The 108,898-nt window shown below is 45.8% G+C and overlaps 1 protein-coding gene across 2 annotated transcripts; it reads right to left on the bottom strand.

Annotated features, from left to right (window-relative positions):
• Positions 1-23,102: 23,102 nt before the first annotated feature.
• Positions 23,103-90,680, bottom strand: Tfcp2l1 (transcription factor CP2 like 1). Of its 2 annotated transcripts, XM_070021880.1 has the most exons (15): positions 90,543-90,680; positions 86,646-86,797; positions 56,441-56,517; positions 55,874-55,979; positions 54,960-55,066; positions 52,963-53,115; positions 49,401-49,511; positions 46,834-46,925; positions 44,982-45,030; positions 44,808-44,901; positions 41,701-41,791; positions 40,247-40,350; positions 38,902-39,044; positions 31,749-31,800; positions 23,103-30,282 (listed from the first exon to the last, which is right to left on the bottom strand). In XM_070021880.1, the coding sequence occupies exons 1-15, from the start codon at positions 90,602-90,604 to the stop codon at positions 30,236-30,238; spliced, it is 1,440 nt and encodes a 479-aa protein (XP_069877981.1). In that variant the 5' UTR covers positions 90,605-90,680; the 3' UTR covers positions 23,103-30,235. The 2 variants fall into 2 exon arrangements, with proteins under 2 accessions (XP_069877981.1, XP_069877982.1); XM_070021881.1 differs by lacking the exon at positions 38,902-39,044.
• Between the last annotated feature and the right edge of the window lie 18,218 nt (positions 90,681-108,898).

A 108,898-nucleotide genomic window follows, 5' to 3' on the forward strand; every position in this document is an offset into this window, starting at 1 on the left:
CCAGAAATATCTTTCTAGGTATCTCAGAGTTTAAGTTCCAAACAAGGTCAATAGTTTACAGGAAGCATCTCTGAGAGGATAGCATAGGTTCACTATTCAGTAATTTTCTCAACTAAAAAAATTATTTATATAAATAAGATTACATATTTATGTCATTTTATAGTGGTTGGAAAATGAGAGCCAAAGAATTGCAAATTATGGGTCATGCCCAAGCCATGGGGTTTCTTTGTTCTATTTTAATGATGAGGGAAAGGGAAGCTAAAAGGCTTCTCTGTGAAAGAATTTAGGAAAGATGTTTTAAAAGATGCATATTTGAGCCAAATAGGACTTTCTGAATGACATCTCATCTTAGCAAATTGCTGCAAGTTACATGCCAATGGATCTGGAGAGATGCTACCCGTTCAGGCAGAAGCAGCCGCCCAGAGCTGGCTGAGAGCAGCCACAGCAAGAATGCCCAAGGAAGCTTGCTTCAAGATAAATATGAAATGCATGAATAGAAAAATGGACTAAAGTCTACATTAACAGAATAATATTACTTTGTCAGCACAACATTTCTTTTCATGTTCTCCATAATTTTTACCTTTTTGTCATTGATTCCTTGACATTTACTTTATAAGAAGAGGAAAAAGAGCTAGGCATAGATAACTCATGTTGGTAACCCCAGCTATTGAGGAGGCTGAGATTGGAGGATTCATGTTTGAAGCCACCCTGGACAGTCTAAGAAACTTCATCTCCAAAATAACCAGCTAAAAACTAGGCTGAAGGGATGGCTCACGTGGTAGAGCACCAGCCATGAGCAAGTAAACCTAGCAAGCATAAAGCTCTGAGTTTAAGCCCTGGAACTGTCATCAAAAAATAAATCAATACAATGGAAGAAGAAAGTGGAGAGGGCTCACAAAACCTAAAATATTCACTTTCCTTTTATATTATCATCCTTTAAAGAAAAGCTTGTCAACCCTATTCCAGAGCATGCAGACACAGCAAATAGCTAGCACACACCATACTCTTCCATGTTTTGATCTATTGCAGACACGACTAATCAATCACAGCTCTCTTTCTTAGCTGGGCCTGAACCAGATCTTAGAGAATTTGTCTCAATAAACTTCTCCAGGCAAACTTCCAAATCAATCAAAAGTGGTTACAAGAATGAAATCTATTTGCTGTCCTTTGATTCATTAATATGCTTGAATTATTCAAACTTTTTAATGCTGAATGACATAGAGTCCAAAGACTACAAGTAGTTAAACTCAGATTAACTGTGTAGTCTCAGTGGCACTGCACACTCACTAAGAGAGAGTGGGGAAAAGTGGCATTAAAGTGTGCATAAAGACAAAGAAGTTTTTTATTTTTTAACTGACCCCCTCCTCATCCCCCTAATTGACAGATCCTTAAAGAAATCCCTTTACATCTTTGTGTCTCTGAGATCACCAGTGAGCTACGAGATGACAACATTCTTAGACATAGCATTTAGCATCTTAAATATGGAACATGGAAAAATAAGAACAACAGAACCTTGCCTATAACATAGTTCAAAGTTCTGGGGGGAAGGTATGGAGAAGTGGTAGAATTAGAGTTCAGGAAGAGTAGGAGGTGCTGCTGTAACTTGGCAGGGGTACTCAAGATGTACTTCAGCCCTACCTAACTGAAAAATATAACTGTTCGCATATGTGCACATTCCTGTGTGCATGCACGCACATGTGCATGCATGCACACACACACACCTCATACTATTTGAAATATTTACATTGGAGACCTTTTATTTATACTGGAGTTGCTTGCCTCTCATAATAATAGCTGACACATATCAACTGGAAGTCACATTCCAGAAACTTCACATATTCTTTCTGTCCCTTACAATAACCCCATGAATTAGTTTCGGTTGTCCCCATTTTATAGAGGAAGTAACTGAAGTTTGGAGAATTTAGGGAATGTGGCCAAAGTCGCATTCGTTAGTGTTTCCATGGGGACTTAAGCCTAAGGCTGTCTAGGGCCAAAGCAGGCTATCTGCACCTGGGTAAGCTGGGCCCACTGAAGTCTACCAACTGAGCTGAGGCGGTGCTCATACAAGGCTGTGTGGCTTCTCCGTGCTGGCTAGGCCAAGGCCCACCTGCCACTGGCCAACCAGCCAAGGATATATCATCCAGACTTGAGTGAACTATCTGCATACCCTCCTAGCTTCAAGGAGAAAGGTTTTAGGATATGCACCTGTTTTAGACAAATGAAAGATGCAAAGCCAAATCGGTGAATGGAGCCCACTCTTATATGGATCTGGGGGTCCATTTTCTCCCAAGAAACTTGGTAGTTCTGCAAGACTGAGGTCTTCGGGTTCTAGCACTATTGGTATTCTCAAAAACCAAACTACAGAGCTGGGGGTGTGGTTCAAATGGTAGAGCTCCTGCCTAGCAAGAGCAAGGCCCAGAGTTCAAACCTCAGTCCCCCTTCCCCAAACAAAAACCTGTAATCCCGATGTGGTGGCATATACCTATAACCCTAACATTTGAGAGGCAAAGGCAGGGCTGGTACAAGTTCCAGGCTAACCTGGGCTACATAGCAAATCCTGTCTCAAAATAAAATGTCAAAAATGGCTTAGTGGTATAGCACAGGGTAGTGCCTAATATGAGGCCTTGGGGTTCCATAACCAGTACAACAAGATCAACAACAAAAGAAAACAAAACAAAAATCAGACTGGGAGCTGGGCCCTTTTGGCTCATGCCTCTAATCCTAGCCACTCAGCAGATCTAAGGATCAAGATTCATAGCCAGTATGCAGTCATTTGTTCAGAGAAAAGCAGAATTACCAGGTGAACTACCCCTGTCTACCATCACTTCTCAGAGCCACCAGCCCCCCCATCCTGGAGCCTTAATCTGCCTCCTACACCCCCCCCCAGTCTCCTGTCCCCGTACAGTCAGAGTATGAGGAGATTGTCCAGGAGCAGCCAAAGTCCCACTCCTCTCCGCATTGTGATATTCCAGTTTATCTGCAGAATCTGGAAAGTAGCTAGTTTGTTGTTGTTGGTGGTGGTTTTGAGGGGTTTTGTTTGTTTGCTTGTATTTGCTGGTCCCAGAGCTTGAACTCAGGGCCTGGGCATTGTCACTGCGCTATTTTTACTCAAGGCTACTGTTCTACCACTTGAGCCACAGCTCCACTTCCAGCTTTTTGAGTGCTTAGTTGGAGATAAGAGTCTCATGGACTTTCTTGCCCTGGCTAGCTTTGAACCATGATCCGCAGATCTCAGCCTCCAGAGTAGATAGTAGATAGCCACCAGTATGCAGCCAGAAAGTAGCTGCTGTTATTCCTGTTTTACAGATGAGAAAAACTACGGCTTGTGAAGTTTCGATCACTGCTCAGAGTACAAATTCAGGAAATAGCAGAACTTGGATTCTATGCCAAGTATATCTTTTAGCCAAGCCTAAGCATACCTTCCACTAAGTCTGCACCAGCATCTTCCGGCCCCCGAGGGTGGGGAGTGGCGAGTCCCTGAGGAAAGGTGACCTGCTTACCTGCAATACTTGGTGTCATGTAAAGAAAGGAAAATTGGCATGCTGGGCGCACGCAACAGAAACAACTCTGGCTACCATGGTGCTCACAACAGACAGAAAGATGAAAAGACAAGACTCAGGAAATGGAGAGGAACCAAGAAAGACCTTGAAGCAAAAATATATGTCCATTGATTGATTCTTGGGTAAAGTCTGCCAAACCTTGCTGTCTCCTCCCTGGCTCGACACCAGGACCACTGATACCCCTCCCTATGGGCCACCATGAGGAATACAGACCAATCCCCTTTTGCAATTTATCTCCTGCTAGAGAGTCGTGAGATTGTCCCCATGCTGTGTCTCCTGTAGCCACATGCTCCTGAATGGGGTGGGGGAATTTAGCCTTTCACCCACTGATACTCACTTAATGGGACTTTTCTCTCTGATAAGAAGCTGGGTGAGAAGCCAAGTGCTGGTGGCTCACGCCTGTAATCCTAGCTACTCAGAGGCTGAGATCTAAGGATTGCTGCCCAAAGCCAGCCTGGGAAGGAGAGTCCATGGCATTCTTGTTTGCAAGTAACAATCAAAAAAGCCAAAAGTAGATCTGTGGCTCAAGGGCTAGAGCAAAAGAGCTCAGAACAGTGCCCAGGCCCTGAGTTCAAGACCGAGGACACACACATTTGCGCACACGCGCACATGCGCGCGTGCGCTCACACACACACTTTAGATAGCATGTTGAGAAATCCCTTGCCCACCCCAGTAACCAATACTCTTGTAGTGACTAATAACTAAAATGGATAGGATGGATGTTATAAAATCTAAGCTTAAAAATCTAAATTTAAGATGAGGGTGGATAAGCTCAGGAGGGCTTCCCAGAGGAAGTGTCTTGACCTGTGCCGTTACGCACACACTGGATGTGTCTTGTGCTGAGATGTGATGTTTGTTCTGAGCTGGTCAGCACCTTGCCAAGGGCCCTCTGAGAAACATCCAAGGTCTTGTACCATCACAATCACCAATCTAAGAGTTAGGCATGTGCAGTCCCATCTTGATGATATTTCAGGCTAGGTGCTTTGACCTTGCATTACTGACAGGGACACTGGAACTTAGAAGGAGGACCAGCCTTGGTGGTGGAGCCACACAAGTTCAACAAGCCTCAGGTTTCTTGGATGAGGTCATACATGTATAACACATTCCAGAGAGAGAGAGAGAGAGAAAGAGAGAGAGAGAGAGAGAGAGAGAGAGAGAGAGAGAGAGAGAGAGAGAGAGAGAGAGAGAGAGAGAGAGGAGCTCTAGAACCCAGCCCTGGTACTTCTCAGACACTTTCCCCTTCCCCACCCACTTCCTTTAATTTCTCCCCTGCAACCTAGGACAAAACTTGAAGACACCTCTCCATGCAAACAGGTCCCGTCTTGGCAGGACAATGCCTGTGCCTACACTCCATGCCCAGAGCCATTGCCTAAGCTGCTGGGGGCTTTGGTCCTGTGGGACCATGGACACCATCAGCATGCACTTCTGGAAACCCTGGAGGTACAGGCAGGGCTGAAACCCTCAGGAGCAGGTGAGGCTGGGTGCAGAAAGGAGACACAGGACATGGTCTGCTGTGCAGATGCAGCATCCACGGCCAGGTGGTCATGCCCTAGCACTGCCCCCCAACCCCGGCCTTCTGTCTGCAGCCACTGACCCATGCGGGTCCCTGAGTCAGCTACAAATTCTGCTCAGCCTACACTTGCCGTTCTCCAGGAAGACTTCCCATCCTCTCCTTCCCCACCCCCTGACCTGGCTGCCCAGCACCTCTGAGCTGCACATCTCCAAGGGACTTTGGAGTCAGGACGATGCAGATCACATCCTCACGGCCACGCTTCCCTTGCTGCCCCAGTCTTTCCCCCAAATGCCAAGACCTAAGCCTGCCAAAACCAAATCTTGGATGAAGGATATAGACCACAGCTCACATCAGGCTGATTCCATGATCAGAGCAGGCTCTGAGGACAAAGATCCTATCCCCTCCCATGCCCAGAGGCTACACCACATGGTCCCCCGCCATGGATTGTTACCCACTGTGTTCATTCTTGTTGAGATGTTCTTCCCTGGCCAATCATCAGCTACTCATCCTGCATGACTCAGGCGCATTTCCGTAATGCAAGTCCTCCAGGACAAGCTGGGTGGCTTCCTCTCCTTTTCTCAGAACTGGCACTCCTTTTTGATCTATTGTACCCATCATCCTAGCTCCCTGGAAGGTGGAGATCAGTAGCACTGTGATTTGAGGGAAAACATTAGCTAGACTCCATCTTAACCCGAAGTCTAGTGTAGTGGCACACACTCATTAGCTCAGCTATGAGGGAAGCTGTAAGCAGGAGGTCTCATGAGTCAAGGCTGATCCCAGAGAAAAATCTGGTATCTTATACAAAAAAGGACTGAGGTCATGGCTCAAGTGGTAGGGTATCGGCCCTAGCAAGTATGAGGCCTCGAGTTCAAACATCAATACTGCACCCTAAAAGAGTTTATGGGATAAACAAATGGATAGATGGATGGATGGATGGATGGATGGATGGGTGAGTGGAAGGGTGGATGGGTGGGTATGTGGATGGATGGATGGATGGACAAATGGGTGGATAGATGGCCTCACATCTTTCATGGAACTTTGAAAATTTCAAGATTACATTGAATTGCAAAGCCTCATCAGAAGGAGAAATTTTCCCAGGTAAATGCAATCAGCACTTAGCACTAGTCCCCTAAGTACCCAAAGGCATAATAAAGCCAAGTAAATGAAAGGCCCTCAGGCTCTGTGCACAGGAAGTGGGCACCACCACCCAAATAGACAAGCCACATCAGGAGTGAGCTTTGAGCACTGGCAGCCTCCATGGAGCGTAGCAGTGGGTGCCGCAGTGGGGGCCGGCCAAGGGAGATGGAGAAGGACCTGAGCTGCTCTGAGATGAGCACTCAGGCTCCAAGGCCTCAGAATCCTTCTCAGCTCATCGCATTGCATCAAATGTAGGCACACAGGACCCAAAATCTAGGAGCCAATCCCCAGCCCATACTGTAGCGTTTGCCATTATCTAACTGTCACCGGATAGAAGTGAGGTTCAGTGAAAATTTCCCTTTAAATGTAGGAACTCACTCTTCACTTAGGGTCCTTGACTTGGATCACAGAATAAGAATTTCTGGACAAGTCACCATGGTGGGAAAGCTTGGCAGAGCTTTATTGAGTAAGTAAACAAGCAGGCAAGCAGACAAACAAAGAAGCATACAAACACACAGAAGGGCAGGGGCTCACTCTAGCAGAGTGTGGGTGCTCTCATGGGGAGAGACAGAGAAGAGACATGCACATACAGGGAGACACCCAGAGAGACATCTTGCTGTTTGGGCTGTTGGGGTCTTTATAGGGTAAAGACAGGAGTCTGGCTTCAAAGTTGTGTAAAGATAGGTAATTTGTCTTTGCTCTAATCACACCTGGTGTGACTTTTTGAGTTTCCAGGTAAGAATGCATCCTGCCATAAAACAGATCCTTATCCTTGAGATAAGGAGGTGCCCTGCTATCTGCCTTTTGGGCAAGTGATGGCTTAAGTTTGGGGAAGTGGTTTTTCTCAGGAAGGCATCCATCCTGTCAGACAAGTGTTCATTCTTGGGGGTGGGGGTGAGAAATGCATCCCTCAGGAAGGAGTATATCCTGTTATTTCTCTTTGAAGCAAAGACAGTACCTCTAAGTTTTTAAATACTGTACTTTTCAGTTGCCTTCACCAGGCCTCCGTTTCCTTAAGTTATTCTCCTTTATAACCTTAACTTCATCGTGGAAGTCAATATTGGTCCTGATAAATCTGGACTTGCACACTAGCAGGTTGGACCTGAACCCAGACACCAGTTTTCACCCACATAAAGGGATTAAAAAATCCACCATGGCGAGGAGCCAATGGGACTCAGAGCTAATGGGGAGAATCACTCTAGCAAGCACACAGCCAACTCAACAGCTTCATTACAGACTACCGGCTGGTAAGCCTTAACCACAGCCTAAATGCCCAGGTGTCCCTGAGATACTTGTTTCTTGGATATCCCAAGGGTCTAGAAACAGTGGAATTGTCCAGGAACAACTGCCTGGCTCCCATAAGCCTTGCTACTCACCCTCTGCCAGCCACTGACTCTCAACATTCACTGCATGTTGTAGGAATTAGAACTTTATATGGCTTTAGAGACTGTCACAGCTTTTCCCCCATAAACTTATTAACTCATGGTGACAAGATGGCTGCTGGCCTCCAAGACTCACAGAGACATTCTAGTCAAAAAGTAAAGGGAAAGTAAAGGCACCAGAATATTGCTTCCTGAAAAGACTCTGTCCTTCCCTGGTATTGAGAGCTAATGATATCATGTGCCTACTCCTAAACCCAAAGAAGAGTAAATAATGATCAGTTGTACATTTTAGAACCTTTGGTGGGGCAGCTGAGGATAATGGGAGTGGATGGAGGCTGGACAGACTACCCTCAGTGGAGATACAGGGTGCAGCAGAGCCTTGCAGGCCTGGGAGCTGCTGGACCCCCAAGAGACTCCACACCTTCTCTGACATCTCTTGACCTTATATGTAAGTGCTTAAAAGCAGGATTCCTTTCTTCTTCTTCTTCTTCTTCTTCTTCTTCTTCTTCTTCTTCTTCTTCTTCTTCTTCTTCTTCTTCTTCTTCTTCTTCTTCTTCTTCTTCTTCTTCTTCTCCTCCTTCTCCTTCTCCTTCTCCTTCTCCTCCTCCTCCTCCTCCTCCTCCTCCTCCTCCTCCTCCTCCTCCTCCTCCTCCTCCTCCTCCTCCTCCTCCTCCTCCTCCTCCTCCTCCTCCTTCTTCTTCTTCTTCTTCTTCTTCTTCTTCTTCTTCTTCTTCTTCTTCTTCTCCTTCTTCTCCTTCTTCTCCTCCTCCTCCTCCTCCCCCACCTCCTCCTCTTCCTCCTTCTCCTCCTCCTCCTCCTCCTTTTTCTTCTCCTCCTTCTCCCCCCCTCTCTCTGAAAGTCTGTAAGAGAGAGAGAATATGTGTGTGTATCCTAGTACTGGGGCTTAAACTCAAGAGCCTTACACTCTCCATTTGCTTTTTCCACTCAAGGCTATCTCTCTACCACCTGAACTACAGCTCCACTTCCAGTTTTTTGGTGGTTAATTAGAGATAAGAATCTCACAGATTTTTCTGCTTGGGCTGGCTTCAAGCCCCAGGACTAGCAAAAATAAAAAAGAAGAATGAGAGAAGGGAGGGAGGAGCAAGAGGAGGAGAAAGAAAGGGAGGAGGAGGAGAGGAGTGTGAGGGGAGTGTGAGGAGAGGAAGGAAGGAAAGAAGGAAGGAAGGAAGGAAGGAAGGAAGGAAGGAAGGAAGGAAGGAAGGAAGGAAGGAAGGAAAGAAGGAACGAAGGAATGAAGGAAGGAAGGAAAAGAGAGAGGGAGGAAAGGAGGGGGAGAGAGGGAGAAAGGGAGGGGGAGGGGGGAGGCAGGCAGGCAGCTGGAGAGTAGACAGGACTCATATCATAGACTCCATTCACCTTTAGGAAGGGATTTGAGTCCTCACCATAATGGTGCCTGTTTACATGGTGTTCCCAATGACTTAGGGCTAGACCTGGTTATTAGCTCATTTGATGAGACATTGAAATAGCATTGTTGGGTGGCAAGTGAAATAAGGGTACTGGGTCTAAGTAACATCACCTTGTTCTCACAGCCATCCTGGTGTCTTGCTGGATGCTGGGCTTTTTACCCAGCTTCCACTTAGAGGTGAGATAGGCCAGTCTCTGAATTGCAGGTGCCATGCTGTTTAGCCCAGGAAAGCTTTGCTACAAAAAATGCTCACCCTGTTTCCCTAAAAGGTTTGAGTTGCTTGCCTCTGAGTATTCCCCTATATGGAAAGTGTCCTGAGTATCTCCTTAGATGGAAAGTTTTGCTTGTCCCTTACTTTTCCCTTATATGGTCTCTCTCCACCCCAAACATGTGGCTTTTGTCTTTTGTCTTTGTGCAAGCTACATTCTGGGCTGCAGATTTTCAAGACAGGAGTCTACCTACAGTCACCAGCTTCCTAATAAAGACTCCTGATTCAATCTCTCAGGATGTGGCTTCTCTGTTTCTTATGATTGAATTCCTGTACAACATAAGAATCATAAACAGCCTATTTAACAGAGAGGAAGGCTGAGGCACAGAGCTAGGGAGTGGCCTCAGCCACCTGACCCAGAGCACATCCCCTAACCAACAGACTCATCACTAGAGCACCTTGACGCTGGTGACCCCCAGGCAGGCTCCTCCCCAGGACAGCCATGAGGAGATGCCACCAACCCAGAGCCTTCAGCCTCCAAAACCTCAAAGGCAGCTTGTCTCCCAGGGACAATGCCAGCCAGTGCCAAGCCCTGAGGTAGTGGCTGCGAGCCAGGGACATGGTTTGGCCCCAGAACATGACAGAGCTATTTGCAACACCTTCAAGCCGCAATTGGAGCAGCTAGGAGAAGCAGGTGAGAAGCAGGGGGATGGCCCAGTGTTGGGTTACCCCAGGAGCAGAGGAAAGGCCCCACTCCTAACCTACTCCACATCTACCCCTGCCTGTTGTCCAATCTTCCCCATGCTGTCCACTGCCTAGGTCCTCATCAGGGTATAGCGCATGGTCAGCCTCTGAAGCTCCACTATGACCTTCAAGCCCTCAAGGCCATACCTGTGTCTCCTTAGAGCCAGAGATTAGGTATACAGCGCTCTGCCAGCCTTTGAGCTAGCTCATCACCTACCTGGAGTCTGGTAGGCATCATTTTGGCCACATGGTAGATGGTAGGGTCTGGTATTTTATCTTCATGGGAGGGGACGTAGAAGCCCCTACCTCCCAGGTGATGGGTGTGCCTGAATCCCTGGAGGCAGGGGCAGGGACTTGGAGGATAGTTTCCTGTGACCCTGCCTCCTGCCCCTCACACTATTTAGGCTGAGATCAGCGCAGGTGCCATTTCGCCATGCATTGTGTCTACATGTTCACGGTTCTGTCTCCTGCCTCCTGGTTCTTCTTCTTCTCTCTAGCTCTCTATTGGAGCTGGGGATTTGTTGGGATTGTTCTTTGTTCTTTCTTTCCTCTCTGGCCTTCATGGTTCAGGTTCCTAGCAGGGTTAAGTATATGTGTGGGCTGCTGGTCTTTGAGACAGGCGTCCACCATGCAGTTGCCGGCCTTTTAATAAAGACTCCAAATTTGACCTCTCAAAATGCGGCTTCTCTGTTTTCTCATGACTGGACTCGTATCTGATTTACAGTACAACAGTACCAGCCATGGTGGGGATTTGAACCCTCTGTAGGAGGTCTGAATTCTCCAAGTCTAGTTGAACCAGAATCACGAAAGGCCAGTGCGGATGGCACCGGGTGGCTTAAACAAGCTATGCCACTCGGAGAGGCGACACGGAAGGAACAAGCTGCAGGAGAAGAGGTGACTCACAGGACACATCACAGTTATAAAACAGACCAGGCCGCTGCCAGACATTCACTCAGAATTGCTTTCTTCTGTCCCTTCCCTGCCCTTTCACTCCCTGTTCCCAGGGGCTTGGGGACGCTGTGTTCTCTGAGTAGGGAACCTCTTTTCCTCCAGTAGACTAAGGGCCTTCAGCCAACTGGGACCATCGGCTCTGATCCCTGGGCCTTGTGCAGAAGGACCTAGAGCGCTGGGCTAAAGGGCACCCCTGAGCTATGCGGCCTCACCTGCAAAGTCCCCACTGCCCAGTGCCTCACGTCCAACCATGAGCCTTGTCCCAGGCCACTGTGAGGAACAATGACAGCTATGTCCTCTTTTCCCCGCCTCCAATCCCTGATTACTGCTTGGTCCTCCGTGCTCCCCGGTTATTCTACAGCCCTGCCTCCTACCTTGCACCCTGCCACTCTGGCTCCAAGCTGGCATCATGCAGTCCTTAGAATACAGTTCAAGTCAGCTCCTCTGCTGTAGCAATGGCCCAGTGCCAGTGGCAAGCTGAGACTGCCTTAAAGAAAGCCAGGTTTGCAGAAGTACAAAAGGGGACAGAGAGGGGAAGGATTTGAGGAGGAAGAAGTTAAGGAAAACAAAGATCAGATATGCATTTTCTAATATCCAGTGGACTTCCGTAGAGATGAACCGTCATACTTCCAAAGAACTAATTCATCACCGGCTTTCATTGACTTTCTTTCTCTTTCTCTTTCTTTCTTTAATCTTTCTTTCTTTCTTCTTTTCTGTATTTGTTTGTTTATTTGTAGTGCAGGGGATGGAACTTTGGCCTCACATATGCTAAGCAAATACTCTATTAATGAACCACTTTCCAGGGCCACATTCCTGTGTGTGTATGTGTGTGTGAGAGAGACAGACAGACAGACAGACAGAGACAGAGAGACAGATGTGAGCCATGGTCTCCCTATGTACTTCATCCTCCTGCCTCTGCCTTCTGAGTGCTGGGGATACAGGTGTGTGCCGTCATGTTTGGCCTTCCAAATATGGTCCTTTTCTAAGGACCGCAGGTGGGATGAGTCCTGAATCCTGTTATGTCCAGGTCCTGGACTGGTGCAGGAGTACTTGGGAGCTGGTAAACAAGACAGTCCGTGCTCCAGGCTTGCTGGGGTCATCGGAGCTGAGGATGACATCATCCCATCTGGATCTAGGGGAGGGAAGAGGGCTGGCTGTCTGCTTCAAGTGAGGACACAATAGAATGCCAAGCCCAGGAGAAGCACTACAGGTTAGGATTCAGACATGTTATCATGTTCTCAGGAAAGGAAAGCCTTAAGGTAGCTGTGGGTAGGAAAGTCTGGCCCCTGAGCCTTGTCTCCCTGAAACCAGGATCTGTCCCTGGGAAGCAGTTACAACTATCTCTATGCAATAGACTCAGAAGCCACCTGCAGCCGGGCACCAGTGGCTTAATCCTCGCTACTCAGGAAGCTGAGATCCAAGGATCACGATTTGAAGCCAACCCAGGCAGGAAAGTCCAAGAAACTCTTATCTCCAATTAAGCACTAAGAAGCCAGAAGTAGAGCTGTGGCTCAAGTGGTAGAGCACTAGCCTTGAGCACAAGAGCTCAGGGACAGCTCCCAGGCCCCAAGACTGGCGCTATATATATGCCGCCACTCCTGCCTTCCATGTGAGCCTCCTTATTCTTTTTTAGCCATCTTAGGGAGAGCAGCATCAATGGGAGAGATAATGAGGAACACCCACACTAACCTTGCCCTGGCGCCAACTGCCCAAGGTGTCTTGGAGACAGGTGAGGACCCCAGAAAGGGCACCCAGTACCAGAAACATGGCCTGCATCCAAGCCCTGTCAACACCCTTGTGAAAGGAGGTGGCAAGTGACAGAACATGAAGACATGCTCCCAGGTCACAGAACCTGTCTGCTTCAACTCGTTACACCCCAAAGGCAGGTCTCCACATTGCAGGATGGCATGTTTTATTGGCTAAATATTTCTTCCTTTCCTCCTGCCTGCCTTATGGTGTAATGTTGTACAGATACAGGAAGGTTCAAAACAGATGCACAGCTCCAGGTCTTACCACAAAGCACTGGCCTTGGACGCACCACCCTATCTAGAAAGGAAGGTTTTTGTGTTCACCCAGCACCACCAGGCTGAGCCCCTTTTGCTGCTCCTCCTTCCCAGAGGCAGCAACTCTCATGATGTGGCACTGGACAGGTCAGGCCACTTCACCTCAGCGGTTCCTGGGCAAAGGAACTTCCTTGCTGACATGTGTGGAGAGTGCCAGCCAGGCTGTCTCTGGCCCTACTTGTGGACCCCTGCACAACATTGTCCTGTGGGGGCCCTGGGTGGGCTCTGGGGACCTGCTCTGTGACATTGGCATCTACTTGGCCCACTGCCATGGTCCGGCAGAGTCCCTAAAAATCCCTGTGATTTCCTGTACTATAGAGATGGTGTCTCCTAATATCTGGTCCTAACAGCTTCTGAGCTCCTTGTCAGCATCTTTGGTTCCAATGAGGTGATGTTTGTGGGTTCCAGGATGGGGGTTTCTCACCAGGGTGACCCAGCCATGACTAGAAGTATAGAGTTTCCAGCCCCTGACTTATCTTCAGCAAGAGAAAAACTTGAGGTCAGGCCAGTGTGATGGCACTGTCTCCTTAAAGGCCTTTGACATAGGCTGGGTGTGATTCAGTGGTAGAACACTGGCATTTGAAACCCTGGTTCTATGCTCAGCATGGGGTGGGGGGGGGGGAGGAAGGAAGGAAGGAAGGAAGGAAGGAAGGAAGGAAGGAAGGAAGGAAGGAAGGAAGGAAGGAAGGAAGGAAGGAAGGAAAAAAAAGACGCTGAAGTCTGAGATTCAGAGAGCTCCCAGGTTGGCTCATATCTCGTATCTAGACTCACATGGGCAGAAGCTCTTGCCTTGGTGACACCTCCAGCTCACCCTACTCCTAGCTGCCCATCTGTGCCCTGTACCAACTCCTGTGTTGATAGAACTCTTGTAAACATTAGTCAAGTGTGGTCTGAGTTCTGTGAGTCATCACAGGGGGTGGTGGGATTTGCACCCACTACCTGCAGCTGAAGCATGGGCAACCATGCAGCCCAGCCCTTCATTTGAGAGGGCTGCACAACTTCTAGACAGGTGGTATGGGGACCAATCTGTGGGCCACCCACTTGGCATCCACAGAGAGACAAAGCATCAGGAGGCGTAGAATGTGAAGTGAGGTAAGCATGTAGTATAGAGAAAGCAGTTTGCTTTTTTTCCCATACACCTGGTGGTTCCGGGTTCCTGCTCAGCCTGGATGAGCCACCAAAGTCACCAACAGCCCTTGCGTGGCATCTCTTCCAGGGGCTCGGTCTTCCAGCAGCAGCAGCAGCAGCAGCAGCAGCAGCAGCAGCAGCAGCAGCAGCAGCAGCAAACTTACAGAAGGCCTTATACTGCCCTGAAATCCTTAGAGCCCCTCCCTTAAATTTGTGGCCCCACCGTAGCCCAATCTGGCCTTCAGAGCAGCTGTGGGCTGTGAAGGTAAAACCCTTCCTTTAATGAGGGCTGAGAGGGCTGAGTCTCCAGACCACAGTCCAAAGCAACGTCCAGGGTTCCTTTGTGTGTGTGTGTCTATGTGTGTCTTTGTGTAGGGTGTGTGTGTGTGTGTGTGTGAGAGAGAGAGAGAGAGAGAGAGAGAGAGAGAGAGAGAGAGAGAGAGAGAGAGAGAGAGAGAGAGAGAGAGAGAGAGAGAGAGAGAGAGAGAGAGAGAGAAAGAGAGAGAGAGTACTGGGGCTTGAACTCAGGTCCTTGAGCTGGTACTTAGTTTTTTTGCCCAAGCCTTACTCTACCGCTTGAGCCACAGTTCTATTTTTGGCTTCTTGGTGGTTAATTGGAGATAAGAGTCTCATGGACTTCCCTGCCTGGGCTGGCTTTGAATAATGATCCTCAGATCTCAGCCTCCTGAGTAGCTAGGATTACAGGCATGAGCCACTGGTACCCAGCTTCCAGGACTCCTTTTAACATCACCTCTCCAGGACTGCAACCCAAGGATCCACCTAGAATCCTGCCATAGTGCCAAGCCTTTGTCCTGCAGTAGTGTGGCATGCTTCCCCCTTCCCCCCCCCCCGTTCACCCCCCACTCACCCCATGTCTATCCTTTTCCATGTCAGAGATTTTTAGGACTGTAAGGGGCCAGAGAGGCCTCAGCCCTGCCCAACGGTGGCCCTGTGGGGCAGCAGGCCAGCCCCACCTCTGTTTTGTATATAAACACCCTCCATGAGGCTTTGGAAACTTAGAAACCCATTCATTTTGTCTTTCCAACAACAGCGCACATTTTTTCTTAAAGGCCACAGTGCACACTGGTGTTTGCTCCACACACGCAGTTTCTAAGATTGGAGACCAGTCACCTCCTCTTCATTCTTGCATCTCCCAACCAGGTACAGGGGAGGACATGGTCACCATGTAACTCCTCACCCAGCAGTGCCTGGCACCCTGCTGTGGGCTGGAAATGACCACTGGCTGAGGAAAAAAACAAAAACAACTGATGCAGGATCACTAAAGATCAGTACCTTTGTGACTCTTTTTTCCCTCTCCCTATTTCCCTTCTTCCCTCTCTCCTGCTTACCTTGCTTCTTGGACTCTTGTCTCCCTTCCTCTGGCCTTCTCTCTCTCTCTCTCTCTCTCTCTCTCTCTCTCTCTCTCTCTCTCTCTCTCTCTCTCTCATCCTTCCTTCCTTCCAACTTAGCCTCTCCTGTACCAATGTCCTCTTCTTATAGAAGAGCTAATAATGGTGCCCTTGGGTAGCAGGGCTGTCATGAGCCTTGGCCTACAGCCTCAGGATAGAGCCTGGCACAGAGCTGATGCTATCATTCTTTCTGGTGGGCTTTCTTTCTTAAACACTGTTGAGTAGAGGATACTGGGCCCACAGCCTGCATGGCACGACTATCCAACAAGCTGTGGGTGGACATTGACCATGTCCTGCCTAAGTTGTGAAGACTGAAGACATGGCTGCCACATCTAGGCCTGCTCCCAGATTCTGTTCTTCCACCCTGCACATTCTCCTTCATCCCTTCCTCAACGGGAAAAAGCTGAAGGTGGAGTGCAGGACTCCGAGCCCTCTCCACCCTCCAAATGGCATAAATAGTAGGTGGAATTCACTCCCAAAGATGCACACAGGCCTGAGACATGAAAGAGAATAAAAATCTTTATTGTGTTTGGCCACACACATTTGGTGATCAGCTTTGTAGTGTCCAGTGCTACAATCCTCCCTTCATAGGCACACATTCCATGTCTATAGACTTATCTAACCGTGGCTCATGCCCATAATCCTAGCTACTGAAGAGGCCCAGACCTGAGGACTGAATCAGCTTGGGTAGAAAGATCTTCACTTAACCAGCAAAAAGCCAAAGTATAGGTGTGGCTCACATAGTAGAGAGCCAGCCTTGAGCAAAACCAAAGGGCATTGTCCAGACCTGAGTTCAAGCCCCAGTCTCCCGGTGCCCCACCACCAAACACACATACACAAACATTTAGGGAAAGAATTCCATGCATATAAACACTCAAGGGCTGTTTTCTTGTCACTATCCCCTAAACGTGACAGTAAAACAACATATCATTTACAATGTATAAGGAATTCCAGGTTGTTTAGAGCTGAGTTAAAGTATGCAGGAGGGTGGAGGGGTTGATATGCAAATACACAGCATTTTTGCATAAGGGACTTGATTCTCTTTGGGTTTGGTACCTATGGGGTCCTGGGACCAGCTCCTACGGATACAGATACAAACATGTGACTATACTAGGCATAATGTGGCCCTAATCAAAGAGTATTTTCTACTTCATGACTTCCAGACTTCCAGCTTCATATCTAGCATTGTTTTATAGTCTCAGGAATATTTTTAATATCAATTTGAGTGGAACATTTTTCCAGATAGTTTAGTTGGTCTTCAGATCCACTCTCCCAATTACAAAGTTACCAGCAACAAACAAAACAGTACCCTAAACACTACTGAGAACACCAGGTTCTGCCAGGCCCTCACAAACCATTTCTTAGAGTCAGATTGATTTCAAAACACAGATGTTCCTTTCCCTAGGGGTCTGGGAGAGCTGCAGCCTGAGCTAGAAGGCACAGGAGTCAAGATGGCGGAGGAGATGCTTACGGAGACCTCGGAGCCAGGCCCCAGAGGAGAGGGGGTGCTTCCATCCTCTACAACAGTAGTCATCTTGGTAACCTAGACCAAAAGACTCCCGGTAGCTTGAGCCAAAGAGCCTTACCTGTCCATTGGTTTAGAATATTTAGGCTTAGTCGAGTGCCTGTGGCCCATACCAGCTACCCAGGAAGCGGAGATCTGAGGATCTCAGTTCAAAGTCAGGCCAGTCAGAAAAATCTGAGATACTCTTATCTCCAAATAGCCAGCCAAAAGCTAAGCAAGAACATGGAGTCTTGAGTTCAAGCCCTAGTATACACACACACACACACACAAACACACACACACACACACACGTAAAAAAGAACGTTTGCACCTATTCATTGCAAGTAGGTATTACTAGTTCTCCCTAAATAAAGCAAAGGGCAATGTCAGAGTGGTCACTCCGGCCAGTTGTACCACCTGACTTTCTCATAGGGACCACACAGGCTTCCCTCACCTGTGTGCAGCCATTGGGGAAGGGCCTGCAAGACCATAGCATCTGGAGGCCAGGCTGAGCAGGGCTCCTGGGGAGCTGGGGCCTGGAGACATAGCCCTAGACCAGCTATGCAGGACCCAGAAGCAGGGTTGCACCTGTGGGAATCCAGGCCAGCTTCCTCCCTGGGCTTGTATTCCAGATGGCAGCAGCAGAGCCAGCACAGGGACACTACAGCTGTGAAGATGACCGTCACTCAGTGGCCACTAATGAGGTGAGGTTCCAGGCTTACCTGGCTGGGTCTGGCCCCCAAGGGTAACCCATTCAGCCAGCCTAGAGCAAGCTGCAGACCACTTGCTCTCCCTCAGGCAGGGAGGGAGGACTGGGGAGGAGGGGAGAAACCCCAGAGAAGAGGGGGTTCTAGCCAGTCCCTTTCCACAGTGCTGGGGCATAGTTAAGACAGACTGGGGTGGGGAGAGGACTCCTGTGGTATAGCCTGGCTCAAAGATTGTTTGTCCTTCCCAAGGTCCAGGTGAGGAATCTCCTCATTCTGGAAACATTTGCTCCCCATGTCAGCCCACCCATCCCTCCCCAGAGCCCTGTGGCACCAGAAAAGGACTATAGTCTTCAGAGCTGATAGATGCAGGTCAAAAGCCCACTGCTGTGTGGCCTGGAGTAAGCTGCTCAGACAACTCTGGGCCTCATTGTCTTCATGGACAGTGGAGACTTCAACAAGTTGGAAAACATTTCCTTCCTTCATAGGACCATAGAGGACCAGTGGGAGAATGTGGGGGGAAGAGCTGTGAATTAGGCTGGCAAAAGACAGATTAACAGGAAAAAAGATGGCTTCTATTTACATATGTAGAAGCACCATAGTAGGGGTAGGGAAGAGAAGGCACAGAAACAGACTAGACAGAAAGAAACAGACTAGAGGGCAGAGAGGGTGGCTTCTCACCCCTGTCCACTTCCTGATTTCTTTGGGTACAGAAGTCCTCTCCCCGGAAGGATGGAGGAAGAGAGGGAATGAAGGAAGGGAGGAAGAGAAAGAAGAAAGGAAGTGTTAGCATTCCCTCCACATCAGCCACGTCATTCCCACCCCCCCCCCCCAGCTCCCCTCAACCCCCACCCTGGCAGCTTGGAGCCCCCAGCAGCATCAGCAGAGTGCCCTCCACCCAGACCTGCACTCCTTCCTGCTCCAGAACTCTCCTGGGTTAGGTTGGCATTCCCACTCTGCCCAGACCTAGCCGGGCACACAGAGTACCTTCCACCTCTAGCTCCCATGTTACAAAGGCTCCACTTGGATGGGGACAGGGGCCATATTGCTCCCTCCCCTGTGGGGAAGATGGCTCCTCCAATAAACCTCCTTATAAACCTTCTGTATGTGACCATGTCTGCCGTGGTCTTCTGGGATGACTACCTACAGGAAGGAGGAAGAGAAAGAAGGAAGGAGGGAGGGAAGGAAGGAGGGAGGGAAAGAGGGAGGGAGGGAAAGAAGGAGAAAGAGAATTGGTTGGTTTTCTTCCCCCATTTTTCTCTCTGGCTGTGTTTGGTCCAGTCCATGGCCCCCACTCCAACTACAGGTCAGCCTCTGGGGTTATCAGATATCCCAATAGCTGCACTCCACACCAGCCCTCTCCAGATAACCCTCCTTCCTTCTCATTGAGTTTAAATATTGATCCTGCCCAATCAAAGAAGGTTAAAATTCAACCTGGTTGAGCCTGGGGCCATGCCCTCCTCCTTGGGGTGAAGTGAAGGGAGGAGGAAGAAGGGCTGTCACCTGTCATCTGTGCCCGCCATGTGGAACCCTTTTCCCAGGGCACACACGAGAAAAGTGGTCCATTGTAGCCCCAGCTTGGGTGGGAGAACTTAGATACTTCTCCCTGGGGGGAGGAGCAGGAGGGTAAGGAGGTGTCTTCTTGGTATTGTGTAGTGTCCCCAGGCTGCAAGGAATCCCTAGATCCAGATTTTTCTCCCTCTAATAGCCTGGCCCTCACTGGTTTCCTCAGCCTCCCAAGAGCTTAGGCCTCATGAGTCAGCCTCCCTTGGCCACATCTTGTCTGAGGCTCTGGTGGAATCTCCAGTATCAACAATGCATGTCCCACCTATCTGGACTTCCTCATGAACTACCCCCCTCCCCATGCCCCCATCAGCAACTGTGGGGGGGGGGCACTCTGTCCCTACCACTTCAGGACTCAGGAGAAATGCTGAGCATAGCCAAGTGCGTTCCAGGCCTGCTGGCCTCCAGCAGACAGGGGTGGAGCACTGGCAGCCGCCTGTGTCCAGTAAGTTCCTCCACTTCCACAGGGGTTCAACTCCAATCACTGCCCTCAGAAGTGAGTGTGGCAGAAGCCCCCAGCCCTGCCACAGCCCCCTGTGCTCAAGGTGACCTTTAGGTATTAGCAGATCACAGCCCCCTGTGCTCAAGGTGACCTATAGGTATTAGCAGATCACAACTTTCTTTGTTCCCCTCTTTTCTGATCCCCCTCTCTTAGCTTAATTCTCACCAGGTCTGCATTTGCAGGGATTTGTGTCTCCTCTTAAGAGATTTCAAACCCAGAGTAAAGGCAAAACCAGTGGTACCAGTCCCCCTAAACCTGTCAGAATCTCATATCCTGGCATGGTGGGGTATATTTGTAATCCAAGCTACTCAGGAGGAGGTGGAGGTAGGAAAATCGTAGGTAAGCTGCTGGCCTGAGCAAAACAACCACAAAAACCATGAAACCCTACTTGAAAAACAAACTAAAGCATAAAAGGTCTGTGATCATAGCTTAAATGGCAGTGCATTTTCCTAGCAAGCAGGTGACCCTGAGTTCAAACTCCAGTACCACTGAGAGAGAGAGAAAAAAGTAAGTTCTCAGCTTCCACACAATAGAGGGGTTTTTTGGGGGGTAGGGGGTAGGGGAGAGGTTCTTCCTTTCTCCCTTCTTTCCTTCCTTTGCCTTCCTTTATTCCCTCCCTCCCTCCTTCTCTTCCCACCTTTTTTCCCTCCTTCCCTTCTTTCTTCTGTTGAATATCTTGCTCCCTAAAACTAGCTGTTCCTCAAAGCAGCAGCCAGCTGACAGCTGGGGGCATTTGCTGGGTATAGAGGGCCCTGCTGCATGTCTCTGCTCCTGCCTGTGGTAGACTGCACGGTGGCTGGGCAGTGGCCAGCTTCAGCACCCCAGCCTGCCCAGGCCTCTCAGAAGGGAAAATAAGGAGCCATGACCACTGCAGAACATTGTACCCCTCAGCCTCAGTTACGGGAGGTGCTCCTGGGCATACCCTGGTTCCTGTGTACTCCTGGTCCTGTTTAGTCTTCCTGGTGAGGAAGAGGATGAGCAGGTGATGGGGCAGCTGAAGCTAAGCCAGAAAGGGGGCAAATCCTAGTGGCCGGCCTCTGATGGTTCTGCAGCCTTGACCATCCCTAGTTCCACTTTGAGGTTTTCAACCCAACCTCCCTGATACAGGGTAAATATTTGTGTTCCCTTGAATTCCTATGTTGACCTCTAACTACCCAAAGTGGGGATTTGATGCTTGAGCCTTTGGGGTGGGTCAGGTCGTGATGGTGAGGCTCTCGTGAATGAGATTAGTGCCCTTATAATAGAAATCCCAGGTTGTACCTTTCCTACTCTGCCACCCATGAACGGGGAAGGGGTCCCTCCCTAGACACAGAATCCTCTGGTGCCTTGACAATTCTCATTCTCCAGAACTATAAGAAATACATTTGTTTCTCATTGATCAAGATGCACTGGACTCATCAACTGACATGTTGAACTGAAATCTCTTTGTACAACTATTTAAATAAAAATAATGAATAAGTTTTCTAAGTCATACTGTATGTGGTGTTTTGCAGCTGAATAGATTGACAGCCATGTTCATGGCTCTGAACCTCCAGCCACCAGGTTTCCCTGAGCACTCAGAACACATACTGTACCCGCGCCCCCCCTACACACATACCTGCAGTCTTCCAGGCCCATGTCTGTCTGGTCAGAGCATAGCACAGCCAGGAAGTTAATTACACTGGCAGGTAAGGACCTGCATTTGTGAAAAAAAAAAGATGAAAAGACCCAAATATTGCTTTGCGAAGTTTCTAGTATATAGGTACAATGCTGAAAACTCTGGGATGGCTCAGTTATCACCCATATCCGGCCCTCATCCACCTACTAAGGCGTCATTCTCATCATTCCTTCAGATATCATGGCTGCTTTACAACCCTGGAAAACACCAGCTGTGTTTTTACCCCATGCCCCTACCAGGGTTGCTACTGTGTTTCATTGGGAACCTGGCCTTGTGCTGGCTGTGTGCTCATGGTTACACACACACACACACACACACACACACACACACACACACACACACACACACACACACACACACACACACACACACACACACACACACACACACACACACAATGTGCAGGACAAGTGGCATTCCTGTATCACAGATAAAATGGAGAGGTAGGGAGCATGAGTGGCATCTTCTGCCTCTCATAGGGACTGGGGACATGGAGGCAAGTTGAACAGGGAGGGCAATTTAACCAAAATGCAATGTGCAGGGAAGGGACCCAAGGGGCCCAACTTGGGAAGGTGTGGTTTCAGAAGGCAGGTTTCTGAGCAAGGCAGGGGTTGAGAAGAACATAGTTGGAAGGCCAAGGAGATCAGGGAGCTTCAGCCTGGCTGTCAGGAGAGAGCGAGGGGGTGGAATGGTGGCATTGCCCACTCACTAATCATGTTTCAGAGTTATGGCTTGTAGTTAGGATGACTCCATTAAAAACCAAACAAACTGCCAGGCATCTGGCTCCTAGCTACTCAGAAGGCTGAGATCTGAAGATCATGGTTCAAAGCCAGCCTGGGCAGGAAAATCCATGAGACTCTTAGCTCCAATTAGCCAGCAAAAAGTCTGGAAGTATAGCTGTAGCACAAGTGGTAGAACACTAGCATTACACATACACATACAAACAGACACACACACACACACACACACACACACACACACACACACACACACACACACACACACACACACACACACACACTCTGACAGAGAAAACTATCAGTGAAGATGTGGAGAAACTGTACCTGAGCCCTACATATGGGACATACAATGCAGCCACTGTATACAACAGAATACAGCATCCATCATAAAGTAAAAATAGAACTACCGTAGGATCTAGCAATCTCAATTCTGGGCTTATTCCCAGAACAACTGAAGGCAGGGTCTTGAGGAGACACTTGCCCACAGCAGCACTATTCACAGTATCCCAGTGGGGGAAGTAACCCAAATGTCCACTAGTGGGTACACAGATACCCAAAATGCAGTGTGTCCATACGATGGATGGCAACTCAACCTAAAAGGGGAAGAAAGTCTGACACATGCTGCAACTTAAGGCAGACACAACAAACACGGATAATTCTACTTACATGAGGCACTAGACTCATCAAATTCAGAGTCAGAAAAGTAGATGGGGTCTTGCAGGGGCTGAGGAGAAACTGGGGAGTTACTACTTAATGGGTTTTACAAGATGAAAGAGTCCTAGAGATGGAGAGTGAGGGCTATACAATTTGAATATTCTTCATGTCACCAACACTGACACTGACACCTAAGCATGGCTAAAATGGTAAACCCTATGTCACAATTCAATAAATAAAACTGGAAAACTTGGAGCTTTCTTACAAATGAGTTTTATTTGCATTGTGACCAAGCTCAGATCCCACATACAGATTTCTTGTCAGCACAAAGGTTCAGTAACAAGTGCAAAATATGCTTTATTCCAGGTACAAAAACAATGTGGCAGTATGAAATGACTATCTCCTCATGACCGGTCATACACACTTGACCCATCTGGGCCACCCCATTAGGCACCCATCACCTATGGAAAAGTATCACCCAGTATGGAGAAAGGTGGGTGGGACACATCTTAAGAAAGCAAACACAGCTGGGCACCAGTGCTTCATACCTGTAATCCTTGCTACTCAAGAGATCAGAGGAGGATTCCAGTTCAAAGCCAGCCCAGGCAAAAAAGTCTAAAGGACTCCTATCTCTAATTAACCACCAAAAAAGCTGGAAGTGGAGCTGTGACTCAAATGATGGAGCACAAGCCTTGAGAAAAAGAGCTCAGGAACATTATCCAGGCTCTGAGGTCAAGCCCCAGGATCAGGAAAAAAAAAAAAAAAAGAAGAAGCAAGAAAGCAATCACTTTAAATACACAAATATTAAAAACAGTCCGGAGGCGAGGAGAGGGCTGGGGGAAGTTCATCAATCTCTTTCACACTTACTCAGGTCTTCAGCAGCCAGCCCCAAAGGTCTCCCTAGCTGGCCACACCCAACCCAGGGATGAAGCATATAAGGTACAGTCTAGCTCTGCATGTGAACCATGAGCTTGCCCTGTTCTTGGCAGGTGTGGCCTGGGTAGGGATTCAGGTTGGACAATGAGATACTCATCCTGGCTCAATCTATTATAGGTTGACCATCTTGTATCCAAATACACTGGGAACAAACTGTTTCAGACTTTGGAATATCTACACATACACAATGAGGTATCTGAGTGATGGGATCCAAACCTAAAAGATGAAATTCATTTGTTTCTTACATAAATTGCCTTGGCAATGCCATACTTTGGCCACCCCAAGGAGAGCACCACTAGACATGTCCAGGGGCATCTGCTCACCCCAGAGAAGCTTAGTGGAAGAGAGTCTCCATCCTTCAGGCACAAGTTGGAGGTGAGATCAAGCTGTCTCCTTCCAGGACAGAAGTGTTCCAGTGACCAGCTGAGTGGCAACCATTACTCCCTGTATCTCAGCAGTCCTAAAACCCTTCCTGGTGTCAAGCCCTAGGACCCTTGCCAGGTGAGCCAGGGCTCCAAGAACAGGGAGTAGGCGGGGAAGCAGATGCTTCTATATTTCCCCTCCCCCAGAGGCTAGGATGATCTATTGGGAAGCCTGGGGTTTGAGGACCAGAACCTTCATTTTCAGCCACACAGGAAATAAGACTAAAAAAAGTGAGACACCAGGTAGGGGGCACTCAGAGAAATTCATCTGCAACCACCTCCTACTTCTAAGTTTATACTTTTATTAGTTAACAAAATCAGAGAGAGAGAGAGGGAGAGAGAATGAGGGTTAGCTCAGAGACTGGTAAACTTTTTGTGTAAAGGGTTAGAAAATAAATATTTTAGGCTTAAAGGGATAAGGGCAAAATCGACATTACATTGACACAAGAGAAAATAAGTTTCTATAACTAATTTTTTTTACTGTCCACAACTTTTTTTCTTTTCTCCCTTTTTCTTTTCTTTTTGATGATAAAGATGAAACCCAGGGTCTTGCTCACTAGGAAGCACTCTGCCCCTGAACCACATTCCCAGGCCTCCACAGTTTAAGTTATGCAATTCAAAATTTAGCTTTTTTGGTAAAGAGGCTTACTAATAAGGAGTGTTTTTTGTTTTTAGGTGAGGGGGCTATCTTTTCCCTTAATGGAATCTGAAGATACTGATCCTATCATCTGATTGCCGTCAGAAAAAAAAGGCAGTGTTGGTGTAGCCCACCTGACCTGGGGGGCAGGTGGGGATTATACTGCTCTCTCTGATGAAGGCCTGAGCATGTCCCAGGATGCAAAGTTCCCCTGCAGCTGAAGAGTGGAGGAAGTCTCCTTGGAATAAGAGGAATGAGGACCTAGGCACTCTGGACTTCTGAAGAGGGAGCAGACATTTCTCCTCCCCACCCCCACCAGGTGCTTTGGCAGAGCCTAGACAGGTGTAAGCTCTCCCCCCAGAAGGAAGTGCCTGCCTGGCATTCACTGGCCCTCAGGTCCCACTGCCCTGTTCCCAAAGGGTGAAGAGAAGGGAAAGGAGAAGGTTCAGACATTCCATAATGGCCAGTCAGACTAGTAAGACACAGAGGGCATTACCCGAGGGGGAAGGGCAGTAGGGAAGCAGCGGCATCCTGGGGGACTGCAGGGAGGATGTATCAGGGACCTTGTTCATGGGGTGGCTGTCAGATACCAGCTGCCAGCACCACTCACGCTCCTCAAAGAGCTGACCTAGGTATGCAACTCCCTTACCAGCTTCTCTACCTCCAGGAGGGTTCCCCCAACACCAGAAGGAACCATGTCTCACAGGGAAGTTTGTTCTTCCCAAAGGCAAAGGTGGTTTGGGCCAAACCATGCTATACTAGGGGAACACACACACACACACACACACACACACACACACACACACACTTCTCTGATGTAGCCAATGAGCGGCCATGCCTGTGGCCTACTATGAGCACTCCAGTTGGGAACACACACACACACACACACACACACACACACACACACACACACACACACACACACACACACACACACACACACACACACACACACACACACACACACACACACACACACACACACACACACACACACACACACACACACACACACACACACACACTTCTCTGATGTAGCCAATGAGCGGCCATGCCTGTGGCCTACTATGAGCACTCCAGTTGGGAGCTAGAGTTTATTCCTAAAGACTTGACAGAAACCATCCAACTCAAGTCAGTACACACCAACTTACACACTAGTGTCACTACGCAAAGGTCATGTCCATTGTATGGTCTTGATAAAGGGGCAACAATAGGCAAGCCCTGCTACCCTTCATGGACTCTAAGTTTCCTGGGTCTGTCTTTTTCTTGGTGCTTCCAGGGTTTGAATGCAGAGCCTAGAACGCTAACTACCACTGAGCACTCCACCATCCACTGAGTACCCAGCCAGTGTTTTTAAGGGGGACAGACACTCCGGCTGTGCATAGACTTGAGACTTCTCATTCTTGGTCCCCTCCCTCCTTTGGCACCAAAGGCAGTGCCAACACCCACTTCCCCATGTCCCTACCCCCTCTCGGCTCTCACCACCTTTCCTGAGAGCCTGGGGGCTTTCTCCCTTATTTCCACTGACAACAGCAAAAGACCCAGTCCATTTACTTCATCAACCCGTTAATGATTTTCAGACCTTCAGCCACGCCGGCCAGCCCCCGAAGCAACATTGGACTTGGAAACTTGTGACATGCTGCTCTGCATGGCTCTTTCCTTTCCTGGTAAAGCCCTCTCTAGGTTCACAGCTCAAGTAGCCAGAGGTTGCCTGGGTAGCTGAGAGGTCACTAGGACAATGCCGGACCTTTGCCTGGGATCTCTAAGTCAGGACTTGGAACTCCTGTCTCCTCACTGCTCTTACCAAAGGCATGCCACCCCTCTTCTCCCCCAATCACAGCCAACATCTCCTTGTAAAGGTAAGCAGGGAAGGTTTATGACAGACAACCTTGCAGACAGAATGAACAATCGGGATGGCCACATAGCAAAGAACTCAGAATTTGTGTTCTAATGCAAGATGGCAGACTGAACTGTGAAATGAAAACATGTGTCTTCTTAAAAACCTTTGCTATCAAAAGGCCTCAGCCTAAAACACATGGCATGCTGGTGCAGAGGGCCCTGGAGGCACTACCACCCTGTCCAGCCAGCCCAGACCGCTAGACTCACAGTCCATAAGAAAAACTAGACAGAGATCAGAAGCCTGGTGCCTTTCTGTGTTTTAATAAGACCTAAAGCTTTATCTCATGACTCCCATGCAAAGAGTAAAATGATGAATTATTAGGCATCTGAGATATTTGGGTATTGATTTACTACTTGTACTCTTTGGGTATTTTTTTCTTCCTTTGAAAGCTGTTTTTAACCACTGGAAGATTAATAAGACATCACTAGGCACATTAGAGAATGTAAGATTCTACTAACAGTAGACTTCAGATAACAGACCTTTATTAGACCTTCTTCTTTTGGAACTAAGAAGTAGAAAAATAATGTCCCACATTTCCTAAGAGTTGAAACTTTAGCCTGGGTAATAACTTGGCCTGGGTAATAACATCACTGATGTGGTGGCCAGGGGAGCCTTGAAGGCCAAACCATAGGTCCAGACCTGATCCTCCCACTACTGAGCTGTGTGACCTAGAATTATTCCACTTCTATGTGTCTTAACTTGTTCAAAGAAGGAAATGATTGGTCTTGATGTTTCCATAGGACTAAGACGTGGAATACACACCAAGAAAGATGGCAGAATATCAGACAAGTATAGCCCCACACTACTGAGACAAGTAAAGAAAGGGAAAGAGAGCAGTAACAGAATAGTAAGGGAGATACAAAAATAGTGGAGCCAAATATAGAGTGGGGGTGGGGAGTCAGGAGGAGGTGAGCCTCCCAAAGGCAGGATTGTGTGAAAGAAAAGGAAAACAAGGAGAAGACAAGAGGGGATAGGAGGGGATGGGAAGGGATGGGAAGGGAGGAATTAGTAAGAACCCAGGACCTCTAGCAAAGGAGCCAAGACAATTCTTCAAGTAAACACAAACATTTCAGTAATCAGTGATGAAATAAGTAGATACACTAAAAAAAGAACAATTTTGAGATACTCTACATGAGCAACTCTATATGAAAGCAGCATGAAGAACCTCAATGAAAACTGAGATCAAGAGTGGGGAAAGAAAGAGAGAGACAGGCTCTGTTGTTGGGGAAGGGGTGTACTGGGAGGAGGAGGTTGGCTAAGGAGAATGAAAGGATGAATATAGTCAAAGTCAATTGTTGGCATGCATGAAAATAGAACAATGAAAACTGCTAAAGTTGTGTTAAGAAGGGGGAGTGAACTAAGTGGGAGTGATGGGGGAGACTGACTAGAATGCATTGATACATGTGTGGAAATGTCACAATGAAATCCTCCTAAGCTAATGTAGATCACTACTTCATGTATGAAACTCAAAAATGGGTGAAAACAGTGAAGAAAAATTCCCTAACTTGGATTAGGCAATGAATTCTTAGAGAGGATCCCAAGAGCACAAGTGACAAAAGAAAAATAAGGAAATTTGGACATCACCCAAGGTTAAAACTTCTGTATTTAAAATAACACCATTATTTAGAGTGAAGACAACTTACAGAATAGGGAACATTGTGTGTGTCTGTGTGTACCAGTCCTGGGGCTTGAACTCAGGGACGGGGTCCCTGAGCATTTTTGCTCAAAACTAACACTCTACCACTTGAGCCACAGCTTCATTTCCATCTTTCTGGTAGATAACTGGAGACAAGAGTCTCATGAACTTCCCTGCAGAGGCTGGCTTTGAACGGCGATCCTTAGATCTCAGCCTCCTGAGTAGTTAGGATAACAGGTGTGAGTCACCAATGCCTGTTATAACTAGGAAACATTTTCACAAATTATGTGTATAAATTGATAAAGACCCTAAAAAATACCATCAATTCACATAACCCTTGATTTGTCCTGGTTTGTATGATATATCTCTATATGATATCAACAGATGGCTGTGTCCCTCAGTCTCCCCATCTATGAAACAAGGTTAGCCCAATTCTGATTTCTTTGAGCCACTCACTAGATTCCACAAAAGCTTTATTTCAGAAGCTGTGGAACCCACTTAAGTGATCTGTGGCTTAGAAGGTGATTTAAATGGGAAATAAGATGGAGCCCTGGCCAGCACAGATCACAGGATACCAAAACAGAGGCAAGACAAAGATAGATTCTTAAGTCCATTTCCCTACAGATAAGAAGGAGATCCAACTATTCCAATAGAGGTGAAGTACCCTGAAAATACCCACTAAAACAGAAAAAGGAAGTGGCTCTGTGGCTCAAAGTGGTAAAGCACTAGCCTTGAATGTAAAAGCTCAGGGACAAGCCCAGACCCTGAGTTCAAGCCCCATACCGACAAAAAAACAAAAGATGAGAACTTGAATGAAGAGCCCCACAAAAACCCAGGGAAACTGCCAGATGGGTGGGTGACTAACTGAAGCCTTCTCTAAATGGAATTTTGTAAGTTCTCTTAAGGGTGTGTTAGTTTGCTTGTTTCACAGTGGTGGGGATGAAACACAGAGGCTCACACATGCTGAGTAAATGCTATACCACTAAGCTATACACCCCCTAACCCAAAAGTCTGGTACTTTAATGGTCAAGGTTACCTGATAATATAAAGGAATGCTTACCTCTGGGTCCTTCTTACCTATAACTTCTTAGGAAACAGAACTATGCCAAAGTAACTCAAGAGGAGTCATTTTGTTCTCATCAGTATAAAGATGTTTGTAAAGGTATTTTTCTATTTCCACTCCACCGCCTGGCCCTCAAGTGGGTCCTGGAATTAGCTCCAGGAGACAGACTATACACATACATAGCAATATCTACCCATTATGCCAATGCAGAGACATGAATACCCCTTTGGTCTGGGCAGCAGCAGATCCTTAGAAACAAGATAAAGTTAAGAAGTAGAAGGCACAGAATAACTCCAGTCTAGTGGGGTCACTGAGAGGGGAAGCAAGTGAAGAACAAAAAGGCAAAGTGCATCAGGTCAGCAGAGCTGGCCAGGAAGCCAGCACCAGGGAAGGAGAAAAGGCACAGGGTGAGGATGGCTTCTAATGACAGGGGAGTGGGAAGAAGGGACCAATAGAGGTGGCACAAAGATACCCAATGAGCTTCTACCTAAGGGGCTTGGGATTTCAGAGATAACCCCACTGTTGGCCGCTTTTAGAGAATCAAAGTTGAGAAACAGAACAAGAAACTCTTCAAAAACTGGAGGCCAAGAGGAAGCAAGTTGAAGCCAATCACTTTCTGCATGCTGGCTTTTGTGTCCACGATTTCTGCAGGTTGATCGTCCGTAGCTTGAATGGCCTGGGGCAGTCAGGGTTCCTCCTAGCCTCAGCTTGTCACGTAGACAGCAGTGAACAGTGGTGAAATTTCTAACATCCCAGGGGTCCATGGGGCTGGGGTAGATGCATGTCTTACTTCTGCTCACAGTCCACATTTCAGGATGATGTGGTAGCCATCATTGCTCTCGGCTGCAAGACAGAAACACGGGGCATACTTCACAGCAACCAAGGCTAATGAGGTACTATTTGGGAGGTTGGGAGTCTTAAAGGGTGTGGTATCAGAGTACCAGCAGACACCACCAAATAGGCCATACACCAAATAGGCCACATAACAGAAGCACAAATTTATTCTAGTACACAACTTGGCAGCCAACTTACCTAGGGGTGTGTGTGTGTGTGAAGGGGGGGTGGTGTTATTGAACTCAGGACCTCATGCTCTTATTTAGCTTATCTGTTCAGGCTGGCACCCTACCACTTCAATCCCAGCTCCACCTCTAGCTTTTTGGTAGTTAATTGGAGACAGGACTATCATGGACTTTTCTGCCTGGTCTGGCCTCAAAGAATGTTTGTCAGATCTCAGCCTCCTGAGTAACTAAGATTACAGGTATTAGAAACTGGTGCCCGGCTCCAGTTTCTTTTTGACAATGGGCCTTTCTATCACAGCCCTACACCAAAAGGCAAAAGCACCTATCTAACTATGGTTTTCAGGAATATTATAGGTTCTAGGCCCATAACATTAGCGGTGTCTTTGGAATTATATATGTGCTTACGATTGTAAATGTGCCCAAAGCTCATCAGTGACAGGGTTGGTCACCAACCTGTGGCACTCTTAAGAGGTAGAGAAACCTTTAAGAGAGGGGGCTTATGGGAAGAAGTTAGCGATGGCAGTGTGCCCTTGAATGGAATGTCGGAATGTAGCCCTCCTCTGTCTCTCTTGCCAACTTTGGTAAGATGAGCAGTTTACTATACCACATACTTCCACCATGATGTACTCCTTCACCACAGACCCAAAGGCAATGAGGCCAACGGATTGCAACCTCTGAAATAATGAGCCAAAATAAACCTTTCCTCTCTTTAAGTTGACTAACTCAGGTATTTTGTTATAATAATGTAAAACTTCCTCACACTAGACCCTCAGACCAGAACAAGGTCCAATGTCCAGTCTTCTGTTCTGAAATAGCCCACACATCCACTTTCCCAAGGCAAGCTACTATAAGGCTTTCTTTACCATCTATGAAAACATATCTCTAGTCCCATAGGGTCTCTCTCTGGGCAGAGAGTGGGCATGCTGATGCCATCCCCCTTTGAAGTCCCCAGCATACTCTGCCTACCATTGTAATCCATGCTTGGGCTTCCTAGAGACAATGAAAAGTCGTAACTCATGAAATTCAGGGACTACAGACTGCCTGGTCCAGGATTTCCCCTTCAGAAGTTCCTTTGGTTCAATCATGTTCATTTTGGCTAGCTAGGGCTAGCTTGTGCTTCCTTACTCCCAAAGGCTGATCCCAGAAAGCCATCCTCAGAAGGGGCCCTATTCAGGCAGGTCCTGCCCATGTATCCACCCCACCCTACCTTGCCCAAGAGATGCCATGAATGTTGTAGACAAAGGGATGTAGACAACACACTTCAATTAAACAAGATGACAGGAGATTTACCTTTTAATGTGCTGAGGATAAAACATGACTCATCTTGGAAATTCTGGACCATCTGAAAGGCAAAGGAGAGACATGTTTCTTCAATAACCACATCTATCTATCTATCTGTCTGTCTGTCTGTCTGTCTGTCTGTCTGTCTGTCTGTCTGTCTGTCTGTCTGTCTGTCTGTCTGTCTATCTATCTATCTATCTATCTATCTATCTGTGCTGGTACTGGGGCTTGAACTCAGGGCCTGTCTCTTAGCTTTTTCACTTAAGGCTGGTGTTCTACCACTTGAGACACAGATCCACTTCCAGCTTTTTGGTGGTTACTTAGAAATAAGAATCTCACAGACTTACTTTCTTACCAAGGCTGGCTGCAAACTGTGATCCTCAGATTTCAGAGTCCTGAGTTAGCTTGGATTAAAGGTATGAACCACTAGTACTTAGCTTGATCAGTTCATAATTTTAAAAACCCTCTTTGCCCAGGCAAACAATTATACAAATAACACTACCACTGTATTCACACAAAAATACACCACTACAGCCACAACTGGCAAATGACACACAGTCACTAAGTAACACAACTGCAATTTTAAGTAATAGGAACTTGCCTATTACAGATAAGAAAGAAACAGCCTGGAAGGAGACCCTTCAAGACAGTATCATTGCACACAGGGGTATAGATTGTTTGTATTTATTTTGCTTTTTTTTAGTTACTGTATCTTTCAATCTCTGTGAAGAATTCATTATATGAATGTATATGTAAAACAGACAAAAAAACTAGCCACATTTTGATTAACAATGGACTATATACACAATGGCAGTACCTTGTTATTATAACAGAGCTGAAAACTTCCTACTACCAGTGGCCCTGCCACCATGGTAACATGGCAGCTACAGTGCAATGTTCATGTGTGTGCTGATGTTGGGTTCAACAGCCTCCCATGCTGTCAGTGTTGTGGGTACAATTAGACACAGTACACAGCACTAGTTTGTGAAAATGACAATGGGATTAATGGTACAGGCTTATATCATTACCATGCTGTGTGTTTACTTGTTGCTTTAGAGTGTGTTCCTTCTACTTGTAAGTGTTCTTTAAACTGTGTAGTAATATGTCAGAATCAGCCACACACACACACACACACCTCTCGTCTGTTGTACCTCTTGATTACATTGAGCAATTGACCCAGACCATTAGTGCTTGTGTCAGTACCACTTGAGGTGTCTGGATAATGATGAAATTTCCTAAGGACACTTTCATAAAAGATATCTATCTCATTGTTTAAGGGCTATGTGACTGTAACAGGCTTTTTTTGGTTGTTTTATTTTGCTTTTGCAGTACTGGAATTTGAACTTCAGTGCCTTCCTCTGACTAGGCAGGAACTCTATTGCTGAGCCATGTCTCCGGTCCTGTTTTTCACTGGTTATGTTTAGATACAGTCTCCTTTCCTGCCATGATGAGTGCCTGGACTACAGTTTGCCTGTATTAGGCTTCCTGGCTCTGCTGGGGTGACAGGTGCATGCCACTGCATCCCGCTTCTCTTCATTCAATGGAGTCTGACAGACTTTGCTGCCCCAGATGGCCTGAAACCCAATTCCAGTCTCCTGCATAGCTTGCAATGACAGGCAATGCCACTGCACCTAGCTTCGGTTGAGAAGGGGCCTCGTGGACTGTTTTGCTCAGGCTGGCCTCAAGCCTAAATCCTCGGACTCTCATTCTCAGGTAGTTTGGATTATATCAGCACCTGGCCTCAGTAAATTACTTTTTAAACAAAAGGGTAATTAGTGAGATATGCATATCAGCAGCCTATAAGAAAAAAAAACTATAGAAGAATAGACTCCCCGTGTCTACTGATATGGTAAGAAATTAATGATTCTCAAACCATCTCTCTAGAGTTCTAATTGTTATCAACTATGCAGTGACCTTAGACAAGTCTTTCTATCTCCATGGCCCCAGCTATAAATGGGGCTATTTTCAATGATGAAAATATAACCAAGATAGAGTAATGTCAACTGTCATCTGCTGATAGAGGAGTGGAAATCCAGAAGACTTCGTGTAACCTGATCAAGAGTAACATATTCTCATCCAAGATGTATGTCCTAGATTAACTCCTTTTGCATATATACAAATGCATATATAAAAATATTTAGGCCAGGCACTGGTGGCTCATACCTGTAATCCTAGCAACTCAGGAAGAAGAGGCTGATATCTGAATATTGAGGTTCAAAGCCATCCCAGGCAGAAAAGTCTGAGACTCTATCTCCAATTAACCAGCAAAATACCAGCTTGGAGGTGTGGCTAAAGTGGTAGAGCTCCAGCTACGGGCAAGAAAGCTGGGCAAGCATGAGGTCCTCACTTTAAGCCCTGGAACAGGCATTTTTTTTAAAGGAAGGGAAAAAAGAATGTTTACAGCAGCATTATGTGTACTAACACAAAACTGGAATCAGTCCTAATGTCAATCAATAGCGGAATTGCAAATCAATTGAGATCTTTATTACTGATGTCACCAATAGACCTCAAGCCATGCACCTCAGCATACCTGAGACTCAGAAACATAGCAAAGAATGAGAAGGGAGTTGCAGAAATATATACTAGTATTCTGCTTCCATGAATCAGAATAAAATGGGGGGAAAACAACATATTAAGCCAGGCACCAGTGACTCATGCCTATAATCCTAGCTACTCTGGAAGCGGAGATCTAAGAATCACAATTCAAAGCCAGGCTGGGCAGCAAAATCCACGAGACGCTTACCTCCAATTAACCACCAGAAAACGAGGAGTGGTGCTTGGCTCAAAGTGGTAGACCATTAGCCTTGAGTGAAAAAGCTCAGGGACAGCACCCAGGCCCTGAATTCAAGCCCCATGACCACCACCAACAACAAAAACCATATTAAGTAGGAAAAGGGGAATGATTAATACAAACTTCACAGTAGCAGGGAGCTGACACATGGAACAAGCTGTAGAGGCTCCTAAAATAATATTCAAGTCATCTGAGAAGCAGGCAGTTATTAAACTGTGTGTTTTATAAACTTCACGTATGCATGCTGTGTCTCCCAATATGCACTAAAGAATGCTAAAAATATACACATGTATACAATCATGCACACTACAGTCAAGGGGGTAACAAAGCCCCTTTTCAAATTTAAAAAATGCATCCATGTATGGTGGCATCCATACATACCCCTATCTACTTGGTCAGAGGGTACCAGGTACCTTTCCTCTCACAGCTATGTGGGAGACATAGAGAAGATGATCATGGTCCAAGGCCAGACTAGGCAAAAGCATGAAACCTTATCTGAAAAATAGATAAAGCTAAACGAGTTAGGAATGTAGCTCAAGTGGCAGAGCATGTGCCTAGCAAATGTGAAGCCCTGAATTCAAACCAAAGTACCAACAAAAAAATATTTTGTAAATTAAAAAATGTAAACCTTGGGCCAAGGATGTGGCTCAGTGGTATAGCATTTATCTGGCACCTATAAAGCACTGGATTCAATTTCCAGTACCACAGAAAAAAAGAAACCCACATTTTATCACCTGTTCTGCATTAATGCCAACTTCAAATCTTAGAAATCCATCCATCTGTCGACCCCTAGCCCTCCCTGAGGGCCTAATGATGCATGAAGTACATTTATTTTATACTACCAGCCTGCTCCATCTAGGCCTCCCAGCAGTCCAGCCACTTGGGCATGCAAAGCCCTAAGCAGGGCCCACATGGGCTTAATCAGTAACTCCCTTGTTTAATTAAATGCCCTTGCACCCCAGGGGCCGGCTCTGTGGCTGGCCAGGCTGCCTCCAGCGCTCTGGGCAATTTAGAACCCAAGCTTTCCAATTGATTCTGTGACTTCAGGGAATGGGAATCGCCTGCTTTGCCAAGGTGGCATTTAAGTTCTGTTCTCTGCTTCACTTGCTTAACTGCCTGTTCTTGAGGGCACAGGGCAAACGGGGGGAAGGAACTTCCTCAGGGGCCTGTAAAACTGTAAGGGTTCCCCCACATTCTTGCTTTTTGTCACAAAAACAAATTCAGACTTCAGTACAAAGGGGACACACCTCCCATGCCACCACCCCTGTCCATCATTAGACCCCTCCACCTTCCTGGCTGCTCTCAAGGAAGCACTCAGGATAGGAACTATGACCCTCACTTTCCTCACTGGTAAATGGGGACCAAAAGACACCTGTTTGAGACCTACAGAAAAAGACTGAGTTGCTGATAATAGTCACAGATAGCTGGACGCATGTTGAGTATTTTGTTTTTTGGGTTTTTTTTTTTTTTGCGTGTACTAGTCCTGGGACTTGAACTCAGGGCTATCCCTCGGTGCTGTCCCTGAGATTTTTTTGCACAAAGCTAGTGTTCTACCACTTGAGCCACAACTCCACTTATGGCTTTAGTAGTTATTATAGTAGTTATTCCAGTAGCTATTGGCGATGAGTCTCATGGACTTTCCTTTTTGGACTAGTTTCGAATTGAGATCCTCAGATCTTAGTCTCCAGAGTAGCTAGGATTACAGGCATGAGCCACGGGCACGAACTGCATGTTAATACCTGCTAAAAAAACATGCATACACCCCAAAACATGCAACATATATATGTATACACAACACATAAACACACATGCATATTCAAACCATGCAAAATACATGAATATACAGAACACAAAGCCATCCGTGCACATGCACACATATGCATGAGCACACATACACAAAACATGTCATACATACACAACACACACACATGTGCATGTGCATGTGTTTGTGAGCACATATACATTATCAAACTTAAAGTCAGTCCCTCTAGGAAGAGACGGGAAATGAAGGATCTTTGGCTGTTGTCTTCTGTGATTCTACACTTCCAACGTATACTAATTATGAATTACACTTTTTGCTTTTTTATTGTCCTCAAATAATTGTTCAAAGGAGCTTTAATTTAACATGCCCATTTATGTGTACAATGCATCTTGATCAGTATCACCCCATCTATCACTCCCTCTCATCAATTCATCCCTACCTATCCCCTCAAGTTTCCTAGTTTCATTTTCATATGTGTACATCAAGTATTCTGACTGCATTCACCCACCATCCCTCTCTCGAATTACCATTTAAGAGGAAGAAAAACCATCTTGCCAGTCCCCAGGCATGAAGAAACTCATGAACAGTAAAGGACTCTGACAATTGCAGTGACAAGTGTCAAAAGGACACTTTTGGATGTGGATAACTTAGGAAACAGATTTACATGCTATGCTCTGCCAAATCAAAAGAGATCTTGCCTAAAAATAGCAAAGTACACAGCCAAAGCATGGCCAATGACAAGATCCAAGGTCTCCTGGAACCCACCACTTGATTTCTCATTTCATCCTTACTGATGAGTGTGAGCACCCCCACTCTGCTAATGCAGAAACTGAGGTCATCCACATTTCCCTGAGATTGTTCCACTACCAGGAGATAGCTCTGGACAGGGATTCCAGTCCAAACCCTAAAGCCCATAGTTTCTCTACTTTACTAGCCACCATTTTCCTCCATTATCCTCTACACCATGGATTTCAGGACTCATAGAAGCTGGTTGGGGATAGCTGGGGGCTCAGGAGACTACTACTGTACCCACTAACATAGCTCTTATTTCAATAGATCCTATTGGATACCATACTTGCTCCAATCTCAAGCTTGGCAGCTAGGTCACCTGAGTTCTCAACACAGTTCTACCTCTTACTAGATGTGTCACCTGGGGCAATTAGTCTCTCTGTGCCTCAGTTTCCTATTTGTGAGATGGGGTAACTTCAACTACCTCAACTACTAGAGACATTCAGGATTGAATAATAGAGTTGCTGTATGTCCACATAAGGCAGGAACCAGAGCATAGTAAGCACTTGCTACAGTTGGGATCTTTACTTTCCCCTAGAGGTCCTCATGTTGCAGGTTGGGGTTTCAGAAAATAGAAGAACCTTTAAGAGTTAGGGCCTAATGGGAGGCTGTTAGGTCAATGGCAGAGTGTCCTTGAAAAGAACAATGGGAAAACACACACACACACATACACACACACACACACACACACACACACACATGGACTGAAAACTTGCAAAGTGTGAGATAAAATAAGCCTTTTGTCTTCACACACACACACACACACACACACACACACACACACACATGGACTGAAAACTTGGAAAGTGTGAGATAAAATAAGCCTTTTGTCTACACACACACACACACACACACACACACACACACACACACACACACACACACACACACACACACACACACACACACACACACACACACACACACACACACACACACACACACACACACACACACACACACACACACCCATGGACTGAAAACTTGGAAAGTGTGAGATAAAATAAGCCTTTTGTCTTCACAAGTTGATTGTCCCAGGAATCTGATCCAGTAAGCTGGCTAAGTGCTAGTGACTCACACTTGTATTCCTAGCTACTCAAGAGGCTGAGATCAGAGGATTACAGTTCAAAGCCAGTCCAGGCAGAAATGTCCATATCTAATGTCATATCTAACAAACTACCCCCCCCCCACACACACCAAAAAAGTCAGTTGGGAGGAAGAAACAGGATGTAACGAGCTTAAAAGCATCTTTTCTATAACATGAAAGGAAAACCTAAGCTGGTCAGCCATCAGCAGACATAGATTCAGTAGGGCCCCACTCACTTTCTCAGCCCTTCACTGGTAACTACTTGGGCCCTACACAGGCCTGTGCACTGGGACACCTTCACCACTTAGCAGAGGCCTTGCCGTCATCTTCCATGAGCCACAGTTGCTCCTTCACCCAACTCCATCCGGTCCCTACCTTGTCCACTTTAGGGGTGCACCATTTCCTGACTTCCACCAACATGACTGAGCACACTAAAAGCCAGGTCCTGCAAGGCAGGCAGCAAACAGCAGGGCAAGGAGCAGCTATTCAGCAGCTACTCAGACCCCATGTGGTCTCAGGACTCTGCCTCCCAGGCAGCTGTAGCAGCCCAAACACAGGAAGTTCTTGTTATACCATGGATTCTGAATGTTCACTAAAAGCCCATGTGTTAATGGCTTGGTCACTGTTGACCAGGTATGGAACCTTGATGGTGTGGGCTTAGTGGGAGGAAGTTAGGTCATGGGGGTGGGGGGCTCCTCCCAGAAGGCCAAAGTCCCCATCGTGGCACCCTCACCTCATTGCTCACCACCACGTGGATGCCCGTGGGACCCTGCCAGTAGACCCGATGGATGTGTTGGGGGGGGATGCTGTACAGGTTGGCAATCTTCTCAATCAGCTCCAAGGTGGTAAGCTCTTCCAAAAAGATGGCTTGGTACACTGGACAAGGGCAGAACAAGCACCTTCTTCTCAGATGGTCATTAAACTAGCATGAGCCTACCTCTCTCTGTCCCTCTACCTCCCAACTCATTTCCTAGTGCACATGTCAGACCCTGACTCCTCATTCCTGTTTCTGTCTCTCTTGAGCACTTCCAGTGTTCCCTGGACACACTTCCCAGGCCAGGATCCCCCAGTGGGAGGTGGAGGCTGGAGGAGCATCCCATGATTCTGATGTGTAGCCAAATGTGCACCCTGCTTAGGAGGGAGTAGAGAAGGCCTGTGTTGACTTTCCCATTTTCCCACTGTCTAAACGAGTTATTGAACAGCTTCAGGTGAGAGGGGAATATTTAAAACAATCATTACTCAATGACAGAAGGGAACAGGTCTGGTCCTTCCCTGACACAAATCAACTTAGCACTGTGACCCCAAAGGGAAAGGGGAAGTTGCAGGAGGGGTCTTATACTGTCAGCAAGTCAGAATACCTGCATATGCTTCCATTAACAACACCTAAATCCACCAGGCAAACTCCTGGGACAACCAGAGTGGCTTACTCTATTTTTTTAGGGGTGGAGGGAGTACTATGTTTGAACTCCAGGCCTCAGTTTGCTAGGCTGGCACTCTACATTTGAGCTACACTCCAGACCTTTGTTTTTGCTTTTGTTTTTCAGACAGGATATGGCTAATTTTTGACTGGGCTGGCTCAGATCTTTATCATATTGTCTCAACCTCCTGAGTAGCTAAGGTTATAGGAGTGTATCATCACACCTGCCACTATTGTTCTATTATAGGGGGAACTCAGGTTCCTCAAAAGTTAACAAGCTGGTGCTAGTGGCTCACACCTATAATCCTAACTATTCAGGAGGCTGAGATCTGAGGATTGCCATTCAAAGCCAGCCCAGGCAGGAAAGTCTGTGAGATACTAGAAAGCCAGAAGTGGAGCTGTGGCTTGTTCAGGGACAGTGGCCAGGCCCTGAATTCAAGCCCCACAACAGACTAAAAAAAAAAAAAAGGAAGCACAAGCCCCTGCTAGTGGCTCATGTCTGTAATCTTACTACTCAGGAGGCTGAAATATAGAATCAAGGTTTGAAGCTAGATGGGCACAGGGCCTGAACATTCCCAGGGAAGCACTAGGTGGGGCGGGGCTTGGGAGGTAGGCTGCAGTGTCCCTAGGCTTGGGAGCTGGCTCTGTTCCCACAACTCACCACACAGGCCACTTTCTCCACTGCCATCCCGCTTCTGCTGCAGGGGCACTCGGTTCTGCTCCAGCTCCTGACAGACATAGATGGTCATCTTTGGCCTCACATTCCTGGCAGGAGGAAGGAAATAATTAGCAGGTGTGATGCACCAAGCTCCATTGTGCTAGAATATTCCAGAACACAGAGGGGAACCTGAAGTGAGTAGGACCTAAGGAGAGAGATGAAAGGTAGAGATGCAGACTGAGTTTCATGGAAGGATGAAAGGAGAAAGAATCCAGTTCAGGTCAATTTTCCTGTCTTGATACAGGTTATCTGGTGTAAGCGTGATGGACAGACATTCTAGTTTCTACAAGAAAGAGCCTTCCAGGCAGTTATGTTTACCCACATAGCACAGATGGAGAAACTGAGGCTCAGTGGAGTACCAGGTGCTCATACCTGTAATCCTAGATTCTCAGGAGCCTGAGATCTGAGAATCATGGTTTGAAGCCAGCCATGCATCCAAATCCACAAGACTCATCTCCAGTTACCCAGCAAAAAGCCAAGAGTACAGGTCTGACTTAAGTGGTAGAGTGCCAACCATGAACAAAAAAGCTAAACAAGAGTACAAGGCCCTGAGTTCACACCCCAGTACTAGAAAAAGAAAAAGAAAGAGGAGAATTTTCCACTGTTGCAGAACTTTTAAGACATGCTCTTAGGGCTGGGGAGATGGCTCAGTGGTAGAATGCTTGCCTTGCAGACATGAGGCCCTGGGTTTGATTCCTCAGCACCACATAAGCATAAAAAGCCGGAAGTGGCACTGTGGCTTAAGTGATAGAGCACTAGCCTTGGGGAGGCTAGTGCGCAGGGACAGTGCCCAGGCCCAGAGTTCAGGCCCCTCGATCGGCCAAAAAAAGACATGTTCTTGTGTTGTGTGTGGCTACTAAATTTTAACTTAGGGGCTGGGGTTGTAGCTAAGAGGCATAGCACATGCATGGCAGCACAAGACTTGGGTTCAATTTCTCATAGCAGGAAAATAAACATCAAAGCTAAATAAAATTAAAGGTAAAAGTCAATCTGATTGTCACATTAGCTCCAGGGCCCTTCCCCACTATGGATGTGGGCTCTTGGACTGGTTAGCATAGCAGCAGAACACTCCCACTGGGCATTAAGTTCCATGGACAGCACTGTCCTGATATGCTCTCTGGAAGGAGGCAGCTCTGATCTAAGATCTTCCAAGCATTCCAGAGGCTAAGGGTGGAGAGTCAGACGTTCTGATCAAACAGAAGAGAGAGGAGTCACACAGCACCTCACTCTCCTGCCCCTGCCTGACACCTTTTTGCCCCCACATTGCAGAAAAAGTCCCATCACTCAGTCTCTACTAACCAGCCCACCTGCAGTGCACAGCTGAGATGGATAGAAGCTGTCTGCCACATATAGCCAAGCCCCAGCCTCCAGTTGGCTTCTCTGAAAAACCAACTCACCTGCCTTTGATGGCATTGAAGAGCCGGATCCCATCTGCAGGGCCACAGACCTGGACCAAGTCATCTCTGGACATCTTAAGCAAGTCAGCACCTAGGCAGGGAGATGGCCACCCAGTTACGTGGGACACACAGAGAGGAAGGGCTCCATTCCTGAGCACCTGCAGACTCATATCAAGAGTAGGGAATGAGAAAGAGCCAGTCTCACCCCTGGTGGACATTAGATACTCCACAAACAGGAACAGCAAAGAGCTCGATAATTCCAAGAGATCATAGCCCATGAGATGTCAGAAGCTAGACCTAGTACTCATAAAAGGCCCTCCCTCTGTGCTTTCCACTGGCATTAATCAAGGTACATAGATTTTATCAGCAGGGGGGTAGTAATTACATGTGCATGTCTCTGTGTAGAAGTGCACAGTCCAGTGGAGGCTGACCATTCAAATACATCTTGGGAACTCAGAGACCAAGGGATGGGACATTATGAGCCTCCTAAGACCTTTTGTGGCAGCCCCACCTCCCTCCAACCCACCCTTCCTGGAGAACTACTGCCCTAACTCCATACTGGTGCAGACAAACTTTGCTTCAACTCTGATGTTTAGGGAAATGGACCTAAATGGTGGGAACTTGGTAAGGGCTAGCTCTCTCCTTCTATAACCTGTTTCAGGGCTTGTTTGCATATAATGAAGTTAAAGTGGTCATGCCCCTTATAAGGTATGCCATGTTGCATGAATATACTACAATCCATGCATCTACTCTGCTGAAAAGACTCGGAGTACTTCTCATCTTGGAGCTGGTGCAAACAGGCTCCAGAAAATTCTCCTGCATGGTTTAATCATACATGTGGCAAATCTGCTGGATATGTAGTTTGGCTCTAGCAGTTACTGTCCAAAAATTCCCAATGTGCTATAACCACACAACACACACACACTCCTATCCCCAATTTACTTATTTGTTGGCTTGTTTTATTGGTACGGGTACTGTCCCTTAGTTATTTTGCTCAAAGTTAACAAAAATGATAACCATTTGAGCCATGGCTCTACTTCCAGCTTTTTTATTTTTAATTGTTTGTTATTATAAAGGTGATGTACAAAGGGGTTACAGTTGCAGAAGTCAGGTAAAGAGTATATTTGGTTTTTGGTGTTTGTTTTTTTTTTTTTTTTGGGGGGGGGTCCGGTCGTGGGACCTGAACTCTGGGCCTGGGCGCTGTTCCTCAGCTCTTCAGCTCAAGACTAGAGCTCTACCATTTGAGCCATAGCACCACTTCCAGCTTTTTTCTTCGTGCTTATGTGGTGCTGGGGAATTGAACCCAGGGCCTCAGGTATGCAAGGCAAGCGCTCTACCACTGAGCCACCTTCCCAGCCCGAGTATATTTCTTTTTGAACAATGTCACTCCCTCCCTCATTCTCTCCCAGTTTTCCCTCCCATCCCCATCCACAAGTTGTATAGTTCATTTTTCCACATAGTGTCTAGTGAGTACCACTTCTCTATTTGTTCACCCTTTGTCCTTCCATTTCTGTGCCCCACCTTACTCTCCCAAAAACCTATGAATGAACAAACAGACAAAAAAAAATTAAAACAACAAAGAAACAAAATCTCTTGCCTCCATTTCCTGGAGTTCACTTTGATAAATAGTATTTTGTATGATCAGATGCACATAGGAATTGTGCCCTTTGCTTCCAGCTTTTTGCTGTTTAATTGGCGATAAGAGTCCCAGGGACTTTCCTGCCTGGGCTGGCTTCAAAGCTCTACTCTCAGATCTCAGCTTCCTGAGTAGCTACGATTATAGGCATGAGTCACCCACACCAAGCCCCCCACCCCATATTTTAAGGGACAGAGAAAAGTGGCTACATCCAGAGTCAGAGGAGAGTTAGAAAGTCAGTACAATGTGAAGTCAGAGGGGATTGGGGCGGGGGCGGGGAGTGGCAGGGAGCTGCCTTTCTTAAAGACCAAGTGCCCCGATCCCCAGATCCCAATGCCTAGGAAAGCTCTCCACAGTTAGACATTGTCTTAGGTACAATTCCACGAGTACAATGGCTTCCCTTTCTATTGGGAATAAAAGCCAAAGTCCTCCCACTATTCTACTAGGCCTTCAGTTGGCCTATGCTCCCCATGGCCTCTCTGATCTCATTGCCTCTACTCTCAATCCCCTGGATCATCTGACCACACCAAGCACCCACCCACCTTTTGGCCTCTACTTTCTCTCTGCTTGGAAAGCTCTTCCCCAAAGCCCTCTTATCCCTCCCTCCCTTCTTTCTAGCCTTTGCTCAAGGACACCTCAGAAAACCTCCTCCCACCCCCTGAGTGCAGGTCAGGGTCCTTCCCTGACCATCCCCACCCCCATGCCAGTTCATGCTTTTGAACTGACTCAAAAGCTCCAATCTCTGAGGACAGGCCACTGAGAACAGGCAATTCCATTCATTGATTGTTTCTGTGCTTATACCCCTAACACCAGGAAGGCTCTGAAGGGCTGATCTGGGGGAGGAGCGCACACCGCTCTTGCTCACTCCATAGATGGCTCTGGAAGCTGCTCTGCTGGTCTGGGCTGGACCTTTACTCCCGGTCACTCCAGGATGAGCTGCTTGGTGGCAAGGCTCACTGCTCACTGTACCTTTGTACCCAGCTCAGGACTTCTGTCCAAGGGCCACCAACCAACGTCAGAGCCTTAAGGGAGAAGGAACTATCCTGCCTCTCCTCTGGCTTCACATATAAATCTCAGGCTATGGCTCTGGAGACAGGGTGACAAAGCAGTGTTTCAGTGGTAAATGTTCAGTAAGAAGGTGTGTTGAGCACACATCTCCCTGATTGGTTAAGAAGACCCTTCCTGGGTAAGCAAGGACCATCTGTGCCCACAGGTGAGGGCATCTGAATTCAAGTCACCCAAACAGTCCCTCTAAAGTCACCTGACTGGGACTCAGAGGGGCAGCATTTTTGGCCTGTGGCATTTCATATCTCTAGCATTTGACACAGTGTCAGCATAGCGAGAGAGGGATCTCACACTACTGTGGGTCTCCTGCTCCCCAAGACAGCTCCACAGAGCTGTGGACAGGGCAGCAGGTGGTCTTGCTAAGTACTTCCTAGATGCTTGTGGGGTTTTATTGAGAGATGCTCACCCGAGAAGCTGGCGAAGAGCCGACAGAACTGTGAGAACCTGTTCCGGTGCAGCCATTGCTGGGCATCCTGGATGGAGGCGGATGGGAGCAAGTGCTGCGGGAAAGAGATGAAGCCTTGAGAAGCTGCCTGCAGCCGAGGGGAACCGCCAGCCCCAGAGCCCGGCACACACTTACATCACTGCCCATGGGAAGGGCCTCCACTGGGTGGGTTGGTGAACTGTTGCTGTAACAGAAGATGGACAGGCGATGAGGGTGGAGAGTTTCTGGGGACAGTCAGGGATCCTACATCTTGTCAGGTATGAGACTTGTTTTAAACGAAATGATTTGAGAGCTCATAATGAGCAGTAGACACTGTCCATTCCCTCAAAATTCACAGCAAACACACCAGTGTGGACAGTTTCTGGTATGTGACATGGTCCTAGCCAACAACTCCTATACCCCAGCACTTAGCAGCAACCACATGATGTAACCCCTGCTGTGAGCAGATCACTTCCCACTGGGAGTTTCCATCCCAAGCCCCAGTCCAAGGGTAGGTGGGCTGACTTTGGGCCCCAAGTCCTTCTCCTCTCCATAGCTCAAGGCCTGAATAGCTGCAATCAAACCAAAGTCATCAGCAAATCTTTCCTGAAAACAGGAGGGCCATGGGGAATACACTGGGTATCCACAGATTGGCATCAGACAATACCATCTGGGTTATGCCAATAGGGAAAGGAAACACATGACATTCCTTAAGCACTAACTCAGGAAGGACAAGACCCATGCACCTGCTCTTTTAAGATAAAGATCTTCTAGCCAGGGGTTGATGGCTCATGCCTGAAATCCTAGCTACTCAGGAGGCTGAGTTCTAAGGATCACAGTTTGAAGTCATAGAGCAGAAAGGTCTGTGAGACTCTCATCTCCAATGAATCAGCAAAAGCCAGAAATGGAGCTATGGCTCAAATGGTCAAATGCCAGCCCTGAGTTGAAAAAGCTAAATAAGAGGAGGAGGCCTTGATCTTGTGTACCTCAAGCCCCAGTACCAGTACAAATGGGAGGGGGTGGGCAAAGGTGGGGAGAGAGAAAGAGAGAAATGGCCCTACTGGATAGAGGAGGTGATAGTTTTACACAATAGTGGGAACATAGCTACTGCCATTATAGAGTATACTTAAACATGATGGAAATGGTAAATGTTATGTTTTGTAGATACCATAAAAAACAAAAATAAAGACTCTGGCAGAGATGACTTTTGTGCCAGCCATCAACAACACTGGATGTCCTTCAATTCTCTACAGAGTATAGATATTGTAGGCTCATTCCTCTTGATCCTGTGGGATCTCATTCCCAGTTTCAGAGAGATGTAAAAAATCACCCCCCAAAATGGTGGACACTTAAGATTAGGTGTGAGCTGGATGCTTGGGCGCATGTCTTATAATCTCAACAGTCTAGAAGCTGAGGCAAATGAACTATGAGTTTGAGGCCAGCCTGGGTTATATACAGTGAGACTCTGGGTCAAAAACAAAATAAAGCCAACAAAAACAGTAGGTTTGCTGGATCTAAATATGATCCTTTCCCTATTTCTCTTTCACTTTCCTGGGAAGACTTTATCTTGGTAAAATCAAGTTCATGGGCAACCTTGCTTATTCACTCATGAGAAAATTCTCTACTCCACCGGGACAAGAAAGCCAAAATCCACTCAGCTTCTGTGCTTACTTGTTAAAGGTACTTGGCCAGAATTTCTCTCAGCCACCATCCCACCCCAAGAACCTCAGTTTTGTCATGGGCCTAGGAGGATGAGGCAAGAGATCTCTGGTTCAAGGCCAGGCTGGGCTACAGTGAGAACCTGTCATCAAAAAAAAAAAAATCAAGGACTGGCCCAGTAGCTTAGGGGTAGAACTTGTCCAACAGGACCCCAGACTCGATCCCTAGAGTGTGGGGGTTAAATATGGCTGCAACTGTCACACTGAAACCCAGATAGTTGCCAGATGCTGTATGAAGATCAAGAAAAGGACCTACACAAGGACCCCAAAAGAATGGTGGTTGGACATACCCTTCGCCAAGACCAAAGCTGTTGGGAGAACCATTGTAGCTTGGGGACGGGGCACTGTTCGCCTGGTAGGCCACATCTGGCCACGGAGAGCACTGTGGGAAGAGAGACAAGACAATGTAACAAGCTGGCAGTAGTCCTCAGGATGAGCTAGAGGATGCAGAAGCTCTGGCCTTCGCTCCTCAGGCCCCAAGAAGCAAACATTTACTGAGTTTCTGCAATGAACCACAACTAGAAGGGTTAATAAAGTCACAGGAAGGGAAACCCCAATATTGCAGAGATCTAAAGAAGGTATCCTGGTGCAGGTAAATGGTGAAAAGAGTCTATTTTCTTGAGTTTCCAGGTAATCAAACAAAAAAGGGAAACAAACGCAATCTTGTGATTCCTGAGATAACAAGCGAAGAGGAAAATCAAAAAAATCAAAACAGGCCCATTGCTCATAAATAGATTTTCCTAGCACAGAAAAATGTATGTAAATGACTGTTATAGAGAGAATAGGCAATTTCTGAAGACAAAACATAAACAGTAAAATTCAGTGCTAAAAAATAACAAAAAAAAAATCAAACTTCATATAGGGGCACCTGTCAGGTAGGAGTTACGCTTGCAGTTTATCAAGAGCAGCTCCTTCCAGCGTGTGTGTGTGTGTGAGTGTGTGTGTGTGTGTGTGTGTGTGTGTGCGCGCGCGCGCGCCTGTGTGTGCGCGCTTCTGCAGACACAGAAACACACATACTGTAAGCCTCAAGGAACTTCCAGTTTGGAAGTAAAAAATGAGACATTCAGGAGTTACCCAAGGAGCCCAGACCCGCAGGCCTTGCCTGCTACGGGAGGTAAGCGCTCCAGAGCTGTACTTCTTCCCTTCCATGCTGGAGAGGGCAGATCTGAAACTTTCCAAGCTTGGTAAATATTTAACTGCTGTAGGTTTGGGCTGGAATTTGTTGATGCTAAATCCTCTGGCCCCAGGAACGCTGATGAGCTGATAGAAGGGGGACCCACACCTCTCAAGGTCATGGCCGAGGGCTTTCCACCAAATACAAGGCTCTGTGATGATGGCTGTGCAGCTGTGGTGGTGGCATGAAGCTCACCAGCACTAGAGCCAGCAAAAGAGCTGAGAAGCAAAGGCTCAGCCAGGAAGAGGAACATGTCACTAGGCAGAGGACACCCCCAGCAATGGCACCAGCACAGCAGGGACCAGCCATGGGAAGAAATGGAGTCCTAACCCATGGTGGATTCTGCTGCTCTGCTGGCTCGAGAGCAGGGCTCTTCCTATGTCAGGCCACTTGGCCACCATTACAATTACCTTCAGGCAGAAAAATGCCAATACACTGAAGGGCACTGTGTTAGTTTTTATGCTGTCTTATTTTATTGTAAACACTCATGTGCATATGGCTTTTACATACATGGACATGCCTGCATGTGCACAACCAATGCCCAGCCATCTTCTTCTTGGACAGTCTATGCCCAAACATTATTCTAAACTCAGCCTCAATTCTCACAGCCAGCACAGGTCTTGCCCACATCTTCTAAGTCCAATTATTCAATGCACAAAATACCAACACCACATAGGTGACCCATTGCAGGATACAGTGTGGAATTATTGTTTAAAGAAAACAGAGCCCAGTAGAAGTGAGGAAACCAGCTGTGACCCAGAACAAGAGAAATAAGAGGTCTGTGACAGCGAGCACCTCATCAGTACCCCGGGACTTGAGAATGGCTGCAGCAGACAGCCAAGGTGTTGGGCATCAGAGAAAATGAACATCAAGATCCACCCCAGCAGCAAAATCTCAGGAGTGAGATTGAGAGTGTCACTCACTAGTGGAGCAGCTGCCTAACCTACATGAGGCTCTGGATTGGTTCTTTGTCATATAGGTTTGTGCGCGCACACGTGCGCACATACACACACATACACACACACACACACACACACACACACACACACACATTTTAAGAGCCTTCATTATACACTGCCACGCAGGCCTCCTCCTACTCCAAAAAGGGGCCTTTTGCACATATAGTTGTCTTGTGTGGATCTTCACAGTCAGTTATTCCTGGTACCACTTGAACACTAGCAAACTGTTCATGAAGGGATTGAAAACAGATACCCCAGAAGCTCTTTAATGCAAAAGCACAGGACCGAGGAGTACATGTGTGCGCACTATGGCCACAAACACAGGAGAAGGACAAAGTGTGTATATCTGCCCGTTGTGCAGAGAAAGTAAGGCAGATTGCATCTGCCTAGAACCAGAGGCACCTGGAAGGAAGGAGGGAGAAATGGGAGAATACTTCTGCTTGTACACTCTGGAAATCTGAACCATGTGAAATGAATATTTTCAAAATAATGCAAGTGTTCAAATTTTGAGAAAGGAGCATACACAGTGAAGGGCAGTGGAGCGCTCAGAGTGACATCTGAACTGCCTCTAAGTCTCAAGTGGGCAGGGAGCAACACACACAGGGTGCACACTGAAAAGGAGACGTTTACCCATTTACCCACCTGGGTGACCTTCCAAGACTGTACAGCCAGCACCCCACCTGGCCCTGCTGGGCTGGCGGCTCAGCCCCGTCCCTGTGCTCACCTCTGTGAGGATGGTGGTTTCATAGGATGGCTGGTATTTCTCCTTCTCTTGAGCAGTTCTTTTCTCCATCTTCTCCCGGTCAGTCTTCTGTTTCCGGTCAGCTCCCTTTGGCTATAAGCACACAGCACAGGGTCCACTTAGTCCACAAAAATCCAGGGTGGCTACTGGAGAAAGACCTCAGGCCTACAGGCTCCCTGCCTTGCCCTGAAACCCCAAAGCAGAGGCGGGATGGCCCAGATGGGGCAGCACCATTTCCATACACTAGCATGTGTCTATGACTTCTCAACAGAGGGAACTCAGAACCTGGCCCTTGGGGCTCATTGGGAAGTATCTGGAAAAGATTGCTACTGATGGCCACTTACTCATGGATAGGGGCTGTGGGACAAACCATAATGTACTTGTTCCTAGGGCAGCCACTGGACAGCAAAAGGAAAAAACAGTTGGACTTCTGGTCAAGGGTTCATGTTCTCTGAAATGCTGGCCATTTGCTGAAGACCTCTTTTATTGTTTGGTGTTTCTGTTTTTTGAGACAGCTATGCTATGCAGCTCAAGCAGGCCCATAACTCATTGTATACTCAAGACTAGCATCAAATTTCAAATTCTCCTGCATCAGGTTATGATCTCAACCACCAATGTTGAGATCACAGGCCTATGCCACTGCACACAGCTGGTGAAGACTCCTTTAGCTCCAACTCTGAGGAGGTATACCTATTCCCCAGCTCCCATTCCACATACAGAACAAGGGAAGGGGACCTCAGGGGGAAGACCCCAGGTGACTCAGTTACAATAGAAGGCCCCAGTCCTGGATGCTTGGCCCCAGCCTCCTGAGTGCCCAGCCCCAGGCCTCACAGACACTATTATTCCCTCTTTACCAATTGGGGGCTGAGGGCTGATCTACTAAGCACATGTGATTCACAGGAAACACAAAGGATTAGCATAGGCTCTGTGGCTCCTTGAAGGGGGGATGGGGTTCATTTCCTCTGGTGACAGCTTTTGGTTTCCAGCCCAAAGGTTTTTAGGGAGATGATCTCTTGTGGTAATACCTGTGGAAGGTAAGGGTACAGGAGTACATACGGAACAGACCAGTGGCAGTGAACAGTGTGACAGCCAGACATGGTTCCAAGGAAGCTGCCAGGAGCCTAGGTTTGCAACCATACCTGGTCTCCCTGCTCCACCTCCAAGCTCCTGGCCCTCAGGTGGCCCTGCCTCCCTGCCCTGAAACCCATGCTAAAAGGGTTATAGTCAGATAAGGGCCAAGCCTGCATATGGGGGCACAGCTCTTGTCCTCATGAAGCCTTTGTGAACCTGGGTGGTCAGAGCAGAGCTGGTCTCTTCTTTCAGGGACTCTGGCACCTCATACAGAGCTATACAGGGTGTGGTGCCACCCCATCGGAGCTCTCAGTAACTCAGAGGGGTGACTGGGACAGAAGAGAAGGGGGAGGATACTTTGGGTCAGCTTGATCTGGTGCAAAAACACCTCTGTCATCTGCTTTTATGAGTGGGGCAAATGGGTGAATGCATACCTCCTAGGACATCCTGAAAGGCCAATTCTGGGAAATCAGGGGCTGCTCCTCCCCAAAGGGTATACCAATGCTTTCTTTGGGGGCATTCAGATAAGGCAACTTCCCACCTGGGAGCAGGACCCTCATGGTCAAGATTCTGGCATGGAGAAAGGGAGCTAGAGGCAACTGGGGGAAAGAAGGGGTACTCCACAGGGCAAAGACCCTCCCCTCTCTTCTAATATCCAGCGTGTCTCATCCCCACGGCACACCGGAGAATGATGGACTAAAACTGATGTGCTAAGCAAGGAAGGGAGCTGCTGCACTGGAAGACTTAGGGTGATTTCTCTGGGTGACTGGACTAACTCTGAGCCACAAATAGGAAAGTGATTCTGATTATCTGAGCAGCTCCATGTAATCACAGGACTCTGAAAAATGGAGAGAAGGAGCAAGGGTCAGGACAGTGCCAGAAGGATGAGGAAGAACTTTCTGCTTTGAAGACAGGGGGAAGGGCCAAGGAATGGAACATCACTAGAGGCTGGACAAGGCAAGGAGATGAACTCAGAACCTCCAGAAATGTGGACCAGTGACATCACTATCTAGTGAGACACATTGTCAGATAATCAATGTTTAGAGTTGGGGGGGGGGGTAGGTTTGGTTGATATTTGAGACAAAATTTCACTATAATGCCCAAGTTGGTGTAAAGTCCTGGGCTCAAGTAATTACTTAATCATGTGCACAGGTTTGTTTGTGCTGGTACTGGCTTTTGAACTCAGGGCCTGGGCACTATCCCTTCAATTTTTTCTGCTCAAGGTTGACACACTCTATCACTTGAGTCACACCTCTACTTTTGGCAGTTCCTTTTTCCATTTTGGTAGTTAATTGGAGATAAGATCTTACAGAATTTCCTGCCCAGGGTGGATTTGAACCAACCATAATATCATATCGCAGCTTCATGAGTAGCTAGGATCACAAGTATGAGTCACTGGTACCAATCCTATCCCTGTTTGTACTTTTAAGGAAGCAAATATAACAGGGAAGTCCAGCTTCCCTGACCCCTTTCCCCCTTCCTTTCTGATCTCTCTTCCTTTCTGATCTCTTACATCCCAGGTTTTAAAGGGCAAAAAAGACATGCAAAAATCCCAGTCTCTCTCTCTCTCTCTCTCTCTGTCTCTTGTCTCTCTCCACCCAGGGCCAGCATTGGTGAGGGACTAGGGTGGCCTAGTCCAGAGTACTGCCAGGCCCATGGAGTCCTCTGTCCACAATCCTCAGGAATCAGATCTCTCATTGCAGGATCCTTAGAGCAGACACCATTCTTGCTTCCTCCCCCAAAGCTGCTGAGATGGTGCCTTGCCCAAACCCCTGCTAGGGCTCAGAATACCAGACCCCATGCCCACACAGTTTATGGTTTGTCTCCCTGTGGACGTTTGTTTATATTTGCAATCATCCCTGTACAGGTCCACCAACACAGCCCAGTGGTCTCTCTAATGCTCCTGTCTGAAATGACCTGCTATTGTCTTCCCAGATGCCATAGGCAGAAGTTTTCAGTGGGTTTCAAACTGACCTAGGCTACCCAATGGGCCCTGGGGCTGTCATTCAAAACAATTCCTGTGGAGGTGGCTCCACCTCCCACTCTGCAAGCATCTGCGGGAGACACCCAGATAAACAAGGCAGGTTAGACCTGCAGAGAACAGGGCTGGCTGCCGGCACCGGGCAGCCCTATGTGAGGAGAATGACATATCCCCCCCAAGGGCGCATGGGAAACAGCTGGAATGTTGCCTACCATTTTCAGGAACTAACCAGAGATAAAAGGCAGAGACAAGAGGTACAAGACAGGAAGCAGGAAAGGACAGACATAAGGAACCTCTGAGAATGTTTCTTTGATTAATAGACTCGGGAGTGTTGAGAAGCTTTCATTTTGTTTTTTTGGTGTGTTTTTTTGTTTGTTTTTCCTTGAAGGTGCTGTGTTTTTAGCTGGCCTCTCTGAGCAAGGGCAGGGGGCAACCTCCTCGTGGCATCACTGCAGGCAGATGCGGTTGACGGCCCGGGAAGGAGGGTCTCACCTTGAACACCTTGATCTGGCAGCTGGCTGAGTGCAAATGCTCCGTGTACTCGCCATTCTCGTTCTGCTTAAATGTGTCGATCTGTACTCGAAAAGGCACTCCCTTCTCGCCCCCGTGCTTCCTTGGGGTGAACTCTGTGCTGATACAGTGCACCTGGGAGGGGAGCATTTTGTGGGTAGTCAGATGTGTGCCCCACTCCCTGGTTCCTCTCCACATAGAGGTGTCCCTCCCTTCTTCCACCTCCCCGCTGTTCCTCACACATGGCCCACTCCATCACACCAAGGGCCTCCCTGGTCTTCTCCCTGCAAAAGACACATTCTCCCATCTCTGACCCTTTGGTTCAGGGGGCTCAGCCTGACCATCTAGGTATGTTCTCAGCATTGATCCAGGCCATTGACCTCAGTAGCCCCGCCTCACCTCTCACCCAGGGTCTCTTCCTTTGGCAGATCCCATAGACTTGACTGCAGGGAACCCAGCACAACCCTAACCACTCTGCCATCCTGGCATCCTCAGGCAAGGCTGGTGCAGGACCAAAATGCTCGGACCAGCTCCATCTCTGTTAAGTGCTTGCTTCATAGAAGGTGTGATGCAGATACATTACTATATACTACAATGAATTAAAACATAGTAATTGTTTTGATCAGTCATGGGGCCTGAACTCTGGACCTGGGCACTGTCCCTCAGCTTTTCAGCTCAAGGCTAGCACTCTACCACTTGAGCCACAGCACCACTTCCAGCTTTTTCTGCTTATGTGGTGCTGAGGAATCGAACCCAGGGCCTCATGCATGCAAGGCAAGCACTCTACCACTGAGCCACCTTCCCAGCCCCATTATAATAATTTTTATACAGTAAAAATATTATAAGACAATGCGTGGCTCAAGGGGTAAAGCACTTGCCTAGCCAGTGCAAGGTTCTGAGTTCAAATCCCAATACCAACACAACAACAAAGAGTATTGTAACTTTTAAACAAGGAATTTCTTGAGTGAATTCCATAGAATGGGTATCGGGTTGGTGGCTTCAGTATTACAATCAGAAGCTCAAAATAGGGGTAGGAGGAACTTGCTCAAGAGTACACAGTGAAAGCTAAGCACTGGTGGCACACACCTAGCTACTCAGGAGGCTGAGATGTGAGGATAGAAGTTCAAAGCCAGGGCTGAGAAGGTGGCTCAGTGGTAGAGCGCTTGCCTTGCATGCTCGAGGCCCTGGGTTCGATTCCTCAGCACCACATAAGCAAAAAGAAAAAAGCCGGAAGTGGCGCTGTAGCTCAAGTGGTAGAGCGCTAGCCTTGAGCTGAGGGACAGCACCCAGGACCAGAGTTCAGGCCCCACGACCGGACCCCCCCCCCCAAAAAAAAAAAAAAGAAGTTCAAAGCCAGCCAGAGCAGAAAATCTATAAGATCATATCCAATTAGTAGCACAAACCCAGGAGAAGAGCTGTGTGTGGTTCAAGTCGTAGAATACCATCCTTGAGTGGAAAAGCTAAGCAAGGATGGGAAGCCCTGAGTTCAAGTCTCAGTATCCACACACACACAAAAAAAACCCACAAAAAAACAGTGTGACTCAAAGAGAGAGCCAGAATGCAGCCCAGAGCCCTACTACAAGGCCACAGCCATACCCTTGACCACCCAACCTCATGGAGCCTGTTAACAATGGGAGATAACAGTAGATATGCATAATAAACTATCATTCAATGAATAACAACTATAATGGGGAAAATGTCTACTTTCTAATTACTTATGCTGATCTGGAGAAAGTTCATAAATTCTCTATGTAAGCTAAATCCAAACAGAATATTACAGCATTCTAAGTTCTTCCCCAGCTAGCTGGAGACTGAGCAGTTAACACTCCTCTTCTCTCCCTCAGCAACCTTCCCTTCAAGAAAGAACAGGAGACCATCCAGACTCCCTTCAAGAGAGAATAGACCATCCAGACCCTTCAGGATGGGTTGGTTTTTTGCGAAGCTGCAAGCTGGCCTCCAGAGCTCACTCACTCACTCACCTGAATGAAGGCAGATGCTCTCTTTGCAGGGTCCCACAAAAACTCCACTGCATTCAGTTGGGTCGGGCTGGCCCTGGGGTCCAAGATACCAACAGACAGTGGAATATCTGTGTACACACACATACACACACAAAGGTGCAATTGTCAGCCTCTCCCAGTACTCAGAGAAGGATCCTCCACAGAGGGCCAAATTCCTGCACAATTTGCAATGCCAATAGCTCTGGAAGGTAAGTCTGGCTGAACTCCCCTGGCACACAGCCTGACTTGAACTGCCGTGAAGCTCTTTGTAGACTTTATCCTTTCTGTGTGAACAGTCATTTGATTTTGCTGCAGAAATATGGTACATGATTTCCTGTTGGAAGTGTTCCCTGCCACCAGGGGGGTAACACACCCCATTACCATTCTGGCTGATTCCTAAGGTGCATCTGATCTTAAGGGATTGCAATGAACTCTGTAGTCTAGTACCCAAATCCCAAAATTCCACTTCCATTATCAAAATCCAGTCAAACTTGGTATTTTTCTACAGAGCCTTCTTGGAATTCTTCTCTAACAAGAGGTCTTTATACTCTGTAGAAATTTGTTTTTCAAAGAAAAAGAGAGCTCCTTGAAGGCAGGACTTGAAAGTCATCTGAAGATGATAGCTAGTCAGAACCTCAACATTTCTTTTCTTTCTTTTTCTTTCCTTCTTTCCTTTCTTCCTTCCTTCCTTCAATTTTCTGAGACAAGGTGTCTCTGGGTAGCCCAGGCTACCTACCCCTTGAATCCTTGGGCCACCTGCTTCATGCCTCTTAAGAGAGCTGGGAATATGGACATGTATCACTGTGTCCAGCTTCATATGATGTCTACCATATGGCATCTACAAAGAGCTCCATAAAGGCTGCTGCCTCAGGCTGGGCTTGGCCAAGGAGACTCACCAATGTCCAGAATTCTGTCCCCCGGCCTGCTCCACCGCCAGCCTTCCAGCTGCTGGTGTTCTGTGTACTGCAGTCGGCGGTCATGGAAAACCACACGGATGATACTCTGTAAGGGAGGTGTGGGGTACACATCTCAGTGGAGGGCCAGGGGACCTCACCTACCTTCAGCCAGGGGACCCCACCTACCTCAAGTTCCACCTCTGGGTATCTGATTCTATGTATTGCTTTCTCCTTAGAACCCACAAATAGGAAGAATAAAGAATGCCATCATTTTCAGGATTACAAAAAAGATTTGACACATATGTGATGGATGGACCCTTTTGTGCAGATAAGCAAATAAACTGAAGCTCAAAAAGGCTCAGTAAGTGGCGAAGCCAGGCTTGAACCTGCAACTGTCTATTTAGATCTGGTTTCATCAGCAAAGTTATTCTGGCCCTTGGTGCTGTGTAATCTCAGGACAGGATGCTAAACCCACCTTTCCCTTTGAGGTCTTTCCCCACCTCCACCCACATCACCCCTCATCCGGGTGGATATAACAGGACCTGAGGCCCAGGGCCCAAGGCTGACCTTCACATATTTTGTGTTCAGATCTTGAAAGTCTCCCAGCTTCCGGTTCTCCAATAGTCGGATTTCATAGGATTGACCTGGAGAGGGTTAACGATACAGATCCTGTTTCTGAGTGTCCAAATTTGGGGCTCATCTAGCTAGCAGCCTTCTCAATACCCTCTATGGCCACCTAGGCCTCAAAGCCATGATGAGTATTACAGAAGAAAGTCTAGACTAATCCATCCCCCCCAACTGTCCATCCAGCTTGGTGGGGCCTATGTCACCCCAAGGAACATACCATGTGACCCCTCCCCCCTCAGAGATAGTACCTTGACATTTACCAAAGAAAGAGATACAGTTAGCATTAAAACGGGCACATCTCCAATGGGGGGCACAGCCACTAAAATTCATGTTAGTAGTAATAACTAACCGTGCCATTCCTGAGAGCAGGTGTAAAGGAACCAAGACATTAAACATTGTCTCTAGTGGCAAAATGAGAAGCATTTTTCCCAGTTAAAAGAATTCCATGCATTTCAAAGGGTGTGGAGATTGTATTCAGTGACAAATAACCAACATAAGCTGGCACAAGAATATAAATAGAGCTGGGTGCTCATGGCTCATGCAAACAGTACCCAGGCCCTGACTTCAAGCCTCACGGACTTACCTGCCTGGCTGTCATTGAACCACAATCTTCAGATCTCACCTGCCTGAGTAGCTATATACAAGTGTGAGCCACTAGCACCTGGCACCCTTTTTATTTTTAATAATTATACACTTACAAGAAGATATAATTCAATGGTGGCATCTAATGTGATGATGATACATTATCAACCTGAGGTTTGACACTAACACAAAACAATTCACAAAACTAGATCCTACTCAGATCTCCCTGGGTTTTGCCTCTATCTATCTATCTATCTATCTATCTATCTATCTATCTATCTATCTATCTATCTATCTGTCTGTCTGTCTGTCTCTCATACATATGCAGGTGTGTGAAATTTTAATCCATTTAAAGGCTGCTTCTTTTTTAAGTATAGACCATCATCTTATGGCAAATAACAAAATAAGTTACCATTAAATAAAATAATCAATTTGTCAAGGTAGAAGAGGAAATACTGATGAGAGGATAGAAACTTCATTCAGATAGGAAGACTGAGTTCAATATGATGACAATAGTTAACAATAGCATACTATATTCTGAAGTTTGCTGACATGTGAGGCAATGTATGTATTAATGTGACTTTTTTTTTTGTCAGTCTGAACTCAGTGCCTGGACACTGTTCCTGAACCTCTTTGTGTTCAACCACTCTACCACTTGAGCCGTAACACCACTTTTTCTGAGTAGTTTACAAACTACCTTTCAACCCTTGCTAGCTTGTGATGGTTATCCTGAGATTTCAGCCTCCTGAGTAGCTAGGTTTACAGGTGTAAGCCACCAGCACCCAACTATTAGTGTGACTTAATCATCACATATGTACACGTTTCAAACATAATGTTGTACATGACAAACATGTACAGCTTTAAGTGGTCAATGTTAAAAAGCAGCTTTACATTATGTTATTTTAGCTCCCTATTATACACTTCATAGGAAAGGATTTTCTGAACCTGAAATCAACAGAAAAAAGGAAAATCTAGCCATAAAAAAGTAAAATTATACACACATATGTAAAACAAAAGCTCCTAACAATGAATTTAGAAACCTAATAACTAACATATTATTGCATAGCTTAAAAGGCAACTGACTAGGGCTGGGAATGTGGCTTAGTGGTAGATTTCTTGCCTAGCATGAATATAGCCCTGGGTTTGATTCCTCAGTACCACATAAGCAGAAAAAGCCAGAAGTGGTGCTATGGCTCAAGTGGTAGAGTGCTAGCCTTGAGCAAAAGCAGCTCAGGGACAGTTCCCAGACCCCGAGTTCAAGTCCCAGGTCTTGCCAAAAGAAAAAGCAACAGACTAGAAAAATACTTAGATTCTCCCCCTACAGTGGATTGAGTGGTGGTCTCTGAAAATAAAAATGATGTCCTAAATCCAGGAGAGTGGGAGTGTGACCTTTTATTTGGGAAGTTGGGAAGGGCAAAACTTGGACGGCAGGGAGATCTTGAACTCAAATCACGGTCTTGAGTGGCTCACTCAAGACTGGCACTCTCATTTGAGCCATACCTCTACTTTCAGCTTTTTACTAGTTAATCTCAGATAAGAGTTGCAAGGACTTTTCTTCCAGAGCTGGCTTTGAACTGAGATCCTCAGATCTCAGCCTCCTGAATAGCCACAATTATGGTCCCAAGTCACCAACACTCAGCTGGAAAAGCAATCTTAACAGATACTATTAAGAGTTCTAAGATGAGATGCTATTAAGGAATAATCCCTGTGAGCCCTAAATCCAATGAGAAGAATCTACTAGAAATATAGTGAAGGCAGAGGAAAGGAGGATGCTAAGTGACCATGGAGACAGAGACTATATCTTGAATGCCTGCAGCCACCAGAAAGTAAACAAGGCACACCAGTTGTAGGTTTCCTACAGCAGTGTCACCCTGCCTGTCTTTCCATGATTTTTCAGCTTCCTGGACTGTAAGAGAATCATCTTCTGTCATGATCAGTCAAGGCACGTGCAGTCATTTGTTAAAGCAGATATGGGAAACAAGCCAATGACTAATGAAATGGATAAAGAAAGGAAATTAAACCATTCAATCCAAATATCTGAGGAACAACAATTGCATGCTAAGGGCTGTAGAGGTGAGCAGTGACTCAGCTGGTGTGGACATCAAAGAGCTCACCAACACAATGGTGAACAGAACGATGGCCAAGCCCAAACAGGCCCCCTCAGCCATGTCCGCTTCTGGGCTTTCATGGAGTTATCTTATGGTATGCCCAAGCAAATGCTTCTCCAATAGAAGACCCAGCACTGCTCTGGGGTTATGATGGGTGTCTTTCCCATCACAGGGAAGAGCAGCAAACCCCAAGCCCATCCTGCCTCACCGGCCTGCTTGAAGAACATGATTCGTTAAAGGAACTTGCTGACTAATTCAACTCATCTAACTTTCTGCCAAAGGTAGATTTTCTAAGAGACATTTCCTGGCTCCTGAACCAAGAGTCCAGCACTCCCTGAAAGGACATACAACGCACCGTCCACACCCGAACTGGTTTTTCCAGTGTCCTCCACCTTCCCTGATGAAAATGTAGATGACACTGGCAGAGGCCCAAGGCCCAGATGGCCATTATGTGAATTTACAGGCACCTCTGGAGACCAATTAGCACTGACCCCAGGTTCTGTGGGGCAGCCTCGACTCGGGCCAAGTACGAGGGGTAGAGGGCAGGTAGAGGTTCCACTGAGGGGCCTCTCAGAGCAGAGGCATTCAGTACGGCCTCAGACCAGGATCATGCCATCACAACAGAGTTCCACTCTAGGGCCTCTCCCCTGTCACACTGTAACTCCAGCCTGGCTCAAGCCTGCAGATGGAAATCCAGCCAGCCTGCCCCAAAGCCAACAAATAGGGGAGAAGATGGAGCCCCCATCCCCACGGCATGGTGCTACCCAGTAGGCTCTCCTCCAGTCACACACTAGATCATGAAATCTGGACCCTGATCATGAAATGTGGACCCTAGTCAGAATGGATTCTGCACATGAGCAAGAACCATGGAACCCATAAAGTCATATGGAGACCCAGATTGTGTCTATTCTGCTCATCCCTGCACTGTCCAGAATACAAATGCTTCCATGTGATTTCCTATACTTTGCAGTGTTCTTCTAGGCAGAAACTATGGGATATGTAAAGGTAAAACATACTCTTGTCCTCAAAGGGTTGGCAATTTTCTGGGCACTTTAGTGGGCTGGAAAGGGGCTAGGATAAAACAGACACTGAAAATTTCACTAGAAGATGAAAGAGATGCAAAGGTGAGTGCTACTCAGCCTTAACAGGAAGATGAACATGGCAGTAAGAACCTGAAGAGTGGACAGACTTTCAATCATCAAGGGAAAGAATGAACAAGCCAGTATTCCTAAGCAAAACTGCAAGGCTTCTAGGAAACAGTAACTAAAAGCGTCATTCATGAACAACAAAGGTATTAGCAGGTAATATACACAGGTATTAACTCCCTAGACTCTCACAACAAGTTAAAAGCAAGGTTTAGAATTCTTTTGGACAGGGAGAAGTAAAAGCCCAGAGCAGCTACCTGCTTAGGGCAAGATCACAAAGCTAGTTAGACTGAGCTAGGCAGTTGTACGTGATTCCCTTTCAACTTCTTTTTGGAAGGCACCTGCTTGCATTTTGCCTTCAGGGACTTACAGCATAACTCCCTCCCCTGTTAAGATATTTGTTGCCTACAATCTAAACAATTCTTTGAGAAGGGAAAACATCACTAAAGGAGGCAAGAGTTAGAATTACAAAAATGTGCTATGCTTACGAAAAGTTTATCTTAGAATTACACACACACACACACACACACACACACACACACACACACACACACACACACACACACACACACACACACACACACACACACACACACACACACACACACACACACACACACACACACGCCAAATAAAATAACCTCCCCCTAGTCGCCATCCATCTGGCAGGACATGGTTGAGCTCCATTATGGACATTACTTTTCTGTCTACTCGATCTCAGTCTAAGCCCTTCCTTCTCTTCACAGCTCAAATACTCAATGCCCTTGAACTTGGTTCTCTGAACTCAGACAGGCCTTAAAAGTCTAACAGATTCATAATCACAACCTGCCATGTCAACTCATGATTAACTGTTCCCAAACCATTTATAATGCTCTTAACATGTTGTAAAGTTATGGTAACTAAACCCATGACATTCTTTTTTTGTCGTTGTTGTTGTTGGTTGTGGGGCTTGAACTCTGGGCTTGGGTGCTGTCACCACGCTCTTCAGCTCAAGGCAAGCACTCTACCGCTTGAGCCACAGTGCCACTTCCAGTTTTCTAGTGGTTTATTGGAGATAAGAGTCTCACGGAGTTTCCTGCCCAGGCTAGCTTTGAACCACGATCCTCAGATCTCAGCCTCCTGAGTAGCTAGGATTACAGGCATGAGCCACCGGCTCCCAGCCTATGCCATTCTTGTAATGAAAACAGAACCACAAAAATCAGACTAAGTAACCCGGACTAGATCCACATATGTAGAAACAGGATAAAGGATACTGTAGGACATGAGTTATCCATGTGGAAAAATAAATCCCTACCTCACACTATATTGGAAAATCAATTGAATGAAAAATAAATCCCTAACTATACTATATTGAGAAATCAATTGAGTTATGAAGACAAAGTCCTGAACTTTTCATTCATATACATATATAGCTATACAAAAATACATACACATACACACACATATCATATATGAGCCTGATACTAGTGGTTCCTGCTTGTAATCCTAGCTACTCAGAAGGATGAGATGTGAGGATCATAGAAAAAGCCAGGGGTGGGAAGGTAAGTCAGTGGTAGAGCACTTGCCTTGCATGCATGAGGCCCTGGGTTTGATTCCTCAGCACCACATAAGCAGAAAAAGCCAGAAGTGTTGCTGTGGCTTAAGTGGTAGATTTGCTAGCCTTGAGCTGAAGAGCTGAGGGACAACACCCAGGCCCAGAGTTCAGGTCCCTTGACCAACCAAAAAAAAAAAAAAACATGCCAGCCCTGGAAGGAAAGAATGTGAAACTCTTTATCTCCAATTAACTAGCAAAAAGGCAAAAGTAGAGCTGATTTAAATGGTAAAACTCCAGCCGTGAGTGAAAAAAAAAAACAAACAAGAGCACAAGGCCTTGAGTTCAAGCCTTAGTACTGGCAAAGGAGAAAGAAAGAGAAAGATAGAGAGGAAGAAAGGAAGCCAGAAAGAGAAAGAGAAAGAGAATAGAAAACTTCCAGAGGTGGAAGACACTTGCAAAGAAGAGAGAGAGAGAAAAAAAGATAGAGAGGAAGAGAATGAGAAAGAGTGACAAATAGAGAGTAGAAAAATTTCCAGAGGTAGAAGACACTTGAAGTAAACAAAACTACCATGATTACATCAAAGACTATCAAAATACTTCTCATTTTTATGGCTAAATTGGAATAGAGAAAAATTTCTGCACATGGAAATTACCAACATAATTTTCTCAATATTGGCTTTGCCTCTGGGGCAAGAAGAGCAACCAATTTAGAAAGAGTTAACAACAGAAGCAAATTTAGCAAGGCTGAAAATCATACGTTGAGTATATGGGCATTTTATCTTTTGAATTTGAAATTAACTCCCACAATCTTCCCCTCACACATGTACACACACTCATGGGTATACGTACATGCGTGCACACACACACACAGTAGAGAAGCAGTTGGATTGATGGCCATCCTAATCTATACTGGTTCTGCCTTCTGACTGTCCAGCACTGAAGGTACTGGGGCTCAAAGGGTTGGCAGTCCCTGTACCCCACCCCCCACTTGTTCCAGCTACATGCTAAGTACAGGCATAATAGTGACCATGCTCTTTCACAGAGCACTGCATTTAGCTGCATGGAATTTTACTCATTAGAAAGGGATATTGTACTATTTGTAAAGAAATGGAAAGCCCTGGAAAATATTATGTTAAGAGAAGTTAAGTCAGGTCAGAGAGACAAAGAATGCCTGTTTTTTCTTATATGTGGAAGCTAGATTTTGCTTATAAACTTGTAAGTAAATGCATTGGGTGGTATATAAGTATATACAAATGTATTAGCTGAAATGTGGTAGATTCTAGAGAGAACTCAAGCTAGGCACCAGTCGCTCACTCCTGTAATGCTAGCTACTCAATAGGCTGAAATCTGAGGATTGCAGTTCAAAAGCCAGCCCAGGCAGGAAAGGCTGTCAGACTTTTATCTCCAATTAACCACCAGAAAACAGGAAGTAGCACTCTGGCTCAAATGGTAAAGAGCTAGCTCACCTTAAGCTGAAGAGCTGAGGGACAGTGCTTAGGCCCAGAGTTCAAGCCCCATGACTGACGAGAGAGAGAGAGAGAGAGAGAGAGAGAGAGAGAGAGAGAGAGAGAGAGAGAGAGAGAGAGAGAGAGAGAGAACAAATAGTGCAATTCCTTAGGAAGGCAAAGTCAAAGTTAAGCAAAATAAAATACCAGAAAGTGGGTACTCGAAAGTAGTAGGTGGGGGTCAAGGGTGGTCAAGAAGAGTGAGGGAAGGGGTGGGTTAGAAAGGATGGGTGAGAATATTGAAAAGAGTGAACTCGATCAAGATGCACTGTATTCATAAACTGCTTTGTCAAGTGGCAATTCCTTTGTACAACCACTTTCATCAAAAAGATGAAATCAAAGGAAGCATGTGTCTCAAGTGGTAGAGCACCATCTGTGAGTTAAAAAGCTGTATGAGAGCACCAGGCCTAGTTCAAGGCCAGGTAAGGGCACAAAAGAGAAAAGGAGAGGGGAGGGAGAGGAGGAATACAATATGGAGGGAGGGAAGGGGAGGCCTTTCTCCTGTGTTGTCTCCTGCACAGCTTACCATCTGTATTGGGGTGTAAGCAAGTTCATGGCTTTGCATCAATGTCACCTCATTCCTTCTCTCTCCACCCACCTCCCACATAACCATGTATACATGTGCTTACAATCACACACAGGCACACACTCACAAATATACACATTCACAAAGGCATGTACACAATAGTATGCTCACACATACTATTCATACACATATGTTCATACATACATATTCATTCACGTTCATGCACACTTACATGCCCACATGCGCGCGCGCACACACACACACATATACAGACACCAATCATAATTCCCAATAAGGCACACATTCTTTCCCACTTTGCTTCATTTACTGTATTCTCCCTTCTGTCCATTCCTGCTCATCCCCCTCAGGGCTGACCTAGTATACAGTTGATGTACCGAATCCATGGTTTCATATCCACAGATTCAAGCAGCAGCAGAGATAGAATATTCATAGACACTCCTGTGAATTGAACGGGAACAGACTTTTTCCTCACTGTTATTCTCTAACAATATACAACCACTTACATTGTATTAGGCATTACAAGAGATCTTTTTTAAAGCTAGCCAGGCACCAAAAGCAAAGAAAAGTGAATGTGCTAATAAGTTGAAGTGATAAAGTGCAAATTATAGACCAGTTAAAAGAAGGAATGTCTGTCCAGTTTTCAGTAGCTCACACCTGTAATCCTAACTACTCAGGAGGCTGAGATCTGAGGATCATGACTGGAAGTTAGCCTAGACAGCAAAGTCTATGAGACTTTTATCTCCAATTAAACACCAGAGAGCCAGAAGTAGAGCTGTGGCCCAAGCGGGTGAGCAAAAGCTTGTACACAAAAGCTCAGGGACAGTTCTCAGGCCTTGAGTTCAAGCCCCAGGGGACGGACACACACACACACACACACACACACACACACACACACACACACACACACACACACACACACACACACACACACACACACACACACACACACACACACACACACACACACACACACACACACACGAGGAGGCATGTCTTTGCTGTGGGAAGCATTACAGGGAAAAAATGAATCAAACATCCACAGTATTGAGATAAAGAGCATGAAATAAGATCTTAGTTTTTGGTGTGCACTACTAATATATACAGTCCTCAACAAGGGTCTTGGAATCGTAGGCGCATAGACACTATAAATAAATCATGCCCCCCCCCCAAAAAAATACAGTTAAGCGGCATCAATGTTCGTGTGAGTTCTGTAGCTGGCTTGAGAACTTGGGAAAGCTCCTAGGTTTGGAGCCTGGCTTCCATTCAGCCTACTGATTTCTGATCTCTAAAATGTGTGGGGCATTTGATACTGATGCATAGGGTTCTGGAAGGTAGCAGGCAGTCCCAGCCTGGCAAGTAGATGTAGATTGCATATGACTGGGGGTAAGGGGTGGTTAGGCAACTCCCACCAATTTCAAAACTTTTAAAGGCATTTCTAAAACTAGTGGTAATAGAGCTTCACATTCTGAATGTTAACTAGACCTGTGCAGGTGGCTCCCAACTCAACTCCCTGAGCCAAGGTGACTTGTGGATGGGAGGAGCTGGAGCAGTCAGGCTCCACCCACCACCCCTAGCCCACCAGCACTGTGGGCTGAGCCCTGGAGACCCTCTCTCTTACTTAACCCTCACCTGGATATGGGCTCAGCCTAACGCCACATCCCACCACCACCTCAGAATGGTGGCTTGGAGCCTATCCACAGGGATGGGTAGGAAAGCTTCCTCTACCTTCCTTAGACTTCAAGCCCTTTCCCACTCTGACCATTTGAGGACCAAAGATGGGGAGGGCCCTATGCCTAGGCCCTGCCAGGCACTCAACAAACCCAACAATATCCAAAACCTGGCCTAGGGGAAGTGGCAAAGTTTTCATATAAGGAGACAAACTATTTTGAATTCAAGGGATTACCAGATCTCACAATTGCTCTGCTACAGAAACTAGGAATCAAAACTAACACAAACCACCCAGGAGGGCACAGCTCTCTTCAGGCAAACTTTTTCCTGGACATCTAGTTTCCCTGGACCAGTCCCCCGCAGCCTCAACTCTGTCTACAGTTAGAGCAGGTGACAGGTTGCTCATTAACGGTAGCCAAACTGACAGTAAATCCCCTAAAGCAACAAGACAGCTAGTTAGCCAAAGCAAGAACATAAAATCTTGCGCATTCTCACTAATGATTAAAGAAATGTCAAATGAAAAAAACACAGTGCCTGATTCTCATCAGGTTGGGAAAATAGATATAAATAACAGACTGCCAAGAACCCCTAAGACAAAGACATGGGGAAGAGGATCCTCTTCACCTGTGCTAGGAAGGGGAGATCATCTTGGGTCCTGGCCTACTGGACATTTTGACAATGTTTATCAATATTAAAAATGCATACAGCCTGAGAGCCAGCCACTCCATCACCAGGACTACAGAATTGTCTATACAGATGCCTAAAGATATTTGCATAAGTTGGAAGCCTGCAATCCTAGCTACTCAACAGGCTGAGATGTTAGGATTGAGGTTGAAAGGCAGCCTCATCAGACAAATTTGAGAGACTCTTATTTTCAATTAACCATCAAAATGACAAAAGCAGAAGTATGGCTCAAGTGGTGGAGTGAAAAAGTGAATCAAGAGCTCTAGGCCCTGAGTTCTAGTCCAACTACAACTACAGCCTCAAAAAAAAAAAAAAGAAAGGGAGGGAGGGAGAGAAGGAAGGAAGGAAGGAAGGAAGGAAGGAAGGAAGGAAGGAAGGAAGGAAGGAAGGAAGGAAGGAAGGAAGGAAAGGAAAGGAAGAGAGAGAGAGAAAAAAAAAAAACAAACAGCAATGTTATAGAAAACAGGGATAGTCTAAAATGGTCCAGGGACAGCTACATACAGCTCTTCATTCTGGTCTGATCTTGAGCAAAACCTGCTATAAAAGACACAAAAAGGGCCCTGGGTTTGATTCCAGAACTACAAAAAAAATAAATGTTATAGGAAATGTACTCATTGCCTCACTCATGTAAATGTAACCCCTCTGTACCCTATCTTTACAATAAAAATGTTTTAAAATTTTTTTAAATATTTAAGGAATATTGTCAGGATTATTGGTTCTGCTGGGTGCTGGTAGCTCATGTCTATAATCCTAGCTACTCAGAAGGCTGAGATCCAAAGGATTGTGGTTCAAAGCCAGCCTGGTCAGGAATATCCATGGGACTCTTATCTCCAATAAACAACTAGGAAAGCAGAAGTGGAACTGTGGCTCAAAGTGGTAGAGGGCTAGCTTTGAGCAAAAGAACTCAGGAACAGTACCCAGGCTGAGTTGAAGCCCCATGACCAACATAAATAAATAAATAAATAAACAAATAAGATTATTGGTCCTATTTTAATAGGACTGCATGATGGTCCATAATATTATATCAATATCACATCCTCTAAGTTTTGATAGTAGGATTGTAGTTACATATAAGAATGCCCCAGGAAGTGGCGCTGTGACTCAAGCAGTAGAGTACTCGCCTTGAGCTGAAGAGTGCAGGGACATCGCCCAGGCCCAGAGTTCAAGCCCCATGACCGACAAAAAAAAACAAAAACAAAAAAACAAAAAACAGAATGCCCTTGTTCTCAGGAAATATATGCTAAACTATTTAAGAATAAAGCACCACATTAGTTGTCTGCAACTAGTTCTCCAATGATTCAAGGAGAAAAAAATACATAGAGATATCTACATGGTTACTATGGCACCTTTTCCCTACCAACAAATGCAGGTACACATAAAGATAAGCACATCTATATATAGATACATACAAGTACATACACAGAGCTATATTTATATTTCCATGCATTTGGTTTTTTTTTTTTTTTTTTTTTTTGGATCCAGTCGTAGGGCCTGAACTCTGGGCCTGGGCGCTGTCCCTCAGCTCTTCAGCTCAAGGCTAGCGCTCTACCACTTGAGCCACAGCGCCACTTCTGGCTTTTTTCTTTTTGCTTATGCGGTGCTGAGGAATGGAACCCAGGGCCTCATGCATGCAAGGCAAGCGCTCTACCACTGAGCCACCTTCCCAGCCCATCCATGCATTTGTTATGTGTAGAGAGAAGAGATAAAGCAAATGGGACAAAACATTAAGAAATTGGTGTCTAGTGAAGAATATAGTTGGTACATGATACAAACCTTTGAGATCTTCCAGTTTAAAAATTAAAATCTAAATTAAAAGTCAAAAAGAAATTTAAATTAGGTTTATAGTAAAAAAATTATATTTTCTCTCACACACAGGAAAAGCAAATTACTCGGTAAAAAGTACAACACACTATGATTACTCTTTTGCTTGAAAATAATCTATACACATGCTGGAGAACTTGCCTAGTATTTGTAAGGCCCTGAGCTTGTTCCCTAGCACTGCAAATAATAATATTAATAATTAATTAAAATAAAATATACAAATACCCCAATATATGAGTCTTATATATGCATCTAACACTGACTAAATAAGAACCTTCCCCTTTTAATTTTTTTAAAATATATATTTTTTATATATAATTCCAATGCTGGCTTTCAAAAAGTAGGAACATAAAAATTTTAAATGTATTACCTGTAAATCTGAAAAACATACAAAGAAAAGAGGGATAAGTACCTCTAACTGTCCCAAGATCATGACAGATATTTACAACAGCAGCAATTGCTATTGACTTTTCCAGGGTCAAGTTGGCACCCAAAGCCAATAAGACAAGTGGGCATTGGAAGAACACAATCCTATTAAGAGAACACAGAGAAGGCAGGTGCATGGGGCCTCCAACTCCTGGTCTCACCAAGAGACTACCCTAAAGAACCTCCAGAACAATATAATTGTGTTGCTTTAGAGTTAAAGGAGAAAAGAGCTGTGCCAGGCTCTGGTTCATGCCTATAAATCCTAGCTACTCAGGAGTCTGAGATCCAAGGATCCTGGTATAAAGCCAGCCCAGCTAGGCAAGTCCATGAGACTCTTGATTCCCAATTAATGACCAAAAATTCTAAAACGGAACTGTGGCTCAAATGGTAGAGCTCCTACCTTATTAGCATGTCGCTATCAGCAGAAGGCAGGACTGGTGTGAGCACTGAAATGCCACACCTGCAAGTTGGCATAGGACATGACTCAGCCGATGGCTATCCCCACCTGCTAGCCACCAGACTGCGCTGAAGGACTTCCTCCCACCATTTTCACATTATCTCCACACCTGAGCCCTGTGGTCCAAGACCTCAGAGGCAGGAGGCAGCCTGCTGAAAGGTGCCCTGAGACAGGGCACATTATCTTCCAAAGGTCAGCTGCAGCCACCACAGCACTGCCCAGAGCAGCCCACCCCAGCTGGCCTCGTCTTGGGCTGTGCCCACTAAGCCCAGTGACTCTGCCAATGGGCAGAACCCAGAGCCAGGCCTCCTGCCCACCTCACAGTGTTCCCAAGAACAGGAGGCAATTGCACAGAACAGCCAAGATTTACAGGCTGTTTACTTTCCAACAGTTGCTGGCTTAGGTAATTAATGCCACATAAAACATAGTAGAGGTCATCATTACTCCCAGAGAATGGAGGACAGGATGCCAACAGTCCTGTAAGAATAACAGAGGCAGAAAACACAATACTGTACTTATAGTGCCTGCCATGTACAGTTTGGTCACCTTCATAGGTTCAGTATTATACAAGTGTCCATAGTGTAACATAGAGCACTCACACTTAATGGCCTGCAAGGGGAAAGGCTCTGCTACCTACAGACCTAAGCCATAATCCTGATGGACCATTGCCTGCTGGCATTTCACCTTCTTCCGGCTTTCAAATGCCATGGTCTGGGCGGTATGCCTGGTACACAAGCAGATCTGCAGAAAAATCTTGTATGTGTGTCAAAAAAAAAAAAGGTAAACTGGTGGCTCCCACCTGTAATCCTAGCTACTCAGAAGCTAAAATCTGAGGATTGTGGTTCAAAACCAGCCCAGGCAGAATAATCGTGAGACTCTTATCTCCAATTAACCACCAGAAAACCGAAAGTGGCACTGTGGCTCAAAGTGGTAGAGTGCTAGCCTTGAGCAGAAAAAGCTCAGGGACAGCACCCAGGCCATGAGGTCAGCCCTATGACCAAAAAAAAAAAAAAGTAAACCATGTCCTGGATGCTTCTGGAAGGGGTGTTTCCAGAGCACCCTGCAGGCAGGGGTATCCAGAAGATCCTATAGCAACTGGCAGTAAGGGTGTGCTCAGATAAAAGGAGAGGTGACAGAGAAGCCAGCCAGTAGTCACCCCTCAACAACATAAGCAACAAAGCGACTGGCTGATAATACACAAGATAAAATAAGTACCACAAATTTACACTGATACAACCAAGTGAATAAGTAAATTCATGGGAGAGAAGCTCTTATTACTATAGCATTCCAAATAATGTTTTTTTTTTAAAAAAAAAAAAAAAGCAGAAATAAATAGAAAAATCACCCAAAAGGGTGTACTCAAGATTTACCAATGGATGCAGATAGAAATTGATGGAGGTCTGACACGGACCAAAAGAGAGAGAGAGAGAGAGAGAGAGAGAGAGAGAGAGAGAGAGAGAGAGAGAGAGAGAGAGAGAGAGAGAGAGAGAGAGAGAGAGAGAGAGAGAGAGAGAGAGAGAGAGAGAGAGAGAGAGAGAGAGAGAGAAAGAAAGAAAGAAAGAAAGAAAGAAAGAAAGAGAGAGAGAAAGAAAGAAAGAAAGGAAAGAAAGAGAGAGAGAAAGAGAGAGAGAAAGAGAGAAAGAGAAAGAGAGAGAAAGAAAGAAAGAGAAAGAGCAAAAGAGAGAAAGAAAAAGAGAACGAGAGAAAGAGAGAGAAAGAGAGAGAGAAAGGGAGAGAGGGAGGGAGGGAGGGAGGGAGGGAGGGAGGGAGGAAGAGAGGAAGGGAGGAAGGGAGGAAGGAAGGAAGGAAGGAAGGAAGGAAGGAAGGAAGGAAGGAAGGAAGGAAGGAAGGAAGGAAGGAAACATACATGAGCAACAGAGATAGCATTAGTCTCTAAGAAAAACTGGGCACCCAGGGGCACAAGTGGAACTTAGCCATTTGCTATCACTGTTATTTTTCATCCAGTAAGTGCATTAGTTTGATAATAAATAAATAAATTTTAGAAACACAAAGTCAATTATAAGTACATTAAAAACAATAGCAAAAAAGATAAAACCTCTTGTGTCCCTATCTTGGGTTCATTTCACTTAGCATCATCTTATATGGTCATATGTACATAGCTTCGACCTTTTCTGCTTGCCCTATACATATACTATTTATACTATTTAACATATACTAGTTATTACAAATAAGGGAAACCATGGGACCTATGTTTCTTTGGGTCTGGTTTACTTCGCTTAATATAATTTTTTTCCAAGTCTTCCCATTTCCTCACAAATGGGGCGGTGTCATTCTTTCTGATGGAGGCATAGAATTCCATTGTATTTTTCTTTGTCACTGTTGTTTTTAGTGTACTATTTGATTTTTTAATTTCTTATGTTCTTACCCCTTGGTATAATCCCTGTTTTCACTGTATTTGAGTCCAGTGCCCTGCATCTTGTGTATACATTTTTCTAATAACTAAAATACTGAAATAAGGATACAGGTTGACCCATTGTAACAATGAGATGTACAAGACACTGTTAAAAAATGACCGTTACAACTGAGGGGGGAGGGAGAGGATTTGGGGAGGTGGGTAGGGAAGGAATAGTAGATAGTAGGGGAAAAACAAAGGAGGGGGTAACAATGTTCGATAGGAAATGTACTCATTACTCATGTAACTGCAACCCCTCTGTACAGTATCTTTACAATAAATATATATATTAAAGAAAAGAAACACAAAATCAAAAAGAAGGAGCTACCATGTACATTGGCGGGACAAAGGACAGAGAACAGAGTGGGAAACAAAGTCTCTAAGATAAGTAGAAGGGTGACTTGCCAGCAGATACCCCTCTCTTCCTCTCTGCCCAGCCACAAGGGTCCACTGGACTTGGGGACTTGGTAAAGGCAAGGAGGACCCTGTGCCAGGCTAGGGGCAGCCCCAGACTGCCACCCGCCCCCACCCCCTTCAGCAAGGTTCAAAGGAGGGAACAAGATCACCCCAGGGCTCACCTTACACTGGCTCATGTAAAGTGACTCACTACTACCTTCCTACCCTGGGAATCCCCATTTTCTCTCTGGGCATCTGGACACAGAACTTTCTGGGGGCAGTTACTGCTAAGGCTAATAGGGCCTCCTCTTCATCATTGTACCCAGAGGTGTGAGTACCTAAGGATGCACTCGGGGAATTCAGGGACCAACGCTCCAACAGAAACTAAGCACACTCTTTGAAAAAGGTTCCCCAGCCCCTGACTTCAGAGGGAAGAAGAGCCCAGCTAAGCTATACCCGGGCCAGTTGAGCCAATGGCCAGGCTAGGCCAAGAATCCCCTCCCTGGGAAAGCAAGAAACCAGGGAGAGCTGGTCTGTCTGAGGATATTAGGCCTTGTATGCTCAGGAAAAGGTGGTTTTGCAGTCTGCCCTCTGGCTACAAAGCAAGGAAGCTGGTGGCAGAGACAGCATAAGGCATATCCACAGAGAACAGAAGGGTATGCATGAGCCTTTGGTTCCAGTTTGAGGCTCTATTACAGGTGGAGTCTCCAGCTCTGCTAGGGTATAAGCAATAGGAGGCTAGTAGTAGCCACCAGCAGAGCTCACCAACATCCATGCCTAATAAATAACAAGTAGTAAAAGTGGACAAAGGGGCCTTCCCACCATGACTGATGAATATGAACTGTACAATAGGCAGTGGCTCTAGAAAACAGTCTGGCAGATCCTCAAAAAGTTAGGCATGCTCACCATTTGACCCAGCAATTCCACTCTTACAAAGAGCCCCAAGAGAAAGTGACAACACCGCTCCATACCAGAATTTGCACAGGAAGCATGGTTCCTGAGAGCCAAAAACACTGAACAATTCAACTATCTTTGGCTAAGATAAAAGATGATTAAATAAAGCAGTACCTCCGAATAAAGAAGTTCTTAATGTGTGGTTTATATGGAGGATCCTAGAAAGTACCATGCTGAGTGAAACCAGTCACCAAAGCCCACCATCAGCATTGCACCACAGGTATGAAATATGTAGAAGAGGAAAACTTAAATAGAGATTGATGATAACCCAGGGCTTAAGGAAAGAAAGGAAGAATTTGAAGATTGACAGCTAATGGCTGTGAGTTTCTTTTAGGAAGGAAAAGATGTTCCAAAGGGAGTTGTAGTGATGGTACAGTATTTTTAGTTGGATATACCAGTGAACATGGAATTATACACTTGAGGGTCTTGGTTTCCTCTCCTATCAAGTGGGAGTAGTGTAGGAATGCTTGAGCATGCTTCTCTAGTTTTAATATATTCATCCCAACCTGGTAAGAGGCAGGTTCTAAATGAGTGGTCTGGCCACAGTCCCAAGCCTCTGCATTTCCAATGAGTTCTCTGAAATGCTGGTCCTAGACATTCTGAATAGCAAGCTAAGTAAAGATTCTATCTTTGGTTCCCACTGGCCCACATATTTCAGGAATCTAATCCTGTCCACTCAGTTCCTAGAGCTCCTGTGGTTGTTCCCTCCATTTAGGAGGACTCACCCTCCTCTAACCACCCCATGGGAATTGTTAGGCCCAATCACAGATTGAAGAACGACAGAGGAGGTCAGCCCCCCTCCCCCATCCAGATACACCAGACCTAGTTCCTTCCTGGCTGGACACAAGGTTGGTCCTTAATCTGCAAAGCCCAGAGTCATACCGGGTGGAGCTCACACCTTCCTTGCATAACCCAGGCATTTCTGCCACCGAAAGGAGAGGTGGAGAAAGACAGTAACTCTCACACCCTCATCTGTCATAGCCTAAGTGTGGCAAGCAACCATGCTCCCATGAGAACTAATCACTGCTGGCTGACAACAGACACCTGCCTCTCTCAGTTCAAATGTGGCAGGGACCACATGTGGGAGACATCATGCCAAAACCAATCCGGAGAAGACAGGACTGCACTTCCAGAGTTAGCCAGAAACCAACTACACATGAGCCTCCAGATTTTGGGTGTCCCATCAGTTAGAAGAGGTTGGAAGATACAGCCATCAAAGTTCCCAAAGGACTATGCCTGTGTGAGACATGGTACCTTGCCAGGTGTGGGGTACAAGCCTACAATCCCTAGACCTTGAGAGACTGAGGCAGGAGGATCTGTAGTTCAAGGCTAGATGTGACTACAGTGTATCAAGGCCCTGTGTCAGAAGAAAAGAAGACAGAGAAGGAGGAGGAGGAGGTGAAAGGGTTTCTCACACCTGTAATCCTAGCTACCCAGAAGGCTGAGATCTGAGGATAAAAATCAGCACAGGCAGGAAATTTCAGGAGACTTTTATCTCCACTGAAAAGCCCTAAGTAGAAGTATGGCTCAAATGGTAGAGCACCAACCTTGAGAGAAACAATGAGAGTATGATGCCCTTAGTTCAAAGCCCCAGGCTGGACCACATACAACAACCCCCAAAAAGGAAAGAGCAAAACAAACCAGAAAGCAGGAAGAATACAGCTGCCTAGCTCTAGCCTCTAACCCAAGCAAAGGGGTTCTCTCCAGAATGGGTCCACAGGAAGAACATTCCATAAGGACTCTTAAAGGGACAGAGTCCATTTTTAACTATCACAAAGGGGCATCTGTTGTCTTCTGTAGTCTCTTCCAGCTCCAAACTTGTCCAGCCCTGGGCCAGGGGCGGAGGTCCCTAGGCACATACCAGCAGGCTCCAAGCATACTGCACAGGCAGAACATGCAACTTAATTCTTTTCCTCCCTCTCTCTCTGGGGTAAAGAGGAGATTGGGACAATCACGGTAGCTTCTTGTGTAGAGTGGCTTTTCTTTTCTTCATGGGGCTTGAACTCTAGGCCTGGGCACTGTCCCTAAGCTCTTGAGCGCTCAGCTAGCACTCTACCACTTGAGCCACAGAGCCACTTCCAGCTTTTTCTGTTTATGTGGTGCTGAGGAATCGAACCCAGGGCCTCATGTATGTGAAGCAAGCTCTCTACCACTAAGCCCCTAGAGTGGCTTATTCTGATGTAAAACTCAAAACACCCTCTTTGCTCAGGGTAGTCTCCTCTTGTCCCTCCAAGCGGCCATTTTTATTTTCAGGCGTAGGGCTTGAACTCTGGGTCTGGGCGCTGTCCCTGAGCTCTTTAGCTCAAGGTGAGTGCTCTACCACTTGAGCCACAGAAACACTTCCCTTCTTTTTTTTTGTTGGCTGTGGGCCTTGAACTCAGGGCCTGGACACTGTCTCTGAGATCTTTGTGTGCAAGGCTAGCGCTCTACCACTTGAGCCACCGTGACATTTCTGGTTTTCTAGTAGAAATAAGAATCTCATGGACTTTCTTGCCCAGGTTGGCATTGAACCACAATCCTCAGATCTCAGACGCCTGAGTAGCTAGGATTACAGGCGTGAACCACCAGGCGCCAGGCTCAAGCATCCATTCTAATCAAGGTCCAGGAGCCCACTCTACAAAGAGCAAAGTGGGGGCTCTCCACCTGACCTTCCTTCCTGCTCCTTTCAACAAACACCTCTGAAAAACAGCCAAAGGTAGCAGCTGAGTGACTGTACCCTTTGAGACCCTCTGATGTACCGGGCCCTTAAGTGTGATGGCCTTGAAATATCAGGGTCCCATTTTTACAGAGTGAAGTATACTGAACCTAGCATCTGCCTGCCACCCCACTCACACAACTACTGATGGTTAGTGGGGCCCAGCAAGGATGGGGTTCATTTCAGCTTGGATAAGCTCAGCTGGTCCTTGACTTTACAATACACTTCAATATGGATGGGAAATCTTTTGGCTGCTTTTCCTTTTAAGTATTTCTAGACTATAGAAGGTTTTAACATAATTCTTAAGATAGCATTCCCAGTTCAAAAAAAGTACCAGCATACATACAAAAAAGTTGATTCTCAAAGAAATAACTGCCTGATTAATAAGTGGGCTAAAGACTTAAAGAGACTCTGAAGAGGAAATAAGAATGGCCAATAGACACATGAAGAAATGCTCAACCTCTCTGGCAATAAAAGAAATACAAATCAAAACAACATTGAGATTCTACCTCATCCCAGTTACAATGGCTATAATCAAGAGATCTAATAATAACAGATGCTGGAGGATATGTGGCCAAAAGGAAACCCTACTGCATTGTTGGTGGGAGTGTAAACTTGTTCAACCACTTAGGAAAGCAGTGTGGAGGTTCCTCAAAAGACTCCACATAGAGCTCCCCTATGACCCAGCAATCCCACTTATGGGATCACAAATGATCACAAACAAGGCCATACAAAAGCTACCAGCATAGCAGCATTATTTACCATAGCTAAGATATCCAACCATCCCATATGCCCCTCAATAGATAAATGAATCAAGAAAATGTGGTGTATATATATATACAATGGAACTATGCCTCCATCAGAAAGAATGACATTGTCTCATTTGTTAGTGAAAGGATCTGTCCCATCCATCCCAGGGGGCCATGCGGAGGCAGGCAGGCACAGGAGAAAAATTATTACAAGGTTTATTAGAGGAGCCATATTTCCCCCGGAAAGAGAGCACGGAGAGACCTCCACTACCTAGGTAGCAGCAGGGTCTGAGGGTAGAAAGTGAGGTAGATGGGTGGGTCTGGGTGGAGAGAGGGAGGGGCCAGCTGTATGGCGGGAACTTCAGGGCAGGGAGGAGCTCAGGTCTTCCAAAGGTGGGCATAATGCTTACAGTTAGGAAATGGAAAGACTTGGAAAACATATTAAATGAAGTAAGCCAGACCCAAAGAAACATAGTTATCATGGTTTCCCTTATTTGAAATAAGGTCTAGGATAAAGCTATTTACATATGATCATCTAAGATGATGCTAAGCAAAATGGACCCCAAGATAGGGACACAAGTAGTTTTTTTCTTTGTTGCTGTTGTTTTTAATGTACTACATGATTTTTTGTTGTTGTTTCTTTTTATGTTCTTCCCCAGTGGTATAATCCCTGTTTTTTCACTGTATTTGATTCTGGTGCCCTGCATCTTGCATATACATTTTTTTCTAATTTGGTGAGGGGAAGGGAAATAACAAAATGCTGAAACAAGGATATAGGCAGACCCACTGTAACAACAATGAGAAAGATGTACAAGACTCTATGTTGAAAAGGAACTTTACAACTTCAGGGTGACGGGGAAGGGAAGAGTTGGGAAGGTGGGGAGGGAAGGGATAGTAGGGGAAAAACAAAGGAGGGGGTAACAATGCTCAATAGGAAATGTATATTACCTTATTCATGTAACTGTAACATCTCTGTACAGTATCTTTACAATAAAAAAAATTTTAAGTTGGTGTTTAGCCTTGGGTCCCATCCCTATGATGTTGCATTACATACATGCATATGTGCATTTATATCTATTCAAATATAATTGAACAAAAGAAAATAAACAAAACAGTCAATGACCACTATATCCCAAGCTAACAATATTTTTATTAGTTCAACCCTAAACTCACAGACTTACATGGACAGTTGAGATTTGAGAAATAACTTCTTTGTCTCTCTTTTTTTGTGTGTATGCTAGTCCCAGGGCTTGAACTCAGGGCTTGGGCCCTGGCCCTGAGTTTTTTTCTCAAGGCTGGTGCTCTACCACTTGAGCCACAGCTCTACTTATGGCTTTTTTTTGTAGTTTAGTTTAGCCCAGGCCCTAGCTGGTTTTAACCACAATCCTCATATCTCAGCCTTCTGGGTAGCTAGGATTAAAGGCCAGCACAGGGTTTCACAGACTTTCTTGATCAGGCTGACTTTGAATTGTGATTCTCAGATCTCAGACTCCTGAGTACCTAGGATTACAAGTGTGTGCCACAGGTGCCTGGCAAAAAGTTGTGGATTTTAGATAGCCCTCAAAATATATGCTTATATTGGAAGAGGAGGAGTGTGTGCTCATTTTTCTTAAAAAGTCATTCACCTTTTTTATGCATCTGTAATCGCTCTGTACATCACCTTGACAATAAAATTAAATTTTGAGAAGTCATACACATACTTTAAATATATGTATGTGTGTTAGTATATATATATTCCTGATAACTAGTCACATATTGGTTAAAGTATGACTAAGAAAAATCTAGAAGGCAGGACTATCAAAGTTTCCTAAAGGGAGGAGGAATGGGGGAGGTAGGGAAGGGAACAGAAGGGATTGTGGGAGAAAAACAAAGGAGGGAGTAACAACGCCCCACAAGAAATGTACTCATTACCTTACTGATGTAACTGTAATCCCTCTGCACAGTATCTTTACAATAAAAAAAATTAGAAAAAAAGAAAAAGAATGAGAAGGGAAACAATTCTTTAAAAGCCACTACTTCAGGGTCCTTTGGTTTTTCCAGTTTATATTCTCAACCTTCAGGCTAAAAATTAATCTGGAATGAAAACTTCAGCTTCAGGGGAAAAGATAACAAACAAAGTGACTAATCCTTTGCCTCATTCTTTAAATTCAAAGTCACTGATATAATTGGGAAGAAGGAAAAATGTAACCAGGCACTCTCAGTTTGCTGGACAGTTGTTATTCACTTAATTCTCCAGGCAAAAAATCTTCTCCAAAGTGAAACTGGCCTGATTGTACAGAAGACAAGAAACCCAAGATCCTAGTGATTAGGTGATCAACCAGGAAAGCTAGTGAAAACAGCTGCATCTGTCCTTTTATAAGCAGAAAGACAGGCTTTAGGGCCTGAAGCTCTTATCTGTCTCCAGTAAAGACCGGGGTGGAGGGGTGGAGACAGGTAGGAGCAATTGGTTATGGAGTATCTACCTATGGGACATTTTCTCCTGGCTACATTCCTTTATGACTCTCCTGGCTGCCCACACCAGCCCCAACCACCATTCTTAGAGCTATACCATAGTTCTAGAAGACAGATGGGATCCTATAGAACCCTGCCTGCCAGGAAAAGCAGACAGAAAACGAAAGGAAGGAGGACTCCTCTCTTCCAAGAAGTCAGGCATTTTCTCCCACAGTTCACCCATTCTCTAGCCTGGAAAGGGGAAAGGACCTTACCTTTCAGATTGCCATAGGAAAAATAGCAACAGGACAATACTCAGTATTCTCAAAAAAGAACATGAGGGATGGGGTCTAGTTAGTGGCACAGCCTAGCATGCAAAGACCCTGGGTTTGATTCTGAAGAAGGTGGAAGAGAAAGAGAAAGTGAGAAAGAGAGAGTCGGAGGGAGAGAGAGTCAGAAAGTCAGAGATTCAGAGTCAGAAAGACAGACACAGACACAGACAGAAGAGACAGAAACAGGGAATCAGGGACTCCTACATAATCTACAGTGCTAAACACAGATATATCACCCTAAAGATGTTCGTCATGTGAAGAGTTCCAATGCTTTTGGTAAGAAAAAAGAAAAAGAGCTAGTTCAGGCTAGCCTTGAACTACAAACTTCCTGCCTCTTTCTCCAAGTACTTAGTCTTCAGACCAGTATTGAGATAGCCTTAGGCTACTACTGATTGAGGCTTGATCACATTTTGTGTGTGTGCCATTCTTGGGACTTTAACTCTGACCCAGTTGTCCCTTAGCATTTAAAGCTCAAGGCTAGTACTCCACCACTTGAGCCATACCTCTACTTCTGGCTTTTTGCCAATAAATTGGAGCTAAGAGTCTCATGAATTTCACCTGGCTGGCTTTGAACAGCAATCCTCAAATCTCAGCCTCTTGAATAGGCAGGATTACAGTTTGATCACATTTTAATTTTTATTATTTTTAATTGTTATTAAGTTGTTGTACAAAAGGGTTACAATTTCATAAATCAGGTTATAAATACGATGTTGTCCCTTTGTTCATTCTCCCTAATCACATTTTTAAATGGAATTTTAACAACATGCAGATTCTGCCCAGGGTTATGTCTATTACCTGGCTGTGCCTAGTGCAAAAAGAGAAGAAGATAAGCAGGTCTTTTGGCTTTTAATCTGTCCCAAAGTGACACCATTCCGTCTTAAGAGGTGTCATTCTTGGTCCTAGAGCCAATCCCACTAATCTCGGCATGAAGAAACAAACACAAACAAAAAGAGGAGAAACTATTAAAAAAGAAAAATCCAACCCCATTTACGGAATTACGGAAGTATTTCTTCTTTATTAATCATACTGTCAAAAAATCTGGATAGTTTCCAAGTGTCTTCTACAGCTACTACCTCACTTTCTACGCGGAGTGACACGCACTTTGTAAGAATTCATTTCCCAGCTTAATTGGAGATAAGAGCCTCACTGATAAGGCCGGAAGGCTGCGAGGATCTGGAGTGGCTTTCCGTTGGTTCAGCCGGTTACCTGCTCTACTTCTCCAGGCCCTGCACCCCTTGGAGCACTTGGGGCTCCTGGGATAAATGTGGGAGGATGCATCATGCTTCACCCTATTCTTGCCTTTGAAAGCAGCTTTTTTTCTCTTGGCACTGAATCATGCATCACACACACAAACACACACACACACACACAAACACACACACACACACACACCCCTGTTATTTTTGTGAATGAATGAGAAAGCAAAACACACACACACACCTGTTATTTTTGTGAATGAATGAGAAAGCAAAACTCCTGGAATCATTCATTACTCTATTTAAGACTCAAGCATTGTTTTGGTGGAAAATACCAAGACTATCTCCACAGTAAGAGGTTCCTGAAAAGCCGTATCTCATATCTTATCTCCAGTCCTGAATTGCCTGCTGAGGCTGCCCACAGTCTCCAGCCTACGGGTAAGATCCGTCCATATGACCTTTGGACACAAGACAGAGAAGTTGTCCTAGAATTTGCAAATCTTCATTCAAGAGCTCTCCACTCCCTAAAAACACTCTTTACCACCAGAGGAAGAGGATATACTTTGTTTTTTAAAGGTTTTTAAAAGCAGCCACCAGCCAGGGTTCAGTGGCTCACATCTGTATATCCTAGTTACTCAGGAAGCTAAGATATGAGGATTGAGGTTCGAAGCCAGCCCAAGAAGAAAAGTCCCTGAGACTAATTCAAACACACATACACATACACATACACACACACACATGTACGTACGCACACACACACATATGCACATATACACTCATACATGCACATACACACACACACACACACACACACACACACACACACACACAGAGCTCCATTTCTGGCTTTTGGTAGTTTATTAGAGATAAGAGTCTCAGAGACTTAACAGCAATCCTCAGATCTCACCCTCCAGAGTAGCTAGGATTACAGTAGCTGAGATTATAGGTGTGTACTGCCAGGACTGGCTCAAAACTACTTTTAAAATTGGATCCCAATCTATTTATCACAAGAAAGGTATACAATACAGCATTTACTGGAAATAGCAAATGAAAGAATGGAGATAGGGGAAAATAAGGGGGAAAAAAATCACTCCTCTTTTTAAACTTTTCTGGATAGTCTCAGAATACTTCCTATATTGATAAATTTAATGCTTGAGATAAGATGTTAAAAAGATAAGATATAGCCTAGGGCCTGTTGCTCAAACCTGTAATCGTAGTTACTCTGGAGGCTGAGATCTGAGGATCATAAATCTAAGCCAATCCAGTCAAGAAAGTCTGTAAGAATCTTATTTCCAATTAACCACCAAAAGAGCAGGAGTGGATTTGTGGCTTAAGTGTTCACTCAAGCACCTGCATCGAGTATAAAATCTCAGGGACAGAGCTCCAGCCCTGAGTTCAAGCCCCAGTAAAAACACAGACAGACAGACAGACAGACAGACAGACAGACAGACAGACAGACAGACACACACACACACACACACACACACACACACACACACACACACACACACACACACACACACACACACACACACACACACACACACACACACACACGATACAGCCCAGCTCTTACAAGGCTTCTATTCAACTAAAAATGAAATGGTAAAATAATTACATATTTATTTCAAAGATGAAAACATTCTGTCCTACCTAGCAAGAGGAAACAGTGAAATACCAACATTTTAAATGTTTAAGATATTTGACTAAAAGTAGAAATGCTTTATAAATATAATATTAATATAACAAATTGTGCAACCTTATCATATGACTTCATCAATGCTTAAATAAAAACTCAAAAACATACCAGGCACCACTGGCTGATGTCTATAATCTTAGCTACTCAAGAGGCTGAGATCTGAGTATAGAAGATAAAGGCAGCCCAGGCAGGAAAGTGACACTCATCTCCAATTAACCACCAAAAATGCTTAAAGTAAAGGTGTGGCTCAATGACAAAGCTCAGGGACAGTGCCCAGGCCCTAAGTTCAAGCCCCAATACTAGGGAAAAACAAAACAAAAACAAAAACAAAAATAGAAAGGAGTCTGAATAGTTGTAAAACTGATTCATAAGAATAAATGGGCAGGGGCTGGGAAGGTGGCTCAGTGGTAGAGCACTTGCCTTGCACGCATGAGGCCCTGGGTTCGATTCCTCAGCACCACATAAGCAAAAAGAAAAAAGCCAGAAGTGGCCTTGTGGCTCAAGTGGTAGAGCGCTAGCCTTGAGCGGAAGAGCTGAGGGACAGCGCCCAGGCCCAGAGTTCAGGCCTCACGACTGGACCCCCCCTCCCAAAAAAAAAAAAAAAAAGAATAAATGGGCAGATAAGGAAATACAGGCCCGTAAACTCAGTGCTCAGGATGTTGAAGTAGGAGGATGAAGAGGCGGAGGTGAGCTTGGTAAAATGGTAAGGCCCTGCTTCAAAACAAAGTAAATAAACTTCTATAGAGAAAATTTTAAAAAAGAAAAGTCACTGCCTTGCGGGTATAGTTCCATAAGACAACTTGCTTAGCAAGCTCAAGGTATGGAGTTCAACAACCAGCACCAGAAGAAAACTCATGCCATGTATCCCATACAATACATTCAGTTTTGAAAATAGACTTAAACAACCAGCGGTTAAAAACTGAAAAGGAAAGGAATGTACATATCACCCAAAGTGGAAGAAATAACTGTATTGTCAAACCTCATAGAACTCATAAAGATTATAGACCACAATAAAGACAATTTGCCCCATAGGGGAAAAAAAAACTCAATGATCACCAAGCACTGTAATCCTAGCTACTCAGGAGGCTAAGATTAACAACAGCAGTTCAAAGCCAACTCAGGCAGTAAAGTCCATGAGACTCTTATCTCCAATTGACTGCCAAAAAAGCTGGAAGTGAAGCTGTGGCTCAAGTGGTAAAGCACCAGCCTTGAGCAAAAGAGCTTGGGGACAGTGTCCATGCCCATGCTCTGAGTTCAAGCTACAGAGCAAGCACCAAAATTTTAAAAGCTGGCGATCTTTATAAATGATATTATCTTTAATTGATAAGTTTGCAAACGACACAATTAAAAAGAAACAAGGAGGATCAATAAACATTTTAAATACTCAACTACAATACTAATCATAAGAATGCTAGCTTAAGATGAAATTCTTTTTTTGGGGGGGAGGGGTCCGGTCGTGAGGCCTGAACTCTGGGCCTGGGTGCTCTCCCTCAGCTCTTCAGCTCAAGGCTAGCACTCTACCACTTGAGCCACAGTGCCACTTCTGGCTTTTTTATCTTTTTGCTTATGTGGTACTGAGGAATTGAACCCAGGGCCTCAGGCATGCAAAGCAAGCGCTCTACCACTGAGCCACCTTCCCAGCCCCAAGATGAAATTCTATAGTTCACTAATCAGATGAAAACAATACCCAGTACTGAGAGAAAAGTATACACAGAAGCTGGCTGGAATAGACACTGGAAATTCTTCTGAAAAGGCAATGTGACCAACAACCCATATCAAGACTTGAGTTCAAATCCTTCAATACAGTCCTTCCACTTAGTAGGTACATACACCAATAATACCCAAGATTTCAGACAAAGAATTCTAACCCAGGGTATTTGGTGTATAATTCCCAATAACTGGAAGTTGCCTGTCCACAACAGGAAATTGCCCAAAGTGACAAACTGTAAAGAAGTTAATTCTATGTAGCCATTACAAACATCAAAGTCCCCAAAGATTTTTTTTAATGACATGAGAAAAGTTCACAAGATTGTAAGTAAAAAACAAAACAGGACATGATCATAATTTTATGTCTATACAAATATGTAAAAATTAGATTAGTAGTGAAGCTAGAGGCCATTTTAATTAGATTTTTCTTTGACTTTTCTTCCTTCTACTTTTCTAAATGCTCTAAATTTTCTGTAATGAACATGTATGCCATTAACAATCAGGAAAATATAACTTTAAAAATATCTAGAGCTGAGGGTGTAGTTCTGTGGCAGAGTGCTGATCTAGTATTGGGAGACCCTAGGTTTCGGCCCCAGCGCCAATAAATAAATAAACAAGAATTTTTTGTGTGTCATTGTGTACCACAATGACACAGACCGATGACGACACTGTGGGGGTCACTCTTTACCTTCTAACATCTATACTGAACAAGAGAACACTCTTTCAACTCTAGTATGCAGAGCAGACACTTCCAGAAGTGTCAGCAAGTTGGGGAGGGGCACAGCAAACAACCAAATACCCCATAGTTCAGGGGAGGGGCAGATGCTCAATGCCCTAATCTAGTGGCCAAACAGACTCCCAACACTATGGATGTGGCTAAGATCAAGGAGCATATTGAGATCACTGAACTCTGTAGGTGTCATATAATTCCATCTTTCTAAACTTATACAAGAAAGCAGCGACACAAAGAGAGAAGAAACGGCTCAAAGTTGGGGGAGTCACGAACCTTTGGCACACATCTCTAATCCTAGCTAATCCGGAGACTGAGATGTGAGCATTGAGGGGTTCAAGCCAATCTGGGCAGGCAAATCCATGAGATTCTTGTCTACAATTACCAAGTCAAAAGCTGGGCATGAAGGTGTGGCCCAACAGTAGAGCTAGCAGTAGAGGGAAAAGCTCCAAGTAAAACATGAGGCCGCCGGGTCCCGGTGGCTCACACCTGTAATCCCAGCAACTCAGGAGGCTGAGATCTGAGGATAGAGAGTCAAAGCCAGCCTGGGCAGGAAACTCAGTGAGACTCTTATCTCCAATAAACCACTAGAAAACCGGAAGTGGCGCTGTGACTCAAGCGGTAGAACGCTAGCCTTGAGCTGAAGAGTGCAAGGATAGTGCACAGGCCAAGAGTTCAAGACCCATGACCAACCAAAAAACAAACAAACAAAAATGTGAGGCCTTGAATTTAAGCCCTAATACCAGCATTAAAAAAAAGAGGAGGAGAAGGAGAAGGAGGAGGAAGAAGAAGAAGAGGAGGAAAAGTCGGACACTGGTGGCTCATGCCAGTAATCCTAGCTACTCCTGAGGCTAAGATCTGACTATCTGGGTTCAAATCTAGCCTGGGCAGGAAAGTCTGTGAGACTCTTCAATTAACTACCAAAAAATTGAAAGTAGAGCTGTGTCTCAGAGTGGTAGAGCCTTGAAAGAGCTCAGGAACAGTGCCCAGGCCCTAGGTTCGAGCCACACGGCCAACAACAACAACAACAAAACAACAACAACAAATCAGGAAGAGAGACAAAGTTGGTAGCATCTGACCTTCCATGAATATCAAAGGACAATGGCAGAAGTCACTGCACAAACAAGCACAGACACACAGAAGACTGGGCTTGGCACCGGCCACCAGTGGCCCCAGGCCTCCTTGGTTGTTTGTTGCTCAGAGCCTAGTGCACCAGACCAGCTGGAGGCCCTTAGGGACAAGCCTTGCCTTCCTCTCACCATTTGCATACAATGGGAGGCAGCCAGAGCCCCCAGGCTGCAATGTGCCCACAGAAGAGCCAGAAGGAGTGATGGGCCTCCACCCTCCACTGCTCCCCAGTGCTCCAGAGAAGGCAACACATAAGGAAATTCCAAAACTCAGACCAGCTTCACCTAAACTGCACCCAGACTTCACACCCACTAGCCTTCCCTACCTGAAAGCAGAGAGGCAACAAACACATGCACTTGATTCTGGGGGTGAACAAGGGAGTGACAAAACGTGCTAACCGTATACATTATCATGACAAAAAACAAAACAAAACACCACACAAGTGTCTGACCAAAGGAACTAGAGACTGCCTATAATTCTAGCACTTAGGGGGGTAAGGCAGGAGAAACACAAGTTTGAGGCCAGCTTGAGCAACAAGTAAGCCTGAATCTCAGAAATAAATAAATAAGCAAGCAAGCAAGCAAAAAAAAGGTATTTGCCATTGCACATCACTACCATCCCGAACATTCCATTTATCTCCACACTTTTAAACCTAACAAATTAGACTTCTCATTTTGTACACAAAAACAAAGGTTTAGGACCCCTTCTCTTACTTGGCTTTCTTCTCTCAAGGTGACACATAAGCCACACCTGGAGGAAAATCTCATGGACTTTTCTTCCAGGGCTGGCTTTGAACCGTAATCCTCAGATCTCAGCCTCTTGAGTAGCTAGGATTTTAGGCATGAGCCATCAGCACCTGGCTTCATTTTTTTTTTTTTAAGTTTTGGTTAAAGTTGGGGGATCACACTAGGTTTCCAGGCTAGCCCAGGGCTCCAAGACTCAGCGGTCCTTTTGTCTTAGCCTTCCAAGTAGCTGGGATTGTAGGTCTACACCCCAGTTCCCAGCTGTCCTTGGTTTCATTTTTCAGATTAACTCACATAGGTTTGCTCAGAAAGGCTGCACAGCTAGCAAGGGGAATGGGACAGTGGCTGACAACAAAGCTCCATTTCTTGGCCAGCCTGCCTTACCCATTCACATCTTAATGATTGAAACCAAAGTGTTTTTTCCTAGCCACTCCTCACTGCTTTAAATGTCGCTCCCACCCCTTGGTTCCTTGGTTCCCATGTCTGAGGCCACTACCTTGGTTGAGGTAGGTCAGGGTCTCTTCATGCAGCTTCACGGCCGGGGACGTGGCGGCACACAGCACATACTGCAGTGGAGGCAGACGGGCCCCATTCTCCGGGGACAGCTGGGGCTCCTCCTGCTTGAAGATGGGCAGAGCGAGCACATCACTGCAACACACAAGAAGCAATGGTCAGGAGCAGGCTCTAGGAACCCCTGTACAAAGCCAGAGCAGAGCTGGACAAGTGGACACAGACCACAGTACAAAGGTGACTGGACAGAGCTTATGACAACACGCCAGCTTTGCTTCTGACCCTAGAATTACAGGCATGCCACATGCTTCAAACACGGTGAATACTACATCAGGATACTGGTATTGCTCAGGGCCTTCTATCCATCGTGGAGGAGACAAGAAGTCAATGTTACCTCTCACAAATCCTCCAAGTGACACAAGGAGCTGCAAGGAAGTGACCTTTAGAATCAACTGGCTTCATCCTCACTACCCTCTCCATCTCCCCTCAGCACAGGGGATGGTACCCAGGGCCTTAATGAAACTTGATTTTAGTATAATAATCTGACAAACTGCTATTTTTTAATCAACTTCCACTTACCAACCCCCTTCTCAGACCAGCCTGAAAGCTCAGTAAACTATACAAATGACGAAATCATTAGCTTCACCCACCCAAATAGAGACACCTCTCCATCCTTTTGGACTGTAGGCCTTGTTTTAAGAATCATAGTGACCTCCTCAAACGCAAAAGAAAGAAGAACCTTACTTCCAATCAGTTTTCTAATTCAAATGGAAAATCTGAAATGCCCAATGATTCTTTCAGTCCACCTCTAAATAGAGCTCCCAATGAGTCCTGGTGACACACACTTAGCTACTCGGAAGGCTGAGAACTGAGGATCCAGGTTTGAAGTTAGCCTAGGTAGACACACCCTTGAGACTTACCTACAGTTAACCAGCAAAAAACTGGAAGTGGAGGTATGGCTCAATTGGCAAAGGACCTAGCTGGGAGGGGGGAGGGGAAAGCAAGAAAGTCAAGCAAGAACCTGAGGCTCTGAATTCAAGTCCCAGTACCAGTAATAAATAAATAAATCTCCCACAGCAGCCAAAACATCAGCCTTCTGACAGCTAGTGACTAAGGACCTTGTTTCTACATTTTTGGACAAAAGCAATCTGGTCTCACTTTATTGACCAGACTGGAATCAAACTCCTAGAACCCAAGAGATCTTCCTATAGCCTTCCAGGTAGGTAGGATTTCAGAAGAGCACCCTCCAAAAGGACAAGGAAATTCTTGAGAACATGAGCGGCCTACAAGCAGGAGAGATCTCTGTGTGCCACAGAAACAGGTGCCAAAAAAGTGCCATGCCCTATCTTGATAACCCTCCACCCTTCATGGGTTCCAGTTATGAATAAGACCAGCTGACCCCACTTGACCACATAAACAGTCACAGGTACAATCTGTTCCTTCCACATCATAAACGAGTGTCTATGAAACACAGACCCAGCACACACCCCCAAGACTTCTAATCAATTCTCAGAAGCAAAACTTGGCTTTGGACACACCTGGCCAATCTTTCCTAAGCAAGCTTTCCTGCCACTACTTGCTGCCCAAAGAGGACAGAGGGCACAGAGCTGACCTGACTTTACCCGCACATAGGACCTTCCTTTTTCCTTTTTCCAGCCTAGGTGGTTATCTAGGAATACAGGGAGAAGCAGGCAGTCCTGCTCACCTGAGAGTTGTATAATTTCATGTTTTCCCAGACCACGTTAAGTTAATAATCCATGTGCTACAGCCTTTAAAAAAAAAAAAGTTAAGACCCATCACTCAACGGTAACTTGTTTTAAGCTTGGCATCCTTATTTGCCAAGAAATAAAAGTCACCAGAACATCAAACAGAAAGGAGAATAAGAGGGTAAAGGCCACTATTCTGGTGAGGTCAGACAACTTGCAGAAGTTCTGTGGAGGGTAGAGATGGTCAAAAATAAAAATACAGAAAAACAAAGAGCACTTGCTCAACAATAGAGCACTTTAGGATGCATGAAGCCCAAGTTCATCCCCAGTACTGCAAAAAAGGAAAAAAAGAAAAAAAAAAACAAGCACTAGTGGCATATAATTCTAGCTACTCAGGAGGCTGAGATCTGGGAATCAAGGTTCAAAACCAGCCTGTCAGGAAAGTCAATAAGACTCTTATCTCCAATTAACCACCAAAAAGCCAGAAGTAGAACTCTGGCTCAAGTGGCAGAGTGCCAGCGTTGAGCATAAAAAGCTAAGGGACATTGCCCAGGCCCTAAGTTCAAGCGCCAGTGCCAACACACACACACACACACACGGAAGAACAATACCTGCTCTCTTTGGTGGGGGGGGGCGCATATGCTCTGACCTCTGCCTTAGCCTTCACTGCGGTCAAACTATATGAAGGCAAACTCCCAACTTCAGAGTGGTGAAATTGAAATAGCATGGGATCTGCTTATTCCTGGTTTCCCCAAGTCACCCCAGAAATTAGGATGGCCTTACAGCCCCCCCCCCCCCCCCCCCCCCCCCGCACACAATATACCCAAATCCTAAAAGTTAGTATTCCACAAACAAATGTGTATCTCAGCCCCAGATGTCAAGATTGGACCTCTCAAATGAACAAAAACTCCTCCCTGTCGGAATGAAGGCTCAGGTAGCCAGGAAGTTTTACAACACCTTCACCTCAAGGTCACCTTCAGACTCGTTTATAAGATACGACAGGACTACCAAACCCTAGACAGCACTACAACTCAACTTGTAATGTGTAGCCCACTAAAAAAATCATCCTGGGTTGAAGCCGTCTCTGTGAGCAGGCTACAGAGATTTAACATGCTCCCCGTGGGCTTGGCCACCCCACAGCAGCAGCCCCCAGCAACAGGGAGCCTCCCCGCCTCATCCTCAGACCCAAGGCTTTGGGCATATCCCACCACTCTGAATAAAAGCAGTAAAGTCAAGTCGGCCCTTCCTTCTCAGAGCTGCTTTCTGGAAGGGGGATGCCTTGGATGAAGACTTCCAGACAAACGCCTGTTAGTAGCCAGAACTACAAATAACCTGCGATGTTAAATTGGAGTGGGAGTTTCTGGGCGCCCAACTGAGCAGCTAAGGTCAGTAGCTCTGGCTTGCTGGGGGGGGGGGGGGGGGCCCGGGCTGGGGCCCCGGAGAAGCTTTCTGCCTCCCGGTTCCCTTTTCCAACGCCCGTGTCAAGTGCCCTTTGGGTTAAATTAGGCACATTTAATAAACTGTGACCAGGACTGGAAATAAAAACAGGCTGAAGCTGGTTCTGGCGAGCTGAGAAAGTGACATGCCTGCCATTAGCACCCAGCCCGCCTCACCACCGAGAAACAACAACAACCCTCCGGACCCAGAGGCACACCGGGGTCCTATTTCCTGTCGGGGGGCTGCGGGGAACTCTGCCAAGTGGCCGACTTCCTTCGCCCCGTGAAGAGCCCGGGAGGATGGCCAGCACGCGCGGCCCGGGGTGGGGAGCGGGCTCCCCGACCCCGGCGAGGCTGCAGCTCGGGGGACTGGAGAAGGTGCTCCGAGAGGGGCCTCGGCCCGCAGGAGCCAAGAGCGGGGAAACTAACGGCCCGGGACAGGCCCGCGACGGACCGACGGGAGAAGTTTCCTTGACTTTGGGACACCAGCGGGGAGGGAGAGGCGCGGCCGGGGGGCCTGGCGGCCAGCAGGTGCGTCCCGCGTCCGCGGCGGGTCCTGGGGAGGGGTCCCCGCGTCCCCCATCCCCCGGGCGGACTCCCCCGGCTCCGCGAGCCCGTCGGGCCCCACGGGGCTCGGCGTGCCTGAGCCTCTGCGGACCTCCCGTCCCCGAGAGCAAGGCGAGCGGCCTTCAAGCCCGGGACGTCCCACCGCAGGTCGGGCGGGCCCGCAGGTGGCCTTACCGCAGGTAGCTGCCGGAGTTGTGCTGGTTGTAGTGCTCGGGCTGCGTGTGCCAGAAAAGCATGGCTGGAGCCCCGGGCGCGCCCAGCGCGGCGCGGCAGCGAGCGAACACGCGGAGCGCCGGCCGCTCTCCGCCACCAGAAAGCCGCGCACCGAACCGGTACCGTCCGACCGACCGCCGCATTTATCCCCGAGCGGCCCGGGGGCGGAGCCTAGGCGGACCGCCCCTCGCACCCTGCCGGCTGCGCGGCGGCAGGCGACCCGCGCCTTCCCGGGAGCGAGCGCCCTCCAGGGCGCAGGACCCGAGGGCGCGCGGCGCGCGGGGGGGCTGCGTCGGGCCCTCGCCCTGGACCCCCACAGTGAAGCCCAGATGGACCCTCGGCTCTATTCTCCACTCAGCCCCCGCGGGGTCCCCACAGCTGATCGGTGGCTGGGAGTGGCTGGGGTGGCTGGGAATCCAGGCCCTCCCCCAGGATGTGTGGGGGCCCCCTCGGTCACGCTCAGTCCCTTTGCCTTAGTCTTACATTTCCATGACGCTAAATACTCGTTGTGTCATCTTTTAAGTTTTACCTGTGTACTGGTTGTCCATCTCCCCTGCAATGTCAACTAAGAAGGCAGAGCGCACTGCCCATGGGTCACGCCTGTCATCCTAGCTACTCAGGAGGCTGAGATCTGAGGATCACGGTTCAAAGCCAGCCCGGGCAGGAAAGTCCCTGAAACTCTTATCTCCGATGAATCACCAGAAAACCGGAAGTGGCGCTGTGGCTTAAGTGGTAGAGTGCTCGCCTTGAGTTGAAGAGCTGAGGGACAGTGCCCACGCCCAGAGCTCAAGACCCATGACCGACAAAAAAAAAAAAAAAGGCAGAGAACCAACCTCGAACTGACAACTGGCAAGGGAGGGAGGGAGGAAAAGAGGGAGGAAGGAGAGAGAGAGAGAGAGAGAGAGAGAGAGAGAGAGAGAGAGAGAGAGAGAGAGAGAGAGAGAGAGAGAGAGAAACACAGGAGGAAATGGTGGGAGGGGTACAATCAGAGAAAACTTCCTGGGGGAGGTGGGTTAAGCTGAGGCCTGGTCGATGTGGAGGAAGCATCTAGAAGGCATTGAGGCACACCTGGATAGGAGATTGAAAGTAGGAGACAGCCCAGAGTTCAAGCCCCAGGACCAAAAAAAAAAAAAAAAAAGATAAAAGTAGGAGACCGGGGGCTGGGAAGGTGGCTCAGCGGTAGAGCGCTTGCCTTGCATGCCTGAGACCCTGGGTTCGATTCCTCAGCACCACATAAGCAAAAAGAAAAAAGCCGGAGGTGGCATTGTGGCTCAAGTGGTAGAGTGCTAGCCTTGAGCTGAAGAACTGAGGGACAGCGCCCAGGCCCAGAGTTCAGGCCCCACTACTGGACCCCCCCCCAAAAAAAGTAGGAGACCATAGGAGGTGGCGCACACCTGTAAACCTAGCTACTCAGGACAAAGTTCGAAGCCAGCCCAGACAGGAAAGTCCATGAGACTCTTACCTTCAATCAACTGCCAAAAGACTTGAAAGCAGAGTTGTGGCTTAAGTGGGTTGTGGCTTAAGTGGTAGAGCATCAGGGAAAAAGCCAAGCAAGAGTGCAAGGCCCTGAGTTTATGCCTCAGTACTGACACAAGAAAAAGGAGAAAAAAAAAGCTGAGGGGGCGGGGGGGGGGGGGGGGGGGGGGGGATAGATTTATGATTTGCTTTTTGGAAAGGGTCCTGTCAGGAAAGCAGTTAGGAAGGATTTTCTGTGGAGTTCTGTGGGGTGCAGAGCCAAAATGCTGTCTAGTCCCCCATTGTGATGCTCAGGGCCTGGGCCCCGGGAGGCCAGCATCCTGTCCCAAGAAACTAATGGAATGAGCCCCTGGAGACCAGGATTCCTGGCTGCCAGCTCCCACAAACAGAGCTGGACCTATTCCCCTCACTCTGAGTCTCTTTCAACCGCCATCACCTCTAGCAGGAGCCTCCAAAGCCCAGAGCAGCCTGGAGACCACACTAGGTTGGGGTGGTCTACTTTCCAATGACTACCATGCCATCTCTGCTGACAATGCTGAAAAACTACTATGGCCTCTGCAGGTTCATGTGTCAGGAGTTTCGTAAATCAAGTCCAGAACAGTGGAGGATCCAGCCATTCACCTTCTCTTCTCCAGGTGGCAATCTCTGTGTCTCTATCTCCACTAATACCTCTGTATCTTCTTATTGGCCCTGGATCTAGGGCTTTGTATACCATAGGCAATGCCCTGATTGGCTGCCCCTATTTATAATTAGGTGTTTTAGAAGGTAACACCTTATTGGTTGGATCCCACAACATTCTGATTAGTTGTCAATTCCTAATCAGGTTCCCCCTGCAGACTCTCTCCGTAGGGTGACAGGAAGGCTATGGAAGCTAGCTGGGATTAGTGATGGCAGAAACAAGCTGTTCTGAAACAATTTCTCTTTTGTAACAAGTTTCAGCCTGCTAGGCCAAGATGCTAGGGAAGGGACATGTAGATCCTAATTGATTTATTCTTTCATAGCTTGTAAAAAACAAAACAAAACAAAACATTGTGTGGTTTCCCGGGCATTAGTAGTTCATGACTATAATCCTAGCTAATCAGGAGGCTGAGATCTGAGGTTTGCAGTTTGAAGTCAGTACAGGCAGGAAAACCCCGAGACTCTTATCTCCACCTAACTACCAAAAGAAAAAAAAGAAGATAGAAGTGGAGCTGTGGCTCAAGTGGTAGGGCACCAGCTTTGTACAAAAAAAAAAAAGCTCAGGGACAGCACCTAGGCTCTGAGGACCAGCCCAAGGACCAGTGCATGTGTGTGAACAACACACACACACACACACATTCAGAAATGGTGGGAGGGCTGCCTTCTCTGTGTCAGGCCTGGTGCTATGTTCAGCTTCTCGGGGCTGGGCAGGCAGGTCCTCCAGCTTACAGCTGCAGGATCTGAGGTTCCAGATTGGGAGGCTTGGCACCACTGTTGGGATGGAGGCCAGGTCTGTGAATTCAGAGCTTCAGCTCTTTGTATACCAGCAATTTCTGTTCTAACACCTTGCATTCCTTTCTTTACCCAATAATAGGCAAACTCTCAGAGCTCAAAGGATCAGCCTAGAATCCCCTCAGAGGCAGCAGCAAGCCTCCATAAATTTCTCAGGGGACATCCTCTTAGAGACTCCACAAGGAACTCCCAGCCACACGTACAGGAGATTACCATGTCTCATTTGGGGGTGGGGGGGGGGGGGGGAGAGGGATTCTTTGTTTGTTCTAGTCCTGGAGCTTGAACCCAGGGCCTGGGTGCTGTTCCTTAGCTTATTTGCTCAAGGCTATCACTGTACCTACTTGAACCACAGATCCACTCCTAGCTTTTTGGTAGTTAATTGGAGATAAGAGTCTCATGGACTTTCCTGCTCAGGCTGGCTTCAAATCATGATCCTCAGATCTCAGCCTCCTGAGTAGTTAGGATTACAGGTGTGAGCCACCAGTGCTGAGCTCATGTCTGCCTCTTGAGAGGATAGTTTGGAGGGATGAGTAGGAATTTAAGAATGGTCCAGGTAAGTTAGAGGTGGCATTAGGCCAGAGGATAAAGCATTGTAACCATGTTTATCTTGGTAAGGGATGCTCTGGGAATTTGCAGCTGTGCTGGGGGAGGTGTGAGCCAGGGGCAGGGTTAAGCCTCCAGAGCCTTCAGATGCCCCAGGAACTCTGGCATATAAATGGGCCTCTGAGTTGTCCAGGATTTGAGTGAAGGAGTCAGACTTTCCTATCCTTGTTCATCAACATCATTGATCACATATGGTTGCTTCTGGGCATGGGACACTGGGCCCAGAGAAGACTCAGTGTCACCTTCTAATGTTCCTCCCAGCTGGCTGCAGAGTACCTCAGCCTGGGGGGATGCCTTGGATGGCCACCATCCTCTCTGAGCCATCAAGGATTTGTATACCAGGCACAGGCTAAACAATACCATTTTAATGTACTGGGTTACATATATTATGAAAGTTAATTTCACCTGTTTTACTGGAAAACTTTCCCATGCACATTAGATTCCTACCTAAACAGGACTAAAGGAAACCAGTGCCTCTCAGTCAGAGGTGACTCTGTTCACTACCCTCGCCCCAAATGACAATAGCAAGTTTGTCTGTCACAATTGGGTGGGGTGACACTGGTGTATAGTGGTACAGGTCATACAAGTCAGTGAACATCCTACAAACAGTGATCTGAGACAGTACTCCACAAGAGCTAAAGTTGAGAGACACTGGCCAAGAAGTAACTCAGCCCATGGCACCTACAAGAACCCAGTTGTCTTTCTTTTTTGCCTTTTTTTTGGTACATGTCCTATTAGTTTGTTTTACAGTGTTAGGGATCAAACCACAAGTCTTCTTATTCTTTCTTTGCTATGTGTACTTTCCTTTTGCAAAATATTGTCACCACAGCTGCTGTAACCCCAGCCATGATGACAGCATTCCCACCAGCCACAAAGATGTACACACCCTTCTGTTTATTTCCTATTGATCAGGACCTGGCCATGTAATCTTCTCTTACAGTGTGTGAGTCTGGGAAATGTAGTCCTTATTAGAATGGATTGTGCTCAGCTTTAAAAATCAGATGTTTCTTACTGAGAAATACGAGAGAATGGATCTAAGGAGAGACTGGTATCTGCCTTGCTTTGCCATGGGCACCAATTTTCCATGACTTTGATAAGAAATAAGGAGAGAATGGGCATAAAAGGAGGAGCCTAGACACGGTTTATGGCAAAGCTTCAAGGTCCCTAGACTGCTTGGCAGTGTCTTCAAAACTGGGGTGTGTTTGTTTGTTATTGGTTTTCTTTTTGGAGGTGGGGTGTACTGAGGCTTGAACTCAGGGCCTTGTGCTCTCTCTTGGCTTAGTCACTTAAGCTAATGCTCTACTTGAGCCACAGCTCCACTTCCAGCTTTTTACTAGTTAATTGAAGAGAAGAGTCTCATGGACTTTTCTGCCTAGGCTGGCTTTGAACCACAATCCTCAAATCTCCTGAGTAGTTACGATTACAGATGTAAGCCCAGCTTCATGTATGAAAAAAAAATTTTTTTTTGGTCGGTTGTAGGGCCTGAGCTCTGGGCCTGGGCACTATCCCTCAGCTCTTCAGCTCAAGGCTAGCACTCTACCACTTGAGCTACAGCGCCACTTCCAGCTTTTTTTTTTCTGCTTATGTGGTGCTGAGGAATCGAATCCAGGGCCTCATGCATGCAATGCAAACACTGTACCACTGAGCTACCTTCCCAGCCCTGAAAAATATTTTTTTTAATATTATTTTATTTTATTTGAGACTGAAAAATATTTTAAACAAACTGCTGAATTAAAAAAAAATGATCACTGATTATCTGGACCAAAATGTCTATTGAATTCTAGGCAGCTACTGGATTTGGACAGTTCCTCTAAAGAGCCGTTATGATGGCCACTGGAATATGAAGTCAAAACTGCCCTGGACATTTTAAGAATGATAACATCAAGGTTAATGCTTTCCATTTTCCTTTAAGAGAAGTCAAGTTAGAAAACAGATTTAATTGGCCCCAAATTGTGCTTTTCAAGAGGAAAAGTGGCATTTAGAGCAGAATACTATTCTGTTGAGATTTTCCACACATTACAAGGTATTTATTCTTGCCTTCTGCCTGTTGATGCCCAGTAACACCATCACTAATTATGCTGGCAAAGAGTCTATTTTCAGTGTGACAAGGAACATATATAACTATGTGTTTATATTAATAATTTGTTCCTTTTCCTTGTGGAGTAGCATTCCACAGTAAGGATATAGCACCATTTAATGATTCCCTTGTCTCAGCTATTTTTTTCTTTTCCTCTTTCTTTTTTAAAGTGCTAGGAATGAAACCTTGGCACCCTTGGCAGACTTCAACCACTGAGCTATGTCACAGACTCCCTTTTTGAGTTTTGAGCTATTGCAAATATAGTGGCTACAAACATTTTTTTAGAGGGATTTTACTTTGGGGTATGTGAATGTACTTTTTCACTCTCTGAATAAATTAAAGATTTAATGAATCTAATTTAATACAATTGCTGAATCATACGGTGACTCTATGTTTATGATTTTTTTTAGGAGGAAGAGGATGGGGACAAGGTCTTGCTGTGTTGCCCAGGCTGACCTCAAACCTATTATCCTCCTGTCTCAGCCTCTCAAGTGCTGGGACTGTCGCTGGGTGCCATTCCACCAAAATCATGAGTGATTGATGCTAGACACATAGACATGCTTGTGTCTTTCCTCAGTGTCAGAAGTCAGTAATAACAAGTTCACAAGCTCCATCCATTTCATTGGGTTTTACTACCAATTTCATTTGATGGCCAGAACCACTTCCACTCAACAGGTTCTTTCCTTCCAACCTGACACATCCCATAATGACCCATGTCACAGAAAAGGAAGGATGAACTAAAGTGGTTGTAGGATTTTAAAAGGCATTACTAAAGTCGACACAAAGGCAGAAAGAGAGCCTGCAGACCGTTAGCTATGAATATCACGAAGGCCATAGCAGGGCTGTTGAGGTGAAGGGCATCAAAGCAGAGAGCTACCTCTCTGCATCTAGACCTACCATTGAAGTGGGTCATGTCAAGGAAGCAGGGAAATTGTGCTGAGTTGAAGCAGTACGGGCAAGGTCAGGAGTTCGTTACCTGTTCATCTATGACACACGTCTAGATAGTCTGATGACCACTGGTTGGCAAGTGGCATGGCACCCGTGTTAGGGGCTCTTTCTGCCACACACTCCAGATGATGGGGCTGCATCATTCATTGGTATGATGTGTTTGGTAAGTTCGTGGCCTGGCATTTTTGTACATGCTTAAAAAAAAAACAAACCATATGGCTTTTTGTTCCTGATGTAATTGCATAAGATGGTAACCTTGGATTTACATACATAATTAATCAATCTGTCTTATGGCCTGTGCTGGACAGATGGTGGTTGGTTACTTGTACAAACAAGATGTAGTGTCATTCAGCCTCAGAATATACACTCAAAATGGGGCAAATTTCTGCTTTATAAAGTAGAGCTATGTAGGGAAAAGCACAGTCTGACTTATACCTGTGGTCATTACCATTTTTTAAGTTACTTCTTTTTTTAATTTATTTTTTATTGTGAAAATACTGTACAGAGGGGTTACAATTACATGGGCAAGGTAATGAGTACATTTCTTATCAAGCATTGTAGCCTCCTCCTTTGTTTCCCCTTCCCATTCCTTCCCATCCTCCCCCCATGCCCGCATCCAACACTCCCTCCCCCCCCACCAAAGTTGTAAAGTTCGTTTTCGACATTATAGAGGATGCTTATATATACTTATGTTCTCATAAGGGCTGGTGGCAGGGATGGAACGCCTCAGTCAAAAGCCTTTGGATGCTAAGATTTTTCATTCATAATGCTAAATTGTCTCAAAAAGTGCCCAGCTGTTTTGGCTGGGTTGTATATTTTGGTGATGGTGGTGGTGGTATTGCTGTTGCTGTTTGCTTTCTTTTCTTTTTCTTTCTTTCCTTTTTTTTTTTTTTTTTTTTGTCGGTCGTGGGGCTTGAACTCTGGGCCTGAGCGCTGTCCCTCAGCTCTTCAGCTCAAGGTGAGTGCTCTACCACTTGAGCCACAGTGCCACTTCCAGTTTTCTAGTGGTTTATTGGAGATAAGAGTTTCACGGACTTTCCTGCCCGGGCTGACTCTGAACCATGATCCTCAGATCTCAGCCTCCTGAGTAGCTAGGATTACAGGCGTGAGCCACCAGCGCCTGGCTTTCTTTCCTTTTTTTTTTGTGCCAGTCTTGGGGCTTAAACTCAGAGCCTAGGAACTCTCCCTGAAATTCTTTTGCTCTAGGTGAAAGCTCTACCACTTGAGCCACAGCACTAGTTTGCTGGCTTTTTCTTAGTTTGTTGAAGATAGTCTCACGACCTTTCCTGCCCAGGCTGGCTTCAAACCACAATCCTTAGATCTCAGCCTTCTGAGTAGCTAGGATTATAGGGTGAGCTACCAGCACCCAGCTGCTGTTGTTGTTGTTGTTGTTCTTTTCTTCTTCTTCTTCTTCTTCTTCTTCTTCTTCTTCTTCTTCTTCTTCTTCTTCTTCTTCTTCTTCTTCTTCTTCTTCTTCTTCTTCTTCTTCTTCTTCTTCTTCTTCTTCTTCTTCTTCCTCTTCTTCCTCTTCTTCCTCTTCTTCCTCTTCTTCCTCTTCCTCCTCCTCCTCCTCCTCCTCCTCCTCCTCCTCCTCCTCCTCCTCCTCCTCCTCCTCCTCCTCCTCCTCCTCCATTAGTTTCACTATGTAGCTCAGGCTGACCTCCAATTCACCATCCTTTTGCCTCAGCCTCTCAAGTGCTAAGATTACAAATGAGTGCCCCACATCAAGCTTTCACTATGGTTTTAATGTTTCTTTCCTTGATTACTAGTAAGACTATTGCTCATTTTTATTTTTAGTTGTCTTTTGTCTAAGTAAATTACAGTTCTTTAATGTTTTTTTGCCACTCCTGAGGCTTGAACTTAGGGCTTTGGTGCTCACTTTGTGCTCAAGGCTAGCACTTGACCACCTGAGCCACAGTACCACTTGCAGTTTTTTCTGAATAGTTTATTGGAGATTAGAGTCTCATGGACTTTTCTGCCCAGGCTGGCTTTGAACTATGATCCTCAGATCTTAGCCTCCTGGATAGATAGGATTATAGGCATGAGCCACCAGCACTAGGCTTCTTTTATGTATTTTGATACTGAGCTTTATATGGGTTAAATATCTCACAAATGTATTTCCCCTCTTTGTGACTTATTTTTGGATGATATGTTGAGGACTACAAGTTATTTTGTTTGTTTTGGAGTTGGATTTTTCTTCTTGAAGGTCCTAGAGATTGTGCTTGCTGAGCATGTGTTCTGCCACTTAACTACACTTTAAGTTCCTACACTTTAAGTTCCTAGAAATTATTCATATGTCTTTTTTGGGGAAGGTAAGTTGTGTGGGGCCTGAACTCTGGGCCTGGGCGCTGTCCCTCAGCTCTTCAGTTCAAGGCGAGTGCTCTACCACTTGAGCCACAGTGCCACTTCCGGTTTTCTAGTGGTTTATTGGAGATAGGAGTCTCACGAACTTTCCTGCCCGGGCTGGCTTTGAACTGTGATCCTCAGATCTCAGCCTCCTGAGTAGCTAGGCTTACAGGCACGAGCCATGGGCGCCCAGCTGTCATATGTCTTTTGTACTGGTACTGGAACTTGAACTTGGGGCCTTACTTGGCTTTTAAGCTCAAGGCTGATGTTCTACCACTGGATCCACAGTTTCTTCACCTCTGGCTTTTTTTGCTGGCTAATTGGAGATGAGTCTTTCAGGGAAATCGTGTGTCCTTTGTCTCTCTGGACCTGACTTCATTTAATGCAATTTTCTCCAAGTCTTTCCATTGGCTTACAAATGGTACAATATTCTAATAGGTGAGTAAAATTCCATTGTGTGTATATATATACCATATTTTCTTGATCCATTCATCCATTGTGGGGCATCAGTAATAAAACACTAGGAAGTGGGTACACAAAAGGGTGGGGTGGGATCAAGGGGAAAGGTGTAGATTAATGAAGAGGGGAAAAATGTAGACAAGAGTCTAGTGTACAGCTGGGCACTGGTGGCTGTAATTCTAACTATTCAGGAGGCTGAGATCTGAGGATCATAGTTCAAAGGCACCCCAGGCAAGAAAATCAGTGAGGCTTTTATCTCCAATTAACTCCAGAAAACCAGAAGTGGTGCTGTGGCTCAAAGTGGTAGAGCACGAGCCTTGAGTGACAAGGCTCAGGGACAGTGCCTAGGCCCTGAGTTTAAGCTCCATGACCAACCAACCAACCAACCAACCAACCAACCAACCAACCAACCAACCAACCAACCAACCAACCAACCAATCAACCAACAAAAAAGAATCCAATGTACATCCAGTTGACCTAGAACATGTAGTGGAATGCTTTTCTTTCCCTGCTTCTCTGCAGTGCTACCTTTGTGGTCAAGCCACCCTGGCAAGGGCCTGGTTCAGTGTCTTCAGTTCCCTCCTTCATCTTTTTGTCTATTGCTGGCAGACTAGTGCCTCAATTGTAAGTTGACTAAAACTCTTGACTTGTATTAGCAGGAATCCTTCATTTTTGGTTTTCTTCTTCTCCAAGAGTGAATGATTTATTTTTGATTGAGACTGGGACTTAAACTTGGTTTCTGACGCTTTCATTACCTGACACACTACCCGAGCCATGCCTCCAACCCCACCGAGAGTGAATTTAAATTCAAATTCCATGTGCATTTTTAAATCAGACTGGAATAGTAGGCCAGTGCTAGAGCACTTGCTTAGCATGCACAAGGCCCTGGGTTCAGTCCTCAGCAACCCCCTTTAAACCAAACAAAAATGTATCTTCTCCAGATATGTAATAACACCCACAGAAGTCTGTATTAGAACTGCATTAAATAATAGATCATTCGGGGAGAACTGATGATTTCCTAGCACCAGGTCTTCCATTTGTGAACTTTTCTATTTAAACACCTTTTCATTTCCTTTAAAGAATTTGGATGCATTTTTCAGACTTGTCTCGAGAATTTTGGAGCTTAGATTTATTTCTAGATGTCTGAAATTCTTTGTGTGTCATGAATAGTGTTTATTTAAAACTTTCATTTTCAATTTTTGTTAAGATATAGAAATAGTGATGCTGGGGCTGGGAAGGTGGCTCAGTGGTAGAGTGCTTGCCTTGCATGCATGAGGCCCTGGGTTCGATTCCTTAGCACCACATAAGCAAAAAGAAAAAAGCTGGAAGTGGCGCTGTGGCTCAAGTGGTAGAGTGCTAGCCTTGAGCTGAAGAGCTGAGGGACAGCACCCAGGCCCAGAGTTCAGGCCCCACGACCGGACCAAAAAAAAAAAAAAAGAAAAGAAATAGTGATGCTGACCTGAGTGTGAATGGTTCATGCCTGCAATCCTAGCTACTGGGGAGGGTAAGATCCAGAGGATTGTGCCTTGAAGCTAGCTCAAGCACAAACATCCATGAGACTTCATCTCCAAAATAACCAGCAAAAAGCAAGGTTGGAGGCATGGATCAAGTGGTAGAGCACTAATTGAGCAAGCACATCAAGCCAGTATAATGCTTGAATTCAAACCCTAGAACCAGGAGGGGGGGACCAGGAGGGGAGGGGACGAAGGGAGGGTGGGAGGGAGAAAGGAAAGAAGATGGAAGGAAGATGAGCTAAATTTTATCAGTGACTGCTCAATTATAAATCTTAATTCTATTTCATACTTACTTAGCTATTTCATTCACAAATCATTTTATTTTTTTCATTTCCAATGCTCTGACTTTAATTCCTATTTCCTTGCCACCCTCCCCGACCCCCCCCCACCAGCCAGGGCCTCTTGCACATGCTCTATAAGAGTCTTGACAATATCCATTCTTTCCTACCCCGAAATCACTATGGGAAACCTTTCAACATCTCATCATTAAGCATAATATTTGCTCTAGCTTTTTCATAAGCATCCACCATCAGATTAACAAGGTGTCCTTCTATTTTGGGTTTGCTAAAAGAATTTGATTATAGATGCTGAATTTAATCAGATGTAGTTTGGATATCAATTAGAATATTTTTCTCCTATCTGTTTTCCAATATCAAACCAGTCTTAAATTATATTGTTGCAAGATTCTATTTGCTACTGCTCCACTTAGGATTTCTGTATCTGTGCTTATGAGATTGGCCAGAAATTTCCTTCTTATATTGTCTTATCAGTTTGGTATTGAGGTTAGACTGACCTGTAAAGCTAGTCTTTCCTCTTAATTTCTTCTCCTCAGAGCTCTTTGTGGGTTTGCAATTGTTTTCTTCCCTCAATCTTTGGTAAAATGTATAGTAAGTACAGCCACTTGGATTTGAAATATTCTTTATATATATATATATATTTATTTATTTATTTAATTGTAAAGATACTGTACAGAGGGGTTACAGTTACATGAGTAAGGTAATGAGTCCATTTCCTATCAAGCATTGTTACCCTCTCTTTTGTTTTTTCCCTCCATCCCTTTCCTCCCCACCTCCCCAACTCCTCCCTCCCCCTCTTCCCCCAAAAGTTGTAAAGTTCGTTTTCAACATAGTGTCTTGTACATCTCATTGTTACAATGGGTCATCCTGTATCCTTATTTTAGCATTTTGTTATTTCCCTTCCCCTCCCCAAGTTAGAAAAGTGTATATACAAGATTCAGGACACCAGAATCAAATAGACAACAGGGGTTATACCATAGAGGAAGAACATACAAAAGAAACAAAAAAAATCACATAGCACATTATAAGTACATTAAAAGCAACAGCAAGAAAGATAAAATCTCTTGTGTCCATATCTTGGAGTTCGTTTTGCTTAGCATCAGTTTATATGGCCATATGTACATTGCTTTTTGAAATATTCTTTTGTGAATGTGTTATGTATTCAATTCCATTAATGGTAATAAGACTATTAACAATATCTTTTATTCTAGGGCTGGAGGTGTAGCTCAGTGATAGGGCATGAACTGAACACACATGAGGCCTTGGGTTTGATTATTAGCCACAAAAATATACTTCCTCTTCTCTTTTCTCCTTTCCTGTCCTTTCTCCTCTTCTTTTTCTTCCTGCTCCTCCTCTCTCCTCCCTCCTCCTCCTCCTCCTCCTCCTCTTTCTCCTTTTTTTTTTTTTGCCAGTCCTGGGGCTTAAAGTCTGGGCCTGGGCATTGTCCTTGAGCTTCTTTTGCTCAAGGTTAGCATACGACCACTTGAGCCGCAGTGCCACTTACAGCTTTTTCTGTGTATGTGGTACTGAGGAATCAAACCCAGGGCTTCATGTATGCAAGGCAAGCACTCTACCACTAAGCCACCTTCCAACCCCCTCCTCCTCCTTTAAAGACAGGTCCTTTTAAGATAGGAGCTCTCAGTGTAGCCCAGGTTGGCTCCAACACGAATTCTTCTGCCTCAAACAACTGCACATTACAACAAACACCTAGCTAGTTTGTACTTTCCTATATTTCATTTTAAACATCATGTTAAACTTAACCTGTTTGTTCTTGGCTCTTTTTTCCCAATGAGAATAAAAGCTTCATGAAGCTAGAATACTCTGTGTGTGCTGGCATGGGAACTGAACTCAGAGCCTGGGTGCTGAACATTAGTTTGTTGGTTTAAGGCTGGAACTCTACCACTTGAACCACAGTTCTACTTTCAGCTGTCTTTTTCTTCTCCTGGTTATTTGGAAATAAAGAGTTTCACAGACTCTCCCCCTAGGGCTGGCTTTGAACCATGATCCTCATATCTCAGCCTCCTACATAGATGATTATATAGGGATGAGCCACCAGCACCCAGCTGGATCTTATTTTTTATTTTTTATTTTTATTTTATTTTATTTTTTGTCGGTCATGGGGCTTGAACTCTGGGCTTGGGTGCTGTCCCTCAGCTCTTCAGCTCAAGGCGAGCGCTCTACCACTTGAGCTACAGCACCACTTCCGGTTTTCTAGTGGTTTATTGGAGATAGGAGTCTCACGGTCTTTCCTGCCTGGGCTGGCTTTGAACCGAGATTCTCAGATCTCAGCCTCCTGAGTAGCTAAGGATTACAGGCGTGAGCCACTGGCGCCCAGCTGGATCTTATTTTTTAATCCTTTCAGTTACTGCATCTTTTAATTGGCGTTGCACTTGAACAATATGGACTCATTTCTATCTCACTCATCTCACAGTTTTTCTGATGTATTGAGCTATAATGATTGGTTCTAACTGGGTACAGTGGTACTGCATGCCTGTAACCACAGTTCTCAAGAGTTTGAGGCAGGAGGATCAGTAGCCCAAAGCCAGCCTGGGCTACACAGTGTTTGATGCCACCCTTAGCTTCATAGTGAGACATTTGTCTTGAAAAATGCCAAAAATAAATGTTTGTTTCTTTCCCAGTTCTCATTTGTCTGTCTATTTTTCTATGAGGTTTATCCTTCCCACAGCTTCTGCGTGCTTTCAAGTACCTTCTGGAATCCTGGCGTAGTGGTCATGAGTTGCTTTAGTCTGTACTTACCATGGAAGGTCTTTATTTCTCCCTGGATTTTATTTTATTTTTCTCCCTGGATTTTAAAGGATAACTTTTGTGGGTGTTGTAATTCTGATTGGTAGCTCTTTTCTTTTCTTTTTTTTCTTTTGAATTGTGAACATACCGTACAGAGGGGTTACAATTACATGGGCAAGGTAATGAGTACATTTCTTATCAAGCATTGTTGCCTCCTCCTTTGTTTCCCCTTCCCATCCCTTCCCATCTTCCCATCTGTGCCGCTCCTCCCCCCCTCCCCGCCAAAGTTGTAAAGTTCGTTTTTTGGCATAATGTCTTGTACATCTCATTGTTGCAATGGGTCCACCTGTATCCCTATTTAAACGATTTTTTTCCCTTCTCCTCCACAAATTATACCAACATCAAATACAGTGAAAACAGGGGTTATACCGTGGGGGAGGAATGATTGGTAGCTCTTTTCTTTTGGACTCGAAATATATCACACCATCCTCTCCTGGTTCATTAGAGTTTCTACTGAGGAATCTTCTATTATTCCAGTTAGTTTGTCTTTTTAAATAACTTGACACCTCTCTTTTGTAGCTTTTCAGTATTTCCTGTTCTATACTCTTGGTATCTTAACTGCAATATGACACAGAAAGTTATTTGCAGATCATATCTATTTGGGGTTCTAAATGCATCTTGTACTTGTGTGGCCATATCTTCCCAAAGATGTGGAATTTTTTTCTTCTATGATTTTATTGAACAGGTTTTCTACAGTCTTAGTAGTTATCATGGTTCCTTCTATACAAAATATTTGTAGATTTAGTCTCTAAATCACATCCCTAAGGTCTTGAAAGTTGTATGAATGCTTTTTTCTTTATTGCTGTCCAAATGTAGTAATTCCTTATCCTTATCTTCCATCCTTGATATTCTTTCTTCCACATACTCTAGTCTTTTGGTGATGCTTTCTACTGAGTTTCTGGATTTGATTTATAGAGCTTTTCATTGCCAAGATTTCCATTTGTCCTCTCAATTTTCTTTCCTTTTCTTTTTTTTTTTTTTTGCGGGGGGAGGGGTCTGGTCATGGGGCCTGAACTCTGGGCCTGGGCGCTGTCCCTCAGCTCTTCAGCTCAAGGTTAGCGCTCAACCACTTGAGACACAGTGCCACTTCCGGCTTTTTTCTTTTTGCTTATGTGGTGCTGAGGAATCGAACCCAGGGCCTCATGCATGCAAGGCAAGCGCTCTACCACTGAGCAACCTTCCCAGCCCTTGTCCTCTCAATTTTCTTGGCTGAATTTCTCATCTAAGTCTTCTTTCCCCATTTCTTTTCTTTTTCTCCCCTCACACTGTGCTTCTCTGTTGTGTGTGTTGGGATGAGCATCCTCTTTGTTTTCTTCCTAGGGGTATCTTCTTCATGAGCAGCCTTCTCTGAAGTGGTTAAGCCCCAGTTCTGCTCTGAACAGAAAAAACAAATCTCCAGTCATACCAACGTGGGGCTGCAGCTTTGGGTTTGCAAAGGGAAACTCTGGAGCCAGTGCCAGAGTTGCTGCTTTTTACTTCTGTGTTTTTCAGATGCCTTGTCACTTTTTGTCTCTAGTGTTCTTTTTTCTCTTCTTGGACTATAGTTTCTTTTTTATGTCAGCTCTTCTCATTCATGGAGTTGCACCAAGGGACTTCTGCAGAGACGCTGTACCCTGTGAGGCATCCCACACAAATCCATGAACATGAAGGTCTCCTTGGATAGGTGCTGAGTGGATCTTGTTACCAGAGAATCTATATTTATTTCACATCCCTCATCCTTAATACACCACACACACACACACACACACACACACACACACACACACACACACACACACACACACAATTACTAGCACAAACTCTTAACCTTGTCTGTTATCTCTTTGAACATGTTAAAATTATTCAACATTTCTACTTGATAGCATTGGTCACTGAAGCCCTTATGGCTCTTTTTTATAATTAATTTACTATATTATTAATATAAAGGTGGTATACAGAGTGATTACAATTACACAAGTCAGGTAATAAGTACATTTCCTTTCATATGGTGTCTTCTGTCTCCTCTTTCTCTTCCTATCCCTCTCTATCTTCCACCCATGAGTTGTATGGTTCACTTTCATCAATGTCCAGTGAGCTCCACTGCTGCACTTTTTCACCCTTTTTCTCCCGAGTTCTATGCCATCCTCCCCCTTCCTGAAGATATACACTTGAATGCAGCATATATAAAGACAGACTCATCAAAAAATTAAAGAGATCTCTTGTTTCCATATCCTGGAGTTCATTTTGATATATATATAATTATATATATATATATATTTTTTTTTGGTCTGGTCGTGGGGACTGAACTCTGGGCCTGGACACTGTCCCTCAGCTTTTTCAGCTCAAGGCTAGCGCTCTACCACCTGAGCCACAGCACCACTTCCGGATTTTTACTTTTTGCTTATGTGGGGCTGAGGAATCGAACCCAGGGCCTCATGTATGCAAGGCAAGCGCTCTACCACTGAGCCACCTTCCCAGCCCCAATATAATTTTATGTAAATGTAAAGAGGCACTTAGGCATTGTACTTTGTTTTTCTCCTAAGAGTATCGTCTTTTGGTCTCACTCAATCTAGAATCCTATGTAATTTATCATATCCCAGTGTCTTTTAGATCTAGTTTCTGCTTATCAGAGAGAACATGAGTCATTTATCTCTCTGAGCTTGGCTTACCTCACTTAACATGATTTGTTCTAGTTCCATCCATTTCCCTGCAAGACATTATTTTGTTCTAATGGCTGTGTAAAATTCTATTGTGTATGGGTACCACATGTTTTGGATCCCCTCATGTATTGTGGGGCATCTGGGCTGTTTCCATATCTTGGCTATTGTGAATAGTGCAGCAATGAACATGGATGTGCAGGTGTCCTTATCACATCCTGGCTAATGATGTTCAGGGTAGATGCACAGGGGTGGGATGGGTTGTGTCATAGAGAAGCTCTATGTTTAGACTGCTGTCCAGAATGGCTGTACTAGTTTACATCTTTGTGGCTCTTTTTCATAGTTTTTTCTTCTCACATGCTGGGTCACTAGTTATTGTGTGAAAAAACTGTACAAGTATCCTTGTGGCTCAGATAATGTTACCTTCCTTTTGAAGTGGCTTATGATCGTTTCTGCTAGGAATTTGGGACATAGAGATTTTGATCACATGATTCATACTTAGACAAGTGAGGGTTGGTTGTCTTGGTGGTCTCTTTTGCACCAGTAAACACAGGCTACAAATTGTCCTAAATATTGCATCTTCCCAGACTTCCATCTTCTACAAATGCCTGGCATTTCTTTCATATTTTGTCCATTCTGATATAGGCAATCAAGATTTTAAAAATATGGTGTCCAGCCTTTTTAGTTACATTCTGAAGGAGGGTTGACCAAACTATTTAGTGTCCCATTATGCAAAGGAAGAAATCCTCATTATCTTTTAATTTTCCATGTAATAATAATTGTGAGTGATCTTTCTGTACTTTTGAATATATACTTTTTTTGGGGTCAGTAATGGGGCTTGAACTCTGGGCCTGGGCGCTGTCCCTCAGCTTTTCAGCTCAAGGCGAGCACTCTACCGCTTGAGCTATAGCACCACTTCCGGTTTTCTAGTGGTTTATTGAAGATGAGAGTCTCAAGAACTTTCCTGCCCAGGCTAGCTTTGAACTGGGATCCTCAGATCTCAGCCTCCTGAGTAGCTAGGATTACAGGTGTGAGCAACCAGCACCCGGCTTGAACATATACTTTTAAATGGCTGCATACTATTCCATTCAGAAGCTGAGGTACAATTTATTTACCTGTTTTATCATCAATATCATTTCAGTTATCTGTCTCTCCATTACTCTTAGTTCTTCATTATAGAAATGGAGTCCTTTCCAGTTTATGAAGAAGAGGATTTCCTTCTTTTTTTGGGGGGGGGGTCTGGTCGTGGGGCCCGAACTCTGGGCCTGGGCGCTGTCCCTCAGCTCTTCAGCTCAAGGCTAGCACTCTACCCCTTGAGCCACAGCGCCACTTCCGGCTTTTTTCTTTTTGCTTATGTGGTGCTGAGGAATCTAACCCAGGGCCTCAGGCATGCAAGGCAAGCACTCTACCACTGAGCCACCTTCCCAGCCCCTAGGATTTCCTTCTTCTTCTCTGGCATTTCTGAAGACTGAACTGGGGCTTTATACATGCTAGGCAAGTGCTCCATTGCTGAGCTGTACCTGTTGCTTCCAGAAGAGGATTTCAGGCAATTAGGTCGGACCAGAAGAGCAGAGTTGTATACCACTCAGCCAGGAATAGCAAATGGAAAATTCCTTTCCAAATCTCAGTGGTTGCTACCTATGTTTGGTAGCTATGGCAACAAGCTAGAACCTGACCCTGAGATTCC

This window comes from Dipodomys merriami, unplaced genomic scaffold (genome assembly GCF_024711535.1).
Source record: "Dipodomys merriami isolate MVZ:Mamm:240054 unplaced genomic scaffold, mDipMer1.0.p SCAF_146, whole genome shotgun sequence".
Lineage (NCBI taxonomy): Eukaryota > Metazoa > Chordata > Mammalia > Rodentia > Heteromyidae > Dipodomys > Dipodomys merriami.

Excerpts from the sequence above, each read along its gene's own strand:
- Tfcp2l1 (XM_070021880.1), bottom strand. The coding sequence starts at position 90,604 with ATGCTTTTCTGGCACACGCAGCCCGAGCACTACAACCAGCACAACTCC. Across the intron at positions 49,512-52,962 it reads GCCAGATCAAGGTGTTCAAG|CCAAAGGGAGCTGACCGGAA; the intron begins GTGAGACCCTCC and ends GTGTGCTTATAG. Across the intron at positions 30,283-31,748 it reads TATCCTCAGCACATTAAAAG|CCGAGAGCAATGATGGCTAC; the intron begins GTAAATCTCCTG and ends TCTGTCTTGCAG.